Raw genomic sequence first — 144179 nt, 5'->3', positions numbered from 1 at the left:
ACAGGCAGCAGTAGGCCAGCAGCAATTTCAGCAAATTGCAAATCATTGTTGGCTGACTGCATCTGCAGGAGTATGCGTTCGACGAGACAAACCCAATGAATGTAGTTGGTCACGAAAGTTTGATCTTGAACAGAACTTACATCAATCAACATGTCTCAATCAAAATTGTACAGAAGTACAATGGGAGTCTGTATCTGAATTTAAAGGATGGCTAATTGGAGATGTTTGCCGGGCATACTGTGTGTACTGCAAATCAGATATGCTTGCAAAAATGTATGACATTTTCTACAGCAAAGCATATAAATAAATCAAAACCGTACAACCACGCAACGCAGTCTACATTACCACAGTTGGTTAAGAAAGTGGATGACTGCAAAAGTGCAGAAGCTATTGCGGAGCATTGTTCACTGCTAGCATGCGACCATTTAAGTATGGCTTGCAAAGCTGCCTTTTCAGATTCTGTGGCAGCAAACTTCCAAATGTACCGCACCAAGTGCACAGAAATGATTAGGGGAGTACTGGCTCCTTATTTTCTCAAAAGGGTAACATCAAATGTGGGGGATGAGAAGTTCAGTCTCCTTTTGGATGAGTCCACTGATATCAGTGTCTCAAAATACCTGGGTGTGGTGATTTGGTATTTCAGTGCTAAAAAAAGAACCGTTGTGTCCACATTGCTTGGGCTGGTTGAATTGGAGGGGGGCGATAGCAGATCAATTAGCAAAGGCAGTAGTTGAGTTTCTTGAGAAGTGTAACCTTAAAAAAGAGAATCTTCAGGGTATTGGCACTGATAATGCGTCCGTGATGACTGGGGTGCACAACGGGGTGCACAAGATTTTAAAGGAAGAATGTGCATTGCCCAATTTGGTACCCATCCGCTGTGTGTGCCATTCTTTACAATTGGCTGTCAGTGCAGCATCCAAAGAAACCATCCCTAGGAGTGTTGAGTACTTAATCAGGGAAACCTACAACTGGTTTTCGATTTCCCCAGAATGGGGAAACAATCGTACAAAGCAGTGTACGCCACCATTAATTGTGGCCAGAAACCCCTGCAGATCACCAAAGTGTGTGCCACATGTTGGCTATCGATTGAGCCTGCGGTAACTCGTATATTGAGCCAGTGGGAAGAACTGAAACTCCACTTTGAGCTGACCAATGCCAGTGAGCATTGCTACATGGCTGATGTGCTCCACGCCATGTACATGGACAAGACCAACTATGTCTACCTGACATTCTTGAAATCAATCCTGTCTGACGTACAAGTTGCAGTGAAGTCAGTTGAGGGAGAGCAAACAGATCCTTTCAAGCTTTTTGACAATCTGGTACACCTCTTAACATCAATTTGCAGCAGAGTAGTCAACCCTATGGCAATAATTGATGTCCTGAAGGATGCCATTAATGGACATCTCAGTCCATCACCATACCTTGGGTACCTTTTCGAGAGCCCGGTGTACCAACTCAGTCTTGCGCCAGAGAACGAAAAGGTCATTCGGAGACAGTGCATCAACTACATTGTTGCTTTAAGAAAGGAGCTGCAAGCAAGGCTCCCAAACAACCTAGACGCCTTGCGAAAACATGGCCTTGTTCAGTGTTAAGGAAACGCTAAAGCACAATAAAGGCACCACTGAAATTATTAAAGTAGCTGAGCTAATGGGGTACCATCCCCAAACAAATTATAAAATTGCTTCCCAATGGAGAAACATTCATCTGTTTAGGTGGGACTCAACTGAAAATACAGTCGAGTTTTGGAGTGAAGTGAATAACTACACGGACTCTTCCGGGTCAAATCCTTATGAAGAACTGTTAGGACTTCCGCCGAAGTTGGTGCCTCTACTTGTTCGGGCGGCGTTCGGCGGTTGACGTCACCAGCTTTCTAGCCTCCACCGATCTACATTTATTTTTCCATTTGTTTTGTCTGTATTGTACACACCTGGTTCCCATTACGTTTTAATTATTTCCCTATTTAATCCTCTGGAGCCATCATGGTTTTGTGCGTGTTTATTGTTGTCAGTTGTCTCGTTTATGTGATTCTGGATTTTCGTTCTCCTTGTTGGAAGATTATTTTTGAGTAAAGTTACTATTATTACTCATCTCTGTGTCCTACGCCTGACTCTGCCTTACCCACATCACCTAGACTCTGACAGAAACACGCACCACCTGTGGAGTCAGCAGGTGCACACAGCCCTGCTCTACCTATGGAGGAGCGCGTCCAGCAGCACGCGACTATGTTGCAAAGTCTCGGCACAGCCATGGAGAGAGGGGGTTTTCCAGCAACCCCATCATCATCACCACAGCTCCCACAACATCCCACACCGCTGTCCACCCCTCCTTCACCTGGATCCAGTGGGATTCGGCTCACGTTCCCGAGGGTATACGATGGAACGGGTGCCAGGGGTTCCTACTCCAGCTGGGGCTCTACCTGGCAACCGTTCACCCAGCTCCTTCGGGACGCGAGAGTGTAAACGCCCTCATCTCCTGTCTGACTGGTAGAGCACTCAAATGGGCCAACGCAGTCTGGGGAAGGGAAGGACCGACGTTGGACAATTATAAGGATTTTACCCACCGCTTCCGGGCGGTTTTCGATCATCCACCTGAAGGGAGAGCGGCGGGGGAACGCTTGTATCATCTCAGACAAGGGATGAGGAGCGCACAAGACTTCGCTCTGGACTTTTGAACTCTGGCCGCCAGCGCGGGATGAAATGAGCGGGCCCTGATTGACTACTACAGGTGTGGTCTACGCAAGGACGTTCGTATGGAGCTAGCCTGCAGAGACACCACCCTTACCTTTGACCAGCTGGTGGGCTTATCCATCAAGCTGGATAACCTGTTGGCCTCCCGTGGACGTCCAGGTCTGTCAGTTCCATTCCCCAGCACCTCAGATCCGACGCCGATGGAGCTAGGAGGTGCTGCTATGTGGGGGACCGGAGGGGGGGCCATTCCCTGCACCACCTGTGGCCGCAGAGGGCACACTGCTGGTCGGTGCTGGGGAGGTTCTTCAGGCAGTCGAGGCAGCAGGCAGGGCACTGGTGGATCATCCCAGGTGAGTAGGCACCCGACTCACCCAGAGCTTCCTGTTTCGCACCTGTGTGTATGTATAGAATTTCCTGAGTTTTCCCCGCATTCCCAGCATAAGGCGCTAGTAGATTCAGGTGCAGCTGGGAACTTTATTGATCGTTCATTTGCAATTAGATTAGGGATCCCTATTGTTCCTGTTGATGTGCCCTTCCCTGTACATGCCTTAGATAGTCGTCCTTTAGGGTCGGGACTGATCAGGAGGTCACAGCTCCACTATGTATGATAACGCAGGGGGACCTTAAGGAGAGAATTAGTCTCTTTCTGATCGATTCACCTGCGTTTCCTGTGGTGTTGGGGCGTCCCTGGTTGGCCGATCATGACCCCACTATTTCGTGGAAACGGGGCTCTCAAGGGATGGTCACGTCAGTGCTCAGGGAGGTGTGTAGTTGTTTCCATAGGTGCAACTACGGTGGAGAGTCCAAACCAGGTCTCCACCATGCACATCGCCCCTGAATATGCCGATTTGGCTCTCGCCTTCTGTAAAAAGAAGGCGACTCAAATACCACCCCATCGACGGGGGGATTGCGCGATAAATCTCATGGTAGACGCAGCACTTCCCAGGAGTCACGTGTATCCTTTGTCACAGGAGGAGACGGCGGCTATGGAAACATATGTCTCCGAATCTCTGGGACAGGGATACATTCGGCCTTCCACTTCACCTGCCTCCTCGAGTTTCTTTTTTGTGAAGAAGGCTGGAGGTTTACGCCCGTGTATTGACTATCGAGGTATAAATCAGATCACAGTGAAGTACAGTTACCCGCTGCTTCTCATAGACAGTGTGACAGTCATTGCACGGGGCGCGCTTCTTCACAAAATTGGATCTCAGAAGCGATTACAACCTGGTGCGTATCCGGGAGGGGGATGAGTGGAAGACGGCATTTAGTACCACCTCTGGGCACTATGAGTACCTTGTCATGCCGTACGGGTTGATGAATGCTCCATCAGTCTTTCAAACCTTTGTAGACAAGATTTTCAGGGACCTGCACGGGCAGGGTGTAGTGGTGTATATAGATGACATTCTAATATACTCCGCTACACGCGCCGAGCATGTGTCCCTGGTGCGCAAGGTGCTTGGTCGACTGTTGGAACATGACCTGTACGTCAAGGCTGAGAAATGTCTGTTCTTCCAACAGTCCGTCTCCTTCCTATGGTACCGCCTGTCCGCGACAGGGGTGGAGAAGGACCGCATTTCAGCCGTGCGTAATTGGCCGACTCCAACCACGGTAAAGGAGGTGCAGCGTTTTTTAGGGTTTGCCAACTACTACTGGAGTTTTATCTGGGGCTTTGGTCAGGTAGCGGCTCCCATTACCTCTTTGCTAAAGGGGGGACCGGTGCGACTGCAGTGGTCAGCTGGGACGGACAGGGCTTTTGGTCACCTGAAGGCTCTGTTTACCTCGGCTCCTGTGCTGGCTCATCCTAATCCCTCTTTGGCATTTATAGTGGAGGTGGATGCGTCCGAGGTTGGGATAGGAGCTATGCTGTCTCAGCGCTCGGATACGCCACCAAAGTTCCGCCCCTGTGCTTTTTTTCCCGAAGAAGCTCAGCCCGACGGAGCGAAACTATGATGTGGGTGATTGGGAGCTGTTGGCTGTTGTCAAGGCTCTGAAGGCGTGGAGGCATTGTTTTGAGGGGACTAAACACCCTTTCCTCATTTGGACTGACCACCGCAATCTTGAGTACATCCGGGCGGCGAGGAGACTGAACCCTCGTCAGGCAAGGTGGGCCATGTTTTTCACCCGTTTTGTTTTCACCCTTTCCTACAGACCAGGTTCCCAGAACGCTAAGGCAGACGCACTGGATGTATGACACAGAGGAGCGGTCCACGGATCCCACTCCCATATTTCCGGCTTCTTGCCTGGTGGCACCGGTGGTATGGGAGGTGGACGCGGACATCAAGCGGGCGTTACGTACAGAGCCCACTCCCAACCAGTGTCCAGTTGGGCGTCTATACGTTCCGTCTGATGTCCGCGATCGTTTGATCTGTTGGGCTCACACGTCACCCTCTGGTCATCCTGGCATTGGTTGGACAGTGCGCTGTCTTAGTGGGAAGTACTGGTGGCCCACTTTAGCTAAGGACGTGAGGGTTTATGTTTCCTCCTGCTCGGTGTGCACCCAGTGCAAGGCACCTAGACACCTGCCAAGAGGGAAATTACAACCCCTACCCGTTCCACAACAGCCGTGGTCACACCTATCGGTGGATTTCGTGACGGATCTTCCTCCGTCACAGGGAAACACCACGATCCTGGTTGTTGTGGATCGGTTTTCTAAGTCCTGCCGTCTCCTTCCTTTGCCCGGTCTCCCTACGGCTCTACAGACTGTGGAGGCCCTGCTCACCCACGTCTTCCGGCACTACGGGGTGCCTGAGGATCAAGTTTCTGATCGGGGTCCCCAGTTCACGTCTAGGGTCTGGAGGGCGTTTATGGAAGGCCTGGGGGTCTCGGTCTGCCTCACCTTAGGTTTTCACCCCGAGAGTAACGGGCAGGTGGAGAGAGTTAACCAGGATGTGGGTAGGTTTCTGCGGTCCTATTGCCAGGACCGGCCGGGGGAGTGGGCGGCTTTCATCCCCTGGGCAGAGATTGCCCAAAACTCCCTCCGCCACTCCTCCACTAACCTATCCTTTTCAATGTGTACTAGGTTATCAGCCGTTCCTGGCACCGTTCCATCAGAGCCAGATTGAAGCACTTGCGGTGGACAAATGGTTTCGGCGCTCGGAAGAAACATGGGACGCTGCCCATGTGCACCTGCAACGGGCCATCAGGCGGCAGAGGACGAGCGCCGACCGCCACCGCAGTGAGGTCCCGGTGTATGCACCGGGGGATCGGGTCTGGCTCTCGACCCGAAACCTACCCCTTCGCCTGCCTTGCCGGAAGCTAGGCCCGCGGTTTGTGGGGCCATTTAAAGTCCTGAAGAGACTGAACAAGGTCTGTTATAGGTTACAGCTCCCTCCTGATTACCGTATTAACCCCTCGTTCCATGTGTCTCTCCTCAGGCCGGTGGTGGCTGGTCCGCTCCAGCAGTCTGAGGTCCGTGAGGTTCCTCCACCCCCTCTGGACATCGAGGGGGCCCCGGCGTATACTTTGCGAGCCATTATGGACTCAAGGCGTCGGGCGAAGGGCCTTCAGTACCTCGTAGAGTGGGAGGGGTACGGTCCGGAGGAGAGATGCTGGGTGCCGGTGGAGGACATCCTGGACCCTTCCTTACTGCAGGAATTTCACCGTCTTCACCCGGATCGTCCTGCACCTCGTCCTCCGGGTCGTCCCCGAGGCCGGTGTCGGCGCGCGGCTCAAGGGGGGGGTACTGTCACGACTTCCGCCGAAGTTGGTGCCTCTCCTTGTCGACGTCACCGGCTTTCTAGCCTCCACCGATCTACATTTCTTTTTCCATTTGTTTTGTCTGTATTGTACACACCTGGTTCCCATTACGTTTGAATTATTTCCCTATTTAACCCTCTGGAGCCATCATGGTTTTGTGCCTGTTTATTGTTGTCAGTTGTCTCATTTATGTGATTCTGGATTTTTGTTCTCCTTGTTGGAAGATTATTTTTGAGTAAAGTTACTATTATTACTCATCTCTGTGTCCTGCGCCTGACTCCGCCTTACCCACATCACCTAGACTCTGATAAGAACTGTGCAAAGCTGCACTCGCTGCCCTCTCCTTGCCACACTGAAATGCAGAGGTTGAACAGCTGTTCAGCCAAATGAGTGTGGTCAAGTCAAAGTTAAGAAATAGAATGTCACTGCATGCTCTCAACTTCATACTCCTGGTGCGGTATGGACTGAAGCTGGCTGGTGATACCTGTTACCAGCATAAACTACCAAATGAAGTTCTGCAGCAGTTTGGCACCACAGCAGCATACAGCTTTAAGGCCACTCCATCCTCTTCTGCTGGTTCCAGCTCCGTGACAATGCAGTTGGACAGTGAAGATGAAGAGGATTTCCTTGCCAATCTATGATTCATCATATTTATAGTACGTATGCAAGGAGTGGACTTTCTGGAACTGGCGGAGACACACAGCTGATGGTGGTAGTGTGTACTGCAGTGTGAGCGAGAACAGTGGCAATATGTGGAGGAAACCATTGAGCAGCTAGCCAGCCAAGCAGCACAACAACCTGGAGAGAGTTGGAGAGCGATGCCTAGCGCACACATCATTATTTGAGTTAAGTTGCTTGTTCAATAAGATAGCATATATACCTTGTTATTAGCTTGTACCTATAATTGTTGATCAGTTAGGTAGCATGTTGACTAACTACCAATACACTGCTTAAAACTATAATTGTTCAGAATGTGTAGGTTTACTAGTTAAAAAGAAAATAAATAAAATGTAATTGCTCAATAATGTGTAATGTGTAATTGTTCAATAATTCAATGTGTTGTGTTTAAAAATAAAACATATCTGATCATATTTACATTTAAGTCATTTAGCAGACGCTCTTATCCAGAGCGACTTACAAATTGGTGCATTCACCTTATGATATCCAGTGGAACAACCACTTTACAATAGTGCATCTAAATCTTTTAAGGGGGGGGGGGGGGGGTAGAAGGATTACTTTATCCTATCCTAGGTATTCCTTAAAGAGGTTGGGTTTCAGGTGTCTCCGGAAGGTGGTGATTGACTCCGCTGACCTGGCGTCGTGAGGGAGTTTGTTCCACCATTGGGGTGCCAGAGCAGCGAACAGTTTTGACTGGGCTGAGCGGGAACTGTACTTCCTCAGAGGTAGGGAGGCGAGCAGGCCAGAGGTAGATGAACGCAGTGCCCTTGTTTGGGTGTAGGGCCTGATCAGAGCCTGAAGGTACGGAGGTGCCGTTCCCCTCACAGCTCCGTAGGCAAGCACCATGGTCTTGTAGCGGATGCGAGCTTCAACTGGAAGCCAGTGGAGAGAGCGGAGGAGCGGGGTGACGTGAGAGAACTTGGGAAGGTTGAACACCAGACGGGCTGCGGCGTTCTGGATGAGTTGTAGGGGTTTAATGGCACAGGCAGGGAGCCCAGCCAACAGCGAGTTGCAGTAATCCAGACGGGAGATGACAAGTGCCTGGATTAGGACCTGCGCCGCTTCCTGTGTGAGGCAGGGTCGTACTCTGCGAATGTTGTAGAGCATGAACCTACAGGAACGGGTCACCGCCTTGATGTTAGTTGAGAACGACAGGGTGTTGTCCAGGATCACGCCAAGGTTCTTAGCACTCTGGGAGGAGGACACAATGGAGTTGTCAACCGTGATGGCGAGATCATGGAACGGGCAGTCCTTCCCCGGGAGGAAGAGCAGCTCCGTCTTGCCGAGGTTCAGCTTGAGGTGGTGATCCGTCATCCACACTGATATGTCTGTCAGACATGCAGAGATGCGATTCGCCACCTGGTTATCAGAAGGGGGAAAGGAGAAGATTAATTGTGTGTCGTCTGCATAGCAATGATAGGAGAGACCATGTGAGGATATGACAGAGCCAAGTGACTTGGTGTATAGCGAGAATAGGAGAGGGCCTAGAACAGAGCCCTGGGGGACACCAGTGGTGAGAGCACGTGGTGCGGAGACAGATTCTCGCCACGCCACCTGGTAGGAGCGACCTGTCAGGTAGGACGCAATCCAAGCGTGGGCCGCGCCGGAGATGCCCAACTCGGAGAGGGTGGAGAGGAGGATCTGATGGTTCACAGTATCAAAGGCAGCCGATAGGTCTAGAAGGGTGAGAGCAGAGGAGAGAGAGTTAGCTTTAGCAGTGCGGAGCGCCTCCGTGACACAGAGAAGAGCAGTCTCAGTTGAATGACTAGTCTTGAAACCTGACTGATTTGGATCAAGAAGGTCATTCTGTCTGAGAGAGATAGCAGGAGAGCTGGCCAAGGACGGCACGTTCAAGAGTTTTGGAGAGAAAAGAAAGAAGGGATACTGGTCTGTAGTTGTTGACATCGGAGGGATCGAGTGTAGGTTTTTTCAGAAGGGGTGCAACTCTTGCTCTCTTGAAGACGGAAGGGACGTAGCCAGCGGTCAAGGATGAGTTGATGAGCGAGGTGAGGTAAGGGAGAAGGTCTCCGGAAATGGTCTGGAGAAGAGAGGAGGGGATAGGGTCAAGCGGGCAGGTTGTTGGGCGGCCGGCCGTCACAAGACGCGAGATTTCATCTGGAGAGAGAGGGGAGAAAGAGGTCAAAGCACAGGGTAGGGCAGTGTGAGCAGAACCAGCGGTGTCGTTTGACTTAGCAAACGAGGATCGGATGTCGTCGACCTTCTTTTCAAAATGGTTGACGAAGTCATCCGCAGAGAGGGAGGAGGGGGGGGAGGGGGAGGAGGATTCAGGAGGGAGGAGAAGGTGGCAAAGAGCTTCCTAGGGTTAGAGGCAGATGCTTGGAATTTAGAGTGGTAGAAAGTGGCTTTAGCAGCAGAGACAGAAGAGGAAAATGTAGAGAGGAGGGAGTGAAAGGATGCCAGGTCCGCAGGGAGGCGAGTTTTCCTCCATTTCCGCTCGGCTGCCCGGAGCCCTGTTCTGTGAGCTCGCAATGAGCCGTCGAGCCACGGAGCAGGAGGGGAGGACCGAGCCGGCCTGGAGGATAGGGGACATAAAGAGTCAAAGGATGCAGAAAGGGAGGAGAGGAGGGTTGAGGAGGCAGAATCAGGAGATAGGTTGGAGAAGGTTTGAGCAGAGGGAAGAGATGATAGGATGGAAGAGGAGAGAGTAGCGGGGGAGAGAGAGCGAAGGTTGGGACGGCGCGATACCATCCGAGTAGGGGCAGAGTGGGAAGTGTTGGATGAGAGCGAGAGGGAAAAGGATACAAGGTAGTGGTCGGAGACTTGGAGGGGAGTTGCAATGAGATTAGTGGAAGAACAGCATCTAGTAAAGATGAGGTCAAGCGTATTGCCTGCCTTGTGAGTAGGGGGGGAAGGTGAGAGGGTGAGGTCAAAAGAGGAGAGGAGTGGAAAGAAGGAGGCAGAGAGGAATGAGTCAAAGGTAGACGTGGGGAGGTTAAAGTCACCCAGAACTGTGAGAGGTGAGCCATCCTCAGGAAAGGAACTTATCAAGGCGTCAAGCTCATTGATGAACTCTCGGAGGGAACCTGGAGGGCGATAGGAGGGCGACAATATAAAATGTGTTGTGTTTATATTACTTTTGCAATTAAAAATATGTGCTAATAAACAAACAAATCTAAACGAACAAATGTCAAATCATATTTTTTGTCGAGATGGCCAGTCAATTTGAGTAATTTTATTTTATTTATTTATTCATTTTTTTTGCTGCTAGGAATATATTTTTTATTTTTTTATTAACAACAAATCAATACAGGAAGTACATGTGGGAACACAAGTATATATGAATAACTTACACTGGACAATTGGGCTAGGGGGTACAATATTACATTACACAAGGACCTTAAGGGACATACATACACTTATAATTCTGACAGCTTTTCTAACAGCTTTTTTGTAGAGTATTTAATTGTCTTAAAATATAGTTCAATTTATTTTTGTAAGGTAAGAACATTTTGTTTGTAAATGTACATTTGTGAATATGAAATTTGGCCAAAAGAATAATGAAATTAATTACATAAAAATGTTTCAGCTTATTTCTATCGTAGGTCAAGAATCCAAGCAGTACATCTCTCCACAATAGCGTAAGATCTTCATAAATGTGTACAATTATAAATCTACTGATGTCTTGCCAGTTTTCTTACATGAATACAATGCCAAAAAAGATGCAACACTGTTTCTGGGTGGTCATTACAAAAGAGTTGATGTTTTCCTTAAACTTCTTCATATAGTGGTTGGCAGGATAATATTTATGAATAATTTTAAAGGAAACTTCCTTAATTTTGTTAACAAGTAGGTATGTGTGTGGCAACATCCAAATTTTTTCCTAACAGATATTATCAATAAATTCATTCCAATAAGGCATGACATAAGGTATATAGATACAACATCCTGCTGAAACAAGGTTCGTATCGCTCTGTTGTTGAATGGCACAAAAGAGAAACAAATCTTTCCTACTGATGAGTCAACAGGGTCAATGGAAGGTAGGCTCTGAGGGTCATGTCTTGACACGTTCCTGAATAATAAAGCAACACCTGATGGAATGGCATCTAAAACAATTGCAAAATCTTTAGCTGTTACAGGGACCTTGTAAAGTGATAAGAATTCCTTATAACTGAGTAAAAGACCCTCTGCATTTACCAGTTGGCTCACCAATAGGATATTATTTCGTAACCAAAATTCTAAAAACAAAGAAGTATTTTTATACAATATATCCCGATTAGTCAATTTGAGTAACGTTATTGCGTATTCTATGTAATGACGCAGTTTTACGTTATTACGTAATGACGTCACCACGCAATGACATCACAACGTAATTTAGCAACAAATCGGCCTGCCTTTAGCAACTTCCCCTGAAAATGTGTTGGCAACACTGGACGTGCCCTTGCCGCAAAGCAAAACGTGTTGACGACGTAAAAGAAAATGCAACATGGCGACCTCCGTAATGGCAGGGGGTGGTAATACGAATAATATTTTACTTAAAATGCCACCCCATCAGGGATGCCAACATAGCAATTTTTCAGACTACCCTGGCAACTTTTTTTTCAAACAGCACCTAGCAAAACATTTTGCTACTTTTAAACATTTATTTGGAACTTTTAGCAACTTTTGAAAAGTGACTCAAAAGTTAAAATGCACGCATTTTCCCTCTAGATGACACAAAAATGATTTTCTCTGTCACACACTCAGTCACAACACACGTGCCTGGCTGCAAAAGTGCATTGTGAGTGACGTCAGCAGCAGGCGCTCAGCTCGTGCACAGGCAGCAGTAGGCCAGCAGCAATTTCAGCAAATTGCAAATCATTGTTCGCTGACTGCAGCAGCAGTAGCACAGGTTCGACGAGCCAAACCCAATAAATATAGTTGGTCACGAATGTTTGATCTTGAACAGAACTTACAACATCAATCAACATGTCTCAATCAAAATTGTACAGCCAGAAGTATAGAAAAGAGTGGGAGTCTGTACCTGAACAAATGTCAAATCAGATTTTTTGCCGAGATGGCCAGTCAATTTGAGTAACGTTATTGTGTATTCTACGTAATGATGCCGTTTTACGTTATTATGCAATGACATCACAATGTCATTTAGCAACTTTTAGCAACAAATCAACCTGCCTCTAGCAACTTACCCTGAAAATTAGCTGGCAACACTGCACCCCATACAGAACCAATCAGTCGATATAATCGAGAACTATAGTATCATCATAAATCACCCGATGTGAATCAGACAGAGGGGTGCCAGGTTCAAAACAACGTTTCATATGGTCATTTCCGAGTAGGCAAAATGTATCAACCACAGCTTTTATTACACCCCGTATAAGTTTATTGTACTGTAACTAAAACTAGAATAACGTTTTATGTCGTCGTCAAATGTACGTAATCTGATATTTTTTTTAACTGATTTACAAAGCTAATGTAACGGATTTTTTTTTTTAAAGAAAGTGTTTTTACCTTGGGATAGCCCGCTAATATGTACTAGGGGAGAATTTTTTTTGAGTGCAATTTGATCTGAATTTATAGTCGTTTTCATTAATACACTTTCTGATGTGGATTTAAACTCCTAGCCAATGCTTACACCGTTCATATAATTTTAAATACATGACAGGGTGTGTGCAAGTGCACACTTCTGAAAAGGGGTGGAGAATTAGGATGTTGCCTACAGTGCATTCGGAAAGTATTCAGAACCCTTGAGTTTTTCCACATTTTGTTACGTTACAGTCTTATTCTAAAATTGATTAAGTTGATTACACACAATACCCCATAATTACAAAGCAAAAACAGATTTTTATACATTTTTGTAAATGAAAAAAATAATAATCACATTTACATAAGTATTCAGACCCTTTACTCAGTACTTTGTTGAAGCACCTTTTGCAGTGATTACAGCCTCGAGTCTTCTTGGGTATGACGCTACAAGCTTGGTACACCTGTATTTAGGGAGTTTCTCCCATTATTCTCTGCAGATCCTCTCAAGCTCTCAAGTCAGGTTGGATGGAGAGCTTCACTGCACAGATCTCTCTAGAGATGTTTCAGGTCTTTCCAGAGATGTTCGATCGGGTTCAAGTCCGGCTCTGGCTGTGCCACTCAAGGACAGAGACTTGTCCCAAAGCCACTCCTGCATTGTTTTGGCTGTGTGCTTAGGGTTGTTGTGCTGTTGGAAGGTGAACCTTCACCCCAGTCTGAGGTCCTGAGCACTCTGGAGCAGGTTTAAATCAAGGATCTCTCTGTACTTTGCTCCATTCATCTTTCCCTCGATTCTGACTAGTCTCCCAGTCCCTGGCACTGAAAAACATCCCCACAGTGTGATGCCGCCACCACCATGTTTCACCGTAGGGATGGTGCCAGGTTTCCTCCAGACGTGACGCTTGGCATTCAGGCCAAAGAGTTCAATGTTGGTTTCATCAGACCAGAGAATCTTGTTTCTCATGGTCTGAGAGTCCTTTAGGTGCCTTTTGGCAAACTCCAAGCTGGCTGTCATGTGCCTTTTACCGAGGAGTTGCTTCCGTCTGGCCAGCTCTAGGAAGAGTCTTGTTGGTTACAAACTTCTGCTATTTAAGAATAATGAAGGCCACTGTGTTCTTGGGGACCTTCAATACTGCAGAGTTTTTTTGGTATCCTTCCCCAGATCTGTGCCTCAACACAATCCTGTCTCGGAGCTCTACGGACAATTCCTTCGACCTCATGGCTTGGTTTTTGCTCTGACAATGCACTGTCAACTGTGTGCCTTTTCAAGTCATGTCCAATCAATTAAATGTACCACATGTGGACTCCAATCAAGTTGTAGAAACATCTCAAGGATGATCAATGATAACAACACCCACCCGTAGCACGCGCTCCAGCAGGTATATCTCACTGGTCATCCCCAAAGCCAACACCTCTTTGGCCACCTTTCCTTCCAGTTCTCTGCTGTCAAAGACTGGAACGAATTGCAAAAATCACTTAAGTTGGGGACTTATATCTCCCTCACTAACTTTAAGCGTCAGCTGTCAGAGCAGCTTACCGATCGCTGCAGCTGTACACAGCCCATCTGTAAATAACCCATCCAACCAACTACCTACCTCATCCCCATATTTGTTTTTGTTTTTCTGCTCTTTTGCACACCAGTATTTCTTCTTGCACATCTTCATCTGCACATCTATCACTCCAGTATTAATTTGCTAAATTGTAATTACTTCGCTAGTATGGCCTATTTATTGCCTTACCTCCTCACTCCATTTGCACACACTGTATATAGACTCTTTTTCTATTGTGTTATTGACTGTACGTTTGTTTATTCCATGTGTAACTCTGTGTTGTTTGTTTCGCACTGCTTTGTTTTATCTTGGCCAGGTCGCAGTTGTAAATGAGAACTTGTTCTCAACTGGCCTACCTGTTAAATAAAGGTGAAATAAAAAAAGAACAAAATGGAAACAGGATGCACCTGAGCTCAATTTCGAATCTCATAGCAAGGGGTCTGAATACTTAAGTAAATCATTTATTTGTTTATTTTTATTTCTTTATTACGAAAAAACTTTTTTTGCCTTGTCATTATAGGGTGTTGTGTGTAGATTGACGAGGGAAAAAAATAATTTAATCCATTATAGGATAAGGCTTTAACGTAACAAAATGTGGAAAAATCAGAGGTCTGAATACTTTCCGAATGCACGGTATGTTCCTCAGCATGAAGGTGCTCTTGATCACTCGCTTTAAGAAATTATATGACTGGTATAAGTTTTATGGTGGAAAATCCCCCTATCCTTTGTTTACGCCAATCAAATGAGATGACAATTGGGATGAAAGGAACAGATAGACAAAGTCATGACCTAATGTGGCTTATGTAGATAGATTAGGCCAGTGGTTCCCAACCAGGAACCAATATCCAAAGTGAGTACTTATATAAAATTTGTCTTTCTGATAATATGCCTACATTTAAAATGCATGAGACCGTTCTTTCTGGGCATTATTGGCAGAGCAAGATGTGATCGGTGCTATAATGACCCAAAAAGTTGATTACCACTAGACTAGGAAAGTATTAGATATTACATCATAACAATTCCAACAATAATCATCCATTAGCCAATATTCCCAATATATTCCTGTCTCATGCTTGTTGAAGCCCAAATATGTTTCATCACCTGTCTCTGGAGCCATTTCAGACTACTTATGGCCATGCAAATCACAACTTCCTACCCATAACCGTCTTTACATTCCCTATAAGCAAATAATTGAGTGTAAGCAAAGTAACTAATAGTCATGAATTATGATAGATAATTATGTGTCCTATGTACCAGTTGTCATTGTTTTTCTTTACAGATGCCTGACTAGAGGCGCGATAGCGCCTACACCCCTGCCATCGACTTGGGTTGGTGAGAAAGTTAATCTGTTCAGTTCTTGTCAACTTAATTTAACCAGGATAGTCCACTCAGTAACAATTGTCACTACTCTCTAGTAAGTACTGGGAGAACAGACGCTTCCCTCTGTAGCAGAAGTTGTGCCCAGCTGCAGTGATGCACCTCCTCCACATCCACCAGCATAAATAAAGGAAGGTGGCATATGTTGAGGCCTGGAAGGTGTTGAGGGAGCTACTTCACATGCCTGCAGTGGAACTGGAATGTCTTCCACCCAACACGATCTGCAGTATGTGTGGAGTTTTGGAGGCTGATCTATGGTGCTGTGGGTATTGTGGCTCAGATAAGTATTTCTGTGCCACCTGTGCTGTGAGAAAACACAGCACTCCCAACATTCTCCACCAGTTGGATTTATGGAAGGTAATCTATTTTAAGTTATGTCAACAAACCTATCAACTTCTGGCTTCCCAGTCCAAAATGTTGATCATGTATAGGGCTGTGGGGTCACAAAATTGTCAGCCGGTGATTGTCAATCAAATAACTGTCGGTCTCACGGTAATTGACCGTTAATTAACAAACACATTAACATCTTCTGGCTTCCACACAAGCCACTGATGCTGACCTTTGGAACATCTACATTTAAAAAAGTAATAAATCCATGTAATATATAGCCTACACCATCACAATAAATCCATAATGTATTTATGACAAATCTAAAAAAGCATATTAAGAAAATGTAGCCTATTTCAGAAGAACAGAATAGCATACTGTTGAGTTCTTAGGTTGCGCGTGACAATGTTGCGTTAGGAGGTAGGTGAAGGAGTCAGGCGCAGGAGAGCAGAGATGTCTGAGATGCGTACTTTTAATAGGCAAGTCCACCAAATACTGGTATGGCACAATCCAAAAGTCAAACACCATCGACAACAGAGACACCCATTACTCACGCAAGGAAGAACAAACAAAGCTCCTAAATAACACACTCTATTAAAATGCGTGAAAAAAAATAAAAATAGGCACAACCTCACCGCGATACATCACAAAATAAAACAATCCCAAGCAGGCAACAGGGTAAATATATACGCACAGAAATTAAGGCAAATGAAACCAGGTGTGAAAGAACCAAAGACAAAACAAACAGAAAAGGAAAAAAGGATCGGTGATGGCTAGTAGGCCGGCTACGCCGACCGCCGAGCGCCGCCCGAACAGGGAGAGGAACTACCTTCGGTAGAAGTCGTGACATTGTGTCCTGATCTGGCTATGCCAAATGGCTGTGGGCTACACTAGCTAATTTAGCAGACAAGATTCGTTTCGAAATCCAGGACATTATTTTATAGTATTGTAATGACCTGACTAGATCATAAAGGAACAATTGTCCAGACAGAGGAATGAGTTTACGAATTGACGGTTTATTAAACCAACTTTACACAGGCTACTGTTTGGCCGTAAACCACGCCAAATAAGTGAAAGATAACCACAAGCCAATCGTGACCTTCTCTTGTGAAGACCAGACTTAAGAGAGAGAACAAAGGCTAAACCTGGTCTTAACTTCCAATGCTCCATCCCCCTGCCCAACCCCCCTCCACGCCACTCCGCCAACCGCCAGGATGCCCGGCATCAGAACATTCCAGGCATTCCCGTGATTGGCAGATAGCAGGTTGATTGGCATGTCGGACCCCGCGAACACTGGGTACTGGTAAGTACAACACAACCACCTACTAGCCTAACACATAACACACAGCTGTCTGTGCGGGTCGCTACAGTATGAAGAATACAAATTAACAAAGCTGAATAAAATAGAAAATATATTTTCTCCAAATGATTTGAGGGCTGCACATGCAGCTATTCTGTGTTAAGTGGTTAACAAAAAAATAAGTATTCCTGTATGCTTTTTTGTTTGTTATTAATATAACTTTAGTTCTACAAACGTTGGGATATATGTTTTGATTTTTAATACATTGTAAGGCTGAATGATGCGACTCTAATGATGATTTGAAAAAAGTTGCATGAAAGGTATGAGCTCTGCTTTGGATTTTGCGCAGGCTGTACACGCTACATCAGTCACTTATTCACAATTTGACAATCACTTAATAATGCCTAGAATTTCAAGGCGGCATCCCCTTTGTGTGGCCGTAATGCACCCGCTGTGTATATTGGAAGAACTGTCCACATTTACTTTTCGTCAGCGGACAAGATGAGTAGGCCTATCGAACAGCAAAAGCACTAGTTTATGTCAATCTACTATCCCCAAGGTACAAAAGTCGACCTATTCTATTCTGTGCGAGAAATAAATATTCCAAACATTGTCTGGGACAGTTGTGGGATGCGATAGATCGCAAATTAATACAACCACTTGTTTACACATATGAATATTACACCACTAGCATAGAAAAAACTGTTTTACGCAATGTGGCTGACGCAACAGATCAGAACGTTTAGCTTAAAATGTTGATAAACTATTAGGCTATTTCTTTCCATTATAAGCGCAGCAATGCGCATACGGCAGTAGGCTATAAGCGCGAATGTTCCATTAGCAGGAAAACACCATTCTAAAGTGACCACAAATGCGATTATGCATGCATTGCTTTTATTATAAAGGTGCATTTCTATGCTGAAAATTACCTTCCCCAAATTTGAAACCGACACGCTTCGAACACACGGACTGCGTTTGCATCACTGCTGCATAACATTTTGCGCAGCTAGGCAACTACTGATGCAGGTACCTTTTGCAGATGGTCGCATGCGGTTGGACACATGGAGGAGAGAGTCATTTTCGCAGTATCCTCAAAGCTGTGTCTTTTTGACACAACTGCTGACAGCTACAGGGACATAAACACAAAAAATGCTGCTTGGAGACAAGTGTCCACGATAGTAGGATTGCCAGGTCAGTTTAGTAGTGAGCTTGTGCTAGATGTAGCTAGTTAACGTTAGCTATCTAGCTAACCTAGCAAATGAGGTGTGTGTGTGAAAGAAATAGTCAAATAAATTATGCTAGTTACTACCCCTAATAACTTTACCAAATAATCATGTTTGAAAGAGTGTGAGTGTATGCTAGATAAATAGTAATAGAAATGGTAGATACTACTGTACCCCTGATAATTTGGTCAGATAACCGTGTGTGTGTCTATGTGTACAGTAGGTGACATGTCCATGATAGCTATCTAATAACTATAGTTATGCTAGGTAATGGTTTGGCGTATCATGTTCATGTCTATGTAGATGAAGACTGTAGGAGGAAGTGGAGAGGACTCAGGGACAGGTATCAGAGAGAGAGAAGGGCAGAGAAAGAGAAGAAGAGGTCTGGGTCAGCAGCTTCAGGCCAGCAGCCTTGGCGCTTCTGCCACATTCTTTCTTTTCTGGATCCATTTATTGTGCCTAGGGCAACGAGTGGCAATTTTACAGCCAGACCCTCTACTACGTCATCCACAAGTGTTGTCGCCACCAGTGCATAAAGACCCTCAACGTCACCTACAAGTGCAGCGAGACCCTCTACAACGTCTACATCATCCACGAGTATGACCACCACCGTTGCAGCCATGGAAGATGATGAAATGGAGGAAGCACCTCTGGATCTAGGACCACCTGAGATTATTATGAACCTCACGGAAGTGACCTCGTTGAACAGGATGTGGCCGTGGAGAGAAACAGGGAGAGAAACGAAGAGGAACAACGTCACACCAGGCGTCATCGGAGGTACCAGCCCCCAGATCCACTCAACTCATTTCAGCAGAGGCTCCTCCAAGCCATCGAGAGGATTGCAGCCCAACCTGCTGCTCACAGGAAGGAGGATGAAGAGACCCTCTTTGCCATGAGCCTGGTGCCAACACTGAAGAGGCTGCCTCAGCAAAGAAAAGCAGCAGTCAAGGTTAAAATGTATCAGCTGCTTTTCGAAGCCGAGTTCAATGGTACGTTTTTTCTCTCCACATCACAGGTAGTGTCATAAGTGTGCGACAGTGAAGTAAAGTAGGTCATTTTTTACAGTATAGTCATGTAGGTTAATTTGTATTTCAGATCAAAGTATTAATAGGAGGCAAATGTATAGCTGTTGTTTCTGGGTTAGATAATATCTTAAAACAACAGTTTGCTGTCTAAATATGTGCCTGTCACATTCATCTTTTGATCTGAAATACAAATTCCATGAGTAAACAGCAAGTATTACCAACTTTACCACACTGTTCCTATATTTATGCCACTAACTACACTATACAAGCAGTATTTAGTAAACATAAATCTCACCTTTTATGGTGTCATATTATGTTAAGCTTGTATGTGTTGTTTTTCTCTTCCCTTTCAGAAATGGAGTCAATTTAGCCGACCAGCTCACAGGAAGGACAGGAAGAGGACAGGAAGGACAGGAAGGACAGGAAGAGGAGAGGAAGGACAGGAAGGACAGGAAGAGGACAGGAAGGACAGGAAGAGGAGAGAAGTTGTCTGTTTGTTGTTTTGACCTCCCTCATTGTACCTTTCTTTTCACACACGTCAGTTCCGTTTAAATTCAGGCAATTCATAAAGTCATTTGTTTATAAAGTCTTAGGATAGCATTCATTATTAGTGTTACATAGATTTCTGAATTGACAGAATTGAAACTCATACGGAGTTTTCACAGATGCTCTTGGTCTCTTACGAGACTAAAGGTGAATATATTTCTTTCATTTAAAACCACTTGAAAACCAGGGTGTTGAAACTGTTTGTGAAGTTATGTTCCATCGACTGGTCCATGACGTCCAGGGGCCATTTGTTTGTTTAGCTGTGTTATGGCTACACATTCTTTTCTTTTTTTCAGAGACAGAGACACACACACACACCTCTCCTCCACTCCTCTCTGTACCTCAGATCTCCAGTGCCCTGCCCTCTCTCTCTTTATGGCCATGTCTGAAGTTCCCCTACTACGTCTAGGCTTTATGAGTTGTCCCTGTATCGGTCTGCAGTTGTGCCAAAAATACATGCTCTTGTTGTTCTCTTACAGATTACAGGCTACACATTCATTTTATTTATTTTTTACACGCACATACACACCTCTTTCAATAGTTCAATTTTTTTTTACATTTTTACAACACACATACCTGTCATGTTCTTTCCTGTACTTGAATACTTATTAAATTATGTTTTCATAGTCAGTTGTTTCAGTTGTTTATTAATATCTCATTTAGACTTAATCTGCTTATTTCTTGATGAAAGTAAAAACACATTATTTTCCTAATTTGTTTTTTTCCCACCTGTATTTTGTTAAGCCAGTGAACATGGTGGTAAACTGTACTATTTGTATGGACCCTAGGTTACCCTTTCCCTTTGTTATCATACTAACTGTATGTCGTATAACCTTAATTAGTGCTCCTGCTCACCTGATGTACCATGCCAGGTGTGTATAATACTGACGTTAATGAGAGAGGGAAGGGGTTTTAAGGTGTGGTCTTTACTCCCAAATTTCACTTAAATATAACTTCCAAATGAAGAGAGACAATGATACATAAAGTAATCTGGGGGAAAAATGCAACTTTATGGACAACGGTGGATGGTTCTTAAAATAACCTTTGTGTTAGGGGGCTCTTAAAAGAGCAGTTTCACTCCACGGCATACTGCCATGGGACTTCACCTGCTGGCGATGAGAAGTAGGTGGTTAGCTTCTCCCTCACCTGGAGTACCTGTCTGGGGGCGTTGTTGGCACCTGCCCTGGTGACATCAGGTAGGTGACCATTTGGCTTGCCCATCTCCATCCGGAGCGGCTCCTGGAATGACCTCCGCAGGTAGTTATAGAGAACACATGTGGCCTTCACGCAGGCATCGACATTTGAGGGGCTGAGACCAAGCACTCTCCAATACATTCTCCACCGGGCTGCCAGAATCCCAAAGGCGCATTCAACAACTAACCTTGCCCTGGACAATCGTTTGTTAAAGATCCTTACAGGCTTTGGCAATGGCAGCTGGCGTCCAGCGTAGGGCCTCATGAGGTTGGGTCTTAAAAGGGAAGGCCTCGTCGCCGACAAAGATGTGGGGAACAGGTCCCAGGTCTTCAGCTCCAGGGAGTGATGCAGGTAGTGGAATCTCCAGGGTGCCATCCTGAAGTGCCTGGCCGAAGGCAGAGTCCCGGAGGGTCCCGCCATCACTTCCCTTGCTGTAAGCACCAACATCGACAACATGGAAACAGTAGATGTACTCTTGGCTGTAGTAGATGCCAACTGAATATGTACCCTTGTAGTTGTAGAATTGCGAACCTGAGCACGGTGGAGCCTGGATTACTACATGTTTCCCGTCAATGGAGCCAAGACAGTTGGGGAAATTCCCCCTCTCCAGGAACTCGGCAGCGATGGCCCTCCAGGCTTCCTCCTTGGGGACAGGCATGTATTCACCAACCAGACAGTCCCAAATGGCTTGTGCCACAGAGAGGACAATGCCTGCCACCGTGGACCGTCCAACTCGGAAGCTGAATCCAATGGTCCTGTAGGATTCCCCTGTCGCCAAGAATCTAAAATATAATTCAAAATAATTATCAATATTGCGTGTAAATTGAATTCCACCCACATATTATATCTACCTCATTACAGTTTATTATGCTCTACTAATTATATTGTAATACTCATCAACCATCATTAACAATGCCTTGAAACACTACAATTCAGTCTATGACTATATCAATAAACTGTAGCCCAGGCCAACTCTACTCTTAGAAAGAATGGTACTATCTACTTAAAAGGGTTCTCCGGCTGTCCCCATAGGAGATCCCTTTTTGGTTCCAGGTAGTACCCCTTTTGGTTCCATGTAGAACCCTATTGGGTTCCATGTATAACATTTTCCCCAAAGGGTTATACCTGGAACCAAAAAAGGTTATCCTATGGGGAAAGCAGAAGGACACTTTTGTAACCTTTTTCTCTAAGAGTGTATGTGAGTCCAATAAGAATGTGATGAATGGCTGTAACTGTGTTGAACAACAATGGGTCCTGGAGAAGACTAGCCTACCTTCATCAGGGCAGAAGGCACCTCAACATTCTTTTCATTTGGTAACATTGCATAATTAAAAAAGGATTATAAACCAACTTTGGGAAAAGTTATAGTCCAAATGAACATTCTGTAAAAGTACATCTGATATCAAATAGGGACTATTAACTAGAGAGCCCTTTAGCTAGCTAGGTTGCACATAAAAATAATGTATCAATCAATTATGGTATCAAAGGCTTTAAAAATGTACTCGAATGTAGCTTACCGGAGACAAATCGCCAGGCGTTCAACTGGGCTGATGGACTCCCGGTAGTTGGTATCCATCCGGGCGATCCTGGCTCCAACCATCTGGAGCAGATGATCGAACTGGCTACGGTCCAGACGAAAGTAACTTCGGAATTCCTCTCCAAACATTCGAAGCTCTTGAATGAGACGGTGGAACTTCTCTGCCTGCTTTCGGGACTTGAACCATCTCTGGAACCACACAGACCTGCTCTTTCAGCGGGGCTGGTCCCGGCCCAACAGCGCGATCAAGACCACCTTCCTCAAAGTTGGTGTAACGGCAGTCCTCCTCCTCTTCAACCGAAGAGGAGGAGTAGTGATTGAACCAAGGCGCAGCTTTGTGAAATGACATGATTTAATAAAGACACGACGAAACAACTAAGACAGAAAACGAACTAGACTTGAATTAACTAACAAAATAACAAAACGAATGTGTAGACAAACCTAGACATACGAACTTACAATAAAACACGAAGAACGCACGAACAGGGAAAAATAGACTACACAAAAATGACGATGTACAAACATACCGAACAGTCCCGTATGGTGCGACAAACACTGACACAGGAGACAACCACCCACAACGAACACTGTGAAACAACCTACCTAAATATGACTCTCAATTAGAGGAACGCCAAACACCTGCCTCTAATTAAGAGCCATACCAGGCAACCCTTAAACCAACATAGAAACAGAAAACATAGAATGCCCACCCAAACTCACGTCCTGACCAACTAACACATACAACAAACTAACAGAAATAGGTCAGGAACGTGACATAACCCCCCCCTTAAGGTGCGAACTCCGGGCGCACCAGCACAAAGTCTAGGGGAGGGTCTGGGTGGGCATCTGACCACGGTGGTGGCTCAGGCTCAGGGCGAGGTCCCCACCCCACCATAGTCAATCCCAGCTTACATCTCCCCCTACAAATGACCACCCTCATATTACACCCACTTAATCTTTTGGGTAACATCGAGACAAGGGGCAGCACCGGGATAGAGGGATAGCTCAGGACAGAGGGATAGCTCAGGACATAGGGATAGCTCAGGATAGAGAGGTAGCTCAGGATAGAGAGGTAGCTCAGGATAGAGAGGTAGCTCAGGATAGAGGGGCAACTCCGGACTGAAAGGCAGCTCCGGACAGAGAGACAGCTCTGGACTGAGGGGCAGTTCTGGACAAATAGCCGCTCTGGGCTGAGGGACAGCTCATGACTGGCTGACGGCTCTGGACGCTCATGGCTGGCTGACGGCTCTGGACGCTCATGGCTGGCTGACGGCTCTGGACGCTCATGGCTGGCTGACGGCTCTGGACGCTCATGGCTGGCTGACGGCTCTGGACGCTCATGGCTGGCTGACGGCTCTGGACGCTCATGGCTCACTGACGGCTCTGGACGCTCATGGCTCACTGACGGCTCTGGCAGATCCTGTCTGGTTGGCGGCTCTGGCAGATCCTGTCTGGTTGGCGGCTCTGGCAGATCCTGTCTGGTTGGCGGCCCTGGCAGATCCTGTCTGGTTGGCGGCTCTGGCAGATCCTGTCTGGTTGGCGGCTCTGGCAGATCCTGACTGACGAATGGCTCTAGCGGCTCCTGACTGACTAACGGCTCTGACGGCTCGGGACAGACGGGCGGCTCTAATGGCTCGGGACAGACGGATGGCTCAGACGGCGCTGGGGAGACGGATGGCTCAGATGGCGCTGGGGAGACGGATGGCTCAGATGGCGCTGAGGAGACGGATGGCTCAGATGGCGCTGCGGAGACGGATGGCTCAGATGGCGCTGCGGAGACGGATGGCTCAGACTGATCCTGTCTGGCGGAAGGCTCTGTAGGCTCATGGCAGACGGGCAGTTCATGCGGCGCTTGGCAGACGGACAGTTCAGGCGCCGTTGGGCAGACGGCAGACTCTGGCCGGCTGAGACGCACTGTAGACCTGGTGCGTGGTGCCGGAACTGGAGGCACCGGACTGGAGACACGCACTTCAAGCCTAGTGCGGGGAGCAGGGACAGGGCACACTGGACTCTCAAAACGTACTATTTGCCTGGTGCGTGGTACCGGCACTGGTGGCACCGGGCTGAGGGCACGCACATCAGGACGAGTACGGGGAGAAGGAACAGTGTGTACAGGGCTCTGGAGACGCACAGGTGGCTTAGTGCGTGGTGCCGGAACTGGAGGCACTGGGCTGGAGACACGCACCATAGGGAGAGTGCGTGGAGGAGGAACAGGGCTCTGGAGACGCACTGGAAGCCTGGTGCGTAGTGTAGGCACTGGTGGTACTGGGCTGGGGCGGGGAGGTAGCGCCGGAAATACCGGACCGTGCAAGCGTACTGGCTCCCTTGAGCATTGAGCCTGCCCAACCTTACCTGGTTGAATGCTCCCCGTCGCCCGACCAGTGCGGGGAGGTGGAATAACCCGCACCGGGCTATGTAGGTGAACCGGGGACACCATGCGTAAGGCTGGTGCCATGTAAGCCGGCCCAAAGAGACGTACTGGTGGCCAAATATGTAGAGCCGGCTTCATGACATCCGGCTCAACGCTCAATCTAGCCCTACCAGTGCGGGGAGGTGGAATAACCCGCACTGGGCTATGCACACGTACAGGAGACACCGTGCGCTCTACTGCGTAACACGGTGTCTGCCCGTACTCCCGCTCTCCACGGTTAGCCTGAGAAGTGGGCGCAGGTCTCCTACCTGCCCTTGGCCCACTACCTCTTAGCCCCCCCCCAATAAATTTTTGGGTAGTACTCACGGGCTTTTCGGGCTTCCGTGCTAGACGCGTCCCCTCATAACGCCGGTTCCCTTCTCCGGTTGCCTCTGCTCTCCTCAGTGCCTCCAGCTGTTCCCATGGGAGGCGATCCCTTCCAGCCAGGATCTCCTCCCATGTGTAGCAACCTTTACCGTCCAAAACATCCTCCCATGTCCATTCCTCCTTCTTGCGCTGTCCGTTCCTCCCGTTACACCGCTGCTTGGTTCTGGTTATTTGGTGGGTGGTTCTGTAACGGCAGTCCTCCTCCTCTTCAACCGAAGAGGAGGAGTAGTGATTGAACCAAGGCGCAGCTTTGTGAAATGACATGATTTAATAAAGACACGACGAAACAACTAAGACAGAAAACGAACTAGACTTGAATTAACTAACAAAATAACAAAACGAATGTGTAGACAAACCTAGACATACGAACTTACAATAAAACACGAAGAACACACGAACAGGGAAAAATAGACTACACAAAAATGATGATGTACAAACATACCGAACAGTCCCGTATGGTGCGACAAACACTGACACAGGAGACAACCACCCACAACGAACACTGTGAAACAACCTACCTAAATATGACTCTCAATTAGAGGAACGCCAAACACCTGCCTCTAATTAAGAGCCATACCAGGCAACCCTTAAACCAACATAGAAACAGAAAACATAGAATGCCCACCCAAACTCACGTCCTGACCAACTAACACATACAACAAACTAACAGAAATAGGTCAGGAACGTGACAGTTGGTCCCATTGTTGAAAGAGCCTACGCTGCTATCTTGACTATTTATTATTGCATTTCGCTCCAAAACTGCATTTGAGGGAAATTATATTGTAGCGACCCGCACAGACAGCTGTGTGTTATGTGTTAGGCTAGGAGGTGGTTGTGTTGTACTTACCAGTACCCAGTGTTCGCGGGGTCCGACATGCCAATCAACCTGCTATCTGCCAATCACGGGAATGCCTGGAATGTTCTGATGCCGGGCATCCTGGCGGTTGGCGGAGTGGCGTGGAGGGGGGTTGGGCAGGGGGATGGAGCATTGGAAGTTAAGACCAGGTTTAGCCTTTGTTCTCTCTTATGTCTGGCCTTCACAAGAGAAGGTCACGGTTGGCTTGTGGTTATCTTTCATTTATTTGGTGTGGGTTACGGCCAAACAGTAGCCTGTGTAAAGTTGGGTTAATAAACCGTCAATTCGTAAACTCATTCCTCTGTCTGGACAATTGTTCCTTTATGATCTAGTCAGGTCATTACAATATTATAGGCTCTCACAATTCATTTGTGGATGTCATCGAATAAATAATATACTTGGCAAATAAATGAATAAAAAATGTAAAGAAATTCTCCAGTCAAACTCTTTTTATTATGTAATCCCACATTTTTTTTACTGGATATGTGTGCAACAAAAATTAAACATTCACATTTTGCTACTTTCAGTCAAGTAAATCTACGCATACAATTTGATGCATACTGTCACGACTTCAACCGAGGCAGGCTCTCCTTCCCGTTCGGGTGGCGCTCGGCGGTCGTCGTCACCGGCCTACTAGCTGCTACTGACTCTTTTTCCTCCCCCTCCTTATGTGTTTATGGTTATCACCTGGTTTGAGGGAATTGGCAATTAGGGGTGGCTTTATTAGTCAGCCAGCCTGTCTGCTTCTTTGTGCGGGATTGTTCGTCTGTTTCTTGGGATTTCGGGAGTGGTTCGTGTGTGTGTACTGGTTTTGTCTTCATGTTTGAAGACAGGTGTTTATTTGACACCCAGTAGTCCGGTTTGGACATTGTTTGTGTACGAGTTGGGAAATTAAACTCAACCTATTGAAGCTCTGCTGTTCCTGCGTCTGATTCCACAAACACCCCGACACCTAGAGCGTTACAGAATCCCGCACCTCATGGAGTCAGCAGGAGCAGCAGCTAACCCTCTCCCATCGATGGAGGAACGGGTTCTCCACCACACCACCGTCCTCCATCGGATCGGATCCGCCATGGATCAAATGATGGAGAGAATGGAGCGATGGGAGAGGAGTGGGCTCCTCTCTCCACCTTCGGCTCCCCCTCCCCAGGATTCTCCATCCCCCGGCTCCAGCGCGCTCCGTCTTACGCTCCCGAGGGATTATGATGGAACAGCGGCAGGTTGTCAGGGGTTTTTACTCCAACTGGAGCTATACCTGGCCACTGTTCGCCCCACTCCCTCGGGAGCGGAGAGGGTGAGTGTCCTCGTCTCCTGCCTAACGGGTCGTGCTCTGGAGTGGGCCAACGCAGTCTGGAATGGCCCGGACTCCGTGAAGGAGCACTACCCGGAGTTTACCCGTCGTTTTCGTGCCGTATTCGACCACCCCACAGACGGCCGAGCGGCGGGTGAGAGACTATTTCATCTAAGGCAGGAGAGGAGGAGCGCACAGGATTTCGCGCTGGAGTTCCGGACCTTGGCCGCGGGATCAGGGTGGAACGACAGGGCCCTTATTGACCACTACCGGTGTAGTCTCCGGGAGGACGTCCGTAGGGAGCTAGCGTGTCGGGACATCGCTCTGTCGTTGGATGAGCTCATCGACATGTCCATCCGACTGGACAATCTGCTGGCTGCCCGCGGGCGTTCGGAGAGGGTCCTGTGCGTTCCACCACCCAGCGCCCCGGCTCCCATCCCGATGGAGTTGGGAGGAGCCGCGCCTAGGGGTATCGGAGGACGAGGCCTCCCCTGCACCAACTGTGGTCGGAGAGGACACACGGCCGATCGGTGCTGGGGGGGTCTGTCTGGGAGTCGAGATGTCAGGCGGGACGCTTCTCGATCACCCCAGGTGAGTCAGCACCAAACTCACTCAGAACCTCCTGTCGGTCACATGTTTGTCTCAATTTTTTTCCTTGCTTTTTTCCCCTCTTCTCAGCATAGGGCACTAGTCGATTCAGGTGCAGCTGGGAACTTTATGGATCGCGGACTCGCCCGAGAGTTGGGCGTTCCGCTTGTGCCGATAGATTCTCCCTTTCCCGTGCACTCCCTAGATAGCCGGCCATTAGGGTCAGGGGTGGTCAGGGAGGCCACAGTTCCCCTGGACATGGTGACGCAGGGGAATCATAGGGAACGTATCAGTCTATACATTATCGATTCGCCTGCGTTTCCAGTGGTGCTGGGTATTCCCTGGCTGGCCCGGCACAATCCCAATATTTCGTGGAGACAGGGGGTTCTCCAGGGGTGGTCAGAGGAGTGTTCTGGAAGGTGTCTGGGAGTTTCCATTGGTGCCACGTCGGTGGAGAGTCCAGACCAGGGTTCCACGGTGCGCATTCCCCCCGAGTATGCCGATTTGGCAATCGCTTTCTGTAAAAAGAAAGCGACGAAATTACCACCACATCGAACGGGTAGGGATTGTGCGATAGATCTCCAGGTTAACGCTGCGCTTCCTAAGAGTCACGTGTACCCTTTGTCCCAAGAGGAGACGTTGGCTATGGAGACATATGTCACGGAATCTCTGGGACAGGGGTACATTCGGCCCTCCATCTCACCCGTCTCCTCGAGTTTCTTTTTTGTGAAGAAAAAGGAGGGAGGTTTGCGTCCGTGTATTGATTATAGAGGACTAAATGCCATCACGGTGGGGTTTAGTTACCCACTACCTCTCATCGCTTCGGCGGTGGAATCATTTCACGGAGCGCAGTTCTTTACAAAACTGGACCTCAGGAGCGCGTACAGCCTGGTGCGGATTCGGGAGGGAGACGAGTGGAAAACCGCATTTAGTACCACATCGGGCCACTATGAGTACTGCGTCATGCCGTATGGGTTAAAGAATGCTCCAGCCGTGTTCCAATCCTTTGTAGACGACATTCTCAGGGACCTGCACGGGCAGGGGGTAGTTGTGTATATCGATGACATTCTGATCTACTCAACTACTCACGCCGCGCATGTATCTCTAGTGCGCAAAGTGCTTGGCAGACTGCTGGAGCATGACTTATACGTCAAGGCTGAGAAGTGTGTGTTTTCCAAACAAGCCGTCTCCTTCCTGGGTTATCGCATTTCCACCTCGGGGGTGGTGGTGGAGAGTGACCGCATAAAGGCCGTGCGTAATTGGCCGACTCCGACCACGGTAAAAGAGGTGCAGCGGTTCTTGGGTTTTGCCAACTACTACCGGAGATTTATCCGGGGTTTTGGCCAGGTAGCGGCTCCCATTACCTCACTGCTGAGGGGGGGTCCGGTGAGGTTGCGGTGGTCAGCGCCGGCGGACGGAGCTTTCAACAGGTTGAAGGTTCTGTTCACGGAGGCTCCCGTGTTGGCGCATCCGGATCCCTCTGTAGCATTCATAGTGGAGGTGGACGCTTCCGAGGCTGGGGTGGGTGCCGTGCTATCACAGCGCTCGGGTGCGCCACCAAAACTCCGCCCCTGCGCTTTCTTCTCTAGTAAGCTCAGTGCAGCGGAGCGTAACTATGATGTGGGGGATCGGGAGTTGTTAGCGGTGGTCAGGGCTCTGAAGGTGTGGAGACACTGGCTTGAGGGGGCTAAGCACCCTTTTCTCATCTGGACCGACCACCAGAATCTGGAGTATATTCGGGCAGCTAGGAGACTGAACCCACGTCAGGCAAGGTGGGCCATGTTTTTCACCCGGTTTAGGTACACGTTGTCCTATAGACCCGGTTCAAAAAACGTAAAGGCAGACGCACTGTCCCGTCTTTACGACACGGAGGAGAGGACCACTGAACCCACTCCCATCATCCCCGCCTCGAGGCTGATCGCGCCAGTGGTATGGGAGGTGGACTCGGACATCGAGCGGGCGCTACGGGCGGAACCCGCGCCTCCTCAGTGTCCGGCGGGCCGTAAGTACGTACCGATTGGTGTTCGGGACCGCCTTATTCGGTGGGCTCATGTCCTACCCTCCTCGGGTCACCCTGGGGTGACAAGGACAGTGGGGAGCCTTCGGGGGAGGTATTGGTGGCCTACCTTAGCTCGAGACGTTAGGGTTTATGTCTCCTCCTGTTCGGTATGCGCTCAGAGTAAGGCTCCTAGGCACCTTCCTCGAGGGAAGTTGCAACCCCTCCCCGTTCCACAACGGCCATGGTCTCATCTGTCTGTAGACTTCCTGACCGATCTGCCTCCCTCTCAGGGAAACACTACGGTTCTGGTAATTGTGGATCGGTTTTCTAAGTCCTGCCGTCTCCTCCCGTTGCCCGGTATCCCTACTGCCCTACAGACTGCGGAGGCCTTATTCACTCACGTCTTCCGGCACTACGGGGTGCCGGAGGATATTGTTTCTGATCGGGGCCCCCAGTTCACGTCCCGAGTGTGGAGGGCGTTCATGGAGCGTCTGGGGGTCACGGTCAGCCTTACTTCCGGGTATCACCCCGAGAGTAATGGGCAGGTGGAGAGAGTGAACCAGGAGGTGGGTAGGTTTCTGCGGTCGTATTGTCAGGACCGGCCAGGGGAGTGGGCGAGATACATTCCCTGGGCTGAGATGGCCCAGAACTCACTACGCCACTCCTCTACTAATGTGTCCCCCTTTCAGTGTGTGTTGGGGTACCAGCCGGTCCTGGCACCATGGCATCCGAGCCAGACCGAGGCTCCTGCGGTGGAGGAGTGGGTACAGCGCTCCAAGGAGACCTGGAGGGCCGTCCGGGAGTCCCTTCAACAAGCTACTGGAAGGCAGAAGAGGAGCGCTGACCGCCACCGCAGTGAGGCCCCCGTGTTTGTACCGGGGGAAAGGGTCTGGCTCTCGACCCGAAACCTACCCCTCCGCTTGCCCTGCCGGAAGCTGAGGCCGCAGTGTGTAGGGCCATTCAAAGTCCTGAGGAGAATAAACGAGGTGTGTTATCGATTAAAACTCCCTTCCTATTATCGTATTAACCCCTCGTTTCATGTGTCTCTCCTCAGGCCGGTGGTAGCTGGTCCCCTGCAGGACGGTGAGGTACCGGAGGTCCCTCCTCCCCCTCTGGACATCGAGGGGTCCCCGGCGTACACGATACGGGCCATTCTGGACTCGAGACGCCGGGCGAGGGGCCTACAGTACCTCGTGGACTGGGAGGGGTACGGTCCGGAGGAGAGGTGCTGGGTACCGGTGGAGGACATGTTGGATCCATCTATGGTAAAGGATTTCCATCGCCTCCATCCGGAGCGCCCTGCGCCTCGTCCTCCGGGTCGACCTCGAGGCCGGTGTCGGCGCGCTGCGGGAGCCGCGCGTCAGAGGGGGGGTACTGTCACGACTTCAACCGAGGCAGGCTCTCCTTCCCGTTCGGGTGGCGCTCGGCGGTCGTCGTCACCGGCCTACTAGCTGCTACTGACTCTTTTTCCTCCCCCTCCTTATGTGTTTATGGTTATCACCTGGTTTGAGGGAATTGGCAATTAGGGGTGGCTTTATTAGTCAGCCAGCCTGTCTGCTTCTTTGTGCGGGATTGTTCGTCTGTTTCTTGGGATTTCGGGAGTGGTTCGTGTGTGTGTACTGGTTTTGTCTTCATGTTTGAAGACAGGTGTTTATTTGACACCCAGTAGTCCGGTTTGGACATTGTTTGTGTACGAGTTGGGAAATTAAACTCAACCTATTGAAGCTCTGCTGTTCCTGCGTCTGATTCCACAAACACCCCGACACCTAGAGCGTTACACATACGTTCGATAAATTGAATGTATGCACCACACAGAACGTACTGCAACTGCCTCTGCAACGCAATGCTGTAAGGCAAACGCAGCGTTCCATTGGAAATGAATCTACTTCTGGTGTATCGAAACGCAATAAAACAGTTGGTGTGTTCGAAGCGTTAGGCTCTACACCTGTTGTAAACCAGATTAATTAGCTTAATTTTAAGAAGTTATTTGGTCACTTTAGTTGTGATACAAACCTTATCAAAACATATAGGCCTATGGATTATAGGCTACATGAGGTGATTTGAAAACGTATTTTTAAAAAAAAGCCATTGTTTCTTATGGTGGTCCTCATTCACAAGTGATAATATATAATTCACAAGTTATTGGCTAATCAGACTATTCTTGATTTCATTTTGGCTTTACATATACTAAATAATATATGTGTGAAATTCGTTTTGATTTAAAATGAACCATTATCATGCACCTGTCTCAAAACGGGCAGGGGAAAAAATACGTAATCTCTGCACTTAAATAGCGAATGGAGGATGCTTTTTCTGTGGTTCATGTTCATGCCAGTGTAACGGATGTGAAATGGCTAGCTAGTTAGCGGGTACGCGCTACTAGCGTTTCAATCAGTTACGTCACTTGCTCTGAAACCTAGAAGTAGTGTTGCACCTTGCTCTGCAAGGGCCGCGGCTTTTGTGGAGCGATGGGTAACGACGCTTCGTGGGTGACTGTTGTTAATGTGTGCAGAGGGTCCCTGGTTCGCGCCCGTGTCGGGGCGAGGGGACGGTTGAAAGTTATACTGTTACACCAGCCAGGTAGGCTATACTCCTGTTGTAAATTCAAGCAATGCGCTTAATATTTGCTTAATATTAGGAAGGTTGAGAAAAAAATATAGTACAGTACAAATAGTTTCTAAAAAAGTTACAGTTCCCTGCAGCGGTAAGGTAAATGTGACAAAATCTGTCGTGGCAAGCACCGAGTTGATTTCAGATTTTCTTACAACTTGTGTAATGAAATATTCCCCTGATTGTGTAGTTTCTAATCTTTAGCTACTTTAGTCTGTTCTACAACAGCTTTGTGCCTGTCTGTGTCTTAGTCAGGACAGTTCATCCCATGTGTCCCGGTGGGTCTATGATGGAAGTGGAGGAGACAAGATGGCCATGACTGTCACTGCCAGTACAACCGTCTTCTGAATGTTGTTGATATTAGAGGTAGGCCTTATATCAAAATTGGAAACTAAGACATCTGGCTTCTTTACTGTCTAGCAAACTGTATCAGAGCATAAAGTGTAGCAGAACAATACTCAGATATGGTTCTCCCAAGCCATAAGACTGTTGATGAAAACTGGACTGACTCTTTGCTGCTATGGCACCTACTGTACTGTACTTAATATACTGTAGTCATCTACTTATTTCATTGTATTGTGCACACTACGCTGTATTCCTGCTCAAATGACAACTTTGATTTAGATTTCATTTGATCTAGTTTGCCATAACCCTGTTCACTCTTTTGTTATTGTAAGAATATTCAAAGATAAATACACAACACATAGGTCAAGAGGGAATTAATTATCAATAGAAATAGTTGTTTTTCTGTAATGGGGAACTGAAGATTAATGGGTCAGGGACACGGGAGGAAATTCAGTCCAGGACTCATAGCTATATGTGGCAAGTTCTCATTGATCCAAATTGTCTATACATTGAGCCTGAAATTAAATGGGATACTTGTTATTTGGCACAATTTTACTGCAAGGAATTCTAATTGATCAACCACAGGCTAGGGTTGGATCTTTGTTCGGGGGAGAAAACTATGAGGACAGGGAAGAATGACCATCTACTTCCCAGCATAACAATTATGATTTATTCTTTATTTATTTCTTTATTTTTATTTCACCTTTATTTAACCAGGTAGGCCAGTTGAGAACAAGTTCTCATTTATATCTGCGACCTGGCCAAGATAAAGCAAAGCAGTGCGACAAAAACTACAACACAGAGTTACACATGGGATAAACAAATGTACAGTCAATAACACAATATAAAAATCTGTATACAGTGTGTGCAAATGAAGTAAGGAGGTAAGGCAATAAATAGGCCAATAGTGGTGAAGTAATTACAATTTAGCAATTTACACTGGAGTGATATACTGTATGTGCAGATGAGGATGTGCAAGTAGAAATACTGGTGTGCAAAAGAGCAGAAAAACAAATATGGGGATGAGGTAGGTAGTTGGTTGGATGGGTTATTTACAGATGGGCTGTGTACACCTGCAGCGATCGGTAAGCTGCTCTGACAGCTGACGCTTAAAGTTAGTGAGGGAAATATAAGTCCCCAACTTAAGTGATATTTGCAATTCGTCCCAGTCTTTGGCAGCAGAGAACTAGAAGGAAAGGTGGCCAAAGAGGTGTTGGCTTTGGGGATGACCAGTGAGATATACCTGCTGGAGCGCGTGCTACGGGTGGGTGTTGTTATCATTGATCATCCTTGAGATGTTTCTACAACTTGATTGGAGTCCACATGTGGTACATTTAATTGATTGGACATGATTTGAAAAGGCACACAGTTGACAGTGCATTGTCAGAGCAAAAACCAAGCCATGAGGTCGAAGGAATTGTCCGTAGAGCTCCGAGACAGGATTGTGTTGAGGCACAGATCTGGGGAAGGATACCAAAAAAACTCTGCAGTATTGAAGGTCCCCAAGAACACAGTGGCCTTCATTATTCTTAAATAGCAGAAGTTTGTAACCAACAAGACTCTTCCTAGAGCTGGCCAGACGGAAGCCACTCCTCGGTAAAAGGCACATGACAGCCAGCTTGGAGTTTGCCAAAAGGCACCTAAAGGACTCTCAGACCATGAGAAACAAGATTCTCTGGTCTGATGAAACCAACATTGAACTCTTTGGCCTGAATGCCAAGCGTCACGTCTGGAGGAAACCTGGCACCATCCCTACGGTGAAACATGGTGGTGGCAGCATCATACTGTGGGGATGTTTTTCAGTGCCAGGGACTGGGAGACTAGTCAGGATCGCGGGAAAGATGGGCATTGCTATGGTGACCAGTGAACTGAGATAAGGCAGAGCTTTACCTAGCAAAGACTTGTAGATGACCTGGAGCCAGTGGGTTTGGCGACGAATATGTAGCGAGGACCAGCCAACGAGAGCATACAGGTTGAAGTGGTGGGTAATATATGGGGCTTTGGTGAAAAAAACGGATGGTACTGTGATAGACTGCATCCCATTTGCTGACCGGAGTGTTGGAGGATATTTTGTAAATGACATCGCCGAATTCAAGGATTGGTAGAATAGTCAGTTTTACGAGGGTATGTTTGGCAGCATGAGTGAAGGATGTTTTGTTGCGAAATAGGAAGCCGATTCTAGATTTAATTTTGGATTGGAGATGCTTAATGTGAGTCTGGAAGGAGAGTTTACAGTCTAGCCAGACACCTAGGTATTTGTAGTTGTCCACATATTCTAAGTCAGAACCGTCCAGAGTAGTGATGCTGGTCGGGCAGGCTGTTACGGGTAGCGATTAGTTGAAGAGCATGCATTTAGTTTTACTAGCATTTAAGAGCAGTTGGAGGCCACGGAAGGAGTGTTGTATGGCGTTGAAGCTCGTTTGGAGGTTTGTTAACACAGTGTCCAAAGAAGGGCCATAAATATATTTAATGATGTTACGTTCCCAAGTTTCTGTGTTGTTTTGGGTTTGTATGTGTGTATTTCAGGAAATGGCTTCCTGGATTCCAAGCAGCTGATTGGTCGGTCCCATCGATGATTGGAGCTCTGAACCATCCCTCTCGTCAGGGGAAAACAGCTGTTTTCAATTACCAACTCCTTCTCCATTTGGATAAAAGCCAGTGTTCCTTTGTCAGGAGAAGAGAGAGCTTCTTTGATGTCCTGTTTTGGTTTTTGCCTAGTAACAGTTTTATTGAAAGTATTTTGTTGCTGCTATTTCTGAGGTATGTGTATGCCTAAAGGACTGTGTTTTCGATTATTGAAATTGTTCACTTTGTTAGTAATTATTCTGTTTTTGTTCACAGGGGGGGAAGGTACTTTGGGAGTGCTTAGACAAGAGGCCTGCGGGCGTACATAACCTGTAGTATTTACTGTCTATGCACACTATGTAAGACCTGGGTGGCCCACACCCTGTATTTTGGTTAGCGCGCCAGGAGGTGCTAAAAGGTTAGGTAAGTAGTGGGTAGGCAGGTAAGGTTGGAGAGGGGGCTCTTTAACTTGAACTTTCTTTGCTTTGGTTCCGTCCAGCCCCTTTTCCCCACATCACAGTGTTAAGGAAATAAATTCCCTGTAAACGGTAATATTCTCTGCCTCTGGCATCCTTACCCGCACCTACAATCTGTAACGTTCGTCAGATTCCTCCTCCTCGGATGAGGAGGAGCATGGATCGGACCAACACGCAGCGAGGTATGCAGACATAAAGAATTTAATTTAACAAGACGAACACTGACACGAAATACACTTGAAATGAATACAAAACAACAAAACGACGTAGACAGACCTGAACTTGAGAACTTACATAGACACGAAGAACGCACGAACAGGAAAGACTAGCCAAACAAACAAAACAGTCCCGTGTGGTAGACACAGACACAGGAACAATCACCCACAAACAAACAGTGAGAACAGCCTACCTTAATATGGTTCTCAATCAGAGGAAACGTCAAACACCTGCCTCTAATTGAGAACCATATCAGGCAACACATTTAACCCAACATAGAAACACATAACATAGAATGCCCACCCCAACTCACGCCCTGACCAACTAAACACATACAAAAACAACAGAAAACAGGTCAGGAACGTGACAGAACCCCCCCCTCAAGGTGCGAACTCCGGGCGCACCCCTAAAACTCAAGGGGAGGGTCTGGGTGGGCATCTGTCCGCGGTGGCGGCTCTGGCGCAGGACGAGGACACCACTCCACCATTGTCTTTGTCCCCCTCCTTCGCGTCCCTTGAGTGGCGACCCTCGCCCCCGACCCTGGTCCAGGAACCTTCACCAAGGCCCCTCCTAAATAGAGGAGACAACTCAGGACAGAGAGGTAGCTCAGCACAGAGAGGTAGCCCAGGACAGAGAGGTAGCTCAGGACAGAGGGGTAGCTCAGGACAGAGGGGCAACTCCGGACTGAAGGGCAGCTCCGGACAGAGAGGCAGCTCTGGACTGAATGGTTGCTTCGGACTAGATGCAGCTCCGGACTATATGGCAGCTCATGACTGGAGGGCAGCTCATGACTGGAGGGCAGCTCATGACTGGAGGGCAGCTCATGACTGGAGGGCAGCTCCTGACTGGCTGGCGGCTCTGGCAGCTCCTGACTGGCTGGCGGCTCTGGCGGCTCCTGACTGGCTGGCGGCTCTGGCGGCTCCTGACTGGCTGGCGGCTCTGGCGGCTCCTGACTGGCTGGCGGCTCTGGCGGCTCCTGACTGGCTGGCGGCTCTGGCGGCTCCTGACTGGCTGGCGGCTCCTGACTGGCTGGCGGCTCTGGCGGCTCCTGACTGGCTGGCGGCTCTGGCGACTCCTGACTGGCTGGCGGCTCTGGCAGCTCCTGACTGACGAACGGCTCTGGCGGCTCCTGACTGACGAACGGCTCTGACGGCTCGGGACAGACGGGCGGCTCTAATGGCTCGGGACAGACGGATGGCTCAGATGGCGCTGGGCAGACGGATGGCTCAGATGGCGCTGGGCAGACGGATGGCTCAGATGGCGCTGGGCAGACGGATGGCTCAGATGGCGCTGGGCAGACGGATGGCTCAGATGGCGCTGGACAGACGGATGGGTCAGATGGCGCTGGACAGACGGATGGCTCAGATGGCGCTGGACAGACGGATGGCTCAGACGGCGCTGGGCAGGCAGGCAGCTCAGACGGCGCTGGGCAGACGAGCAGTGCAGGCGGCGTTGAGCAGACGAGCAGTGCAGGCGGCGTTGGACAGACGAGCAGTGCAGGCGGCGTTGGGCAGACGGCCGACTCTGACCTGCTGAGGCGCACAGTAGGCCTGGTGCGTGGTGCCGGAACTGGTGGTACCGGACTGGAGACATGCACCTCAAGGCTAGTGCGGGGAGCAGGAACAGGGCACACTGGTTTCTCAAAGCGCACTATAGGCCTGGTGCGTGGTGCCGGAACTGGTGGTACCGGACTGAGGGCACGCACCTCAGGGCGAGTGCGGGGAGAAGGAACAGTGCGTACAGGGCTCTGGAGACGCACAGGAGGCTTGGTGCGTGGTGCCGGAACTGGTGGTACTGGGCTGGAGACACGCACCATAGGGAGAGTGTGTGGAGGAGGAACAGGGCTCTGGAGACGTACTGGAGGTCTTGAGAGCAGGGCTGGCACCATCCGCCCTGGCTGGATCTTCACCCTAGCCCGGCAGATGTGGGGAGCTGAGATGTTGCGCACCGGGCTAAGCACACGCACCGGGGACACCGTGCGCTCCACCGCATAACACGGTGCCTGCCCGGGACGACGCCCTCTCTCTCCACTGGAAGCATGGCTGGGAGAGCTGTAGCAGCGAGCTGGCAGAGGACGTGCAGGGCTAGGAAGGCGCACAGGAGGCCTGGTGCATGAGGCTGGCACAGTCTTAACCAGACGGCTAGCACGCACCTCATGACGAGTATGGAGAGCTGTTCCCGGTGACATCAACTCCCCGACACGTTCAGTCGGGCGGATGTCGTGCCTCATGCACCAAACCAGCACCTCTCTCATAACTCTCTCCTCCAATTTCCCCATTAACTCCTTCACTGTCTCTGCGTCGCTCACCTCCAATTCCGCCCTGACCGGCTCCTTACGGTAAGCAAGGGGAGTTGGCTCAAGTCTACTACTTGACCCAGCTACACTCCCTTTTAGCCCCCCCCAAGAAATTTTTGGGTGAGCCTCTCGGGCTTCCAGCCGCTCTGCCTTGCTAGCGCCTCATAATGCCGCCTCTCCGCTTTCGCTGCCTCCAGCTCCGCTTTGGGGCGGCGACACTCCTCTGGCTCTGCCCAGGGTCCTTCTCCGTCTAGGATTTCCTCCCATGTCCATTCCTCCTTGTACCGCTGCTGCTGTCGCTGCTGCCCGTTACCCCGCTGCTTGATCCTTTGTTGGTGGGTGATTCTGTAACGTTCGTCAGATTCCTCCTCCTCGGATGAGGAGGAGCATGGATCGGACCAACACGCAGCGAGGTATGCAGACATAAAGAATTTAATTTAACAAGACGAACACTGACACGAAATACACTTGAAATGAATACAAAACAACAAAACGACGTAGACAGACCTGAACTTGAGAACTTACATAGACACGAAGAACGCACGAACAGGAAAGACTAGCCAAACGAACGAACAAACGAAACAGTCCCGTGTGGTAGACACAGACACAGGAACAATCACCTACAAACAAACAGTGGGAACAGCCTACCTTAATATGGTTCTCAATCAGAGGAAACGGTCAAACACCTGCCTCTAATTGAGAACCATATCAGGCAACACATTTAACCCAACATAGAAACACATAACATAGAATGCCCACCCCAACTCACGCCCTGACCAACTAAACACATACAAAAACAACAGAAAACAGGTCAGGAACGTGACACAATCACATACCTCTTTCACTCCACGGGGAGTTGAGTGTAGCAGGGTGTTGCGTTCCCCCCTCCAAGAGGCGTACGTAACAAATGAATAAATATAGTTTCTCCTTCTGATTTGCTTTGGGGTCTGTTATTGAAGAATAACATCAACTGCTAACATTATGATGAAAATATGGAGTCATTTTGAAAGTTCATAAGACATGCATCGGATGTGATGTTTAGCAATGCAATCTAAGAAATTGAATGTCCTCATTTCAGGAAGAGCTCATGATGTCTGGGTGCAGTTTTGCAGTTTTGCAGCTGTGAGCTGGAACCTGTCACCCTGGTCTGCCGCAAACAGTAGTTTCAGTGGACATCCTGCGCCAGTTTGCAGCCCTGCAGCTGGAGTGTGGTGTGTCTTTGAGAGTGATTACCTTGGCTTTCCATAAATCCAATACATGCTGGAAGTTATTGTATTTTAAGTTGGAAATCAAACCATACATGCAAGTGTTTTTTACTATGCGGAGTAGTTAATCTCCACAGTTGAGCTCTCCCGGAAGCTCACAAATGAGTCATCCCTAATAATTTTGTAGAATTAATTTGCCTCATTGTTTTAGAAAAAAGGTCATCAAATTATTGCAGCTGATGCACTATTTGGGCTCCCCATGAAAATATTGTCTGCTACCGGAATTGACTGCTTTGTAGGAGGAGCATCAGACATTTTGAAGAAGGGGCTGTGTCTCTCAATCGGTTAGTTTCACTAGCCCTCTTCTGTGTGACTTGTGTGACACGTTTTTTCACTCATGCTTATTCACTTTATTTTACAGGGGTACCCAGAATTTCAAGCCGGGGATGCACTGCGATCCAAAACCCAGAAACTGGATATAACTGGTGTGTTTTGGATGGCGTGCAGGCACGTGCATCCACTGAAGTTCCTGAACCTGAGGAGAGAAGTATGTGGATGGATGCTTCAGATGTGTAGCTGATTTATAGCTGATGTATTTGAGTTATATATGACATTGTCTACAATGACTGATGTTGAACTGACTTTTCCGACTTGCAAATGCTGTTGTTCCTGCTGGGGGGCCTGCGAGGAATGTAGGGACTGAACATCACATTTCTTCACTATGACATTGCTTGCTAGCTGAAGCCTCATTTACAGGTTAAATTGCTAGGTCAATCTATGTTAGCTATAATAATACATTAGATAATGTATTGAAATTTTAACCACCACAATGTAAGTTTCATGAATTGCTTGATACGGTTTTATGAATAGCTTGAATCGGATTCCGCCATACCTGCTTTGTAATCATGAGTAATGTTTTACACAAATTCTAAAAAGAACTGCTACACTAAATTATTTTCACATTTAGATAAACAGTCCCGATCTGAAGGTTGGACACCACATTTGCAGTCCAGGACTTTCATGCCATGCTCATAATGCTGACTTATTTATCATTTATTCTGTTAAACACCACTTTAGTTGCAGAAAGTTACGCTAAGTGTTAAGAAACAGCTAGTTGTAATTTGTCCTAGTCCCTTAATTAATCATCACCCATTGTAATGCTCATTGGTTTCTGATTGTACATTAAGTTTCAGGTCACTGATGGTACCAAGTATTTGACTGGTAGTGGGCTTACTAACGGATAACAGATGGAGCGGTTGTGGTCCAACCTTAGAACATTTGGGAAGAGCACAAAAGAGATACCATCTCATCGTATTGATGCCCTCACCGATGCCTTCTAAAATGCTGCCAGGGTCAGAGAGAAACAAGATATAAACGTTAACAGGAAATCAGTTAGGTATTGAGATGACACAGGATTGTGTTAATATCATTTTGCAAAAATAAACGCGGATGTATTTTAAACAATCTGTTCAACTTCATGTGTTATAGCACTGGCAATACAACTCTGTCAGCAGAAGGCCATGAAGGAGAAAACCAAGGAGAAGTTGGTGTGGCTAGACAGCATTCCAGGTTAGATTCCATGTGTTTTGCGCATAATTTGTTTATATGTAAGGATCCTTTTCTGCCCATTCGGTCAGATGAATTGGAAGCATGGCTTCAGTAGCTGGAGGCAAGGCTTTCTTCTACAGAGCTCCTCTTTATGAAATGGTTTGCCAATGTGATAGAATCAGACTGTCTCAACCTTCAAGTATAGACTGAAGACTTCAATCTTCTGTCAGTCCTATGATTGAGTCTGGCCCATGGGTGAAAGGAAAGGTACTAGCCCCCACAACGTCCTTTGCTGGTACAAGCCCACCCTACATCAGTTATAGGTGCTGTGAGGTTAAGAATTGTCTCCTGTCCTTCCAAACCTAAGTCCGTCACATTAACGATTACCTTTCAGCCATTCAAATCATCTACCTTCTCGGTGCCATTCTTGTATCTTTAACACTGGTACTCATCAGAAGTTAAAGTGAACCGAGGTGGGTTGGCCGAGTACTTCAATCTGGCCATCCCAATCCCTGTACAGTTATTTGCTTTCCTAGGGAATTGTTTAATGTTTACCTTAAATCCTACATCTTGATCTTCTTTGACTCCTTATTTTGTTAGTCACTCATCAGTGAATTATATAGTTTATCTTTTACTTCTTATTAATGACAATGGCGTCATATAATTAGTACCGACAGGTGGTGGATTTGGATGTATCAGAAAGGTTTCAAAGACTAGGATGCAGCTCAGAGCCCCCACTCTTCCCAAAAACAGCCAACCCTCTCCTGCCCTTAGTCGGTCTGCTAGGTACCACCCCATACTCACACTTCTAGGAGCACACACAGTGATGAACGGTCGGGATAGGAAATCTTCGTTTAAGGAGGTAACCCCCGGACCCTGTTGGTTCTCGGTTCTTCTCCAAACTATGTGTGATCAGCAGTGCTTATATGGGTACATACCTTCTTGCAGTGGGTAATGTGGACCCAAGTGACTCTCTCAGCTATTCTAATGGCAAAGGCGGTGGTTTAACAGAATCTGGTATGGGCCTTCCCAACGGGGCTGCTTCCCGTCTATTCTCCTCAGGGACTGGATCCACCCCCAGTCTCCTGGTTGGATTGAGTGAATCACCTTCTGTCATTCACCCATTGAACACAATCTTGGACATACGGGTTTGGTTACCAGAAAGTCTTCTCATGGGTTCTGCTAGTATATCTTCAACTTCTATGTCTACATGTTCTGGTCCCTAACTCTGGCATTTTATTTGTTCTACCTGATTAGCTAAAATGTCATCCATTATTTAAAGACATATATCCTAGTAAACCAACTCTAGGGATAATATCTTGACCTAATATTTTAGCTTATTTATAAAAAATAAAATAGGCCACTAGGCCCTCATCCCTCCGGTTGATACCTGGCTCCGCCCATGTATCAATCTTGCTGCATCTAAACAATGACTTAGGTAAAATAGAGAGGTTCCCTTTGCCAAATTCCTTTTTTGTCAACAGCCCCCATCTTAACCCATCTAGTAACTTCCTTAACTGGGGCTCGAAGCTGACTCCCTCAGTAATTCTGTGTCTATACTAACTTCCTCCTTCAAGTGAGAATCTGTGTGTGGCTTTCCGCCAGCCCTTTTTGCTTCCTCTTCTGCCTTTCTGTTCCCAATGCTGACGTAGTCAGTGCCTTTCGTATGTGCTTCGCATTTACAAATCGCTACCTTCTCTGGTAATAAGACTGCTTCTAGCAAATTCAAAATTAGCTGCGCATGTGTAATGGGTTTACCTGCCGTAGTGATCATACCCCTGTTTCTCCACTGAGCTGCAAATATATGGACGGTGTTAAAAGCATAAGCACTATCAGTATGTATCGTAATGCATTTACCTTCCCCAATTCCCAAGCCCTGGTAAGGGCAACAATTTCAGCTTGTTGAGCAGAGTAATTTTTTGGTAATGCTCCAGCTTCCAACACCTCAGTAAGAGTCACTATTGCATAACCAGTGGCATTTGAGCCATCTGGGTTCTTTCTAGAAGACCCATCAACAAACATAGTAATTTCAGCATCTGGCAAAGGCAAATCAGTTAGATCTGGTCTGGGGAGAACTAATTTCTCCGTCTCTGCTACATAGTCATAAACTGATTCTCCGCCTCCCTTGTCCATATAATTTTGTCTTTTGCTGCCATAGTCCTACCATAGATCAAATCACTAAGTATCCCTGCAAAGTGTGGGACCCATGCCCTACAATAGTTTATCATTCCCAGAAAACTCAATGATTCTGGATCACCACAGATGCCATATATCCCTGTCAACTTTCTACTTATTTAAATAAAAATCTAATAATTAAATAAAGCCAAAACGAATGCTAAACATAGCATATGTTTTCTGTACTAATGAAATCTCTCCTTCGGGAGTCCACTGTATTTTATCTAACAATAACATGGACTAATCTTAAATCAGTCTCATCAATAATTTGATATATGTTGCATTATCTAAACAATGACTTAGGTAATATTAGTAAATTATCCTTATGTCTGACCTTATCATGTAGGAGCACCCCTTTCATTCTCCTCTTCTCCCTGGGGCGTTCGTTCATGTCTATCCTGTATCAATTCTCTGTCAAGTGCCTTGTCTACTTTAAGAGTTATCTGTGCTGCTTTGTATGGTCTTAGATATACAGTGTGGCAAAAAAGTATTTAGTCAGCCACCAATTGTGCAAGTTCTCCCACTTAAAAAGATGAGAGGCCTGTAATTTTCATCATAGGTACACTTCAACTATGACAGACAAAATGAGAAAAAGAAATCCAGAAAATCACATTGTAGGATTTTTAATGAATTTATTTGCAAATTATGGTGGAAAATAAGTATTTGGTCAATAACAAAAGTTTTTCAATACTTTGTTATATACCCTTTGTTGGCAATGACAGAGGTCAAACGTTTTCTGTAAGTCTTCACAAGGTTTTCACACACTGTTGCTGGTATTTTGGCCCATTCCTCCATGCAGATCACCTCTAGAGCAGTGATGTTTTGGGGCTGTTGCTGGGCAACACGGACTTTCAACTCCCTCCAAAGATTTTCTATGGGGTGGAGATCTGGAGACTGGCTAGGCCACTCCAGGACCTTGAAATGCTTCTTACAAAGCCACTCCTTCGTTGCCCGGGCGGTGTGTTTGGGATCATTGTCATGCTGAAAGACCCAGCCACGTTTCATCTTCAATGCCCTTGCTGATGGAAGGAGGTTTTCACTCAAAATCTCACGATACATGGCCCCATTCATTCTTTCCTTTACACGGATCAGTCGTCCTGGTCCCTTTGCAGAAAAACAGCCCCAAAGCATGATGTTTCCACCCCCATGCTTCACAGTAGGTATGGTGTTCTTTGGATGCAACTCAGCATTCTTTGTCCTCCAAACACGACGAGTTGAGTTTTTACCAAAAAGTTATATTTTGGTTTCATATGACATTCTCCCAATCTTCTTCTGGATCATCCAAATGCTCTCTAGCAAACTTCAGACGGGCCTGGACATGTACTGGCTTAAGAGAGGCCTGTAATTGGCCTGGACATGTACTGATTCAGAATACTGTGATAGTGGTAGTGGTGTCGTCACTTCCTCTTGAATTTGCAGACGTGTTGCTGTGCGTTTTGTTGCTGTGCGTTTTGTTGCCAACCTTACTTTACTAGCTGACAACTTTACGTTTGTTTTTTTTTCTTTTTAATTACCGTTTATATTTTTAGTTTTTCCATCACAACTTTTTTCCCTCATTCAACTTTTTCACTCCGGACGCTTTATCTGGACATGGTTCGTCAGCACTTTCAACAGCCGAAGCTAAGTAGTAACATTAACATGATGTCTTCTAATTGCAGTCGCTGTACTCATAATATACAGGAGAACGATCGCCTTATGGCGAGGATAGCTGTGCTGCAAGCCCAGCTTCAGATGCAATCGTTAGGCAAGGGTAATTTCAGTGTAGGAAAGGATGAAACAGCGTCTGTGCCACCAGTAAGTACAGATAGTAACGTTAGTATAAATCCCCCCGCACAGTCCCCGCAGCCGGACAACTTTCTCATGGCTTCTGGAGGGAAATGCTGTAGGAATGCTTAACTGGTGTCGCTCATTCAGCCGACAGAAACTTTCAACCGGTTTTCCCCATTAAGTAGCGAGTCGGAGTCTAAAGCCGAGTCTTCTCTTGTCTCTACTCCTCCCGTTACGGGGTCTGAGACGCCGAAGGCTCCCACCATTAGCTCTGACAAATTGAAAACCCTAGTCATTGGCGACTCCATTACCCGCAGTATTAGACTTAAAACGAATCACCCAGCGATCATACACTGTTTACCAGGGGGCAGGGCTACCGACGTTAAGGCTAATCTGAAGATGGTGCTGGCTAAAGCTAAAACTGGCGAGTGTAGAGAGTATAGAGATATTGTTATCCACGTCGGCACCAACGATGTTAGGATGAAACAGTCAGAGGTCACCAAGCGCAACATAGCTTCAGTGTGTAAATCAGCTAGAAAGATGTGTCGGCATCGAGTAATTGTCTCTGGCCCCCTCCCAGTTAGGGGGAGTGACGAGCTCTACAGCAGAGTCTCACAACTCAATCGCTGGTTGAAAACTGTTTTCTGCCCCTCCCAAAAGATAGAATTTGTAGATAATTGGCCCTCTTTCTGGGACTCACCCACAAACAGGACCAAGCCTGACCTGCTGAGGAGTGACGGACTCCATCCTAGCTGGAGGGGTGCTCTCATCTTATCTACCAACATAGACAGGGCTCTAACTCCTCTAGCTCAACAATGAAATAGGGTGCAGGCCAGGCAGCAGGCTGTTAGCCAACCTGCCAGCTTAGTGGAGTCTGCCACTAGCATAGTCAGTGTAGTCAGCTCAGCCATCCCCATTGAGACTGTGTCTGTGCCTCGACCTAGGTTGGGCAAAACTAAACATGGCGGTGTTTGCCTTAACAATCTCATTAGGATAAAGACCTCCTCCATTCCTGCCATTATTGAAAGAGATCGTGATACCTCACATCTCAAAATAGGGTTACTTAATGTTAGATCCCTCACTTCAAAGGCAGTTATAGTCAATGAACTAATCACTGATCATAATCTTGATGTGATTGGCCTGACTGAAACATGGCTTAAGCCTGATGAATTTACTGTGTTAAATGAGGCCTCTCCTCCTGGTTACACTAGTGACCATATCCCCCGTGCATCCCGCAAAGGCGGAGGTGTTGCTAACATTTACGATAGCAAATTTCAATTTCCCCCCCAAAAAATGCAGTTTTCGTCTTTTGAGCTTCTAGTCATGAAATCTATGCAGCCTACTCAATCACTTTTTATAGCTACTGCTTACAGGCCTCCTGGGCCATATACAGCGTTCCTCTCTGAGTTCCCTGAATTCCTATCGGACCTTGTAGTCATAGCAGATCATATTCTAATTTTTGGTGATTTTAATATTCATATGGAGAAGTCCACAGATCCACTCCAAAAGGCTTTCGGAGCCATCATCGACTCAGTGGGTTTTGTCCAACATGTCTCTGGACCTACTCACTGCCACAGTCATACTCTGGACCTAGTTTTGTCCCATGGAATAAATGTTGTAGATCTTAATGTTTTTCCTCATAATCCTGGACTATCGGACCACCATTTTATTACGTTTGCAATCGCAACAAATAATCTGCTCAGACCCCAACCAAGGAGCATCAAAAGTCGTGCTATAAATTCTCAGACAACACAAAAATTCCTTGATGCCCTTCCAGACTCCTTCTGCCTACCCAAGGACGTCAGAGGACAAAAATCAGTTAACCACCTAACTGAGGAACTCAATTTAACCTTGCGCAATACCCTAGATGCAGTTGCACCCCTAAAAACGAAAAACATTTGTCATAAGAAACTAGCTCCCTGGTATACAGAAAATACCCGAGCTCTGAAGCAAGCTTCCAGAAAATTGGAACGGAAATGGCGCCACACCAAACTGGAAGTCTTCCGACTAGCTTGGAAAGACAGTACCGTGCAGTATCGAAGAGCCCTCACTGCTGCTCGATCGTCCTACTTTTCCAACTTAATTGAGGAAAATAAGAACAATCCCCCCCAAAAATTTGATACTGTTGCAAAGCTAACTAAAAAGCAACATTCCCCAAGAGAGGATGGCTTTCACTTCAGCAGTAATAAATTCATGAACTTCTTTGAGGAAAAGATCATGATCATTAGAAAGCAAATTACAGACTCCTCTTTAAATCTGCGTATTCCTCCAGGGCTTAGCTGTCCTGGATCTGCACAGCTCTGCCAGGGCCTGGGATCGGGAGAGACACTTAAGTGTTTTAGTACTATATCTCTTGACACAATGATGAAAATAATCATGGCCTCTAAACCTTCAAGCTGCTTACTGGATCCTATTCCAACTAAACTACTGAAAGAGCTGCTTCATGTGCTTGGCCCTCCTATGTTGAACATAATAAACGGCTCTCTATCCACCGGATGTGTACCAAACTCACTAAAAGTGGCAGTAATAAAGCCTCTCTTGAAAAAGCCAAACCTTGACCCGGAAAATATAAAAAACTATCGGCCTATATCGAATCTTCCATTCCTCTCAAAAATGTTAGAAAAAGCTGTTGCGCAGCAACTCACTGCCTTCCTGAAGACAAACAATGTATACGAAATGCTTCAGTCTGGTTTTAGACCCCATCATAGCACTGAGACTGCACTTGTGAAGGTGGTAAATTACCTTTTAATGGCGTCAGACCGAGGCTCTGCATCTGTCCTCGTGCTACTAGACCCAAATTGATCACCACATTCTTTTGGAGAGACTGGAAACCCAAATTGGTCTACACGGACAAGTTCTGGCCTGGTTTAGATCTTATCTGTCGGAAAGATATCAGTTTGTCTCTGTGAATGGTTTGTCCTCTGACAAATCAACTGTACATTTCGGTGTTCCTCAAGGTTCCGTTTTAGGACCACTATTGTTTTCACTATATATTTTACCTCTTGGGGATGTTATTCGAAAACATAATGTTAACTTTCACTGCTATGCGGATGACACACAGCTGTACATTTCAATGAAACATGGTGAAGCCCCAAAATTGCCCTCGCTAGAAGCCTGTGTTTCAGACATAAGGAAGTGGATGGCTGAAAACTTTCTACTTTTAAGCTCGGACAAAACAGAGATGCTTGTTCTAGGTCCCAAGAAACAAAGAGATCTTCTGTTAAATCTGACAATTAATCTTGATGGTTGTAAAGTCGTCTCAAATAAAACTGTGAAGGACCTCGGCGTTACTCTTGACCCTGATCTCTCTTTTGAGGAACATATCAAGACTGTTTCAAGGACAGCTTTTTTCCATCTACGTAACATTGCAAAAATCAGAAATTTTCTGTCCAAAAATGATGCAGAAAAATTAATCCATGCATTTGTTACTTCTAGGTTAGACTACTGCAATGCTCTACTTTCCGGCTACCCGGATAAAGCACTAAATAAACTTCAGTTAGTGCTAAATACGGCTGCTAGAATCCTGACTAGAACCAAGAAATTTGATCATATTACTCCAGTGCTAGCTTCCCTACACTGGCTTCCTGTTAAGGCAAGGGCTGATTTCAAGGTTTTACTGTTAACCTATAAAGCGTTACATGGGCTTGCTCCTACCTATCTTTCCGAGTTGGTCCTGCCGTACATACCTACACGTACGCTACGGTCACAAGACGCAGGCCTCCTAATTGTCCCTAGAATTTCTAAGCAAACAGCTGGAGGCAGGGCTTTCTCCTATAGATCTCCATTTTTATGGAACGGTCTGCCTACCCATGTGAGAGACGCAGACTCTGTCTCAACCTTTAAGTCTTTACTGAAGACTTATCTCTTCAGTAGGTCATATGATTGAGTGTAGTCTGGGCTAGGAGTGTGAAGGTGAACGGAAAGGCTCTGGAGCAACGAACCGCCCTTGCTGTCTCTGCCTGGCCGGTTCCCCTCTCTCCACTGGGATTCTCTGCCTCTAACCCTATTACAGGGGCTGAGTCACTGGCTTACTGGTGCTCTTTCATGCCGTCCCTAGGAGGGGTGCGTCACTTGAGTGGGTTGAGTTACTGACGTGATCTTCCTGTCTGGGTTGGCGCCCCCCCTTGGTTTGTGCTGTGGTGGAGATCTTTGTGGGCTATACTCGGCCTTGTCTCAGGATTGTAAGTTGGTGGTTGAAGATATCCCTCTAGTGGTGCGGGGGCTGTGCTTTGGCAAAGTGGGTGGGGTTATATCCTTCCTGTTTGGCCCTGTCTGGGGGTATCATCGGATGGGGCCACAGTGTCTCCTGACCCCTCCTGTCTCAGCCTCCAGTATTTATGCTGCAGTAGTTTATGTGTCGGGGGGCTAGGGTCAGTTGGTTATATCTGGAGTACTTCTCCTGTCTTATCCAGTGTCCTGTGTGAATTTAAGTATGCTCTCTCTAATTCTCTCCTTCTCTCTTTCTTTCTCTCTCTCGGAGAACCTGAGCCCTAGGACCATACGTCAGGACTACCGGGCATGATGACTCCTTGCTGTCCCCAGTCCACCTGGCCTTGCTGCTGTTCCAGTTTCAACTGTTCTGCCTGCGGTTATGGAACCCCTACCTGTCCCAGACCTGCTGCTTTCAACTCTTAATGATCGGCTATGAAAAGCCAACTGACATTTATTCCTGATTATTATTTGACCATGCTTGTCATTTAAGAACATTTTGAAAATCTTGGCTCTCTCTAATTCTCTCGTTCTCTCTTTCTTTCTCTCTCTCGGAGGACCTGAGCCCTAGGACCATACGTCAGGACTACCGGGCATGATGACTCCTTGCTGTCCCCAGTCCACCTGGCCTTGCTGCTATTCCAGTTTCAACTGTTCTGCCTGCGGTTATGGAACCCCTACCTGTCCCAGACCTGCTGTTTTCAACTCTTAATGATCGGCTATGAAAAGCCAACTGACATTTATTCCTGATTATTATTTGACCATGCTTGTCACTTATGAACATTTTGAACATCTTGGCCATGTTCTGTTATAATCTCCACCCGGCACAGCCAGAAGAGGACTGGCCACCCCTCATAGCCTGGTTCCTCTCTAGGTTTCTTCCTAGGTTTTGGCCTTTCTAGGGAGTTTTTCCTAGCCACCGTGCTTCTACACCTGCATTGCTTGCTGTTTGGGGTTTTAGGCTGGGTTTCTGTACAGCACCTCGAGATATTAGCTGATGTACGAAGGGCTATATAAAATAAACTTGATTTGATTTAAGCAGGGGGACACGTCTGGCACTGCAGGATTTGAGTCCCTGGCAGCGTAGTGTGTTACTGATGGTAGGCTTTGTTACTTTGGTCCCAGCTCTCTGCAGGTCATTCACTAGGTCCCCCCGTGTGGTTCTGGGATTTTTGCTCACCGTTCTTGTGATCATTTTGACCCCACGGGGTGAGATCTTGCGTGAAGCCCCAGATCGAAGGAGATTATCAGTGGTCTTGTATGTCTTCCATTTCCTAATAATTGCTCCCACAGTTGATTTCTCCAAACCAAGCTGCTTACCTATTGCAGATTCAGTCTTCCCAGCCTGGTGCAGGTCTACAATTTTGTTTCTGGTGTCCTTTGACAGCTCTTTGGTCTTGGCCATAGTGGAGTTTGGAGTGTGACTGTTTGAGGTTGTGGACAGGTGTCTTTTATACTGATAACAAGTTCAAACAGGTGCCATTAATACAGGTAACGAGTGGAGGACAGAGGAGCCTCTTAAAGAAGAAGTTACAGGTCTGTGAGAGCCAGAAATCTTGCTTGTTTGTAGGTGACCAAATACCTATTTTCCACCATAATTTGCAAATAAATTCATTAAAAATCCTACAATGTGATTTTCTGGATTTTTTTTCTCATTTTGTCTGTCATAGTTGAAGTGTACCTATGATGAAATTTACAGGCCTCTCTCATCTTTTTAAGTGGGAGAACTTGCACAATTGGTGGCTGACTAAATACTTTTTTGCCCCACTGTATATGTGCTTGTCTATGTAAACGGTAACCTTTCTCTCCTATCTTATTTCACAGGCACTGGTCAATGCTACTATTTCGACCTGCTGTGTCAAATAATTTCTGGGCAATGTTTCCGTGTTTAACACCTTAGTTCCTGAAACCAACTAAGTTTTCATTCCCCCTTTTGTCTCCCCTCAGTAACCGTGACCCAGTCTGTGTCACTCCTATCTTGCTGATTTCCTGGCCCCCCTTCCCCACCTTCTCCTCTCTGCTCCCAAACCTTCAAGGTCTCAGCAGTGCGGTGAGGGCTCCTCCGTCTGCCCTTTTTCCTGTCTGTCGCACTTTCTCATAACAGTGTCAATTATATGGGTTGTTGCCAAATCTTGACTAAGTGTCTTACTGTCTGAACTCATAGATTTGGAAAATTACCTGTATGGTGGCCATCTCAAGTAATTACATAGGTTGATTAAGGTTATCTTTGTGTTCTCAATATTTCGGAATCACCACAGATGTCATAGAACTATAAACTCATTCATAATTATCAATTACTCAATTTACCTTAAAATCAGTATCCCAAATGACCTCTAATTCATTATCCAAATGGCCCTCCCATGAGGCTGATCAGACCACAAGGGAAAGCCATGATAGAGGTCAAGAGTCATACCACCCTTTTACAGTCGTTTTCCATACTATATTAGACAAATTGAAGAAAAACCATCAAACAATGTCTTACATGTTGTATCCCAGGTTCCCAGTACATTCCCTTATCAAAAGAATTCACGTGTTTAATTAAAACTCAGAAAATAAAACTTCTCATATTCCACATGTGTGTACCCCTTTTAGATATCATGTCTCTAGGAAAATGGAAATCTCCTCAAACCCAAAGGCTAAAAACAAACATATCCAGGCCTTTGCAATTTTGGTAGAAACATGCCTCTGTCTACTCGCTCCCTTCAAGATAACAGCCCCGGAAAACATTTCCAAAGAAAAACAATGAAGCATTCCTTTTCCCAGAAAAACTACTTTGTCAGACTACCCGGACTCAGAAATCCAACCGTTGACTACAACAAAACCTAATAATCATTCCATTGTACTCCTTCCAATCATTAGTTTTAAATTTCCTCAATGGTCATATGTGAAACCCATTCAGTCCGTTTGCAGACAGTCTCCCAAAATTCTTAATAGGAATATCCTGCCATTAGATACCCACAACTGTGATTAACGTGCACTGTCCCTTTAAAATTAACTAACCTGCAATCCCCTTTACCGACCGGACATGGTTCCACGTAATGGAAACAGATTATAATGTTTAGAATACGTTAACTTCAAATTCACTGGTGTTACCTAAACAATCAAACCAAAAATCAATAACCAGAAACTATCACAAAAATTGTACGATTCAACTATTCAGACCTAAATCGCTTACAGCCAAATATAACCCAGCGCGCACAACCAACCAGTGATGCCCACCTAGCAATTTTGTTGCTAGATTTAGCATCTTTTCAGACTATCCTGACAAATTCAGCTACTTAAAAAAAAAAAATGTATTTGGAACTTTTAGCAACTTTTGAAAAGTGACTCAAAGCTATAATGCACGCATTTTTCCCTCTGAATGACACAAACAATTTTCTCAGTCACAACATCATTGCCTGGCTTCAAAAGTGCATTGTGAGTGACATCAGCAGCAGGCTCTCAGCCCGTGCCCAGGCAGCAGCAATTTCAGCGAATTGCTAATTATTGTTGGCTGACTGCAACAGCAGTAGTACGGGTTCGACAAGCCAAACCCAAGGAATATCGTTGGTCACGAATGTTTGATCTTGAACAGAACTTACAACATCAATCAACATCTCTCAATCAAAATTGTACTGCCAGACCAACTCTCCTATTCCTGCCCCCTGGCTAAAACATACCCCCTACTCAAACCGAGCTCCGCTTTAAGTCTATCGCAAGAGCAAAATCCAACTTTCTCCACTCAAATGTAAAAGTACCATGTACTTTGCTAAATTTATGACGTATGTCAGTCAATCCATAAGAATAAAAACATTCTGACGGGCACAACTTTATCGTATCTCTCCGTTATTATTCAGAATTCATCAGGTTTAGGTAACTGTCTTTTCTATGATTCAGTAATTTAAATACGACTCCAGTCTCAGTACATTATTCCATCAGATCATTTAGGCAACATAACGTATTACATCGAAATCGCCTCGCTATTATTTTGAATGACTTAGTCTTTAAATTTAACATAAACAAGATATTAAAACATTCAGTTTATATCTTAAACAAACACTAACAACCGTATCTTTCCGGGCAAAACCTATAAATAGTTGAATTATAATCATAATGAATTTTAGTCCATCGGTGCGTAGGCTGGGATATGAACCCGTTACTTCCCCTTCTGTTTAAAATCTTTCCTGCTCTTTCCCCAAGAGCAGCGATTAAATATTCGACTCCTGTCTGTCCGCTCTCTCTCGGTCTACAGCCCACTGTAAAACTACCGCTGTCCCCTGTCCTGGGGTCCCGTCTCCTTTTACAGCCGCCCAATCCTTTCCTACTACCTGTCTGACCTTCTTCTCTCATCCCCATATCTCTTATGTATCTACTTTTGTGATCTATGTGTGTGCTTTTTTACCGTTATCCAATTGCTATAGTTTTGTCCTGCACAATCTATGTGTGTGTTTCTTTATGCTCACAATCTATGTGTATGTATTTCTATGATCTAGTCTTACACTCAATGTGTATGTGCTAACCTGCGTGTTTCTTCTTTCTGGAAACTTTATCTATAGAGGTGCATTTATTGGACATTAAATCTTACCCGTACAACTATAAGCTATTTCCCAGGGGTCGTAAAGTCCCAGTTAACAACCTATTTTCTGTTGTGTCAAAGGACTTTTAAAGTTAATATCTCGTATCTTACTCCACTATATTAGGCTTCCCTGCAATTTCTAGAATCTATTTCAGTATTGGTTTTTGAATTGGTTGGGTTATCCTGTTCACATAGAATTACCGTCTATTTCACAAAGGCAAAACCCAGTTTATATCCTCGCTGTATATCAACCAGTTTTCATGAGGACTTTATTTAGGTATGTCTTTTGAATTTGATCTATGGCTAATACTACATGTTAATTAACCATTTAAGTTATCCTATTCGTACAAAAATCCCTGTCCTATCTCGCAACACCTATTTAAATCCGGCTTTAACAAACCTTGCAGGCCGTCACAAAGGTGGCCAGATCTATTAAGAGAGTTTTATTTCATGGTAGTGCACATGTACCTCAGGTCATTGCGGACCTGCACAATTAGTTAACTATTGACGTACACAAAGTGTCGCTTGGTGATATCTTAAATCATTCCCCCAAATTTGTGAATAAAGATTACTGACCTTGTCTTGAAGACTGGGAAAAGCAATGTAGGTTGAATCTCGTCACCACCTCTGTCGTGTACCAGTTCACCACTGGCCTGAAATAAACCCTCAAGAGGTCAGGTCTTTGTCTTATGGATCCTGGATCCGCCCGTGCATGGTTTTCAGCAGTTCCTTGGAACGACAGAGGCAGGTATTGAGATCCGGCTTCGAAGGACCAATTGTCACGAGAATTATGTTCTCAGTGTTCATAAACCCAATTGTATCAATTACTCAGCCTGAAACCCAGTATTTGTAAGAAACTGGTTGGAATGATTCAGACGGAGGCCGTTACAATAGTCAGATAATTTATTTACGAGAGCGCGCTGCCTATCATTTCCTGTACATTGGTCTATATACCTCACATTTCATCATAAATGTCCCTCTCAGATACAATGGCAACATAGTTCACAAGTCTTCTCCTACTCACACGTTGTCTGCCACCTGTTAAACAATCTACTACAAGCCCAAGGTCTCTCCCCTCCCTGGGTGGGGAGACTTCCATCCCTGTTATCAGTTTCACAGTGGTCACAAGTTGCCTGCCACAGTTCCTTGCCTACTAACAGTCCCTCTTTCTTATGGACAAACATTCTTCATCAGACAGGATATTCTGTTAGTTATAATTCTACGTTAAATGTATACATCATTTAGTCATTATTCATAAAATTCCCATAACAAAAATACATTTGATTTGATGATGAAATCCTTACTGTGGTTCCACTGACAATTTGATGTTTAAGTCAAATTCCTAACATTGTCTATAAAATATTTTTCTCTCGCTTGTGAGTAGGGGTGTTTTGGTGACAGCGGCGGACTTGAAGGCTGTCAAATTCCATGTGACCATTTAGTCACGGTAATTATGCTTTTCCTAGTACTGATGGTCGTTAGTAGCCTACCAAACTTGCTAACTGCCTGGTACTCAGCACTCTATTGTCCCTCTAATCACTCTGACATCAATGCAAATGTAGTAAAAAATCTAATCAAACACTAAATGAGAGCCCATGAGCTCATGTTGTGCAACATTTCTATGGGCTATGCATTTGCGCAAGAAAACAGAATGATGGCCTCTAATAAAAAGAGGGCCCATCAGCTTCAATAGGCTAGACCTACTATATTTATTTCTCAACTAATATTAAGCACATTACTCATCTTTACAACAGGAGTATAGCCTACCTGGCTGGCATGAAAATGAACCACAGGAGAAGTGTCCTCTTTGTTATTTAAGTGTGGAGATGACATGTCTTTTTTCCCCTTGTCCCTGTTTCGCGACAGTTGCATGATAACGGTCCCTTCTAAATCAAAACGAGACAAGATTAAATCAAGAATAGTGTGATGGGTGACAATATTAGCCTATCACTTGTGAAATATATATTATCTCTTGTGACTGATGCCCAGCGTAAGTCAAGAAACAATGCCTTTTTTGCAACCTTTTTCAAATCATAGTTTAACTCCATGTAGCCTAGCCTATATGTTTTGATAAGGCCAAATAACTTCTTAAAATGAAGCAAATTAATCCGCTTTACAACGGGTGTAGAGCCTAAATGGCATACATACGCAGCGCGTAGGTTCAGTTTGGGAAGATAATTTTCAGCATAGAAATGCACCTTTATAATAACGTTCTCATCTTTTGCGTCAGGCTCATTACTTAAAGTTTTTGGGATGCTAGGGGTTTTATTAATTTGGAATCTATCTCATCCCAAGCAAGCCAAGTGATGCTGCATAACATGTGCCTCAGGGCAGCGGAGGAGCGGCACCTTATAGAGGCAGACCTACACAATGGCCTTTTTTATTGCCAGAGAGAGCTGATGCTTTTTTGAGAAGGCCCTTGTTTCTCTTGGGCAGTGTGAGGCTGAGCCAACACACTTTCACCTGGTTGCCATTAGGAATATCTTCCATTAGGAATACCCCCCCCCCCACACACACAATTGTCTCAAGGCTTAAAAATACTCCTATTAACCTGTCTCCTCCCCTTCATCTACACTGATTGAAGAGGATTTAACAAGTGACATCAATAAGGGATGATAGCTTTCACCTGGATTTACCTGGTCAGTCTATATCATGGAAAGATCAGGTGTTCTTACTGTTTTGTATACTCAGTATCTACAGTACCAGTCAAGTTTGGATATACCTACTCATTCAAGAGTTTCTTTTTTTAAACTATTTTCTACATTGTAGAATAATAGTGACGACATCAAAACTATGAAATAACACATATGGAATCATGTAGTAACCAAAAAAGTGTTAAACAAATCAAAACATATTTGAGATTCTTCAAAGTAGCCAGCCTTTGCCTTGACAGCTTGGCACACTTTTGGCATTCTCTCAACCAGCTTCATGAGGTAATCACCTGGAATGCATTTCAGTTAACAGCTGTGCCTTGTTAAAAGTTCATTTGTGGAATTCCGTTCCTTAATGTGTTTGAGTCAATCAGTTGTGTTGTGACAAGGTAGGGGTGGTATACAGAAGATAGCCCTATTTGGTAAAATACCAAGTACATATTATGGCAAGAACAGCTCAAATAAGCAAAGAGAAATGACAATCCATCATTACTTTAAGACATGAAGGTCAGTCAATGAGGTTAATGTCAAGAACGTTGAACGTTTCTTCAAGTGCAGTCGCAAAAACCATCAAGCGCTATGATGAAACTGGCTTTCATGAGGACTGCCACAGGAAAGGAAGACCCAGAGTTACTTCTGCTGCAGTGGATAAGTTCATGAGAGTTAAATGCACCTCAGATTGCAACCCAAATAAATGCTTCACAGACACATCTCAACATCAACTGTTCAGAGGAGACTGCGTGAATCAGGCCTTCATGGTCGAATTGCTGCAAAGAAACCACTACTAAAGGACACCAATAAGAGACTTTCTTGGGCCAAGAAACATGAGCAATGGACATTAGACCACTGGAAATCTGTCCTTTGGTCTGATGAGTCTTTGTGAGACGTGGAGTAGGTGAACGGATGATCTCTGCATGTGTGGTTCCCACCGTGAAGCATGGAGGAGATGTGATGGTGTGGGAGTGCTTTGCTGGTGACACTGTCAGTGATTTATTTAAAATTCAAGACAGACTTAACCAGCATGGCTACCACAGCATTCTGCTGCAATATGCCATCCCACCTGGTTTGCACTTAGTCCCACTATCATTCGTTTTTTAACAAGACAATGACCCAACACACCTCCAGGCTGTGTAAGGGCTATTCGACCATGAAGTCCTGCATCAGATGACCTGGCCGCCACAATCACCCGACCTCAACCCATTTGCGACGCTTTGGGATGAGTTGGACTGCAGAGTGAAAGAAAAGCAGCCAAAAAGTGCTCAGCATGTGGGAACTCCTTCAAGACTGTTGGAAAAGCATTCCAGGTGATGCTGGTTGAGAATGCCAAGGGTGTGCAAAGCTGTCATCAAGGCAAAGGGTGACTGCTTTGAAGAATATAAAATCTATTTTGATTTGTTTTAACACTTTTTTGGTTACTACTTGATTCCATATGTGTTATTAGTTTTACGTCTTCACTAGAAAATAGTAAAAATAAAGGAAAAACCCTTGAATGAGTAGGTGTGTCAACGTTTGACTTGTACTGTATATAAAACACAGTAAATCAAATTATTGACTGCACTGCCCCTTTAACTTGTCTGTCACCAGGCAAGCCAAAACTCCACCGATGCAAAACCTGCCGGTTGTATTTTTAACCAGCAACTATCAGGAAATAACGCGTCACACTTTTACAGTGTTAGTTTCATCAGCTGTTGTGATATGATACAAAACACGGGAAACAGAATTTTGACTGCACTGGGCCTTGAATATTACTTTCTTGTGGATATTTTGGCTCAAATTCCCAATGGCATAAGGTCCAACCCCCTGCAGAAAATGCCAGTAAATTCAAATGGAATTTTATTGAAGGTTTGTGACACATGAGATGTTTTCGGTGATGGGTTTTTACGCAAAGATGTTGTCTAAGTGTGATAGCGTCATCGTATACACGGCTATGGCCTTCCCTGCTGACCTTCTCTGACCAGCCTACTTGTAGGTTGTTCTTTAATTATGCTCTTTTGTTAAAATATATCATTGGTTGACTTTTGAATTCCTCCAACAGATCAGAGGAATGACCATTGACGAGGCCATTGCACAGCTTAAGTTCAACGACAAAAAGGGGACAATGAGAGGTGTGTTTTAACACCTCTAATTTATCCTTGTACAACTGTCTACAGCATGCTTTAAATCAAATTTGATCACATTTTATTTGTCACATGCGCCGAATACAACCTTACTGTGAAATGCTTACTTAGCCATTAACCAATAATACTTTAAGAAGTTTTAAGAAAATAAGTGTTTAGTAAAAAATTGAAAATAAAAGTAACATAATTAAACAGCAGCGGTAAAATAACAATAGCGAGGCTATATACAGGGGATACCGGTACAGAGTCAATGTGTGGAGCACTGGTTAGTGGAGGTAATATGTACATGTAGGTAGAGTTAAAGTGACTATGCATAGATAATAAAGAGTAGCAGCAGTGTAAAAGAGGGGTCTGGGTAGCCCTTTGATTAGCTATTCAGCAGTCTTATGGCTTGGGGGTCGAAGCTGTTAAGAAGCACTTTGGACCTAGACTTGGTGCTATGGTAGTAGAGAGAACAGTCCATGACTAGGGTGGCTGGAGTCTTTGACAATTTTTAGGGCCTTCTGACACCGCCTGGTATAGGTCCTGGATGAGGGAAGCTTGGCCCCAGTGATGTACTGGGCCGTACACACTACCCTCTGTAGTGCCTTGCGGTCAGAGGCCGAGCAGTTGCCATACCAGGCAGTGATGCAACCAGTCAGGATGCTCTCGATGGTGCAGTTGTAGAACCTTTTGAGGATCTGAGGACCCATGCCAAATCAATTCAGTCTCCTGAGGGGGAATAGGCTTTGTCGTGCTCTCTTCACGACTGTCTTGGTGTGTTTGGACCATGATAGTTTGTTGGTCATGTGGACACCAATGAACTTAGTTTCCTATTTTTGCAAAACAATACACACTTTTCTTTAGGCTTGTGATATGCTAATGTACTGTAGTTCTATAGTTATACTGACAACATCCACTGGTATGACTTAGTCAGTGTTTGAGCACTGTCTTCCTTTCATGTGATACATTTTTTTTATTTTTTTATCTTGCAGGCCCAGGAGATGGCAGTCCATAATCAAAGTGGAATACAAGTCCAATTTATATGTTGGTAAGTGTCAACTGTTCATCTTCTTGAAATCTTACACATACACAACCTCTTGTTAGAATCATCTCTAAAAGTATGACAAATTGCCCACGTGTGCCCTAAATAGCATGATTGAATTTCTAATGTAAATTGTTTTAGCAGAAGGTATGGAAAAAGTGATGGTGATGATCATCAAAGGGTGTATCGTGCATTTTAATCACATCCTGACGGTTTAAAATTTAAGTCAATGGAAATGTCTTGATAAATCCCAACAGGGATATAATTTTAGATACCTGAAAAATGCTTTTCTTCACTTCAATGGCTGAGTATGATTTATGCAATTGTAATGCAGAAGTTATTATAGATAAACAAATGGAAACTGAAATCTCTTTATTCTGATGTTTGACATTTAAATGCAATTTCCGGAATGAAATTCCACTCACTCACTTATCCCTTTCTCCCTCTCTTCAGTGGAATCATTCTCCAAAAAGGGGAAGTACCTGAAACGTATCCGTTTCCATGGCAGAGGAATGTTTGCGATCATGGATAAGGTTTACTATCACTACTTTGTCAAGCTGGTGGAAGGGCTCCCAGCTAAGGTGGAACAGAAGACAAGCTGTTCCAGTCGCACCATTATCCACGCACTATAGGGCAACTAATAAACTCTGTTTGTGATTTGATATTTGTTGTAAATAAATCATGTATTATATTTGCTGGATTGTTTTTATGATTCTGGCTGTTCTCATTTAGGATTGATTATGCTGGAAAATCATCCATATATTGAGACAGGTATGTTTTGTGTTGCAAGATTTCTTTTGATTACATCCAGCAGTTGTGGAGTAAAAAAAAAAGTTGTGTTACATACACCAGATAGGTGCACTGAAATGTATTGTTTTACAGGGTCAGCTATAGTAGTAAGGTGCCCCAGGAGCAAATTAGGGATAAAGCGCTTTGCTCAAGGACACATCACCAGATTTCAACCAGTAATTTAACTCCATTTTGCAGTAGCTTGGAGGTAATTGAACTAAATTCAAATCTTGGTAGAGTTTTCAGTAGTTCATTACTTTGTTGTATGTAGTGGTGTAGCTAGCTACTGGAACTACACACATTTTTTGGGGGGCAAAAATAAAATTGCATATGGGTGAAGTAGGCAATCATTTCCTTTTGGGCATCAGACCTGCCTAATTTTTAATAGTCATTCTGTTAACTCTGAATTCAGATGTTATCTGTTGAGATTTATAGTCAATGACATTTCATATTTGAATATGATAATTTATCAATAAGTAGTTTGGATGTAGTAAACTACTTTTTCAAAGTAACAGTACTTCAGTTAAGTAAACAATATTTTTCTTAGGGGTAGGTTTCATGTAGCTTAAAGTAACTGTCCAGTGAAATTCTCACCTTTTTAAAAGTTCATATTCTCTTAACTCATATGCAGATAATGTTTTTCACTTGTCTTATACTTGTATTTGTGGCCAAACCATAAATTAGGGAAAAACACTTAAACCCCCACCTCAAACTTTTATCTCAGACTTTTAAAAAGTATTGCTATTTGTTTCAGAGCTGGTCATGGGTGCACCTCAGCAACGCTCAAGGTCCTAAACGATATAACCGCCATCGATAAGAGACATTACTGTGCAGCTGTATTCATCGACCTGGCCAAGGCTTTCGACTCTGTCAATCACCACATTCTTATTGGCAGACTCAACAGCCTTGGTTTCTCAAATGATTGCCTCGCCTGGTTCACCAACTACTTCTCTGATAGAGTTTGTGTGTGTCAAATCGGAGGGCCTGTTTTCCGGACCTCTGGCAGTCTCTATGGGGGTGCCACAGGGTTCAATTCCCGGGCCGACTCTCTTCTCTGTATACATCAATGATGTCGCTCTTGCTGCTAGTGATTCTCAGATCCACCTCTACGCAGACGACACCATTCTGTATACTTCTGGCCCTTTAGACACAGTGTTAACAACCCTCCAGACAAGCTTCAATGCCATACAACTCTCCTTCCGTGGCCTCCAACTGCTCTTAAATGCAAGTAAAACTAAGTGCATGCTCTTCAACCGATCACTGCCTGCACCTGCCCGCCCGTCCAGCATCACTACTCTGGACGGTTCTGACTTAGAATATGTGGACAACTACAAATACCTAGGTGTCTGGCTAGACTGTAAACTCTCCTTCCAGACTCACATTAAGCATCTCCAATCCAAAATGAAATCTAGAATCGGATTCCTATTTCGCAACAAAGCATCCTTCACTCATGCAGCCAAACATACCCTCGTAAAACTGACCATCCTACCGATCCTCGACTTTGGCGATGTCATCTATAAAATAGCCTCAAACACTCTACTCAACAAATTGGATACAGTTTATCACAGTGCCATCCGTTTTGTCACCAACGCCCCATATACTACCCACCACTGCAACCTGTACGCTTTCGTTGGCTGGCCATCGCTTCCTACTCGTCGCCAAACCCACTGGCTCCAGGTCATCTACAAGTCTCTGCTAGGTAAAGCTCCGCCTTATCTCAGCTCACTGGTCACCATAGCAGCACCCACCCGTAGCACGCGCTCCAGCAGGTATATCTCACTGGTCACCCCCAAAGCCAATTCCTCCTTTGGCCGCCTCTCCTTCCAGTTCTCTGCTGCCAATGACTGGAACGAACTGCAAAAATCTCTGAAGCTGGAGACTCTTACCTCCCTCACTAGCTTTAAGCACCAGCTGTCAGAGCAGCTCACAGATCACTGCATTCCAGTGTTTAATTGCTATACTGTAATTACTTCGCCACCATGGCCTATTTATTGCCTTACCTCTCTTATCCTACCTCATTTGCACATGCTGTATATAGATTTTTCTACTGTATTTTTGATTGTATGTTTGTTTATTCCATGTGTAACTCTGTGTTGGTGTATGTGTCGAACTGCTTTGCTTTATCTTGACCAGGTCGCAGTTGCAAAGGTGTTATGGGATTTTTATGAATAATGACTAAATGTGGATACATTTAACTAGAAATATAACTAACAGAATTATATCCTGTCTGATGAAGAATGTTTGTCCATAAGAAAGAGGGACTGTTAGTAGGCAAGGAACTGTGGCAGACAACTTGTGACCACTGTGAAACTGATAACAGAGAAGGAAGTCTCCCCACCTAGGGAGGGGAGAAACCTTGGGCTTGTAGTAGATTGTATAACAGGTGGCAGGCAATGTATGAGAAGGACTTGTGAACTATATTGTCATTGTATTAGAGGAGGAGGGACATTTATGATGAAATGAGAGGTATATAAACCAATGTACATGTAATGATTGGGAGAGCGCTCTCGTAAATTAATTTGCTGACTATTGTGGCTGGGCCTCCGTCTGATTCATTTCAACCAGTTTCTTACAAATTCTGGGTTTCAGGCTGAGTAATTAATTCAATTGGGTATTATGAACAACTGAGAACAAAATTCTCGTAACAAAAGGAGAACTTGTTCTCAACTAGCCTACCTGGTTAAATAAAGGTGAAATTAAAAATAAAATTTCCCACTTAGACATCTCATCATTGTGTCTGTGAGAGCATGGACAGTGCCATTGAGGCCATTTTCATTTTAAAGTAGTCAATTTTATTCTACTACAGCTTCTACCCCCAAGCCATAAGACTCCTGAACAGCTATTCAAACGGCTACCGAGACCCCTCTTTTACACTGCTGCTACTCTCTGTTTATAATAAATGCACAATACATTTAACTTTAAGGGCACAAGATGAGATCCAGATGCAGACACGGGAGGCAGATGGTTTGAGTCTTTGATATTTATTAATCAATCCAAAAGGGGTAGGCAAGAGAATGGTCGTGGACAGGCAAAAGGTCAAAACCAGTTTAGAGTCCAGGAGGTACAGAGTGGCAGGCAGGCTCGAGGTCAGGGCAGGCAGAATGGTCAGGCAGGCGGGTACAGAGTCCAGAAAACAGGCAAGGGTCCAAACGGGAGGACTAGCAAAAAGAGAATAGAAGCAGGAGTACGGAAAAACACGCTGGTTGACTTGAAAGACACAAGACGAACTGGCACAGAGACAGGAAACACAGGGATAAATACACCAGGGAAAATAAGCGAGACAGTTACTTTAACTTCTTCCAGTGTGATGTAATTGGTTCAATTTTGCTTTTTGGCCATCAAGGAAAATGCTATGTCTGGCGCAAACCCAACACCTCTCATCACCCGAGAACACCATCCCCACAATGGTGGTGGCAGCATCGTTCTGTGGGGATGTTTTTCGTCAGCAGTGACTGGGAAACAGGTCAGAATTGAAGGAATGATGGATGGAGCTAAATACAGGGACATTCTAGAGGGAAACCTGTTTCAGTCTTCCAGAGATTTGAGACTGGGAAGGAGGTTCACCTTCCAGCAGGACAATGACTCTAAGCATACTGCTAAAGCAACACTCAAGTAGTTTAAGGGGAAACATTTACATCTTGGAATGGCCGAGTCAAAGCCCAGACCTCAATCCAAATGAGAATCTGTGGTATGACTTAAAGATCGCTCTACACCAGTGGAACCCATCCAACTTGAAGGAGCTGGAACAGTTTTGCCTTGAAGAATGGGCAAAAATCCCAGTGGCTAGATGTGCCAAGCTTATAGAGACAGACCCCAAGATACTTACAGCTGTAATTGCTGCAGAAGGTGGCTCTACAAAGTATTGACTTGGGGGGGGGGGGTGAATAACTATGCACACTCAAATTTTCTGTTTTTTTGTCTTTATTTATGATTGTTTCACAATAAAAAATGTATGCATCTTCACAGTGGTAGGCATGTTGTGTAAATCAAATGATACAAACCCCCCAATCTATTTTAATTCCAGGTTGTAAGGCAACAAAATAGGAAAAAAAGGGGGATGAATACTTTCATAAACCACTGTATCAGCAACCATCACACTTGTGTTCCAATGGCACGTTGTGTTAGCTAATCCAAGTTTATAATTTCAAAAGGCTAATTGATCATTAGAAAACCCTTTTGCAATTATGTTAGCACAGCTGAAAACTGTTTTTCTGATTAAAGAAGCAATAAAACTGGCCTTTAGACTAGTTGAGTATCTGGCGCATCAGCATTTGTGGGTTCGATTACAGGCTCAAAATGGCAAGAAACACAGAACTTTTTTCTGAAACTCGTCAGTCTATTCTTGTTCTGAGAAATGATGGCTATTCCATGCGAGAAATTGCCAAGAAACTGAAGATCTCGTACAACGCAGTGAACTACTCCAGTCACAGAACAGAGCAAACTGGCTCTAACCAGATTAGAAAGAAGAGTGTGTGTTTTTCTTTCAAAAACAAGGACATTCCTAAGTGACCCCAAACTTTTGAATGGTAGTGTATATCTACATATATAAACTCAGCAAAAAAATAAACATCCTCACTGTCAACGGAGTTTATTTTCAGCAAACTTATTTGTATGAAAATAACAAGATTCAACAACTGAGACAAACTGAACAAGTTCCACAGACATGTGACTCACAGAAATGGAATAATTTGTCCCTGAACAAAGGGGGGGTCAAAATCAAAAGTAACAGTGAGTATCTGGTGTGACCACCAGCTGCATTAAGTACTGCAGTGCATTTCCTCCTCATGGACTGCACCAGATTTGCAGTTCTTGCTGTGAGATGTTACCCCACTCTTCCACCAAGGCACCTGCAAGTTCCTGGACATTTCTGGGGGGGAATTGTCGACCTCCACAAGTCTGGTTCATCATTGGGAGCAGTTTCCAAACGCCTGAAGGTACCACGTTCATCTGTACAAACAATAGTACGCAAGTATAAACACCATGGGACCACGCAGCAGTCATACCACTCAGGAAGGAGACGCGTTCTGTCTCCTAGAGATGAATGTACTTTGGTGCGAAAAGTGCAAATCAATCCCAGAACAACAGCAAAGTGAAGATGCTGGAGGAAACAGGTACAAAAGTATCTATATCCACAGTAAAACGAGTCCTATATCGACATAACCTGAAAGGCCGCTCAGCAAGGAAGAAGCTACTGCTCGAAAACCGCCATAAAAAAGCCAGACTACGGTTTGCAACTGCACATGGGGACAAAGATCATACTTTTTGGAGAAATGTGGTCTGATGAAACAAAAATAGAACTGTTTGGCCATAATGACCATCGTTATGTTTGGAGGGAAAAGGGGGAAGCTTGCAAACTGAAAAACACCATCCCAACCATGAAGCACGGGGGTGGCAGCATCATGTTGTGGGGGTGCTTTCTGCAGGAGGGACTGGTGCACTTCACAAAATAGATGGCATCATGAGCCAGGAAGATTATGGGGATATATTGAAGCAACATCTCAAGACATCAGTCAGAAAAAAGCTTGGTCGCAAATGGGTCTTCCAAATGAACAATGACCCCAAGCATACTTCCAAAGTTGTGGCAAAATGGCTTAAGGACAACAAAGTCAAGGTATTGGAGTAGCCATCACAAAGCCCTGACCTCAATCCTATAGAAAATTTGTGGGCAGAACTGAAAAATGTGTGAGAGCAAGGAGGCCTACAAACCTGACTCACTTACACCATCTCTGTCTGGAGGAATTGGCCAAAATTCACCCAACTTATTGTGGGAAGCTTGTGGAAGGCTACCCGAAACGTTTGACCCAAGGTAAACAATTTAAAGGCAATACTACCAAATACTAATTGAGTGTTTGTAAACTTCTGACCCACTGAGAATGTGATGAAAGAAATAAAAGCTGAAATAAATCATTCTCTCTACTATTATTCTGACATTTCACATTCTTAAAATAAAGTGGTGATCCTAACTAACCTCAGACAGGGAATTTTTACTTGGATTAAATGTCAGGAATTGTGAAAAACTGAGTTTAAATGTATTTGGCTGAGGTGTATGTAAACTTCCGACTTCAACTGTATGTGTGTATGTTATTTTATACTAATACAATTGCTCAGAGAAAGATATTTTGTTTAACCAGTAATATATTTTTTCTAAAAAAGATAGTGGTCAACATTATTGCCACCCCTGATTTAAATACCTTATAATACCTCACCTTGCGATTATAACGACACTCAGTCTTTTTCTAAAACGTTTTACGAGATTGGAAAACACATTCGGAGGGATACCAACAGCTGTTAGACCATTCCTCCATACAGAATCTTTCCAGATCCTTGATATCCTTCGTCTGCACTTATGGACTGGCCATTTAAATTCAAACCACAGGTTTTCAATGGGGTTCATGGCCATTGCAAAATGTTGATTTTGTGGTAAATTAACAATTTCTTTGGGATTATTGTCTTGACAACCAAGTTTTTGACTAAAATGTCCTGGTACTGGGTAAAGTTGATGATGCCTTTGAATAGAGCTCTACTTTCATGTCATCCATGTCATCCAACAAGTCTAAAAGCTTGGAGTTTGCTAAGTAGCATTGGCACTTAGAATGGAACCGGTGGTATGGTCAGGTGACATGGAAATGTAGCTCTTTGGCCATGCACACCAGTGGTGGATTTGACGTCGAAATAAGGATGCATAAACAGAAAATAACCCCATACCTACAGTCAAATATGAAGGTGAATCTTTGATGTTATGGAGCTATTTTACTTCCACTGGACCCAACTGTATATCTTTTTGTATTAAATGAAGTGCATTAATAAGGTAGACAGGTGAGTTGGTGCTGCATTGCCATTATTTTTTACAAATTGTCAGAGACCAAACTATTCTATTCTTTTACAATCTAGCAACTGTAATGCAAGCTCAAAACTCCATTTAACTTTCATCATTCATACAGGTAGCCTAGTGGGTAGAGTGGGGTGACAGGTAGGCTAGTGGTTAGAGCATTGGGCCAGTAACTGAAAGGTTGCTAGATCAAATCCCTGCGCTGACAAGGTAAAAATCTGCTGTTCTGTCCCTGAACAAGGCAGTTAACCCACTGTTCCTAGGCTGTCATTGTAAATAAAACTTTGTTCTTAACTGACTTGTCTAATAAAATACATTTTAAAAAGCATTTTTTTCTGGGAGAGGGTAAACTTTGCTTATTTATCATAATGAGAAAATAGACAGCACTACGACATTGCATCACTATGTTTTGACCTGTGCAAAGCACTGCTGAATTCCCTCAACCACAGCATCAACACGAAAACCTTGTCAGAAGGCACATCACCACGGCTGAATAGACATTTTAGTTTGCCTACAACAACTCTGCGAATCCAACATCCAAATACCCTTCAAGTCGGGGTTCCCCTGATGGTTTCTGGTTTTGGATGACAACAGTAACCAAGCCATCTCCCCATGTGTAATCCTGTAACACCAGCTCCCATTTCTATGCTCCATTTACTTCTAGATCTGTGACTGTTATGAGTGTGGACAGGGCTGTCCTTTGGGCCTGACTGCATTTACAAAACGGTGCAACTTGACAATGCTTTAAAAAGCAGCAGTAAAGAAGAAGCAGTCTAGCATTGGCATGATGTTTTCTCCAGGGGAGCACTGTGCTGTATCTTGATCTGCATCCAAAGGAATACTTTTTTTTCTCTTTCTGTTTCCCAATACCATGCATTCACCTTTACATTTTGACTTTTTCAACCCATCATCACCACTCTCCATCATTCTGTGACAAAATTGGTTACAGTTCCCGTGTATATTATCAGTTTTATATTAAGGTTTCCCCATCTTGTAAAGGTCACAGGTTGGGGAGCAGTCTGGGAGGAGGAAAGGCTTGGAACTGGGTCACTGCTGTTCCTAATTGCCCTATTTCCCCACTTCTTATGTTACAGATCTGGCCAGCCTGTCTGTTCTGTCTGTCACTTCATCCTGCCAAAGCCCATGTCAGCTCCGAATGGCTTTGAGTGTATTTAAAAATAAAATGCCATCTCCTGGCCCCAATTTCAGCAGACAAGTGCCCTCAATTTCAGGTTAGAGCCCATGACTATCCCATCGTTTCCCAGAGCACAGAACTCATCAGAGCCAGCAAAAGCATAGCAGCTGTTCTTTCTTTTAATGTTTATTTTTTCTCCCCAATCACACCTTAGTAGAGCACAGCACAATCACAGACATGCATACACCAGAGGTTTTTATGTACCGGTATGCAGTATAACAAATGCTGCCATTATTGACACATTTGCAGAAAGTGATTATTTACTTTCTCCGCCCAAATATGGTGACTCCCAGCATCTCAGTTGTTGCATAAGAAGGATTTTTATCCCCCAATTGTCTGGAGACAAGCTGGCTAGTGTAATGCCTCACCCAATTAGCTGATATTGTACAGATGATTGCCTCCAATCAGCGACACGGAAATATACAATTGCTGTGAAAAATGTTACCCAAAGCTTTTGCAGCTGTCAAGAAAGACCAATAACCCTGAAGGGTTGTGTTAAGGAAACCATATTGTCTATCAGCTCTGAACAAGTAAAGAGGATGTTAGATGAATTCTCGCTGTGAAATGAAAACACTGATTCATCACTAGACGAGCATAGCAATTAGACAATGATCTGAGTGAGCTGATTGAGGTAGAATGATACTATAACATCAGCAATGTGTCATTCCTTACATTGGAATGTATGGCAGCAACATTGTCACATGAACAAGGCAGGTCTGAGTGTGCATCAGCCACATGCCATGAGTTTGGTTTCAGGTTTTAAACAGCATACTGATTAACCAGTGTTAATCAGTGTGTTTTGCTACATGATGGGGTTGTGAAATGATTCACATTCATTTTGATCTACATGTGAAGGAACTTGATGAATAAGACATTAGATTGCTCGGCCAACTTCCTGTTCAGAAATAAGTATTCACCTCTGATGTGACTGGGTATGGTCTCTCCTGTGCTTGTTACTATGAGGTCCCAGGATAGATCCAATGATAAAAGATTAAAGACATTCAATAATGCAACATTTCAACCATATGCTCCATAGCCAATGAGTCAACTAGATGTGTGATTTGCCAAGAGAGATGGTTGTGAAAGACATAAAATGTCTTGATTTGAGAAAGCCCTCTATTGTTCATCATGTGAAGCCGTGCATTGAGAAAAGGTCATGTATAGATTTCTTCTCACTCCTTGGGTGAAGTATTCTCTCTAGATAGAATGTTATTTTCTTGCAGTGGGTTTGTGTTACTGTTAATATGATAGTAGTAGTGGTTTAGGTTGGAATATAGGTTGGAATATTTTGTGCAGCCACAAAATTATGTTAGCTCCTAAATGAAATCCATTGCAGACACCAGCGGCAGCTCACACGGCCATGCAGCCTGCACAGGATGTTTTGCCCTTGAGACAAAGCAACAACAGAATCAGACACAAACACGTTCATTGCATCCTGGACTTGAGCTAGTCTGAAGGCTTCAATAAAACAATATTCACATCTGTCGCTGAATATACTTGCTTACAGAGCGTCCTCATCACGTTGGCAATTTCCTGGGTGGGGTCTGGCTTTTTTACCTGCTGAATCATGAATGCATCCTTAAAATAGGTATTTTGTTGTTTCCATCATGAATGCGTCTTTGTAATAGATAATCACTGCAGGATCAGCAAGGAGGACATTTGGGGCATTAGTTCTGTTCCTAGAATAAGTTTAGAAGTTTAGTATAGAAGATCTTTGTAAATGCCAGCCTAGTTTATAGTTATAGATTTGCATTAACATACTTATTTTTGCAGTAAGGTTTCAGTGGTTTTATAATATAATAGGAGGCTTTCTGCAACACAATGGATTCATGCTGTGATAATCATAATGAAGGAAGCCAGTTTGCCTAATAGTCACTGCTTGTCTCTAGGTGTCACTGTTGTGTTGCTCCTAAATACACTTAACACCAAATTATGCAAAGACCCAACAGCACCAGAAAAATTTGTTGGAATATGTTTCTCTTGATTGAATGGAGCACATGCCCACAATTTATATTCCGGGCAGATAAAATCCAATATCATGTTTAAATTGAGCAGCTATTGAGAGGCACAAATCCAATCCTATTGTTATGCATGTTACAATTTCAATATTTAAATTGGTTACACGCGACCTTATCATCTTAGAATGAACGGGATTGCTGAATAATGTAATGACAAAATTTGTTTAATACTGTGTCATCCTATCATTGCTATAGTTACTAGTATTACAAAGGTAATTGATAAACAGTATGCTGCTATGCAGTTGTGGGGATGGCACCGTATGGGTAGAGAGGGGACATATTCAAAATAGACTTTCCTTACCATCTTCCACCTCAACCATACAGTTTACATTAATTATAGTTATGCTATACAGCTCCACGGTTTATTGGTCTGTCCGGTCTACCTATGACCGCGGGTCCCGACTTAAAACATATTTATATATATTTTTGGGGAACTCAGTCAGGCTTTCAACTTTCTGCTGTTGAGAGTTGTAATAGTAGAATGCACAAGGTGCAATTTCTAAATTTAGTAGTGCAAGGGCAGTTTTCCTCTAGTTATCACATTCACTGACAGACTTTAGAGAGCTATTTATAACCTGACAAAAATGTCCAGTTGATCAACTAGTCCATGTTAGCTAGGTAAATTAGGCTAACCAGCTATCTAAATATTGTAGTTATCATGGCCGGATTACGTGACCAGGGACCTCGACACCAATTGATTTTTTTGAGTCACTAAGGTATCATATGAACACACATAAGACATGCCAAAATGTGCAGAATTACAGGAAATTAGCTTTAAAGCTGAAAGTGGAGGTTTGCTACTACCCCGAGTTGCAGATAAATAAAAACATCTATCTGGAGCTTTGCCACCTAGGAAATTTGTGTCACTGGACCTTCTCAAATAGTATTTCAGTAGCCCTGCCCTATGAGATGAATCAGTGCCAGAGTCAGAGCACCTCCTAGTGTACAGTACTTACTACCTGCTGTGGGGAAAGTCACCTAATACATGTCTCTATAGGGATCCGGGGCATTCTGTCCATAAAACGAGCCATAAACACATATACAATCAGGGCTCTCCATGCGACAGGTCACAGCCAGCCTCCCACCTTACCTACCCTATACCATACCTTCATGCCTGAAGTCTTTCAAACTGTAAACTTTAACTCTGTATCCAGCAACAACAAAAAATTTATTAACAAAGAACTGTGTAACTCTATCCATTTTTATTAACAAAGAACATTGCACCTCTTTCCAGATAATGAAATATTGATTTGGAAATGTATTGTAAGCCTGTGAAAGCTTTTAAAGTGCTTTGTGCTTTTGCTCGGAGCCAACGTCATCTATTATTTTTCAGTGGTGTACGTTCTAAAACTAGAAATTGATAATGTCCCCCTGGCACAAATTCTTTTTGATTTATTGTTTGAATGATTAGTGTCATCACTTCGTTTAAGGGGAACACAGCATCTCAATTTCCCGGAAATGTTCATAAAAAAAGTATCTGAGTGCCAGTCAAGATTTTTAAATGGAAATGGAAGTGGGACATCAGGCACCCAGGGATGTTCAAATATGAATGTCATCTGTGGTTCTATGCCAATAACCAAAATAATTTGGATTTACATGTATCCAAAATCTTTTGAACCATTGAAGTCCCTTTGAAATATACAGATTTGGGTCAAACCAGTCAGGCACAAATGGGAAATTCCATTTTATAGAGAGTAACTTTACTTGATTGCAGTCAGAGGTAAACATACTAACATTATGAGATCACATACCCTATATATCCCCACTGTCCACATGCCCATACAGTGTGTGTAAGAGAGGATTGTAAACTCAGCAAAAAAAGAAACGTCCTCTCACTGTCAACTGCGTTTATTTTCAGCAAACTTAACATGTGTAAATATTTGTATGAACATAAGATTCAACAACTAAGACAAACTGAACAAGTTCCACAGACATGTGACTAACAGAAATGGAATAATGTGTCCCTGAACAAAGGGGGGGGGGGTCAAAATCAAAAGTAACAGTCAGTATCTGGTGTGGCCACCAGCTGCATTAAGTACTGCAGTGCATCTCCTCCTCGTGGACTGCACCAGATTTGCCAGTTCTTGCTGTGAGATGTTACCCCACTCTTCCACCAAGGCACCTGCAAGTTCCCGGACATTTCTGGGGGAATGGCCCTAGCCCTCACCCTCCGATCCAACAGGTCCCAGACGTGCTCAGTGGGATTGAGATCCGGGCTCTTCGCTGGCCATGGCAGAACACTGACATTCCTGTCTTGCAGGAAATCACGCACAGAACGGCAGTATGGCTGGTGGCATTGTCATGCTGGAGGGTCATGTCAGGTTGAGCCTGCAGGAAGGGTACCACATGAGGGAGGAGGATGTCTTCCCTGTAACGCACAGCGTTGAGATTGCCTGCAATGACAACAAGCTCAGTCCGATGATGCTGTGACACACTGCCCCAGACCATGACGGACCCTCCACCTCCAAATCGCTACAGAGTACAGGCCTCTGTGTAACGCTCGTTTCTTCGACAATAAACGCGGATCCGACCATCACCCCTGGTGAGACAAAACCGCGACTCGTCAGTGAAGAGCACTTCTTACCAGTCCTGTCTGGTCCAGTGACGGTGGGTTTGTGGCCATAGGCGAAGTTGTTGCTGGTGATGTCTGGTGAGGACTTGCCTTACAACAGGCCTACAATCCCTCAGTCCAGCCTCTCTCAGCCTATTGCGGACAGTCTGAGCACTGATGGCGGGATTGTGCGTTCCTGGTGTAATTTGGGCAGTTGTTGTTGCCATCCTGTACCTGTCCCGCAGGTGTGATGTTCGAATGTATCGATCCTGTGCAGGTGTTGTTACAAGTGGTCTGCCACTGCGAGGACGATCAGCTGTCCATCCTGTCTCCCTGGAGCGCTGTCTTAGGCGTCTCACAGTACGGACATTGCAATTTATTGCCCTGGCCACATCTGCAGTCCTCATGCCTCCTTGCAGCATGCCTAAGGCATGTTCACCCAGATGAGCAGGGACTCTGGGCATCTTTCTTTTGGTGTTTTTCAGAGTCAGTAGAAAGGCCTCTTTAGTGTCCTAAGTTTTCATAACTGTGACCTTAATTTCCTACCGTCTGTAAGCTGTTAGTGTCTTAATGACCGTTCCACAGGTGCATGTTCGTTAATTGTTTATGGTTCATTGAACACACATGGGATACAGTGTTTAAACCCTTTACAATGAAGATCTGTGAAGTTATTTGGATTTTTATGAATTATTTTTGAAAGACAGGGTCCTGAAAAAGGGACGTTTCTTTTTTTGCTGAGTTTATCTAAGAGAGGAGCTGTGACTCTGCCATGCTGTAATGCTCTGCTCCGCTGTGGCGCTGCATTCCCACTAGTAATTAACTTCTCTCTGTCTCTGACCCTTCTTTAGGTTCCAGCAAATTAAAGTCAGGGCTGCCTGTCACTCTCCCAAAACAAATGCCCAACCCAGGCCACAGTTCATCAGGCTCCTAAATGATGAAACAACCCAGCCACTGTGCCTGCACTAATCTCTGCTCTAATTCAATGATAACTATCAACTGTTTAAGCACACCACCATGCTCCAGATTGTTTGTGAATAATTAGTCAGACCCTTTTGCTTGATTCATTTTATTGGCACATTATTCACTGTCCTCTGACGATAGCTTGGCACTGCAGGTGTGTGGTTTCATTCATTTGAATCTTGATTGATTTGGAAATGTTGCACAAGTTTGGTTGAGGGGTTGGTTTGTTGCGCATCTTGGTATGTTTTCTTACTTAAGAAGATAAATTAAGCTCCTTTTTTTGCAGATTGTGGTGCAGATTCCACGTGGTATCAGACATCGAGAACACAGGCTGCTAATGGTGTTGTGGTGGTGGTTTTTGTTGTTGGACCTGACCAAGGTTAACTGGAGAGCGGGCTCTGGCTTGAAATAGAGTCAACTTTACAATCATTCTTTTCAATTGCATTGAACCTTAGTGAAAACAGTGAACACTTACTATGACAAGAGTTGTGACATGATCGGGACCTGTGTAATGGAAAATGTAAGATAAACCCTCAATCTGGCAGGTTCTCCCCTTCCTCTGAAGATTAAACTGGATTGTTACAATTATGGCTAGAAAGAGACCATTTCTTGCCCCAAAGAAAGCATGCTTGGCCATTGTGTAGTCACAAAACACACATGTGCATTAAACATAGTATACCCTCTATAAAGCGTGTTATTTGTCGTGCCACACCAATTTGCTTAAATTGGACTCCAATGGTCATGAGATTTCAGTCTAATTACTTGCATTATATGGCTCTGGAGAGTGTGTGATTCAGAAGCAATGGTTGGGCCATGCAGCTAAGGTGCTGAGGTTTGACTAGGAGGGGAGAGGAGCCGTGTTGCAGGGCCCATGAGGATCATTAATGGTTCTGATTACTGAACCCAAGGTTGGAAAAATCCACAAGGTGATATATATTTTTCTGACACACTCTGCCCAGTGATCATCACCAAAGACATACGGCATAAATAGAGCAGTAAAACACATAGCTTTGCAAACTGGTTTTGCACTGCAAGGTAGAGGGGTCATAAAGGTTTATATTAGATTACGATGGTGTTTCACATTATCGATACTGGATTTACATTCACAGGCTTACATGTTATTCTCTGTGCAAGAATATAGTTAAACAAACCAACTCTCTCTCTCCCTCTTTGTGTGCCTGTCGTACACAATATTCTGACAAACAGTGAACTATGAAACTATGGTCTTACATCTGAATCTGTATGAACTCATGTCCTCTCCAATATGTCTCACAATCATCACATCCTACATCTGCCTTGTAATAACTCTTTGTCAGCAAAGTCCAGTATCTCAGTGGATTGATGGAATCCTATCCTCAGTCTTGATTGGATGGCTGTTGATTGATCAGTGACAAAGCAGACTACAGTGGTATTATATCCAGGTGAGTAATGGCAAGGTAAGGAAAGCCACATCTCAACCCTCTTCATCATGTAATGTGGCCCATGTCTAGGAATGTGGAGCCTCTCTTAGCCTGGCTGTGATAATGAATCTGTGGCCCTCAGCACTTGACCCAGGCTGTATGTGCTAATGGTAATTTGTCTACCCAGGCCTTGACTGTCAACCAGGTCCCTGGGCAAGAAAACCTCCCTGGTCTTTGTGGTTGAATCTGTGTTTCAAATTCACTGCTCGACTGAGGGACTTTACAGCTAATTGTATGTGTGGGGTACAGAGATGAGGTAGTCATTCAAAAATCATGTTAAACACTATTATTGCACACAGACACAGAGTCCATGCAACTTATTATGTGACTTGTTGCAGATATGCCTTCTGGAATATGTGTACTTTCATGTGCCTTAATTACAACATTTTATGTGGTCTGTAAATACGAATTAAATTGTTAAATTACAAGCCTAGTCGGTTTAGCAACGGAAATAGACAGGAACCTTCCCACTAGCCATGTCACGGCTGTTGAAGGAAGAGGACCAAGGTGCAGCGTGGTAAGCGTACATATTCCTTTATTATTGGAAATGCCGACAAAAAAACAATAAACACTACAAAACAAACCGTGAAGCTAAAGGCTATGTGCCATAAACAAAGTCAACTTCCCACAAAGACAGGTGGGAAAAAGGGCTACCTAAGTATGGTTCTCAATCAGAGACAACGATAGACAGCTGTCCCTGATTGAGAACCCAACCCGGCCAAAACATAGAAATACAAATAATAGAACATTGAATACCCACCCCAACTCACACCCTGACCAAACCAAAATAGAAACATAAAAAAGGATCTCTAAGGTCAGGGCGTGACAGTACCAGTCCCAAAGGTGTGGACTCCGGCCGCAAAACCTGAACCTATAGGGGAGGGTCTGGGTGGGCATCTATCCGCGGTGGCGGCTCAGATGCGGGACGGGATGCGGGACGCAGACCCCGCTCCACCACCCGCTCCACCACCCGCTCCACCACCCCACTTTGGTGGCACCTCTGGTGCGGGTACCCTCGTCGCCGACCCGGACTGGGCACCCTCGTCGCGGGCCCCGGACTGGCCACCCTCGTCGCGAGCCCCGGACTGGCGACCCTCGCTGGGGGCTCCGGACTGGCGACACTCGCTGGGGGCTCCGGACTTGCGACCCTCGCTGGGGGCTCCTAACTGGAGACCGTCGCTGGGGGCTTCGGACTGGAAACCGTCGCTGGGGGCTCCGGACTGGAGACCGTCGCTGGAGGCTCCGGACTGGAGAACGTCGCGGGAGGCTCCGGACTGGAGAACGTCGCTGGAGGCTCCGGACTGGAGAACATCGCTGGAGGCTCCGGACAGGGGACCGTCGCTGGAGGCTTCGTGCCATGACTCCTCACTGGAGGCTTCGTGCCATGGATCATCACTGGAGGCTTCTTGCCATGGATCATCAATGGAGGCTTCGTGCCATGGATCATCACTGGAGGCTTCTTGCCATGGATCATTACTGGAGGCTTCTTGCCATGGATCATCACTGGAGGCTTCTTGCCATGGATCATCACTGGAGGCTTCGTGCCATGGATCATCACTGGAGGCTTCGTGCAATGGATCATCACTGGAGGCTTCTTGCCATGGATCATCACTGGAGGCTTCTTGCCATGGATCATCACTGGAGGCTTTGTGCCATGGATCATCACTGGAGGCTTTGTGCCATGGATCATCACTGGAGGCTTCTTGCCATGGATCATCACTGGAGGCTTCTTGCCATGGATCATCACTGGAGGCTTTGTGCCATGGATCATCACTGGAGGCTTTGTGCCATGGATCATCACTGGAGGCTTCGTGCCATGGATCATCACTGGAGGCTTCTTGCCATGGATCATCACTGGAGGCTTCTTGCCATGGATCATCACTGGAGGCTTCTTGCCATGGATCATCACTGGAGGCTTTGTGCCATGGATCATCACTGGAGGCTTCGTGCCATGGATCATCACTGGAGGCTTCTTGCCATGGATCATCACTGGAGGCTTCTTGCCATGGATCATCACTGGAGGCTTCTTGCCATGGATCATCACTGGAGGCTTCGTGCCATGGATCATCACTGGAGGCTTCTTGCCATGGATCATCACTGGAGTGAGGAGACGTATGGGCAGTCTGTAACGTGGAGCTGCCACAGGGCTCACCAGGCTGGGGAGACACACAGGAGGATTAGTTCTGGGCGCAGGCACAGGACTCACCAGGCTGGAGAGACATACAGGAGGCCCTGTCCTTGGCAGAGGCACCGGATACACTGGGCCGTGGAGGCACACTGGAGGTCTCGAGCTTGGAGCCTGCACAACCCGTCCTGGCTGGGTGGTTATCTTCACCCTGCAAATGTGGGGCGCTGGCACAGGACGCACTGGGCTGTGCAGACGTACCGGAGACACAGTGCGCAGAGCCGGCACAGGATATACTGGGCCGAGGAGGCGCACTGGAGGTCTGGAGAGCAGGGCTGGCACAACCCGTCCTGGCTGGATGCTCACCCTAGCCCGGCAGATGCGGGGAGCTGGAATGTAGCGCACCGGGCTAAGAACGCGCACTGGAGACACCGTGCGCTCCACCGCATAACACGGTGCCTGACCAGTACTACGCTTGCCACGGTAAACACGGGGAGTTGGCTCAGCTCTCCAACCTGACTCAGCCAAACTCCCCGTGTGCCCCCTCCCACATTTTGGGAGGGGGGCTGCCTCTCGGGCTTCCTTGCCAGCCGTGTTCCCTCGTAAAGCTGCCGCTCTGCTTTCGCTGCCTCCAGTTCCTCCCGTGGATGGCGATACTCCCCAGCCTGCCTCCAGGGTCCCTTACCGTCCAGGATTTCCTCCCAAGTCCATGAATCCTGAACACGCTGCTCCTCCTTAGCACGCTCCTTGGTCCGTTGGTGGTGGGAAGTTCTGTCACGGCTGTTGAAGGAAGAGGACCAAGGTGCAGCGTGGTAAACGTACATATTCCTTTATTATTGGAAATGCCGACAAAAAAACAATAAACACTACAAAACAAACCGTGAAGCTAAAGGCTATGTGCCATAAACAAAGTCAACTTCCCACAAAGACAGGTGGGAAAAAGGGATACCTAAGTATGGTTCTCAATCAGAGACATCGATAGACAGCTGTCCCTGATTGAGAACCCTATCCGGCCAAAACATAGAAATACAAATAATAGAACATTGAATACCCACCCCAACTCACACCCTGACCAAACCAAAATAGAGACATAAAAAAGGATCTCTAAGGTCAGGGCGTGACAAGCCATGATTGGCTTAGATAATGGATGGGCTGGACATGCCGAGAGATGAGTTCGGATTGGTCTGCCATGTAGCACGCTTCTGTCTATAACAAAGTGCTGCTCAGTATGTATAGGTAATCCTTTCTAACACAGCTTTTTTGAAAGACATCATGAATAACTGCAACGTGTTGCTCTCCACTTTCTGGAGGACGGAGTTTTGAAATCAGTGGAAGCAGAGTATGATAGCTAAAGAGGTGAAGAAGATTCTGGCGTTTGATTGCAAATATGTGGAGGGAGTTGAAAAGAGAACATACAGAAGGCTGTTGTAAGACCTTTAAACAGGTCAACATTCACAAGGCCGCAGGGCTAGATGGATTACCAGGATGTGTACTCCGAGCATGCACTGACCAACTGGCATGTGTCATCACTGACATTTTCAACCTCTCCCTGTCTGAGTCTGTAATACCAACATGTTTCCAGCAGACCACCATAGTCCCTGTGCCCAAGAACAGTAAGGTAACCTGCCTAAATGACTACCGACCTGTAGCACTTATGTCTGTAGCCATGAAGTGCTTTGAAAGGCTGGTCATGGCTCACATCAACGCCATTATCCCAGAAACCCTAGACCCACTCCAATTTGAATACCGTCCTAACAGATCCACAGATGATGCAATCTCAATTGCACTCCACACTGCCATTTCCCACCTGGACAAAAGGAACACCTATGTGAGAATGCTATTCATTGACTACAGCTCAGCGTTCAACACCATAGTGCCCTCAAAGTTCATCACTAAGCTAAGGACCCTGGGACAAAACCCCTCCCTCTGCAACTGGATCCTGGACTTCCTAACGGGCCACCCCCAGGAGGTAAGGTTAGGTAACAACACATCTGCCACGCTGATCATCAACACGGGGGCCCCTCAGGGGTGCGTGCTCATTCCCGTCCTGTACTCCCTGTTCACTCATGACTGCACGGCCAGGCTCGACTCCAACACCATCATTCAGTTTGCCGATGACACAACAGTGGTAGGCCTGATCACGACAATGATGAGACAGCCTATAAGGAGGAGGTCAGAGATCAAATTATCTAAGTTAAGACGTTGTCAGCTGTATGATTTGGTCATTATTTGAACTGGCTAGCTAGCTAACTTAACATTAGCTAGCTAACAAGCTAGAAACGAACCAAAACATTGTTTAGAAATGTGCTTTTAGTTGCCTGGTTTGCTAGATTGACACTAAATGTATTTTTAAATGGATGGATTTATTGGTGTACTCCAGGTGTACTCCAATACTCCAGTTATGCTATTTTGGACCACCAAGCTGCTGATGTCATGCATGTGACTCCTTAAAGAGATGGGTGGGGCAAAGGCTTAAGAGGGTGTGAACGATGCTGAATGGCTATAGACTAAGAAGAGCTCTCCAATACGTGTTACAAAACATTAAAAGGGCAGTTTTCTCAAAAGTCGGGTCACAATTTTATCAACTTTCAAAGCAGAATGACTTTCCCATTGTTCGTCAACTGTAGTGTATGACATACAATTTTCGAGCTCTGAGTCTGTACTTTTATCCAATGTAAAAAACACAATTTCAAATTTTGCTACATAAGACCGAATCGAGACGGTCGATCACAAATGTGGAAAAAGTTAAGGAGTGTGACTACTTTCTGAAGACACTGTACATTACTAATTCTACTCAACTAACTTGATCTTCATCTCTATTTTGTCATAACGCCAGAATGAGGTCTTTCAATGTTGCCCAATCCTTGACCCTGTGTGGTTATGTTGTTGTTATCCTAGCTTGCTATTACCAGTATATATTCACATAGCCTATGACTGTGGAAACAAACATATTTACATGTGTAACAGTATAACTTTAGTCCGTCCCCTCGCCTCGACCCAGGGACCCTCTGCACACATCAACAACTGACACGCACGAAGCATCGTTACCCATCGCTCCACAAAATCCGCGGCCCTTGCAGAGCAAGGGGAACCACTACTTCAAGTCTCAGAGCAAGTGACGTCACCGACAGAAACGCTGCTAGCGCGCACCACCGCTACCTAGCTAGCCATTTCACATCGGTTACATTCACCCCCCTTTCGACCTCCTCCTTTTCCGGAGCAACCAGTGATCCGGGTCAACAGCATCAACGTAACAGTATAACTTTATGGCCGTCCCCTCGCCTCGGGCGCGAACCAGGGACCCTCTGCACACATCAACAACGGTCGCCCAAGAAGCATTGTTACCCATCGCTCCACAAAGGCCGCGGCTTTTGCAGAGCAAGGGGAACCACTACTTCAAGTCTCAGAGCAAGTGACGTCACCGACAGAAACCGCTGCTAGCGCGCACCACCGCTACCTAGCTAGCCATTTCACATCGGTTATACATGGTTATATAACTTTTTAAGAGCTGTTACCCCTGAGACAAGTGGTGTGTGTAAGTGGTGTTAATGTTTAGTATGTTTACTTTCTTCATGGGTCAGTATGTGCTTTTTACTCAATAAATGTAGACTCCAGACTTTGTTCAATACAGCCACAGTGACTTGACGTTTAATTACAGTGGCATGTTCAATAGTCCCCCAGTGACCTTTCTGAATGCCACCTACACTATATACTCAGCTTTGGAGAATTGGAGATACTGTAGATCAGTTGCATAGAATGTATTTACATGTTTTATGCTCTGTACTTGTCAGTGTTCCAAACGGAACATTATTTGTCTTTTTACCTAAACATGCAAACACTATCAGATATAATTCATAGCAAGCAGTGCACTGGAATGACATTCAGATGAACTGAAATGACATTCACTCTCATGGGATGGTATGCCAAAAATAACTAACTGAAAGTCACACCTCCAATAAGCCACAGATATGACTGTATTGAGGCATATGTCACTGTGCTTCTATGACTATATGCACCATGCCACTGCCTACTTCATTTGTCCATTTAGCAAACAATACAGTTCATAATCCAGTGCCTTTATCGCCGTCAACACACCTATATTTGAGCTTTAATTAGCTTAAGAAATGAAAGAGTTTCTCCCAGCCTGACTGCAAAATGTGTAGAATAGCATGAGATTAGCTATAAAATTGCAAATTTTTTCTCTTTGCTCCATGGAAAAATATGCAGGAAGTTAGCTGTTTTCACACATTTTTTGTTTTTTTTATGTCATTTTTTTGGGCCCGCACAAAATTCTGCTGGCTCACCCACCAACACATTTCTGGCTTCACTACTGCTGTAGATGAGAATGCTTCATTTTGGTTTGTAAGCAGCACCCACCGACTGTTATTAAATCAGGTTTCACAGGCCACTTGGTAGGTCACTCGTTGTATGTTACAAAGCAAAGGATATCAGAACAAAAACGGATGTGCATTGATTTCTGGAGGTTTTGTCTGCTGGCATTACAGGCAGTCTAAACAGCGTTGGCACTTCTAGTCATCCTGTGGTGGTTGAAGCCCCACTCGAAGGCCCACAGGACAAGAGGCTGTCACAAGCGGTTTAAGCTGCTGTGCAAAACAGGCTCAGCTTTAATCTGCTTTAATGTACTCTCATGTGCTTGTGGTGACTCCAAGATGCAGACAAGCCAATCATCCGAAATCTCTATCAAACACATTGTGTTGTTCCTTGGTTTTCTCTCTGGCTCTCCTTAGGCTATGTAGGCCAATGAGTCGATCACTGAGTCACTGTAGATTAATAGCAGGACGCTGACTTTGGATTTAATGTGAGTTGAAGTCTATGAGTTGATCATTTCAGGGCAGTTCGTTTTGTCACAAGGATATCCTTATCATCATCCTCCTTGCTAGATGTAATTGCATTGATTGATGCACAAGATCTGTTAGCTAGCAATCCAAACTCTGTAGCCATACTGCTATATCCCCCTTTTGTACCTTTAGCAAGGCTAGAATACATCAGCATTACAGAAATTAGCCTATTATAAATATCTCTAAGGAGGGCTACATTAAATACTAGGCCTGTTTTGAAAACCTATTGCCATGGCTGTCAGAGACAATTCTTATGTTAATGCTTCTAAATCTGATCGTTATGACTCTCGAAATCTTTAAATTGGTCTGACTTCACTTTAGACAGCCACTCAAAAGCCTTTTGGAGGCCTATTTGCACAATAGCGTCCGAAGGATTCCAGGCACGTTGGAGTTAGCTGGGAGTGATAAAGTACGGCAAGGTGAATCGACTGAATTACAATACATTCCACAGAGTACATAAAGTTTTCTTGTTCACTCATGGATTTCACCGTTGTGTCGAAATTCAACTCTCATTCCACTGAACTGCCGAAGAAAGCATCTCTATTTAAATCCAAATCAACAAACAAAGAAGTTACATTGTTTTCTCGTCTCTTCATGTCTATGGTTGATTTCTTAAGCGTTTTAGCGACGTCGAGCATTTCTGCCTGTGGAATTTCATAGAAAAGCTATTTCACTTTGCATTCCTCCGACTCAAGGTTACGGTTCTATTTAAGGCCTGTTTTTCCATAAATCAGGGGATAATGTAATTGGCTGAGATCGTGGCATGGAGACTATTAATTCGCCTGGCTCCTCCAGAGGCACTTAAAGTGGCATTACTAACACTCCAAATGTATTATCTCAATCAGTTGACTTGCTGGAGCTCACTGAAAGGGGATAAATAACACAACGGAAGGAGGCGAGAGAGAGAGCCACTCACATTCCACTGAGGCCCTCTCTCTCCCTCCATTGCAGCTGCGTTAAAATGAGATGAATGCCTTTATCTTGCCTACAAGTACCATAAAGTATTCGGCTCTCAGAGAGCCCTCTGAACATAAACTGTGGTAATGTACATGTGAACTCGGCAACCAAATCACTGCTCTCCGGGTGCCATTATTCACCTCAGCGTTGCTGGAACACAAGCCCACAGTGTAGAGGGGCTATTTCTCACCACCATCATAATGTTCGGATATAATCTCAACTCTGGAGCATGTTAAATTATGGCATCCCGATCCTAGCCTGCTTTTCTTCCCCACCTTCCATGCTTCTCTCTGGGGAAATAGAGCTGAAATAGGCAAAAGTCATGGTTAGAGGGAACACTTCCATCATAGTCAGACAGTTTTAATGCAAAGTCTGATGAACCTTCTTGGGGCGCTGGACACTTCCCCTTCATTATCATTCATCCATCACTAATATAATAATAACAATATAAGCCATTTAGCAGATGCTTTTATCCAAAGCGACTTACAGTCATGTGTGCATACTTTTTAAGGGTAGGTAGCTCAACTACCAACCAAGCCACCCATCAACAAAAAATACAAATACGTTCTTCTCTGTAAGTATTTGGTGGTAAATATCTGGAGTATCATTATAATTCTGGCTAATACATATTCTGTCTACAAACTCTTTGCATTTTAACTTCTTGGTCTCAGTGATTGAGTAGTAGAGATTTGGAAGGCTTGCTGTGTTAGAGGTAAAGATGCCACTCAATCACAGTGTTTTAACTTAACAAATTGTGGTGTACATTCATCAGTATTAGCCAACTGCCAGACAGTACACACACATTTAATCATCAGTGTTAAATGTAGTTAAACGCTGTAGGAAATGGTTTGAGAAACGGTCTATAGTTCATTCTCTCAAACACAACATGGCTATGTCTCTCCATTTAGATTAAGCAATTTAACTGATTGCAATTACACACTGTCAAGGGCTTTGATATAATTTTGATTGAATAACCATTTTAATTCAATATCCACTTACAATTTTTTCTCTCCACTTTATACTGTATGGTAGAAGTCAGTTGCAATTTTTGTTACCCAACACTTTCTTCTCTTGCCTCTGCAGCATCACTTCTACCTCATAGCAAAACAACAGTATAAATATGTACCGGTACTATAACAGAAAGGCTTTTCTCTTTGGTTTAGCGGTAGCCAATCGTAACAAAACATGACATGAATCTTGTTACCGCGAGGGGTAGGAAAAGCTTCAGGATACAATTAAAAAAGACACATTGTGGCCTGTTTAATCTGCTGGTTTATCCTCCAAGTTCTCAGGTTAGTGACCTATGTCCACAGGCACAGTTACTAGAGAGGAGAAACATTGTGTTAATATTTGATACAGCACAAAAGCCTACACAATACTAATTATGTTTTAAAAATGTTCCAAAATGAGTAAAATTATGTTTTTTGTTTAATCCTGCAGTATGAGTTCAATCTGAAGTCATCTGTCTTACAACCATGTCCCTGTGCTTATGAACATTGCATTTCTGTTCAGTGATACCATAACTGTCCTTAGGCTTGAGAACTCATTGACTTAGAGTATGTACAGTGAGTCTTTTAGCAATCGAGATCATCTCCATACTGACATTTGTGACAGAGAGCCTCGGCTCTCCTTCCACAAGCGAGGAATGGGAATTTGTCATTCCAAGTGGATATCATGAGAAAATCAATGAATCGTTGCTGGAGGGGTTGATTGAGGTTGTATAATTACTCTGTGTTTTTGGAAGGGAGAGGGATCTGTGAACTTTGAGAATTGCTTTGGGACCTTCCTGCATCCTCTCAACATATCCATTTACAGTCAAGGCAAATGTCTTATTGCTGCAGGCAAAGTCCACCTGAGCAAGGTGCAACAGCTTCTCCTAGCAAGAATGAACATGACACCTGAAAGAAAACCTAGTCCCTTAGAGACAAAGTATTTTTTTCCTGCAATAAACAAGGATTATAAAGTTAATTCGAATGTACTTATTCCTTATCTCCATTTTTCTCTCTCTCTGTAACCCTGCATTGCAGATATTCATTTGTTGATATTCATCTCTGTAATGGCCAACTGTATTCTTGTCATATTCCTGAGCCATGTCTCACTTGGTGGAGGCCGCAGCTGGCTGAACCGTATTGATGGGCAACAGGGTCTCAGGCAGGAGGGGGCAGACGTCTTGTTCTCTGAGCGTGATACATCCTTTCGCTTTGAATAATGAAGTCGGGGAGGTGGACAGCAGTCACCCTTTGTTATTCCAGAGTAAATGTGTCTCTCGCAGCGAGTCCCTGTGATGGCTCACACAAGACAGATGTCATGGTGCTGGTGGCATGGTTAGAGAGAGCTAGCTAGAGTGCCTGAAGAATGACTTGGATATATTCATTAAAAAGCTGTCATCAAAGAATGGCTGGTATGTATTAATGTAGACCTCTCATCTATTTCTTACAAGAAAGACTTAGAATAGCACAATAAATGACATAGGGTTATTATTTTTGTCACACTTCAAAGTGTTTCTTTTACAGACCAGGGCCAAGTGGAAACTATCAGATTCTACATTTTCAATGCTGCAGGAAAAGTTGTTGGAATCATGGCCTTTAATGGAGGGAAATTGTGATGTAGAACAGTGTTATTTGTGTATTTGTAGTAAGGCACTACTGACATCAGAAACTGTTTTGATTTACTGTGAGGGTTATCATAATGTTGCCTGTAGGAATCCCTGTTATGACTAACATCTTCTAGTAAATATTCATTTCATTGGCTCCCCTTTCAGCCAATTGTCACCTCCTCAACGTCACATGGATCCATGGTAACGTTCTAATCCAGGTGAGGTGACATTACCATGTCTACACTACCCTGACATTACCATTACATGAGATTACATTACCCTGTCCTAATATGGCTGCCTGTCATGCCCTGACCATAGAGAGCCTTTTAATTCTCTATTTTGGTTAGGTCGGCGTGTGACTAGGGTGGGTAATCTGGGTTGTTTTATTTCTATGTTGGCCTGGTATGGTTCCCAATCAGAGGCAGCTGTTTATCGTTGTCTGATTGGGGATCATATTTAGGCAGCCATTTTCCGACTGTTTTTTTGTGGGATCTTGTTTTGAGTTAGTGCATGTGGCACCTCTGATGTCAAGGTTCGTTGTTTGTTTCTTTTTGTTTGGAAGTTTCGCGTAAATAAATATGTGGAACTTTAATCACGCTGCGCCTTGGTCCGTCTCTCCACACAACCGTGACACTGCCTCTCTTCCAACCCACTAACCATTCTTTCTGTTCACTGTGAAGGTAGCCATAAATGATATTTCCTGCCAGGGGTTTGACCTCCGCACACCTGTGTGTGAATACACTGTTCCCGCAGCTGGACAATTTTCTCATGGCTCCTGGAAAGAAATGCTTTCAGCATGCTCAACCAGTGTTGCTCATTCAGCTGATAGAAACTTTAAACCGGTTTTCCCCACTAAACAATGAGTCGGAGTCAGAGCCCGAGCCTTCTCAGGTCTCTCTTCCACCTGTTACGGGATCTAAGCCGCCAAAGCCTCCCACCATTAGCTCTGGCAAATTGAAAACCCTAGTCCTTGGCAACTCCCTTAACCACAATGTTACACTTAAAAAGAATCATGCATTGTTTACAAGGGGGCAGGGCTACCGACGTAAAGGCTAATACTGAAGATGGTGCTGGCTGAGGCTAAAATTGGCGAGTGTAGATGGTATAGGGATATTTTATCCATGCCGGCTCCAACGATGTTAGGTTGAGGTCACGAAGCGCAACATAACGTCAGCGTATAATTTAGCTTGAAAGACGTGTTGGCATCACGTAATTGTCTCTGGCCCCCTCCCAGTTAGGGGGAGTGATGAGCTCTATAGGATCTGGATCTAGTTTTGTCCTGTGGAATAAATATTGTGGATCTAAATGTTTTTCCTCAGAACCCTGAACTATTTGACCACCATCTCATTAAATTTGCAATCGCAAAACAAATAATCTGTTCAGACCCCAACCAAGTATTATCAAAAGCTGCGCTATAAATTCTCGGACAACCCAAAGATTCCTACCTGCTCTTTCAGACTCCTTCCACCTACCCAAGGATGTTGGAGTACAAAATCTGTTAACTTCTTGTCAATATGGGGGCGCTGTTTTCACTTTGTAAAAATTCGTTCCCAAATTAAACTGCCTCATACTCAATTCTTGCTCGTACAATATGCATATTATTATTACTATTGGATAGAAAACACTCTCTAGTTTCTAAAACCGTTTGAATTATATCTGTGAGTAAAACAGAACTCAAGTTGGAGCAAACTTCCTGTCAGGAAGTGAGAAATCTGAAATCGGGCACTCTGTTCTAGGGTCAGTTTATTAATTTGCATGTATTCTATTGGTCGACATGCACTGCATACGCCTTCCCCTAGATGTCAGCAAGCAGTGAGAATTGGAATGGAGTTGCTAGGCAGATCTGAGGCCATATAAGGGCTCTTGGAACCGGGGGTGCACTCTTTTCAATGTTCGCCATGACGCGAGACAGACCTCAGGATGGCATTCTGGAAAGCTCTCGTTATAGGCCTTAGATATATCCGGCTCTGATTTTATTCGATATAGGTGTTAAAAACATCATAATGTAGTTATTTTAAACCGAGTTATATCAGTTTATATCAGTATATTGCGATTTTCGGAATTTTCTTAGTGCTGCGTTATAGTGAGTTGGACACGTCTTCGCCACATGGCTAATGTTTACTGCTAATTCCAAAGTTGAAGGCGACAATCTACAACCGAGCAACGATTCTTCTGGACAAAGGACAACTTGCCCAAGATTCTTATGGAAGCTCATCAAAAAGTAAGAACTATTTATGATGTTAATTCGTTGTTCTGTTGAAAAATGTAAAACTACTATTCCGCCATTAATTTCGGTGCGGTCTCGCTTTAACGCACGCTGTATGTCGTAGTAACGTTAATTTTAAAAATCTAACACAGCGGTTGCATTAAGAACTAATGTATCTTTCATTTGCTGTCCAACCTGTATTTTTTAGTCAAGTTAATGATTAGTTATTGATTAGATTAGGTGCCTCTCCCAAGATTTCTCCCGACATTTTCTTTGCAGCTTGGCTACTATTCTCATTGTATAACCACGATTTGTGCCGCTAAATATGCACATTTTCGAACAAACAATATATGTATTGTGTAATATGATGTTATAGGACTGTCATCTGATGAAGTTTTGAGAAGGTTAGTGAAAAATGTAATATCTTTTGCTGGTTTATTCGCTATCGCTAACGTGCATGAATCAATGCTGCTGTGTGGTTGGCTATTGTAGTAAGCTAATATAATGCTAAATTGTGTTTTCGCTGTAAAACACTTAAAGAATCTGAAATATTGGCTGGATTCACAAGATCTTTGTCTTTCATTTGCTGTACGCTGTGTATTTTTCATAAATGTTTTATGATGAGTATTTAGGTAATTCACGTTGGTCTCTGTAGTTATTCTAGTTGCTTTGGTGAGAGTTGTGATGGTGGCTGCAATGTAAAACTATGATTTATACCTGAAATATGCACATTTTTCTAACAAAACATATGCTATACAATAAATATGTTATCAGACTGTCATCTGATGAAGTTGTTTCTTGGTTAGTGACTATTTATATCTTTATTTGGTCGAATTTGTGATAGCTACCTATGCAGGAAAAAAATGGTGGAAAAAAAAGTTGTGTCTTTTCCTATGGTGGTTAGATAATAGAAATACATATTGTGTCTTCCCTGTAAAACATTTTAAAAATCAGAAATGATGGCTGGATTCACAAGATGTGTATCTTTCATTTGGTGTCTTGGACTTGTGATTTCATGAACATTTTATTATATGATATCCCTGTGGCTTTAGGCTAGGCTATGCTAGTCAGCTTTTTTGATGGGGGGGATCCCGGATCCGGGTTTGTGACTCGTTAGTTAACCACCAAACCGAGGATCTAAATTTAACCCTGCATAATACTCAAGATGCAGTTGCACCTCTAAAAACAAAAAATATTTGTCACAAGAAATTAGCTCCCTGGTATACAGAAAATACTAGAGCCCTGAAGCAAGCTTCTACAAAATTGGAAGGGAAATGGCGCTCCACCAAACTGGAAGTCTTCCGACTAGCTTGGAAAGACCGTACCATGCAATATTGAGCACTCACTGCTGCTCGATCAGCCTATTTTTCCAACTTAATAATGAATTAAAACAATCCAAAATATTTGTTTTATACTGTCGCAAAGCTAACTAAAAAGCAACATTCCTCAAGAGTGGATGGCCTTCACTTCAGCAGTGATGAATTCATTAGCTTATTCAAAGAAAAGTAAATTGCGGACTCCTCTTTGAATCTGTGTAATTCTCCCCAAACTCAGTTGCCCTGAGTCTGCACAGAACTGTAGACTCAGTGGATCAAGGGAGACATTCATTTTATTTTCTATCTGTCGACACATTTACAAAAATAATAATGGCATCTAAACCTTCCAGCTGACTACTGGACCCTATTCCAAAGAAACTACTGAAAGAGCTACTTCCTGTGCTTGGCCCTCCTAAGGTGCCTTGCAAAAGTATTCATCCCCCTTGGCGTTTTTCCTATTTTGTTGCATTACAACCTGCAATTTAAATTGATTTTTATTTGGATTTCATGTAATGGATATTCACTTCACCAAGTTGGACTATTTTGTGTAAGGGAAAAAATACCTTGTTAAATGTATTTATTTTTTAAATAAAAAAAAAACGGAAAAGTGGTGTGTGCATATGTATTCACCCCCTTTGCTATGAAGCCCCTAAATAAGATCTGGTGCAACCAATTACCTTCAGAAGTCTGCAACACCACTAAGCAAGGGGCACCACTAAGCAAGCGGCACCATGAAGACCAAGGAGCTCTCCAAACAGGTCAGGGACCAAATTGTGGAGAAGTACAGATCAGGGTTGGGTTATAAAAAAAATCTGAAACTTTGAACATCCCACGGAGCACCATTAAATCCATTATTAAAAAATGAAAAGAATATGGCACCACAACAAACCTTCCAAGAGAGGGCCGCCCACCAAAATTCACGGACCAGGCAAGGAGAGCATTAATCAGAGAGGCAACAAAGTGACCAAAGATAACCATGAAGGAGCTGCAAAGCTCCACAGCGGAGATTGTAGTAACTGTCCATAGGACCACTTTAAGCCGTACACTCCACAGAACTGGGCTTTACGGAAGAGTGGCCAGAAAAAAGCCATTGCTTAAAGAAAAAAATAAGCAAACACATTTGGCGTTCGCCAAAAGGCATGTGGGAGACTCACCAAACATATGGAAGAAGGTACTCTGGTCAGATGAGACTAAAATTGAGATTTTTGGCCATCAAGGAAAACGCTATGTCTGACGTAAACCCAACACCTCTCATCACCCCGAGGACAACATGTTTTTCATCGGCAGGGACTGGGAAACTGGTCAGAATTGAAGGAATGATGACAATTCCAGGTTGTAAGGCAACAAAATAGGAAAAATGCCACGGGTAGAAAGTTGGTGATCTGTTGATATCCCTCTAGTGGCGTGGGGGTGTTCTTTGGCAGTGGGAGGGGTTATATCCTGCCTAGTTGGCCCTATCCGGGGGTCTTGTTGGACAGGGCCACAGTGTCCCCCGACTCCCCCTGTCTCAGCCTCCAGTATCTATGCGGCAATAGGGGGTGTGCCGGGGGGCTAGGGTCAGTACGTCTTATATGGTGAAATTCTCCTGCCTTATCTGGTGTCCTGTGTGAATTTAAGTATGCCCCCCCCCCCACCCACCCACCGCACCTGCTGTCTCGACCTTTGAATGCTCGGCTATGAAAAGCCAACTGACATTTACTCCTGAGGTGCTGACCTGTTGTATCTCTATAACCACTGTGATTATTATTTGACCCTGCTGGTCATCTATGAACATTTGAACATCTTGAAGAACGATCTGGCCTAAATGGACTGGCCATCCCTCAGAGCCTGGTTCCTTTCTATGTTTCTTCCTAGGTTCCTGCCTTTCTGGAGAGTTTTTCCAAGCCACCGCGCTTCTACATCTGCTTTGATTGCTGTTTGGGGTTTTAGGCTGGGTTTCTGTATAAGCACATTTTATTTGATTTAAATGCTCATTTAATCACAGCCTAACAGCGTCCATACAGCCGTCTCTTAGAAAGATAAATAGAGAAACAGCTGATGACAACCTTTGACTTTGAGAGTGGAGGGACATAAATCCTAACAGGTTGTTTTTCCTCACTCGGAGGAGTCGGCTACCGATAAGTGCATTATGTGAGGGGTGCCGAGCAGTCAGGACTGGGCTGACATATTGACCGTAACCAGATGTTGAAGTGTCCTTGGTTTTAACTTGCCACCTCGTCTGCCTTAAGGATCAATCAGTTCCTTGTGAGTTATCTAGACATAGAATGCGAGGCTGTAAATTAACCTGACCAGGGTATTAACTTGGATTGATTCATTTGTTTTGAAATTGGTTGTCACAGTGCTCATAACTGAACATGTATGAACAACATGGCTGATCACTAAGGAAATGGGCACACAATTCTCACTTCATAGCACCATTCAGATTATAGGCAACCCTTGTGACAACCAGCCCCTGTCTCCTCTACATGTTCAGGTTGAATAGTTGGTTTTGGGGAAAAAGGCTTTGTTTGCTCTGTGGTAATTGATGCTTCACTTTATTTTAGCTAAAATATTGTGGTTGAGATGAAATTTTGATAAGCGTTGTGTTGCATAACTTCTAAATTAAAAACATTTAGGGATCAAGTTAATCAGATCTCAACACACTAAATAAAGATGTTAGGGCCATACTTGCAATCATAAGTAACCATTTAGTTAGATGAGTTCTCCAGCTCAAAATGGGAATCAGCCATTTAAAATAGTTGATTTTCTTGCATGCGACAGAACACTAAGTTGTAGCTTGTCGCATCCGATAACATGGCACACGTTAGCCCTATGCTAACTTCAACAGGTGGCACTGATTTATATCCTGGCATAACTGCATCAGCCAATTAAAATAGTAGTTGGACTTGTTCCATCACTTGTTCATCGATGGAAGCGTCCTTAACATACCTAATCTAACAGCACGCTCTGATCATCAAAGCAACTATCATGTGTATTTGACTGACTGGTGCCTGGTCCACGTAATTGTCGCAGATTGTGGCAAACATTCGAATCTCACAAGAGTTCCACCCCCCTCTTTGAAATGTGATTTACATGTACTGTGTTAATCTGTTCAAAAGCGACGCCTACAGCCAACAGCATGAAAATGAAGATTTAATTAATTTAATAAGTAGGTACAACACCTCTTTCTTCAGCCTTGCACACAAACAAACTGCCATTGCCTAATAATCATACGCTACAGTGCATTCGGAAAGTGTTCAGACCATGGGGGTGCTGTTTGCACTTTGTAAAAATTTCGTTCCCAAATTAAACTGCCTCGTACTCAATTCTTGCTCGTACAATATGCATATTATTATTACTATTGGATAGAAAACACTCTCTAGTTTCTAAAACCGTTTGAATTATATCTGTGAGTAAAACAGAACTCGAGTTGGAGCAATCTTCCTGTCAGCAAGTGGGAAATCTGAAATCAGCCAGGCTGTTCTGAGGTCAGTTTATTAATTTGCATGTCTTCTATTGGTTGAGATGCACTGCATACGCCTTCCCCTGGATGTCAGCAAATAGTGAGAATTGGAATGGAGTTGCTAGGCAGATCTGAGGCCATATAAATGGACTGGGAACGTGGGGTCCACTCTTTCCTTCATTCGCCATGACGCAAGACAGACCTCAGGATGGCGTTCTAGAAAGCTCCCGTTATAGCCCTTAGATATATCCGGCTCTGATTTTATTCGATATAGGTGTTAAAGACATCAATCAAGCCAAGTTTATTTTATATAGCCCTTCGTACATCAGCTAATATCTCGAAGTGCTGTACAGAAACCCAGCCTAAAACCCCAAACAGCAAGCATTGCAGGTGTAGAAGCACGGTGGCTAGGAAAAACTCCCTAGAAAGACCAAAACCTAGGAAGAAACCTAGAGAGGAACCAGGCTATGAGGGGTGGCCAGTCCTCTTCTGGCTGTGCCGGGTGGAGATTATAACAGAACATGGCCAAGATGTTCAAAATGTTCATAAATGACAAGCATGGTCAAATAATAATCAGGAATAAATGTCAGTTGGCTTTTAATAGCCGATCATTAAGAGTTGAAAACAGCAGGTCTGGGACAGGTAGGGGTTCCATAACTGCAGGCAGAACAGTTGAAACTGGAACAGCAGCAAGGCCAGGTGGACTGGGGACAGCAAGGAGTCATCATGCCCAGTAGTCCTGACGTATGGTCCTAGGGCTCAGGTCCTCCGAGAGAGAGAAAGAAAGAGAGAACGAGAGAATTAGAGAGAGCATACTTAAATTCACACAGGACACTGGATAAGACAGGAGAAGTACTCCAGATATAACCAACTGGCCCTAGCCCCCCGACACATAAACTACTGCAGCATAAATACTGGAGGCTGAGACAGGAGGGGTCAGGAGACACTGTGGCCCCATCCGATGATACCCCCGGACAGGGCCAAACAGGAAGGATATAACCCCACCCACTTTGCCAAAGCACAGCCCCCGCACCACTAGAGGGATATCTTCAGCCACCAACTTACAATCCTGAGACAAGGCCGAGTATAGCCCACAAAGATCTCCACCACAGCACAAACCAAGGGGGGGCGCCAACCCAGACAGGAAGATCACGTCAGTAACTCAACCCACTCAAGTGACGCACCCCTCCTAGGGACGGCATGAAAGAGCACCAGTAAGCCAGTGACTCAGCCCCTGTAATAGGGTTAGAGGTAGAGAATCCCAGTGGAGGGGAACCGGCCAGGCAGAGACAGCAAGGGCGGTTCGTTGCTCCAGAGCCTTTCCGTTCACCTTCACACTCCTGGGCCAGACTACACTCAATCATATGACCTACTGAAGAGATAAGTCTTCAGTAAAGACTTAAAGGTTGAGACCGAGTCTGCGTCTCTCACATGGGTAGGCAGACCATTCCATAAAAATTGAGATCTATAGGAGAAAGCCCTGCCTCCAGCTGTTTGCTTAGAAATTCTAGGGACAATTAGGAGGCCTGCGTCTTGTGACCATAGCGTACGTGTAGGTATGTACGGCAGGACCAACTCGGAAAGATAGGTAGGAGCAAGCCCATGTAACGCTTTATAGGTTAGCAGTAAAACCTTGAAATCAGCCCTTGCCTTAACGGGAAGCCAGTGTAGGGAAGCTAGCACTGGAGTAATATGATCAAATTTCTTGGTTCTAGTCAGGATTCTAGCAGCCGTATTTAGCACTAACTGAAGTTTATTTAGTGCTTTATCCGGGTAGCCGGAAAGTAGAGCATTGCAGTAGTCTAACCTAGAAGTAACAAATGCATGGATTAATTTTTCTGCATCATTTTTGGACAGAAAATGTCTGATCTTTGCAATGTTACGTAGATGGAAAAAAGCTGTCCTTGAAACAGTCTTGATATGTTCCTCAAAAGAGAGATCAGGGTCAAGAGTAACGCCGAGGTCCTTCACAGTTTTATTTGAGACGACTTTACAACCATCAGATTTAACAGAAGATCTCTTTGTTTCTTGGGACCTAGAACAAGCATCTCTGTTTTGTCCGAGTTTAAAAGTAGAAAGTTTTCAGCCATCCACTTCCTTATGTCTGAAACACAGGCTTCTAGCGAGGGCAATTTTGGGGCTTCACCATGTTTCATTGAAATGTACAGCTGTGTGTCATCCGCATAGCAGTGAAAGTTAACATTATGTTTTCGAATAACATCCCCAAGAGGTAAAATATATAGTGAAAACAATAGTGGTCCTAAAACGGAACCTTGAGGAACACCGAAATGTACAGTTGATTTGTCAGAGGACAAACCATTCACAGAGACAAACTGATATCTTTCCGACAGATAAGATCTAAACCAGGCCAGAACTTGTCCGTGTAGACCAATTTGGGTTTCCAGTCTCTCCAAAAGAATGTGGTGATCGATGGTGTCAAAGGCAGCACTAAGGTCTAGTAGCACGAGGACAGATGCAGAGCCTCGGTCTGACGCCATTAAAAGGTCATTTACCACCTTCACAAGTGCAGTCTCAGTGCTATGATGGAGTCTAAAACCAGACTGAAGCATTTCGTATACATTGGTTGTCTTCAGGAAGGCAGTGAGTTGCTGCGCAACAGCTTTTTCTAACATTTTTGAGAGGAATGGAAGATTCGATATAGGCCGATAGTTTTTTTATATTTTCCGGGTCAAGGTTTAGCTTTTTCAAGAGAGGCTTTATTACTGCCACTTTTAGTGAGTTTGGTACACATCCGGTGGATAGAGAGCCGTTTATTATGTTCAACATAGGAGGGCCAAGCACAGGAAGCAGCTCTTTCAGTAGTGTAGTAGGAATAGGATCCAGTATGCAGCTTGAAGGTTTAGAGGCCATGATTATTTTCATCATTGTGTCAAGAGATATAGTACTAAAACACTTAAGTGTCTCTCCCGATCCCAGGCCCTGGCAGAGCTGTGCAGATCCAATTTGCTTTCTAATGATCATGATCTTTTCCTCAAAGAAGTTCATGAATTTATTACTGCTGAAGTGAAAGCCATCCTCTCTTGGGGAATGCTTGGGGAAAGAAATTTTGGATTGTTCTTATTTTCCTCAATTAAGTTGGAAAAGTAGGATGATCGAGCAGCAGTGAGGGCTCTTCGATACTGCACGGTACTGTCTTTCCAAGCTAGTCGGAAGACTTCCAGTTTGGTGTGGCGCCATTTCCGTTCCAATTTTCTGGAAGCTTGCTTCAGAGCTCGGGTATTTTCTGTATACCAGGGAGCTAGTTTCTTATGACAAATGTTTTTCGTTTTTAGGGGTGCAACTGCATCTAGGGTATTGCGCAAGGTTAAATTGAGTTCCTCAGTTAGGTGGTTAACTGATTTTTGTCCTCTGACGTCCTTGGGTAGGCAGAAGGAGTCTGGAAGGGCATCAAGGAATTTTTGTGTTGTCTGAGAATTTATAGCACGACTTTTGATGCTCCTTGGTGTTGTAGTAAGCTAATATAATGCTATATTGTGTTTTCGCTGTAAAACACTTAAAAAATCTGAAATATTGGCTGGATTCACAAGATCTTTGTCTTTCATTTGCTGTACGCTGTGTATTTTTCATAAATGTTTTATGATGAGTATTTAGGTAATTCACGTTGGTCTCTGTAGTTATTCTAGTTGCTTTGGTGAGAGTTGTGATGGTGGCTGCAATGTAAAACTATGATTTATACCTGAAATATGCACATTTTTCTAACAAAACATATGCTATACAATAAATATGTTATCAGACTGTCATCTGATGAAGTTGTTTCTTGGTTAGTGACTATTTATATCTTTATTTGGTCGAAATTGTGATAGCTACCTATGCAGGAAAAAAATGGTGGAAAAAAAAAGTTTTGACTTTTGCTATCGTGGTTAGCTAATAGATTTACATATTGTGTCTTCCCTGTAAAACATTTTAAAAATCAGAAATGATGGCTGGATTCACAAGATGTGTATCTTTCATCTGGTGTCTTGGACTTGTGATTTAATGATATTTAGATAGTATTTACTTGTGACGCTATGCTAGGCTATGCTAGTCAGCTTTTTTACTGATGGGGGTGCTCCCGGATCCGGGATTGTGATGAAGTAGAAGTTAAATCGTTTTTTTCCCCTTCATCAATCTACACACAATATCCTGTAATGACAAAGCAAAAACTGGTTTATAGAAACTTTTGCTAATTTATAAACCCCCCCCTGAAATATCACATTTAAATAAGTATTCAGACCTTTCACTCAGTACTTTGTTGAAGCACCTTTGGCAGCAATTACAGCCTCGAGTCTTCTAGGATATGACGCTACAAGCTTGGTACACCTGTGCTTGATGAGTTTCTCCCATTCTTCTCTGCAAATCCTCTCAAGCTCTGTCAGGTTTGATGGGGAGCGTCGCTGCACAGCTATTTTCAGGTCTCTCCAGAGATGTTAGATCAGGTTGAACTCCGGGCTCTGGCTGGGCCACTCAAGGACATTCAGAGACTTGTCCTGAAGCCACTCCTGTCTTGGCTGTGTGCTTAGGGCCATTATCCTGTTGAACGGTGAACCTTCGCCCCAGTATGAGGTCATGAGCACTCTGGAGCAGGTTTTCATCAAGTATCACTCTGTACTTTGCTATGTTCATCTTTCCCTCAATCCTGACTAGTCTCCCAGTCCCTGCCTCTGAAAACGATCCCCACAGCATGATGCTGACACCACCATGCTTCACCGTAGCGATTGTGCCAGGTTTCCTCTAGACGTGACGCGTTCAATCATGGTTTCATCAGACCAGAGAATCTTGTTTCTCATGGTCTGAGAGTCCTTTAGGTGCATTTTGGCAAACTCCAAGCGGGCTGTCATGTGCCTTTTACTGAGGAGTGGCTTCCGTCTGGCCACTCTACCATAAAAGCCTGATTGGTGGAGCGCTGCAGAGATGGTTGTCCTTCTGGAAGGTTCTCCCATCTCCACAGAGGAACTATGGAGCTCTGTCAGAGTGATCATTGGGTCAGAGTGAGAGTGATCACCTCCCTGTCAGAGTGATCACCTCCCTGACCATGGCCCTTCTCCCCCGATTGCTCAGGTTGGCCGGGCAGCCAGCTCTAGGAAGAGTCTTGGTGGTTACAAACTTCTTCCATTTAAGAATGATGGAGCCCACTGTGTTCTTGGGGACCTTCAATGCTGCACACGTGTTTTGGTACCCACCCCTAGATTTGTGACTCAACACAATCCTTTCTCGGAGCTCTATGTACAATTCCTTTGACCTCATGGCTTGGTTTTTGTCCAATCAATTGAATGTACCACAGGTGGACTCCAATCAAGTTGTAGAAACATCTCAAGGATGATCAATGGAAACAGGATGCACCTGAGCTCAATTTCCATTCTCATAGCAAAGGGTCTGAATACTGTAAATAAGGTATCGGTTTTTTGCAAAAAATTCTTAAAACCTGTCTGAGTTTTTGCACAACCAAAGAATTTGTGCAAAAACTGTCAGAAACCATCTCAAGGAAGCTCATCTTCATGCTCGTCGTCCTCACCAGGGTTTTGACTTGACTGCAGTTCGGCGTCGTAACCAACTTTAGTGGGCAAATGCTCACCTTCGATGGCCACTGGCATGCTGGAGAAGTGTGCTCTTCACGGACTAATCTGGGTTTCAACTGTACCTGGCAGATGGCAGACAACCTGTATGGCATCGTGTGTGCAAGCGGTTTGCTGTTGTCAACGTTGTGAGCAGAGTGCCCCATGGTGTCAGTGGGGTTATGGTATGGGCAATTGCGTTTTATCGATGACAATTAGAATGCACATAGATACCTTGACTAGATCCTGAGGTCCATTGTCGTGCCATTCATTCGCTACCATCACCTCATGTTTCAGCATGATAATGCAGGGTCCCATGTTGCAAGGATCAGTGGCACGGTGGTCTAAGACACTGCATGAGGCATCACTGCAGTACCTGGTTCAAATCCAGGCTGCATCACATCTGGCTGTGATTGGGAGTCCCATAGGGCGGCACACAATTGGCCCAGCGTCGTCCGGGTTTGGCCGGGGTAGGCCGTCATTGTAAATAAGAATGTGTTCTTAACTGACTTGCCTAGTTAAGTAAAGGTTAAATAAAAAATAAAATCAGTAATTCCTGGTTCTTCCATGGCCTGCATACTCACCAGACATGTCACCCATTGGGCCTGTTTGGATTGCTCTGGGTTGACGTGTACGACAGCGTGTTCCAGTTTCTGCCAATATCCAACTTTTCACAGCTATTGAAGAGGAGTGGGACAACATTCCACAGGCCGCAATCAATAGCCTGATCAACTCTATGTGAAGGAGATGTGTCACGCTGCATGAGGCAACATCACACCTGTGTCTACATCACATCTGTTCCGGTAACGTCCATCTCTCTCATGGTATTAACACAGAAGAGATGGACTGTTGCGGCTTTGTACTTGATGTAGTTAAGGTAGTCAAGCGCAGGACAGCAGAGATGTCAAATTAGCGTCTTTAATAGACAAGTCCAAAAATGGGTCAGGTACAATACCAATAAACGCCCAAGACATAGGAACACACAGTCACTCACGGAAGGAGAAAAACAACGCTCCTTACTTATCCTACAACACTGTACACAAGTGAATAAACTGAGGAAAACATCAACGAGCAACATGAAAATAATCCCGCACAAACCTTAGTGGGAAACAGGGGTAAATATACACACAGAAATAAAGCAAATGAAAACCAGGTGTGAATGAACCATAGACAAAACAAATGGAAAAAGAAAAATGGATCGGTGATGGCTAGTAGGCCGGCGACGCCGACCGCCGAGCACCGCCCGAACAAGGAGAGGAACTACCTTCGGTGGAAGTCGTGACATGGACGTTCTGCTACTTCACTTCTACTACTTGCAAGCTTCATTCTTTGTGCTTTAATTTCGAGATTTGCTACACATAATTATGTGTATGTCTCTGTCCAGTTTTGAAGAGAGTGTGTAAACTGGTGAGACATACGAGAACATTTATATCCCTTCAATGTGATTGTATTCAAACAAGCACACCAAAGACAACAGCTGGAGGGAGATGTCACGGATATCACGAAATTTGAACACCCATGCTGATATCAATGAAACATGGAGAAAGATTTGGGACCTGTTTGTTCGCAATCTGAAAGGGGTGAGAGAGACGAGGAGTCGGGCAGCTGCTGTCGATTGTCCGACAACTGAATTGGCTTCTCGTTCACATGGACTTCGTCAGACAGACACCAATAATATAACCAGATACGGTATACACTTTTGACATGCAGCCGAGTCCTTTTGTACATTGTGCATGTTTGTAACCATATGTTTACAGACCTAGTTAGAACGTGAGATTTGCTCTTGTCTGGATGGGAGACATTTTGAGTGGGAAATATTCCGCGACTGTGTTATCATACTCGTTAGCAGGGCTAGTTTAAACATCTGAAAACAGACGCTGTGGTGTGTGTGTGTGCTAATTAGATCGAGATGTTTATGAAATCAGTGCTTTTGAGTAAGCACTTTAACTCAAAGGAGCCCATGGAGATATTTTAATATTGCTTGCAATGTATTCTAATGTATTCCCCATCTGCTTGTAGGTGTTACAGGGGATGGTGTTCTGAACAGCCCAGACACAGAGCTGAGCCCTGAGGGCCCATCTACAGGTGATTCATTGCACCTTTGTTCATCTCTCTCCCCGGTTTGGTTCATCACCTCCCCGGCCCCTCTCACCAACACCCAACCCACCATCCAGGCGCAACCTTTGGACACAAACATTATGCGTTCTGATCAATGTCTCCCATTTGTCAGGGAAATGACAATGTACAGTACTTTCACAGGACCATCGATCAGTGCACTGTCTGCTCTCGAATGAGACAGAGCACAGTCTCACCCCAAAAACGGGTGTTTTTAAAATATTTATTATTTCCTAATTCACATTTCACTGGTGTTTACTTTGTGTTTTTTCTCTTATTTACCCGTTCATCACACTTTTCACCTGTGTATTACGTTCCTAAATAAATATCTAAAAAGGTCTGCAAATGCATTTGTGGTTATTTATACTTGTGGCAAAGGTGAATGTCTTGAGGGTCCAGCTTCATTGTCTACAGCTAGACAGTCATTCTCTCAGAAGCACACTACATGACCAAAGGTATGTGGACACCTGTTCGTCGAACATCTCATTCCAAAATCATGGGCATTAATATGGAGTTGGTCCCCCTTTTCTGCTACTGTATAACAGCCTACACTCTTCGGGGAAGGCTTTCCACTAGATGTTGGAACATTGCTGCGGGGACTTGCTTCCATTCAGCCACAAGAGCATTAGTAAGGCATGGGGGCATTGTCATGCTGAAACAGGAAAGGGCCTTCCCCAAACTGTTGCCACAAAGTTGGAAGCCCAGAATCGTCTAGAATGTCATTGTATGCTGTAGCGTTAAGATTTCCCTTCACTGGAACTAAGGGGCCTAGCCTAAAACCATGAAAAACAGCCCCAGACCATTATTCCTCCTCCACCAAACTTTACAGTTGGCACTATGCATTCAGGCAGGTAGTGTTCTCCAGGCATCCGCCAAACCCAGATTCATCCGTTGGACTGCCAGATGGTGAAACGGGATTCATCACTCCAGAAAACGCTTTTCCACTGCTCCAGAGTCCAATGGCGGCGAGCTTTATACCACTCCAGCCAATGCTTGGCATTGCGCGTGGTGATCTTGTGTGCGGCTGCTTGGCCATGGAAACCCATTGCATGAAGCTCCCGATGAACAGTTATTGTGCTGACCTTGCTTCCAGATGCATGTTGAAAGTCACTGAGCTCTTCAGTAAGGTCATTCTACTGCCAGTGTTTGTTTATGGAGATTGCATGGCTGTGTGCTCCATTCTATAACACCTGTCAGCAACGGGTGTGGCTAAAATAGCCAAATCTATTAATTTGAAGGGGTGTCCATATACTTTGTATATATAGTGTACCATAGCAGAAAAGTCCCCATTGAAAGGCCACTACACATAACATAAAGTTATTTAAATGTCTTGAGGTCCAACCTCCAAAAAATATGATAAACTAAAACAACAAGGATGAAGTGGCTACCATTATGGTAGTCTTTATTGTGATTTGTAAAGTGTGAATAAGAAAAACAGCAAAAACAAGTGTTTATCTCACAACAACAATCTTAAACAGTCATCAGCCAAAGGAAGAGTACATCATTTATGTGTGCACATTTCCAAACCACATTTGAGCATTTACTGTAGGGTGCCACGCGTGATAGTAGGATCCTGGAAAGTCACTTGGTTAGCTGGTGTGAGGAAGTAGTCCTTGAGGTTGTTGCTCACGTCTATAGCATCTTTGGTTGCTTTGTATGCTTACATGTTTCTTGGGTCTGGGAAGCTGGTGTCTCATGCACCGCCTGTCTCCACCTTTCTGGATGCAGGTCCCCAGTGAGTGTGGAGTGGTCAACAAACGTGGGGTGGATGTACTGTGTTGATGACTGTGTTGTCAATGTCTGTAGTACAAAGTTAATTGTGGAGGGCCACGCAGGCCTTCACAATGGTCTGATCTTCATCTAAGTCACAACAATAGACAAACACAGTGTGCTTAAAGTAATAACACACAAATTATTGTATTTTTCTTGTCTATATTGAATATATAATTTAAACATTCACAGTGGAAAAAGTATGTGAACCCCTAGGCTAATGACTTCTCCAAAAGCTAATTGGAGTTAGGAGTTAGCTAACCTGGAGTCCAAACAATGAGACGAGATTAGAGACATTGGTTAGAGCTGCCCTGCTCTATAAAAATACTCACAAAATTTGAGTTTGCTATCACAAGAAGCATTGCCTGATGTGAACCATGCCTCGAACAAAAGAGATCTCAGAAGATTAAGAATTGTTCACTTGCATAAAGCTGGAATGGGTTACAAAGTATCTCTAAAAGCCTTGATGTTTGTCAGTACACGGTAAGACAAGTTGTCTAAAAATTGAGAAAGTTCAGCACTGTTGCTACTCTCCCTAGGAGTGGCCGTCCTGCAAAGACGACTGCAAGCGCACAGCGCAGAATGCTCAATGAGGTTAAGAAGATTCATAGAGTGTAATCAAAAGACTTACCGAAATCTCTGGAACATGCTAACATCTCTATTGACGAGTCTTCGATACGTAAAACACTGAACAAGAATGGTGTTCATGGGAGGACACCCCGGAAGAAGCCACTGCTGTCCAAAAAACCCATTGCTGCACGTCTGAAGTTCGCAAAATATGTTCCACAGCTCTACTGGCAAGATATTCTGTGGACAGATGAAACTAAAGTTGAGTTGTTTGGAAGGAACACAGAGAAAAAAAGGCACAGCACACCAACATACCAAACCTCATCCCAATTGTAAAGTATAGTGGAGGGAGCGTCATGGTTTGGGGCTGCTTTGCTGCCTCAGGGCCTGGACAGCTTGCTATCATCAGCAGAAAAATGAATTCCCAAGTTTATCAAGACATTTTGCAGGAGAATGTAAGGCTATCTGTCCGTCAATTGAAGCTCAACAGAAGTTGGGGGGGTGCAACAGGACACCGACCCGAAACACAGAAGTAAATCAACAGCACAATGGCTTTAACTGAAGAAAATTTGCCTTCTGGAGTGGCTCAGTCAGAGTCCTGACCTCAACCCGATTGAGATGCTGTGGCATGACCTCAAGTGAGCGGTTCACACCAGACATCCTAAGAATATTGCTAAACTGAAACAGTTTCCTTACCGTTGTGCAGGTCTCATTCGCAACTACAGAAAACGTTTGTTTGAGGTTATTGCTGTCAAAGGAGTATCAACCAGTTATTAAATCCAAGGGCTCACATACTTTTCCAACCCTGTACTGTGAATGTTTACATGGTGTGTTCAATAAAGACATGAAAACGTATAATTGTTTGTGTGTTATTAGTTTAAGCAGACTGTGTTTGTCTATTATTGTGACTTAGATGAAGATACGATCGAAATGTATGACTATTTTATGCAGAAATCCAGGTAATTCTAAAGGACTCATATACTTTTTCTTGCCACTGTATAGTACATGTATTTAGCGTATCTTACTTGGATATGGTCGCATCAGGTTTACAATCAGAGGGAATGCTTCGTCTCCCACGAAGACATATGATCTTAGTGTTTGAGTCCCCCGGCAAGCACTAGAGCCTTGGTAGCGCCAACTGGCCTGCAAGGAGTTGGGAGCCGAACTTTCTCCCAACTATGCCCCCACGTTGATCATGGTGAAGCCCATTTTGCCACAGAGGGATAAGCAACAAAATCCTCCTTCAGGACAGGCCAGAGAGCTTGGCACACTTCTGAGGCAATGGCACAAACTGTTGAGATTCCTCAGCGATACTTCGCTGTGTGCTGCCACACGCCAAACACCGAAGGGTCACAAACAGTTTACCTTCAACAATTACAGGCAAGCTGTGAGTTCTCTCGTGCGAGATGTGATGTGCAAGCCGCTGAAGCAAGTCGTTAAATTTAGCAATGGACATCCGAAAGTTTTGAAATGTCTTTTCTCGTCTATGCTTCTCATAGGTTGGAAAAGAGATGCGTATTCTCCATCATCCCCTCTTGTAGTGTTCAGTGGATAAACCTGCCATTTTCTCTGTTTTTTTCTTCCCTTCCTGAGTAGTAAGAGCAGTTCAAGCTCTTGCTGTTCAATCTCTATCAATTTCAAGTCAAAGAGAGACATGTTTGCTTCTGTGGCAAAAACAGAAGCGTTGTAAAGAATAGAACACCAGACTAGCCTGACATGTAGCTAGCCAGCTAGTATTTGAAAACACGCATATATCACTGTGTGTGTGTGTGTGTGTGTGTGTGTGTGTGTGTGTGTGTGTGTGCGTGTTCATACAATTGTGACTGACTGACTGTACATGAGTGTCATTGGATGGGGCTATAGTGTTGTACAACATTTGGGACAGGTGCCTATAATTGGCCTGTGAACGCGGGCCGCAGCTGGGAGAGAAAGGGCTAATGAAGAGAGTGGACAGGGAGGAGGACGGGTTCAAGATCACCTCGCTGAAGATGGAGTGACAGAGGGCTGGCGATGACAGGGATTCGAGATGCGATGACAGGGATTCAGGATGATTAATTTGAGTGGCAGGCCAAGTGCTGGAGAGAGGGGCAGGACTGTCAGAGGAGGTTATGACACAGTTAGTTTTTCTTTCAACAAGAATTTCTTCTTCTGAGTACACTGAGTAGTAGCGGCATAGTACCGTCACCCATAGACAGATATTGCTTATGTAAACATCACTCGAATGGCAATGCTGTTACTAGACTGAATGCATCAGTTTACAATCTTATTGACTGCCTTGGTGAAACATAGAGAAGATGAAGACAGTTTAAACACATTCAAAAGAATGGATGCCCTTATTTATCTTATTTGTTGGCGTATCAGTCTTTTGGAACATTGTTATTTTCCCCCCTTCCACTGTCCTGACTTACTTTGAGAGTATATGTTTAACATGACTTGCATAACATAAAATCACTGTGCTATGCTGTAACTTGTTGGAAAGCCCAACAGATATTGGTATCTCCCAGCATGCCTTGCCCAGGCCCAGTTTGTGTGGGTGTGTGTATGTTGTTAAAGTGTGTTGAAAGACAAAGAGAATTTGCTTTGACTGGTGCCTGGGCTTTCATCTCTGAGATGTTTCTGCTTGATCCAGTCAAGAGGTGCGCCATGCATTTCAGATGCATTAATGCAAGATACCACTACACTTCAAGAGCAGAGGAGGGAGATCAATGCAACACTATTCATCATGACAATGGTGCCTGCATTTATGTTCAAGTTTTAAACAGCCCCTCCACATGAGGTGAGCCATGTTGGGATGTGACGTGTTGGGATGTGTTGGGTTGCATACCTAGAAAGTCTGAGATGGCAGAAAGTGTGATAATTAATAATTTCACCTTATTTTAGCGCAGAATATCTGGAACAGTTTGTGGGGCACAGACACTGCAAAACACAGGCCAGGAATACTGATGTCTTATATGGCACTTTTTCAATTGCCTTGCTACCCAAACTCTTTGCTCCGGCCAAACGCTACACCACGCCCACTGATGTTAGTTTCTTCTCCGCAATGAGTCTGGATCTTAGTACCTCCCCGACAATTTCTAGAATACAAACACATTCTAACCGTTCTGATTGGTCCCAGATGGGTTGGGCCAGAGCCAGAACACACGTGGGAAAAGCAGCATTTTGAAAGTGCGTCATTGCCTTTGATACTCTGATTGGTTAGAAATGATCTCTGATGACTTTGTTTTGTACACCAACCCTCATTTTGACATCACCACAACCGACTTCAATGATGGCAATCTCAGACTGAAGTATGTAGCGAACATTCAGTTTGAGTCGTCATGCAACTTTTTCAGTGGGCATGTTCAGCAAAAACAAGTAAAGAAGGATTAACTTTTCATTTGACCCATCACAGTCTGGTAGCCATGGGGAAGGTTACCTACTAGCTTTATGGGTGCACATACTGGCATTATTGACATTTAATGATATTAATACGTGATGACACGTTACTGTAACATTACATTCATTAACATATATTATCATGTAAGTATGTTACCCCTCTTCTCAAAATGAACAATCATCACTATTTGTTTATGTAAGGACCTCATCAATAGGTACAATTTCCTATAAATAATTTGGCAGCATCTTTACTGACAGTCACGCAAACAGTGTACTGCAAACTGTATGTATGATTTAGACCGTGATGGATTCCGCTTTAAATGACGTTCAGCGGTCCCACTTTAAATGACGTGCAGCTTAAAGGCTTCATAAAGCCTTCATCAACACTATATAAATGTGTCACAAATCATCTATAACCATATGTCATGCTTTATAAAGGGTTCTTAAATGTGGTATAACTGTGTAACCACCAATGGCAAATATGACATAAACCTGTGTTTTATAAAGGGTAGCATAAGCACCGCTTAATGAAGGCTTTATAAATCATATTCAATTAAGGCTTTACAAAGCATTTATAACCCTGTCATGCATCTTGGTAGAGCATTGCAACGGCAGGATATTGGGTTCAATTCCTGGGATCACCCATGCTTAAAAATGTATTCACGCATGACTATAAGTCGATTTGGATAAAAGCTTCTTCTAAATTGTATATATTATATTGTATTTCCCTAAAACATTTCTAGGATGGCCCAACCTCTTTCCCTCTTGGGTGCATAGTCAATATTGGACCTGACCTTAACTTCCCCCAAAATGCTGTGCTGCAGGATTACACTCTAAAGTGCAGTCTTTGCACAGCAAAGAATTCTATTTGTTTTTGCCTACTTCAGTTTTTTCCCCCAAAATGTAATTGTCCCCATAATGACAAAGCAAAAACAAGTTTGTAGACATTTTTGCAAATGTAGAAATACCAAAAAACGGAAATATCATAAGTATACAGACCCTTTACTCAGTACTTTCTTGAAGTACCGTTGGCAGCGATTACAGCTTCGAGTCTTCTTGGGAATGACGCTACAAGCTTAGCACACCTTTATTTGGGGAGTTTCTCCCATTCTTCTCTGCAGATCCTCTCACGCTCTGTCAGGTTTGATGGGGAGCGTCGCTACACAGCTATTTTCAGGTCCCTCCAGAGATGTTCGATTGGGTTCAAGTTTGGGCTATGGCTGGGCCACTCAAGGACATTCAGACTTGTCCTGAAGCCACTCCTGCATTATATTGGCTGTGTGCTTAGGGTCGTTGTCCTGTTGGGAGGTGAATCTTCGCTCTAGTCTGAGGTCCTGAGCGCTCTGGAGGAGGTTTTCATCAAGGATCTCTGTACTTTGCTCCTTTAATCGTTCCCTCGATCCTGACTTGTCTCACACTTTGTGTTTACATCATTAAGCCTTTATGTATGTGTTATGATTGACAAAAGGTGTCTGACTTTATAGTAAGTACAGTGTCAAATGATACAAGGCATTTATGTATGTGTTATAAATGACCAAAGAGGTCTGACTTTAAATTAAGTACAGCCTCTTGCGATATAGAGTCTTTATGGATGTGTTATGAATGACCGAACGTGTCTCACTTCAAACTAAGTAGTACAGGACACTACGTAAAGTGTCAATAAATAGGTTATTAATGTTCTTCTGATTTATGACGGTTCTCTCATGAGCCACAGGTTACTCTAGGGTGTGAGAGGTATTTAAATGTGTTGTTGGACCTGCAAAACTTGCGTTTGTGTGAGTGTGTCAGAAGCAAGATGATTTGGAGTAGTCCAACCTGAGACTACTGCACCAGGTATTCATCTTGTATTCCAGGGCTTGATTACAACCTGTTACAATGGTGCCAATATTTTGTGGCTGGTCTTTCAGCAGGGGAGTGGGTGAATGTGTCAAAGACCTGACTGGGTCCAGCACAGCGCGGTATAGCTCGTTTGTGTACTGAGGAACGTGTAACTTGGTTCCAGAAGAAAGACACTTTCAATGTCTTTAGGTTGGGGGTTTTCATCAAGTGAAGTGTTTCTTGGTGTAACATCGTTTATTGCACACACAGCACATATCAGCCTGGGATATTTTAGTATTTATTAGGGATCCACATTAGCTGCTATCTTGCAGCAGCTGCTTTTCCTGGGGTCCAAACACATTAAGGCACTTAAAACAAAAGTTAAAACAATACATCATAGAACATTATTACACCACTACATATCTACAATACAAAATGTATAATACCACCATACAACAATATTATGATGTGTGCATGTGCTAGCGTGTGTTTGGGTATGCGTGTGCCTGTACTTGTGTCTCTTCACAGTATCAATCTTTCAAAGTTGCCCTTAGTGGGAGTGACCATAGAATTCTATAGGAGTGACCTTACTGAGTACAATATTTGTCATCATCACTACTTAACACAGACAAAAAGTAATAATTATGACTAAACCCTGCCCATTTTGACAATTTATCTCCTTAAAATCTGATTTTAAACCTAACCCTAACTAATGAAGGCCAAGTTTGATGCGTTGGTCCACCAGACCTCCCTCGCACATGACATCACTTTAGAGCGTATGCCGTCCTTCAGCACAACATGTCACCCTTCATAAAGCATGTTTATATCATATTCGAAAGTGTCACATTTTACATTGGTGATTGTCACACAGTCATGCTTAATTTATGAACCATTTATAATGCATGACATACTGGTATGGATGCTTGTAACACATTTACTGTATGTAGTGCTTATGAAGGCATTATTAACTTCTTATGGCTGAAGGGGCAGTATTGAGTAGCTTGGATGAAAGGTGCCCATATCAAACGGCCTGCTCCTCAGTCATAGTTGCTAATATTTGCATATTATTATTAGTATTGGATAGAAAACACTCTAAAGTTTCTAAAACTGTTTGAATTATGTCTGTGAGATTAACAGAACTCATATTGGCAGGCAAAATCCTGAGTTGAAATCAAAACAGGAAGTCAGAAATCTGAGCTTGTATGTATTCACCAGAGTCCCCAATGAAATCCCCTTGAGATATGAATGGTTGTGCACTGCCTAGGGGTTCCACTAGATAGTCAACCATCAATAGAAATTATAATGAGACTTCTATGGTGTTGTGGGAGTGAATGATAGCAGAATCAGTCAGGTGTCCATCAAGCAGCCATTTTCTGATCATGCTTATTCCTCATGGTAGTCACTTGCGTTCCATTGCTCACGAAGACAAGAAAGAATACTCCGGTTGGAACTTTATTGAAGCTATATGTTAAAAACATCCTAATGATTGATTCTGTACTTAGTTTGAAATGTTTCTTCGACCGGTAATATCACATTTTGAAGTTTTTGTCCGATATAACGCTGACCAGAATTAGCGTTTTGATATGTATACCAGACGCGCTAACAAAAGAAGGTATTTGGACATAAATAGCAGATTTTTTCGAACAAAACAAACATTTATTGTGGACCTGGGATTCCTGGTGTGCTTTCTGATGTAGATCATCAAATGTAAGGGAATATTCATCATGTACTTTCTTGTTTATGTTGACGCCATCTTTGCGGCTGTGGTGTTTTACTTTTGAGCGCCGTCTCAGATTATAGCGTGGGTTTCTTTTTCCGTAAAGTTTTTTTGAAATCTGACACAGCGGTTGCATTAAGGAGAGGTATATCTATAATTCCATGTGTATAACTTGTATTATCATCTATATTTATGATGAGTATTTCTGTTGAAACGATGTGGCTATGCAAAGTCACTTTGTTTTTGCAACTAGTGAATCTAACGCCTCAATGTAAACTCAGATTTTTTTATATAAATATGAATTTAATCAAACAAAACATGCATGTATTGTGTAACATGAAGTCCTATGAGAGTGTCATCTGATGAAAATAATCGAAGGTTAGTGATTAATTTTATCTCTATTCTGGTTTTTGTGAATCTATCTTTAGCTGGAAAAAATGGCTGTGATTATTGTGGTTTTGTGGTGACCTAACATAATCGTTTGTAGTGCTTTCGCTGAAATCGGACACTTTGGTGGGATTAACAACAAGATTACCTTTAAAATGATATAAGACGCATGAATGTCTGAGGAATTTTAATTATGAGATTTCTGTTTTTTGAATTTGGCGCCCTGCACTTCAACTGGCTGTTGTCATATCGATCCCGTTAACGGGACTGCAGCCATATTAAGCCTTTAGGAAGCCTTTATAAACTGAACGGGTCAGGGATTCATGATTTATTGATGTGAACTATGCACAATGATTCCATGTTCTCTTATCGTAAAGGATTTTGTAATAGTAAAATTGGTATGTAAAAAATAAACAGAAAATAGAGGTGGGCCTTCTTTAACACTAGAACCACTAAAGCAGTCATTTTGTCTGCTCGTGAATTTCAAAAATGTATCACTCTGCCATTTTCTAATTCATGCCCACCTCTGTCCTCCACTTTTCCTAAATAAGTCTACATAACACACTGCCGTTTTTAGAATTGTAATATAACAGACAGAACTAGAGTTATAACCAGTTTTAGGGCATGTCATGTTTTGAATGGTTTTCCCCGTTGCCCCTCCTGGTGGTGGCATGTCCTCCCGACAGACAGTTAAATGAGCCGTGCCCAGTTGATAATCAACCCGATAATTGCCTCGAAACTGAACCTAAACTTTACGGAAACTAATTTCACCTATACAACAACAGATTAAATTAATTAATGTAAGTATGATGGGGGAAAACGGGGGAGAATGAGTTGATGAGCGAGGGGAAGTGAACGATGCAATGATTATGTAATCACCAATTGTGAATGAAGAACAGGACGGGGCATTCTATTGTATTGGTATATTCTAATTATTATCTCAAAATGGTATGTACCCTATATCAGTCCACCAAATCCAAGCAGTTTTATCAGTCTACTCTGGCATACTTGGAGTACACAGTGAGAGCGTGCATAATTACAATGGCAAGAAGACCAAGACGAATGGATACACATACTGCGTTAGGGCTGCTACAAGATCTGAATGAAAACGACTCAGATGGTGGGGGAAAAATGTATCATGACATCTCTGATTATTTTGCTGATTCTGAGTGTGAACCTACACCTCTGAGGACTAAGCTCAAAAAAGCCAGAACGATGCGCTCTGAGCAGGTGCCCATGCCACCACCAAATGAAACATAAGACAGAAGAGAGGAAGGGACAGCACCCATTTGGAGACAACCTGCTGGCTACTCGCGGACGTTCAGATCGGGGTCTGGTGGTTCCATCCTCCCGCACTCCCTCTCCGATACCCATGGAGTTGGGAGGGGAGGTGCGCAGGGAGACCGGAGGGGGTTCACGCTCGTGTACCATCTGTGGCCGCAGAGGTCACACTGCCGATCGATGCCGGGTTGGTTCCTCTGGGAAGCGAGGCAGCAGGCAGGGCGCTCTGGCGTCACCCCAGGTGAGCCGGCACCACGCACACCCAGAGTCCTCTGTTGTTCATATGTTTGTGTCTGTCACGTTCCCTGAGTTTTCCCCGCATTCCCAGCATAAGGCGCTCGTCGATTCAGACGCGGCTGGGAATTTTATTGATAGAGCTTTAGTCTATAGTTTAGGGATCCCCATCGTTCCCGTGGATGTGCCCTTCCCCGTTCACGCTTTAGATAGTCGACCATTAGGGTCAGGGTTGATTAGGGAGGTCACCGCGCCTTTGGGCATGGTGACGCAGGGGCGTCATACGGAGAGAATTAGTCTCTTCCTCATTGACTCTCCTGCGTTTCCCGTGGTGCTGGGCCTACCCTGGTTAGCTTGTCATAACCCCACTGTTTCTTGGCCACAGAGGGCTCTCACGGGGTGGTCGCGAGAGTGCTCAGGTAGGTGTTTAGGGGTTTCCGTTGGTACTACAACAGTGGAGAGTCCAGACCAGGTCTCCACCGTGCGCATCCCCCCTGAATATGCCAATTTGGCTCTCGCCTTCTCCAAAAAGAAGGCAACTCAATTACCACCTCATCGACGGGGCGATAGACCTCCTGGTAGATGCTGCACTTCCCAGGAGTCACATGTATCCCCTCTCACAGGCGGAGACGGAGGCTATGGAAACATATGTCTCCGAATCCCTGCATCAGGGGTACATTCGGTCCTCCACTTCACCCGCCTCCTCGAGTTTCTTTTTTGTGAAGAAGAAGGAGGGGGGATTTGCCCGTGTATTGACTATCGGGGTCTAAATCAGACCCGCTACCCCTCATAGCCACAGCGATAGCGTCAATGCACGGGGCGCGCTTCTTCACCAAACTAGATCTCAGGAGCTCACGAGCGCTTACAGGAGCGCTTACAATCTGGTGCGTATCCCAGAGCTTTCAGTACCACCTCTGGGCACTATGAGTACCTCGTCATGCCTTTGCAGACGAGATTTTCAGGGACCTGCACGGGCAGGGTGTAGTGGTGTATATTGATAACATTTTGATATACTCCGCTACACGCACTGAGCATGTGTCCCTGGTGCGCAGAGTGCTTGGTCGCCTGTTGGAGCATGACCTGTACGTCAAGGCTGACAAATGCCTGTTCTTCCAACAGTCCGTCTCCTTCCTAGGGTATCGCATTTCCACTTCAGGGGTGGAGATGGAGAGTGACCGCATGTCAGCCATGCGTAATTGGCCGACTCCCACCAAGGTAAAGGAGGTGCAGCGGTCCTTAGGGTTTGCCAACTACTACCGGAGGTTTATCCAGGGTTTTGGTCAGGTGGCGGCTCCCATTACCTCACTGCTGAAGGGGGGCCCGGTGCGCTTGCAGTGGTCAGCTGAAGCGGACAGGGCTTTTAGTCACCTGAGGGCTCTGTTTACCTCGGCTCCCGTGTTGGTCCATCCGGATCCCTCTTTGGCGTTCATAGTGGAGGTGGACGCGTACGAGGTTGGGATAGGAGCGGTGCTCTCTCAGCCCTCGGGTACGCCACCAAAGCTCCGCCCCTGAGCCTTTTTCTCGAAGAAGCTCAGCACGGCGGAGCGAAACTATGATGTGGGGGACCGGGAGCTGTTGTCAAGGCCTTGAAGGCGTGGAGACATTGGCTTGAGGGGGCTAAACACCCTTTTCTCATCTGGGCTGACCACCGCAATCTGGAGTACATCCAGGTGGCGAGGAGACTGAACCCTCGCCAGGCAAGGTGGGCCATGTTTTTCACTTCACCGCTGGACGCGGACATTGAGCAGGCGTTGCGTACAGAGCCCGCTCCCCTTCAGTGTCCGACTGGGCGTCTGTACATTCCGTCTGCTGTCCGCGACGGGCTAATCTATTGGGCCCATACGTCACCCTCCTCTGGTCATCCTGGTATCGGTCGGACGGTGCGCTGTCTTAGTGGGAAGTACTGGTGGCCCACTTTAGCTAAGGACGTGAGGGTTTATGTTACCTCCTGCTCGGTGTGCGCCCAGTGCAAGGCTCCTAGACACCTGCGCAGAGGTAAGTTACAACCCTTACCCGTTCCACAACGGCCATGGTCGCACCTGTTGGTGGATTTCCTGACTGATCTTCCTCCTTCACAGGGTAACACTACGACCCTGGTCGTTGTGGATCGTTTTTCTAAGTCCTGTCGTCTCCTCCCTTTGCCTGGTCTCCCTACGGCCCTACAGACTGCGGAGGCTCTATTTACACACATCTTCTGGCACTACGGGGTGCCTGAGGATATAGTATCTGATCGGGGTCCCCAGTTCACGTCGAGGGTCTGGAGGGCTTTCATGGAACGTCTGGGGGTCTCGGTCAGCCTTACCTCAGGTTTTCACCCCGAGAGTAATGGGCAGGTGGAGAGAGTTAACCAGGATGTGGGTAGGTTTCTGAGGTCTTATTGCCAGGACCGGCCGGGGGAGGGGCAGCGTTCGTGCCCTGGGCAGAGATGGCCCAGAACTCGCTCCGCCACTCCTCCACTAATCTTTCTCCCTTCCAGTGTGTTTTGGGGTATCAGCCGGTTCTGGCTCCTTGGCATCAGAGTCAGACCGAGGCTCCTGCGGTGGACGACTGGTTCCGGCAGAGGAAACATGGGACGCCGCCCATGTCTCTCTTCAGCGCGCCGTACTGCGCCAGAAAGTTTGCGCAGACCGTCACCGCAGTGAGGCCCCGGTGTTCGCACCGGTCTGGCTCTCGATCCGAAACCTGCCCCTCCGCCTGCCCTGCCGGAAGTTGGGTCCACGGTTTGTGGGGCCATTTAAAGTCCTGAGGAGAGTGAACGAGGTATGTTACAGGTTACAGCTTCCCCCCGATTACCGCATTAAACCCTCGTTCGATGTGTCTCTCCTCAAGCCGGTGGTGACTGGCACCCTCCAGGAGTCTGAGGTGCGGGAGGTTCCTCCGCCCCCTCTGGACATCGAGGGTGCCCCGGCGTACTTCGTTCGTTCCATACTGGATTCGAGACGTCGGGCGAGGGGCCTTCAGTACCTCGTGGACTGGGAGGGGTATGGTCCGGAGGAGAGATGCTGGGTTCCGGTGGAGGACGTGTTGGATCCTTCTATGCTGCGAGATTTCCACCGTCTCCATCCGGATCGCCCTGCGCCTCGCCCTCCGGGTCGTCCCCGAGGTCGGTGCCGATGCGCAGCTGGAGCCGCGCGTCAGGGGGGGGTACTGTCACGACTTCCGCCCAAGTCGGTCCCTCTCCTTGTTCGGGCGGTGTCGGCGGTTGACGTCACCGACCTTCTAGCCATCACTGATCCATTTTTCATTTTCCATTGGTTTTGTCTCGTCTTCCTTCACACCTGGTTCCAATACCATCAATTACATGTTGTGTATGTAACCCTCTGTTTCCCCTCATGTCCTTGTCGGAGATTGTTTTGTTGTAGGTTATGTGCAAGTCATATGTCGGTGTGCTACGGGTTTTGTACCCACTTATATTATTTTTTGTATATTTTGGTTTTGGAGTTTTATGAGCACTTATTAAACGACTCCGTTTATACCAAGATCGTTTTCCTTCGCCTGACTTCCCTGCCACCGACACGCACCCATTACACTAGTGTTAAAATAAACTTCCTTTGGATTAATTTTTTGACTATCTGTTTTTTCCATGTATGAATCTACTATTCAATGTGTTTCTATGGGCTAATAGCAGTAAGACCAAATTAAATGTTTAATCAAATCATTTTTGGTATATATTTTTTGATACTTAAACTTCTTATGACTGCAATCCCGGTAACGGGATCGATATGACAACAGCCAGTGAAAGTGCAGGGCTCCAAATTAAAAAAAACAGAAATCTCATAATTAAAATTCCTCAGACATACATGTGTCATATACCATTTTAAAGGTAATCTTGTTGTTAATCCCACCAAAGTGTCCGATTTCAAATATGCTTTTCAGCAAAAGCACTACAAACGATTATGTTAGGTCACACAAAACCACAATAAGCACAGCCATTTTTCCAGCGAAAGATAGCAGTCACAAAAAGCAGAAATATAGCTAAAATGAATTACTAACCTTTGATGATCTTCATCAGATGACACTCATAGGACTTCATGTTACACAATACATGCATGTTTTGTTTGATAAAGTTCATATTTATATAAAAAACATCTGAGTTTACATTGGCGCGTTACATTCAGTTGCAAAAACATCCAGTGATAGTGCATAGCCACATCGTTTCAACAGAAATACTCATCATAAATGTAGATGATAATACAAGTTATACACATGGAATTATAGATATACCTCTCCTTAATGCAACCGCTGTGTCAGATTTCAAAAACTTTACGGAAAAAGCAAACCAGGCAATAATCTGAGACGGAGCTCAGAACAAGAGTCAAATTAGCCGTCCTGTTGAAGTCAACAGAAACCAGAAAGTACATGATAAATATTCCCTTACCTTTGATGATCTTCATCACAATGCACTCCCAGGAATCCCAGGTCCACAATAAATGCTTGATTTGTTCGATAATGTCCGTTATTTATGTCCAATTAGCTACTTTGGTTAGCGCGTTTGGTAAACAATTCCAAAGTCACAAAGCACGTTCACTATAACGTGACGAAATGTCCAAAAGTTCCGTAACAGTCAGTAGAAACATTTCAAACGATGTATTGAATCAATCTTTAGAATGTTGTTAACATACATCTTGAATAACGTTCCAACCGGAGAATTACATTGACTTCAGTTGAGCGATGGAACGGAGCTGCCTCTCACGTGAACGTGCGTGGTCACCTCATGGCAGTGGTTACTCATTCCTGTCTCCTTCGGCCCCCCTTCACAGTAGAGTCATCAGACAAAGTTCTCATTGACTGTTGACATCTAGTGGAAGCCGTAGGAAGTGAAAACTCATCCATATCTCCCTGTAATTTCAATGGGAGCTTGGTTGAAAATCTACCAGCCTCAGAGAAAATCCAAACAGGAAGTGGAACTTCTCAGGTTTTTGCCTGCCATATGAGTTCTGTTATACTCACAGACATAATTCAAACAGTTTTAGAAACTTCAGAGTGTTTTCTATCCAATACTAATAATAATATGCATATATTAGCAACTATGACTGAGGAGCAGGCCGTTTACTCTGGGCACCTCGGTGCACCTTTCATCCAAGCTACTCAATACTGCCCCTGCAGCCATAAGAAGTTAAAGGGGTCCTAAAATTCAAAATCAAACAGCTAAATGATCCTTGGTATGACCATCATAAAACAATTCCAAAAGCCCCCCCCCACCGGCTTAGACTAGGCATATATCAGTGACCACCTCTTCCAGGACAATAGGAGACACCATATTGCACTCTATACTCAGCCAGGGTGCGGAGGAATTATGTCTAAACCAATTTAGGATGGGACGAAATGCTAGTGCCTGGAAATACAATTTAAAGTTTGGCTGCGGATAGTCTTCCGACATCTTTCCCTCTTTGCAAGTTTGTTAATTTTATCCAGGATCTGTCACATGTGCTCCCTCTCCGGCCTCTAGGTCACCAGCCTGCTCGTTGTGGCGCACACCTGTCACCATCATTACGCGCACCATCAGACTCACCTGGACTCCATCACTTCCCTGATTACCTTCCCTATGTATGTCACTCCCTTTGGTTCCTTCCCCAGGCGTTGTTGTCTGTGTTTCTTGTTTTGTATTTAGTTGCGTTTATTTATTAAAACATTCACTGCCTGAACTTGCTTCCTGACTCTCAGCACACCACATTACAGGATAATTTACCTTGTCATCTAAATTTTGAAACCGACAATGGATTTTATGCCAATAGTCAGAAGTGGGAGACAAGGGAAGCAATTAACTACAGACATTCCGCGTGGCAATACAGTATGTTCATTTTAACAATAGGTATTTGGCCGGTTAAAGCAACTGGGATATTAGTCAATTTACTGAGGTTGGATTGCATTGATTTGAGCATTCTGTTAAAGTTTTTGGCAATGGTTTCATCTAAGGAAGGAAATATACCAATTACTAAGTATTTAAAATGGGAAACGATTGAGATTCCATAAATACAGATGGGAGTCCTCCATCGGGGTCTTGAGAGACAGTAGGGCAGATTTGGTAAAAATTATTTTATAACTTGAGATGGAGCTGAATTTGTCTATGATCTTCAAAGTGTTTGGGAGCAATTGAGATACATTGTCGAGATAAAGTAAGGTGTATAATGAGATGATGTGATCCATAGAAATTAGAGATATTGGTGAAATGTATTTTGATTGTCAAATTGCCTAGACCAGGGTCTCCATAGACAATAAAAACAGCAGACGTGAGATTGGATCGCCTTGCCTGCTACATGTACTTCTAGTTATTCTGAACAGAACAGAGCATGTATTCCCTCTTACTACTATGACTGAGGGATTGGCATATACAGTTGAAGGCCGGAGGTTTACATACACTTAGATTGGACTCATTAAAACTGGTTTTTCAACCATTCCACAAATTTCTTGTTAACAAACTATTGTTGTGGCAAGTCGGTTAGGACATCTACTTTGTGTATGACACAGATAATCTTTCCAACAATTGTTTACAGACAGATTATTTCACTGTATCACAATTCCAGTGGGTCATAAGTTTACATACACTAAGTTGACTGTGCCTTTAAACAGATTGGAAAATTCCTGAAAATTAAATGACATCATTTGAGTCAATTGGAGGTGTACCTGTGGATGTATTTCAAGGCCTACCTTCAAACTCCGTGCCTCTTTGCTTGACATCATGGGAAAATCTAAAGAAATCAGCCAAGTCCTCAGAAAAAAATGGTAGACCTCCACAAGTCTGGTTCATCCTTGGGAGCAATTTCCAAACGCCTGAAGGTACCACGTTCATCTGTACAAACAATAGTACGCAAGTATAAACACCATGGGACCACGCAGCCATCATACCGCTCAGGAAGGAGACGTGTTCTGTCTCCTAGTCATCAACGTACTTCGGTGCGAAAAGTGCAAATCAATCCCAGAACAACAGCAAAGGACCTTGTGAAGTTGCTGGAGGAAACAGGTAAGAAAGTATCTATATCCACAGTAAAACAAGTCCTATATCGACATAACCTGAAAGGCTGCTCAGCAAGAAAGAAGCTACTGCTCCAAAATCGCCATAAAAAAAGCCAGACTACGGTTTGCAACTGCACATGGGGACAAAGATCATGCTTTTTGGAGAAATGTCCTCTGGTCTGATGAAACAAAAATGTAACTGTTTGGCCATAATGACCATCGTTATGTTTGGAGGAAAAAGGGGGATGCTTGCAAGCCGAAGAACACCATCCCAACCGTGAAGAACGGGGGTGGCAGCATCATGTTGTGTGGGTGCTTTGCTGCAGGAGGGACTGGTGCACTTCACAAAATAGATGGCATCATGAGGCAGGAAAGTTATGTAGATATATTGAAGCAACATCTCAAGACATCAGTCAGGAAGTTAAAGTTTGGTCGCAAATGGGTCTTCCAAATGGACAATGACCCCAAGCATACTTCCAAAGTTGTGGCAAAATGTCTTAAGGACAACAAAGTCAAGGTATTGGAGGGTCATCACAAAGCCTTGACCTCAATCCCATAGAAAATTTGTGGGCAGAACTGAAAAAGCGTGTGCGAGCAAGGAGGCTTACAAACCTGATTCAGTTACACCAGCTCTGTCAGGAGGAATGGGCCAGAATTCACCCAACTTATTGTGGGAAGCTTGTGGAAGGCTACCCGAAACGTTTAACCCAATTTAAACAATTTAAAGGCAATGCTACCAAATACTAATTGAGCGTATGTAATCTTCTGACCCACTGGGAATGTGATGAAAGAAATAAAAGCTGAAATAAATCACTCTCTCTACTATTATTCTGACATTTTCCATTCTTAAAATAAAGTGGTGATCCTAACTGACCTAAGACAGGGATTGTTTGCTAGGATTAAATGTCAGGAACTGTGAAAAACTGAGTTTAAATGTATTTGGCTAAGGTGTATGTAAACTTCTGACTTCAACTGTAGTACTATTAATCAAATTAATGAAATTGGAGCCAAGTCCCATATGTTCCAAATCCAACCAATGATATGACCATTCTAGTCTATCAAAAGTGTTTTCTGCGTCAAGAGATAAAACTGCCCAAGGAGCTTTGGTTTCTGATGAAGCATGTAACATACATCATACAGTATACAGTATATATCAAAGTATGTGGACAACCCCTCAAATGAGTGGATCCAGCTATTTCAGCCACACCCATTGCTGACAGGTGTATACAATCAAGCACACAGCCATGCATTCTCCATATACAAACATTGGCAGTAGAATGGCCTTACTGAAGAGCTCAGTGACTTTCAAAGTGGCACCGTCATAGGATGCCACCTTTCCAACAAGTCAGTTTGTAAAATGTCTGCCCTTATAGGGCTGCCCCAGTCAACTGTAAGTGCTGTTATTGTGAAGAGGAAACGTCTAGGAGCAACAATGGCTCAGCCACGAAGTAATAGGCCACACACGTTCACAGAACAGGACCGCTGAAGCGCGTAGCCTCGGTTGCAACAGTCACTCCCGAGTTCCAAACTGCCTCTGGAAGCTTCATGAAATGGGTTTCCATGGCCGAGCATCTGCACACAAGCCTAAGATCACCATGCACAATGCCAAGCGCCGGCTGGATTGGTGTAAAGCTCGCCACCATTGGACTCTGGAGCAGTGGAAAACGCAGTCGCTGGAGTGATGAATCACGCTGCATCATCTGGCAGTCCGACGGACAAATCTGTGTTTGGCGGATGCCAGGAGAACACTACCTGCCTTAATGCATAGTGCCAACTGTAAAGTTTGGTGGAGGAGGAATAATGGTCTGGGTGGTTTTTCATGGTTCGGGCTAGGCCCCTTAGTTCCAGGGAAAATAAATATTAACGCTACAGCCTAGACAATTCTATGCCTCCAACTTTTTGGCAACAGTTTGGGGAAGGCCCTTTCCTGTTTCAGCATGACAATGCCCCCATGCACAAAGCGAGGTCCATACAGAAATGGTTTGTCGAGATCGGTGTGGAATAACTTGACTGGCCTGCACAGAGCCCTGACCTCAACCCCATCGAACACCTTTGGGATGAATTTGAATGCCGACTGCGAGCTAGGCCTAATCGCCCAACTTCAGTGCCCGACCTCACTAATGCTCTTGTGGCTGAATGGAAGAAAGTCCCCGCAGCAATGTTCCAACATTTGGTTGAAAGCCTTCCCAGAAGAGTGGAGGCTGTTATAGCAGTAAAGGGTGACCAACTTAAATAATCAACCATAATAATGCCCATGATTTTGGAATTAAATGTTCGATGAGCAGGTGTCCACATACTTTTGGTCATGTAGTGTATGCAGTGACGATTTTAGTATGCAAATCTTGGTGGGGTAAATTGATGCATGCCAGCAAAGCCACTACACTACACAACACTAAACAATACATTAATTGCCCTTTAATGGTGACAAACGGTGCCCACAAACTGTTAGGGCCTACATAAAGCTGTCCCAACAGCAGAGCATTCTTTTTAGCACCATGAAGTGAATCCTTACCACCGCTAAACCTGGCTACCAGCGGAGCCTTGTCTGGCAGCGAAACAGTTAATTCAGCCTCATTTACTGCCTTTTTTAAAAACATAGCTGATATTGCTGACTTGCTTAAACAAATGTGGTTTCTACTGACAATTGTGATGTACAAACTATGGCATAAGGGAACGATGAGCGGATAAGAGGCAATCCGTAATTTCGATTAAGAAATTAATGAGCGAGCTAAGACATGTATTAATGCCAAAATAACATGCAATACAGGCAACAACAAAAAATATACACTGCTCAAAAAAATAAAGGGAACACTAAAATAACACATTCTAGATCTGAATGAATGAAATATTCTTATTAAATACTTTTTTCTTTACATAGTTGAATGTGCTGACAACAAAATCACACACAAATTATCAATGGAAATCAAATTTATCAACCCATGGAGGTCTGGATTTGGAGTCGCACTCAAAATTAAAGTGGAAAACCACACTACAGGCTGATCCAACTTTGATGTAATGTTCTTAAAACAAGTCAAAATGAGGCTCAGTGGTGTGTGTGGCCTCCACGTGCCTGTATGACCTCCCTACAACGCCTGGGCATGCTCCTGATGAGGTGGCGGATGGTCTCCTGAGGGATCTCCTCCCAGACCTGGACTAAAGCATCCGCCAACTCCTGGACAGTCTGTGGTGCAACGTGGCGTTGGTGGATGGAGCGAGACATGATGTCCCAGATGTGCTCAATTGGATTCAGGTCTGGGGAACGGGCGGGCCAGTCCATAGCATCAATGCCTTCCTCTTGCAGGTACTGCTGACACACTCCAGCCACATGAGGTCTAGCATTGTCTTGCATTAGGAGGAACCCAGGGCCAACCGCACCAGCATATGGTCTCACAAGGGGTCTGAGGATCTCATCTCGGTACCTAATGGCAGTCAGGCTACCTCTGGCGAGCACATGAAGGGCTGTGCGGCCCCCCAAAGAAATGCCACCCCACACCATGACTGACCCACCGCCAAACCGGTCATGCTGGAGGATGTTGCAGGCAGCAGAACGTTCTCCACGGTGTCTCCAGACTCTGTCACGTCTGTCACATGTGCTCAGTGTGAACCTGCTTTCATCTGTGAAGAGCACAGGGAATTTGCCAATCTTGGTGTTCTCTGGCAAACGCCAAACGTCCTGCACGGTGTTGGGCTGTAAGCACAACCCCCACCTGTGGACGTCGGGCCCTCATACCACCCTCATGGAGTCTGTTTCTGACCGTTTGAGAAGACACATGCACATTTGTGGCCTGCTGGAGGTAATTTTGCAGGGCTCTGGCAGTGCTCCTCCTTGCACAAAGGCGGAGGTAGCGGTCCTGCTGCTGGGTTGTTGCCCTCCTACGGCCTCCTTCACGTCTCCTGATGTACTGGCCTGTCTCCTGGTAGCGCCTCCATGCTCTGGACACTACGCTTACAGACATAGCAAACCTTCTTGCCACAGCTCGCATTGATGTGCCATCCTGGATGAGCTGCACTACCTGAGCCACTTGTGTGGGTTGTAGACTCCGTCTCATGCTACCACTAGAGTGAAAGCACCGCCAGCATTCAAAAGTGACCAAAACATCAGCCAGGAAGCATAGGAACTGAGAAGTGGTCTGTGGTCACCACCTGCAGAACCACTCCTTTATTGGGGGTGTCTTGCTAATTGCCTATAATTTCCACCTGTTGTCTATTCCATTTGCACAACAGCATGTGAAATTTATTGTCAATCAGTGTTGCTTCCTAAGTGGACAGTTTGATTTCACAGAAGTGTGTTTGACTTGGAGTTACATTGTGTTGTTTAAGTGTTCCCTTTATTTTTGTATATATATTTTTTAGCTAAACAGGTGGGACTCAAAACAGGTGAGGCTTTGAAAATGGATTAATATCTGTATTTACCAAATATGGGGGGCTATAGTGAGAACAATGTGTGGAGGCCTTACCTCTATTCTTATAAAGTGAAATTAGTTCTGTAGTTACATCCCTTCCAAATGTGAACGGCAGCATCACACCCTGATCTGTTTCACCTGTCTTTGTGCTTGTCTCCACCCCCTCCAGGTGTCGCCCATCTTCCCCTGTGAATTTATACCTGTTCTCTGTTTGTCTGTTGCCAGTTTGTTTTGTTTGTGAAACCTACCAGCGTTTGTTCGCCTGATCCTGCCTGTTTTTTGCTCCTGTGTTCTAGTCCTTCCCAGTTTTGACTGTTCTGCCTGCCCTGAGCCTGCCTGCCATTTTTTACCTTACCCCACCTTACTGGACTGCCTGCTGTTCTGGACCCTTTACACCTGCTCTGGATTATTGACCCCTGCCTGCCTTAGACCTGTTTGACTGCCCATTTTAGAATTAAACTTTTGTTTCTTTGACACTGTCTGCATCTGGGTCATACCTGGGGTGGCAGGTAGCCTAGTGGTTAGTTTTGGGCCATGTAACCAAAAGGTTGCTAGATTGAATCCCCGAGCTGACAAGGTAAACATCTGTCGTTCTGCCCCTGAACAAGGCAGTTAACCCACTGTTCCTAGGCTGTCATTGTAAATAAGAATTTGTTCTTAACTGACTTGCCTAGTTAAATAAAGGTAAAAAAACAAACAATGATAGGCAGTGTTAATCATTTCAAGTAACAATGGTCCTAATTGGTTCAACCAGGTGATTCACCTTTATTCATGTTATCCAATGCCCTTTAGAGTTCATGGATATACATTTGGGCTCCCAGCAAGCTGGCTTCCTCAGTTGATAGAGGAGTTCTTATCTTTTAAAAAGGAATCAATCTGGCTTGGTGTGGATTTACAATCAGAGCTGTACAATTCTTTATAGAAACATGAGACTCTTTTGTTGATTCATTTGGGTTCTTATAGTAATTCACATGATTCAGATTCAATAGTTGCAATATCTGCTAATTGGCTCAAGGAACATATATTATTTTACAAATTTCTTCTGTTTTATATTTAGGTTTAAGCACTTCTGACACAATATTTTGATTTTAGTCAGATATGACTGCACTGCGCAGCAGAGCATGAGCAAATGAGATTCAGGAACTATCCCTGTTTGGAGAGATGTGTTTAAAATTGTAAGCATTGGTACAGTAGACCTATTACTGGGAGGATTTTCTTTGACCAGCTTTGTGGGTATAGGGTAACGTTGGCAGGTGGTAGGCTTGGAGCGCATAATAAATTCAACCGTGCCATCATAAATCAGGGGTGAAACGATCCAGAATAGCTGTGGTCTCCTCATAATCCTGTAGGGTCTGTGGCATATCAGATGGTTTAGTTGAGATTCTTTGCTCTAATTGTAGTAATTTAATTTTTTTTTTTTTACAGCTGCGGCTACAAAAATGCTCAGGTCTTCTCTTGAGATTAAAGTCAACCTTTTACTGCAAGATATGAATTGCCACAATGATGTTTGTTCTTCAAACTATGTATTTTAAATAGCCCACTGCTCACATTATCTTGAAAAATAAATGAAAGGTGGCTGCTATATGAAACATGTGAAAGAAAATAAATGAATCTGTCAGAAAACAATAAGGCTAAGTGTATTGTGATGGAAAATGTTACGTAAGGAGACATCCTTAAATGTTAATCTTATCTTTTATGTCATAAATAGTCCTTGGTTCCTACATGTGCTTGGTAAAGGTATGAGGTGGGTGACATGACCCCCCTCCTTAGGACCATCTGGCAGAATGCCCAGAATATGTTCTATAAATTAAGATAGGAGATGGTGCCAGACACATACAGGAACCAACCCTATGTAAATTGTCTGTGTAAGCAGTGGTTGCTCGACTAAAAGTGTTGCGATTATGCTGCAGGATTTACAGTGGAGGTCATTTGTGGTTTAGTACGGTACCCTGCGTCACTACTTCATTGCTCCAGACCAGCGCAAAGGGGAGGTAGAGCACTAATTATGCTTTTGGGTCCCAAGGTGCTACTGTGTCTCTAACTGACAATGAATGGCCGATATAAACCAAATAGAAACTGATAATTATGCACGACTTCAGTATTACTTACTCAAACTGTTACTCTAAGAGAAAATTAAACTACAATTAGGGTGTGGAAATGTTAGGACTATTTTGCTCTTACTGTAGCCTACTCCCTACCGGTCATGTTGTAAAGCGTCTAAGTGGCGCAGCATTCTAAAATAACATTGCAGTGCAAACTGTGTTGCTTCAGATGCTGATTCAATACCTGTGCTGGCCTTGACTGGGAGACCTATGAGATGTCTGTAGGCTTTTGGTTTCTCTCCCTCTAAAAACAGGGGGAAAAAATCATTCTAAAAAACAAATTGGGTTTATTTACAAATTAGTAACAATTTCTCACCCCATGTTCAAGAATGGCATTTTTCTCGCACATTTTACGTTATTTGAAAAAACGAAATCATCTCCAAAATAGGCCAGGTTGTAAATCACAAACTCTAAAAGTAATTAGAATGGCAGATACAAATGACCTGTGACATTGTGGTTACAATAAAGAATGTAAACAAGATGTTGTGTTTTTATTTATAGGGTGCAGGCCAGGCAGCAGGCTGTTAGCCAGCCTGCCAGTTTAGTGGAGTCTGCCACTAACACAGTTAGTGTAGCCAGCTCAGCTATCCCCATTGAGACCGTGTCTGTGCCTCGATCTAGGTTGGGCAAAACGAAACAGGATGATGTTTGCCTTCACAATCTCACTGGAATAAAGACCTCCTCCATTAGTATCATTATTGAAAGATATTGTGATATGTCACATCTCAAAATGGGGCTACTTAATGTTAGATCCCTCACTTCAGTTATAGTCAATGAACTAATCACTGATCATAATCTTGATGTGCTTGGCCTGACTGAAACATGGCTTAAGCCTGATGAATTTACTGTGTTAAATGAGGCCTCACCTCCTGGTTACACTAGTGACCATAACCCCCACGCATCCCGCAAAGGCGGAGGTGTTGCTAACATTCATGATAGCAAATTTAAATGTAAAAAAAAAAAAAAGACTGCGTTTTCATCTTTTGAGCTTCTCGTCATAAAATCTATGCAGCCTACTCAATCACTTTTTATAGCTACTGTTTACAGGCCTCCTGGGCCATATACAGCTTTCCTCACTGAGTTCCCTGAATTCCTATCGGACCTTGTAGTCATGGTAGATAATTATCAAATTATTGGTGACTTTAGTATTCACATGGAAAAGTCCACAGCCCCACTCCAAAAGGCTTTTGGAGCAATCATCGATTCAGTGGGTTTTGTCCAACATGTCTCCGGACCTACTCTGGACCTAGTTTTGTCCCGTGGAATAAATGTTGTGGCTCTTAATGTTTTTCCTCATAATCCTGGACTATCGGACCACCATTTTATTACATTTGCAATCGCAACAAATAATCTGCTCAGACCCCAACCAAGGATCATCAAAAGCCGTGCTATAAATTCTAGGACAACCCAAAGATTCCTAGATGCCCTTCCAGACTCCATCCACCTACCCAAGGATCTCAGAGTACAAAAATCAGTTAATCAAAGATGACAAAAATATACATCCATTAACCACTGAACTGAGGAACTAAATTTAACCTTGCGTAATACCCTAGATGCAGTCGCACCCCTAAAAACATTTGTCATAAGAAACTAGCTCCCTGGTATACAGAAAATACCCGAGCTCTGAAGCAAGCTTCCAGAAAATTGGAACGGGAATGGCGCTACACCAAACTGGAAGTCTTCCGACTAGCTTGGAAAGACCGTACCGTGCAGTATCGAAGAACCCTCACTGCTGCTCGATCATCCTATTTTTCCAACTTAATTGAGGAAAATAAGAATAATCCAAAATTTATTTTTGATACTGTCGCAAACTTAACTAAAAAGCAGCATTCCCCAAGAGGATGGCTTTCACTTCAGCAGTGATAAATGAATGAACTTCTTTGATGAAAAGATCATGATCATTAGAAAGCAAATTACGGACTCCTCAAATCTGCGTTTTCCTCCAAAGCTCAGTTGTCCTGAGTCTGCACAAGACTGCCAGGACCTAGGTTCAAGGGAGACACTCAAGTTTTTTAATACTGTATCTCCTGACACATTGATGAAAATGATCATGGCCTCTAAACCTTCAAGCTGCATACCGGACCCTATTCCAACTAAACAACTGAAAGAGCTGCTTCCTGTGCTTGGCCCTCCAATGTTGAACATAATAAACGGCTCTTTATCCATTGGATGTGTACCGAACTCACTAAAAGTGACAGTAATAAAGAATCAACTGAAAAAGCCAAACCTTGACCCAGAAATATAAACTATTGGTTTATATCGAATCTCCCATTCCTCTTAAAAAAAATGAAAAAGCTGTTGCGCGGCAACTCACTGCCTTCCTGAAGACAAACAATGTATACGAAACGCTTCAGTCTGGTTTTAGACCCCATCATGGCACTGAGACTGCACTTGTGAAGGTGGTAAATTACCTTTTAATGGCGTCAGACCGAGGCTCTGCATCTGTCCTCGTGCTCCTAGACCTTCATGCTGCTTTTGATACCATCAATCACCACATACTTTTGGAGAGATTGGAAACCCAAATTGGTCTACACGGACAAGTTCTGGCCTGGTTTAGATCTTATATGTCGGAAAGATATCAGTTTGTCTCTGTAGATGGTTTGTCCTCTGACAAATAAACTATACATTTTAGTGTTCCTCAAGGCTCCGTTTTAGGACCACTATTGTTTTCACTATATATTTTACCTCTTGGTGATGTCATTCAAAAACATAATGTTAACTTTCACTGCTATGCGGACGACACACAGCTGTACATTTTGATGAAACGTGGTGAAGTCCCAAAATTGACCTCCCTGGAAGCCTGGGTTTCAGACATAAGGAAGTGGATGGTGGCAAATGTTCTACTTTTAAACTCGGCCAAAACAGAGATGCTAGTTCTAGGTCCCAAGAAACAAAGATCTTCTGTTGAATCTGACAATTAATCTTGATGGTTGTACAGTCGTCTCAAATAAAACTGAAGGACTTCGGCGTTACTCTGGACCCTGATCTCCCTTTTGACCAACATATCAAGACAGCTTTTTTTTCCATCCACGTAACATTGCAAAAATCTGAAACTTTGTCCAAAAATTATGCAGAAAAATCTATCCATGCTTTTGTCACTTCTAGGTTAGACTACTGCAATGCTCTACTTTCCGGCTACCTGGATAAAGCACTAAATAAACTTCAGTTAGTGCTAAACACGGCTGCTAGAATCTTGACTAGAACCCCAAAATTTGATCATATTACTCCAGTGCTAGCCTCTACACGGGCTTCCTGTTAAGGCAAGGGCTGATTTCAAGGTTTTACTGCCAACCTACAAAGCATCACATGGCCTTGCTCCTACCTATCTTTCCGATTTGGTCCTGCTGTACATAACTACATGTACACTAAGGTCACAAGACGCAGGCCTCCTTACTGTCCCTAGAATTTCTAAGCAAACAGCTGGAGGCAGGGCTTTCTCCGAAAGAGCTCCATTTTTATGGAATGGTCTGCCTATCCATGTGAGAGACACAGACTCGGTCTCGACCTTTCAGTCTTTATTGAAGACTCATCTCTTCAATAAAGACTACAATCCTATGATTGAATGTAGTCTGGCCCAGGAGTGTGAAGGTGAACGGAAAGGCACTGGAGCAACGAACTGCCCTTGCTGTCTCTGCCTGGCCGGTTCCCCTCTCTCCACTGTGATTCTCTGCCTCAAACCCTATTACAGGGGATGAGTCACTGGCTTACTGGTGCTCTTCCATCCATCCCTAGGAGGGGTGCATCACTTGAGTGGGTTGAGTCACTGATGTGATCTTCCTGTCCGGGTTGGCGCCCCCCCTTGGGTTCGTGCCGTGTGGGAGATCTTCGTGGGCTATACTCGGCCTTGTCTCAGGATAGTAAGTTGGTGGTTGAAGAAATCCCTCTAGTGGTGTGGGGGCTGAGCTTTGGCAAAGTGGATGGGGTTATATCCTGCCTGTTTGGCCCTGTCCAGGGGTATCGTCGGAAGGGGCTACAGTATCTCCCGACCCCTCCTGTCTCAGCCTCCAGTATTTATGCCGCAATAGTTTGTGTCGGGGGGCTAGTGTCAGTCTGTTATTTATGGAGTATTTAGCCTGTCTTATCCGGTGTCCTGTGTGAAATTAAGTATTCTCTCTCTAATTATCTTTTTTTCTCTCTCTCTGAGGACCTAGGACCATGCCTGAGGACTACCTGGCCTGATGACTCCTTGCTGTCCCCAGTCCAACTGGTCGTGCTGCTGCTCCAGTTTCAATTGTTCTGCCTGCGGCTATGGAACCCTGACCTGTTCACCAGACGTGCAATCTTGTCCCAGACCTGCTGTTTTCAACCCTCTAGAGACAGCAGGAGCGGTAGAGATACTCTAAATGATCGGCTATGAAAAGCCAACTGACATTTACTCCTGAGGTGCTGACCTGTTGCACCCTCGACAACCACTGTGATTATTTTTATTTGACACTGCTGGTCATCTATGAACATTTGAACATCTTGGCCATGTTCTGTTATCTCCACCCGGCACAGCCAGAAGAGGACTGGCCACCTCTCATAGCCTGGTTCCTCTCTAGGTTTCTTCCTAGGTTCCGGCCTTTCTAGGGAGTTTTTCCTGGCCACCGTGCTTCTACAATTGCATTGCTTGCTGTTTGGGGTTTTAGGGTGGGTTTCTGTACAGCACTTTGTGACATCAGCTGATGTAAGAAGGGCTTTATAAATACAGTTGATTGATTATTTACATTAGTGGAGGCATTTTGTACATCTTCATCAACATCTTTATGATTTTGTTAATAAAATGAGAAAAAAGGCATTCAAAATTAAAAACGATGTGGTCCCAGAAACATTTCTCTGACATATGCTGGAGCCTATCTCTTGATTTCTTCTTCAAAGAAATCTTGAGCCATGATACCTGAAAAAGGAGGCAACAGTGAATTATTGTGGAAACCCTATAGTAGTCTGTGAGCTGTAGGCTACAGTATCTTATATACCTTTTGCTTTGTAAATAGCCAAACCTAAAAAAAAATATATACAGTTGAAGTCAGAAGTTTACATACACTTAGGTTAGAGTCATTAAAACGTGTTTTTCAACCACTCCACAAATTTCTTGTTAACCAACTAAAGTTTTGGCAAGTCGGTTAGGACATCTACTTTGTGCATGACACAGATAATCTTTCCAACAATTGTTTACAGACAGATTATTTCACCTATAATTCACTGTATCACAATTCCAGTGGGTCAGAAGTTTACATACACTAAGTTGACTATGCCTTTAAACAGATTGAAAAATTCCAGAAAATTGTCATGCTTTAGAAGCTTCTGATAGGCTAATTGACATAATTTGAGTCAATTGGAGGCGTACCTGTGGATGTATTTCAAGGCCTACCTTCAAACTCAGTGCCTGCTGACTGCTTTGCTTGACATCATGGGAAAATCAAAAGAAATCAGCTAAGACCTCAGAAAAAAATTGTAGACCTCCACAAGTCTGGTTCATCCTTGGGAGCAATTTCCAAACGCCTGAATGTACCACGTTCATCTGTACAAACAATAGTATGCAAGTATAAACACCATGGGACCACGCAGCTGTCATACCGCTCAGGAAGGAGACGAGTTCTGTCTACTAGTGAGGAACGTACTTTGGTGCAAAAAGTGCAAATCAATCTCAGAACAACAGCAAAGGACCTTGAAGATGCTGGAGGAAATAGGTACAAAAGTACCTATATCCACAGTAAAATGTGTCCTATATCGACATAACCTGAAAGGCCGCTCAGCAAGGAAGAAGCCACTGCCCCAAAACCGCCATAAAAAAGCCAGACAACAGTTTGCAACTGCACATGGGAACTAAGATTGTACTTTTTGGAGAAATGTCCTCTGGTCTGATGAAACAAAAATAGAACTGTTTGGCCATAATGACCATCGTTATGTTTGGAGGAAAAAGGGGGAGGCTTGCAAGCTAAAGAACACCATTCCCAACCGTGAATCACGGGGGTGGCAGCATCATGTTGTGTGGGTGCTTTGCTGCAGGAGGGACTGGTGCACTTTACAAAATAGATGGCATCATGAGGATGGAAAATTATGTGGATATATTGAAGCAACATCTGAAGACATCAGTCCGGAAGTTAATGCTTGGTCGCAAATGGGTCTTCCAAATGGACAATGACCCCAAGCATACTTCCAAAGTTGTGGCAAAATCTAATATTATTCGAAGCCGTCTGACAGGGCCACCACAAACCGATGCTGGCACTCAATAAAATGCTCATCCAGAAGCGGCACTCCTAGTGGCCAGGGACTTTAATGCAGGCAAACTAATCTGTTTTACCTCATTTCTACCAGCATGTCACATGTGAAACCAGAGGGGAAAAAAACTCCAGACCACCTTTACTCCACACAGAGATGCATACAAAGCTCTTCCATTTGGCAAATCTGACCATAATTCTATTCTGATTCCTGCTTACAAGCAAAAACTAAAACAGGAAGTACCAGTGACTCGCTCAATACGGAAGTGGTCAGATGACGCAGATGCTACACTACAGGACTGTTTTGCTAGCAGACTGGAATATGTTCCGGGATTCATCCCATGGCATTGAGGAGTATACCACCTCCATCATCGGCTTCATCAATAAGTGCATCGAGGACGTCGTCTACACAGTGACCGTAAGTACATACCCCAACAAGAAGCCATGGATTACAGGCAACATCCGCATCAGGCTAAAGGCTAGAGCTGCCACTTTCAAGGAGCGGGACACCAATCCGGACACCTATAAGAAATCCCGCTATGCCCTCAGACGAACCATCAAACAGGCAAAGCGTCAATACAGGATTAAGATTAAATCCTACTACACCCTCTTTGACACTCGTTGGATGTGGCAGGGCTTGAAAACTATTACGGACTTCAAAGGGAAACCCAGCCGAGAGTTGCCCAGACCTATGGGAGCCTACCAGACAAGCTAAATGCCTTTTATGCTCGCTTCGAGGCAAGCAACAATGAAGCATGCATGAGAGCACCAGCTTCTCCGGATGACTGTGTGATAACGCTCTCGGTAGTCAATGTAAGCAAGACCTTTAAACAGGTCAACATTCACAAAGCCGCGGGGCCAGATGGATTACCAGGATTTGTACTCAAAGCATGTGCGGACCAACTGGCAAGTGTCTTCACTGACATTTTCATTCTCTCCCTGACCAAGTCTGTAATACCTACATGTTTCAAGCAGACCACCACAGTCCCTGTGCCCAAGGAAGCAAAGGTAACCTGCCTAAATGATTACCGCCCCGTAGCATAATTTGCATACCGCCCCAACAGATCCACAGATGACGCAATCTCAATCACACCCCACACTGCCCTTTCCCACCTGGACAAAAGGAAGACCTATGGGAGAATGCTGTTCATTGACTACAGCTCAGTGTTCAACACCATAGTGCCCACAAAGCTCATCACTAAGCTAAGGACCCTGAGACTAAACACCTCCCTCTGCAACTGGATCCTGGACTTCCTGACGTGCCGCCCCCAGGTGGTAAGGGTAGGCAACAACACGACTGCCACGCTGATCCTCAACACTGGGGCTCCTCAGGGGTGCATGCTTAGTCCCCTCCTGTACTCCCTGTTCACCCATGACTGCGTGGCCAAACACGACTCCAACACCATCATTACGGTTGCTGATGACACAACAGTGGTAGGCCTGATCACCGACAACGATGAGACAGCCTATAGGGAGGAGGTCAGAGATCTGGCAGTGTGGTGCCAGGACAACAACTTCTCCCTCAATGTGAGCAAGACAAAAGAGCTGATCTTGGACTACAGGAAAAGGCGGGCCGACAGGCCCCCATTAACATCGACGGGGCTGTAGTGGAGCGGGTTGAGAGTTTCAAGTTCCTTGGTGTCCACATCACCAACAAACTATCATGGTCCAAACACACCAAGACAGTAGTGAAGAGGGCAGTACAACACCTTTTCCTCCTCAGGCGACTAAACATGTTTGGAATGGGGCCACAGATCCTCAATGTTCTACAGCTGCACCATTGAGAGCATCCTGACCGGTTGCATCACCGCCTGGTATGGCATCTGACCGTAAGACGCTGTAGAGGGTAATATATACTAGGCCACTGGTCATCAACCGTTTCTGAGTCAAGATCACTTTCGCCGTCAAAAAGCAAACAGATCTACTGCTACTTTTTTTTTTTTTTTTTTTTTTTACATTAACCTCACACAAACAGTTTTGAAGTAATGAGGTTTGGGCAGTAGGCCTAATACTTTATCACAGCATATTGGCTATATGATTGGCCTGCCAATATAGTTAATCAGACCATATTATATTTCAAAACTCAATCTTTGATAACAAAATAGATCCAAAATAGATCTGTTCCTCGGGTGATGTGGAGGTTAACCCAGGCCCTGCGTGTCCCCAGGCGCTCTCATTTGTTGACTTCTGTAACCGTAAAAGCCTTGGTTTCATGTATGTTATCAGAAGCCTACTCCCGAAGTTTGTTTTACTCACTGCTTTAGCACACTCCGCCTACTCTGTGTTCTTTTTTGTGTGTTTTTTTTTTACAGATCAACTGCTGATCTTAAGTCCTATCAGAACCATATTCTGATGTACGCCAGCAAGCGTTTTTCCTTTTCACTACCAGTCTGAGGCCAGAACACTGCTGGCAACAGTAGATTACAACTTCCACAGGACAGACCAGCCAGGCAGAATGCAGATGGAACCAAGATGTAAGTCCCCACTCTATTTGAAGTAGATAGATTAGAGAAGGAAGTTTTGAACAACATAACCTTTTAAGTCTGCCTCACGCACCTGTTTGCACTCACACATTGGCCAAACACAGGGTCTTTCTAAATGAATATTGCCTGAATTGCTTACATCCTCTCTCCTTGCCTCCTTTATGAAAATGAGGGGGAGTGACCCTGACTTTCTACCATAGATTGAGAAGTAGGCAAGGATGTGGGATGCAAGAAAAATGTAGTCATTGAATATAAACAGCAACTTCTAAGTGTATTTGCAGTGTATTGTAAACCATCCAATCTTCTTTCTCTAAACCATTGAGGGAGGTGATGCACAACCATATTTGTTCTGTTTTGCTCAGATTGCAAGATCTTCAATCTTGCTAATTGCCCTTGAAATTACATATTTAAAATTTTATAACACAATGCATATTCTCAAATTATGTTGATTTAAAGCTATAGAAGACTGTTTAAAAAAAATGCAAAACCGGGGAGTGTCTACTCACTACAGACTAAGAAGACATGGATACATTCCGGACCTCCAATGCAAGATTTTGAGGAAGCGGTTGGAATCTGGTGGCAGGATGCCAAGGAGAAGAACCCAAAAGACCCTAGAAGACTTGGACTCCTACCCTCCCCTCTATTCCTCCACCAACAACTGAGAAAATTGCACAATCACAAGTGAGAAGAGGCCTAGGTATGTAAAAAACTGAAGGCAGGAATATCAGGTAGATAGATATATTGCATCAGCCCTCAGAGTGTGTTATAACAAAGCCTGTAGGAGATGATACCTACTGTATGCAGTCAATGAATAGATGTCTTTTTATAATTTCACGGTATCGGTACACTAAACCTCCACATTCCTTATTCCTTCCCTCCCCCTAGTATTGGATGAACCTCGAGACCATGCAGGAGCTCCAGAAACCTCCTCCAGCTCAGCAACCCTGTGAGAAACCAGGTAACAACCCACATAATGAACATACAAACTGTTTTAAACCAAGTACATTACAATAACAGAATTTGAAAGAATCAAGATTTCATTTAGTTTTTGCACGACAGAATTCTTTGTCCTTCATAGTATCAATTATATTTTTTCTGACTTATCTGTTGGAATACATCTCTAGATTAACAGTAGAGGCCCTGATGGACCAAGACCCCTGCTATTGGACCTCTCCAAAGACCCCTCTGAAGCCTCCACTATCAAGCAACTAGGAGACCACCCTGCCTGCCTGCCTCCCAGTCCCAACCCCAAAACTGATGCAGAACTTTCTGTACCAGGCAAGACACACAAACTGATGACAGGAACATACACATGGACAGTTTAAGCTTTATGGCTGGCGGCCATAGTGAAGGAATGGGATGAAATGAGCATTGATCTAATGCTGTGCAGAGGGCCTACAGTGCCAGACCATTTTCATAGGTTTCCTTTGCTCTGTAAACATGGCTTACTTTTGAGAGTACATTACTTCATAAAGGGCCCACCTTCATTACATGATCACCCCATTAAATTTGCCAAGCAGCTCCTCCTAAAAGGTTCTTCACAAAAAAACACTAGCAAACCAATCATTGGTTTAGAAGACAAAGTAAGAGTGAGAATGTGATTCTAGCCTATTGAAACACAGAGCAGACAATCCCCCTCCCCAAACCCCTTGCTGCACACCTGAACCTTATTTTGATTTAGTTTGTGGTCAGTGGTGTACATGTGAGGTCATTTGAATGGGGTGATCATGTGATGACAGTGGGCCTTTAAACAGTTAGTTCAGAATAAATCTATAGAGGTCTTTACACAGCTTGATCCAGTAATGTGTGAAATGTGGCAGCTGGCTTACACAGAGGTCTGGTCCCTGCCTGCAATAGTTCCTCTCTCTGTCTGTAGGCATCTCCCTGCAGTTGCCACAGGTGCACCAAGGTGGTGGCTCACCATTCTGCCGTCAGTAAATCTCTAGGACATCAAAAACCAACCCTGGCTCTCGATGAAACATCAGCCTCACCACCTCCCTGTTGTCTGCATCATCGAGCTCCTTGATGAGGAATTCCTGAATGAACAGATGCACACAGCCTATTATCAGTAAGGCAGAATGTGTTATTTCTCTCCACACCCAACTAAAGGTATTTGTCATATGGATGGTCAAGGTCTACAATTCATTCAAAGCCAAATCAAACACTACTTTCTATTGCAAATTGATGAAACTAGATCATGTTTCTATTGAATGTAGTATGTGTGGAGAAATACCAAAAACCAAAATGTATTCAGCCACCAATTATTCTGTTCAACTATTTTATAAAAAACGTTATTTTAGTTAAATATATAGGCATTTTCAACATAATACAAACCTGTGTGGCAGGTTTGTCCGTCCTATGCCCCTGGCTCTCCATCTAGCCCTGCCTCTTGCCCTGCTAGTCGGACTGCCATCATCAACATTGTCTAACGCAACCTGCGTATACAATGAATGACGTTAGCTAGATGTTAGATGTCCTACTATGTGAAATCATTTTTTACATACATTGGCTATTGCAAAACTATTTCACAAGGTTGAAACTATTTTAGCTAGCTGTAGCTGCAATTGTGTCAAATTAGCTTTGGTTTAGCAAAAGTTAGCAAGGCAACAAACAGAACACATCTCGGAAACTTGACAAATTGCACGTTTCCATATAGTATTACAATCAAATACTTTTTGGGCCGTAATAAAGCTGAATGAAATGTGATATTGATGCTATATAAATGTACAATTTCATTGTCCATGCATAAGTATGTAATCAGATTATATTCACGGCAAACAAAACTAGTAATTCACAATGCAACAGTATGCACTGTATACCCGGCAAGCACATTACAAGGGGCATTAATAAAAGCCGATATCTTTCTTTTTTACAACTCAATTAAACTAAACAAGAATGATGGCAGTGTGCATGATTAACATTTTAATCCCTACAATACTATAAAATGCTTTGTTAGACAGACAGCTAATTAAAATGACATGCAATGCCTCAGCTAGTGCTTGTTGATAATCCACCCCAATGAAATAGGTATTTAGTTAAATGTGCAATCTCTCTCTAATGCAGGGCTGGCCAATCCTCTTCCTGGAGAGCTACCGCACCTGATTCTAATAATTACCTGGTTTATAAACTGAATCAGGTTGGATTGAAAACCTACGGGAGGGTATCTCACCAGGAATAGGGTTGGAGAGCCTTGCGCTAATGCCTAAATCATTTTACTAAACTCTAATCCTGTTTTGTGAAGCACAATCTTCAAAACTGAACAAAGGTGTCAAGTAATATCATTGCAGCCAACTACAAGGTGTAATTTAAAGCTCTGTGCATTTCAGGGGTACTTAGTGCTTTTTCGTAAACATATGTTCTCATGTTTTTTAAATGCTGCCGTTATAGAAAGTGCTGCATGTATTTTTTGCCCCAGCATGTTTTACTACTAATTGTCTAATGCAATTACCCATGACTTACTTCACAAGAGCGTAATAATATTCTTTATTAATTGTTTTGCTTCCTCTGGAGGAATTAGCAGGGTAAGCTGTTCTATATAATTACCAGAGTCAAGGCAGAAAATAACTCAAATGTTAATGATACACTTTCAGGACCACTTATGAAGAGGTTAATGAATAATTACTAACTTTCGTCAAAAGAAAATGTAAATAAGTCCAGATCCCATTTTCAACCTGGATTTAGGGGTAGACTTAACATAGTAAACAAAAATCGGGAATACTAAAATAGTATGATATGTAATGTTTGGTATGGTATGTATTAATTCATAGATTTCCATCATCCATTTCGTATGATATGTTACGAATTGCAATTCATACAATATGTTACAAATTTGCAATATATATGATATGTAACAAATTCCAATTTGTTGTAGCTTACGTTGGCTAGATGGCTAATGCTAGATAGGTTGATAATGTTAGCTACGCTAGGGGTTAAGGTTGGGGTTAAGGTTAAAGAGTTAGGGGAAGGGTTAGGGGAAGGGTTAGCTTACATGTTAAGTAGTTGCAAAATAGCTAAAAAGTAGTAAATAGTTGCAAAGTTTGCTAAAATGCTAAAGCTGTCCGTGATGAGATTCAAACACGCAACCTTTGGGTTGCTAGACGTTATACGTTATACACTCAACCATCCACCCCAATCAACATGACGGTAACTCTGTATTATACTATAGTATAACTTATTGATTTTCAACGAAAGCCACGAAACTAGCGTATGAGTGAGTCACTCAGCTTTATGCTGACAAATATCACACTTGCCTCGAGTTATTCAACATTTCATAACAAACTGTTATTTTCAATAGAGCCTAAATAAAATAGCAAAATAGCATACTAAATAGGCCAAACCTAAACAAATAAATTAAATACATAAACTAGTACATTTAATAAATAAAACAAATAAATTAAATAGCTCAGCTCTTGAAAATATGGGCCAAGAACAGCACAAACCTTTTATCCCTCTATATCCACAATGTGCTTAAATGAGGACTATACAGACCATTTGCCTGTCGGGTTTTTCCTTCTTGTACTCTCTTTCATTCTGTTCCTTCTTTACATCAGCAAAGAAAGACACCATGTTTCAGAAACTCACTTTATAAGGCCTAGAGTATCACTCTTTTTCGATGCATCCTTCCTCTCCCACAACAAGTAGGCCTAGACTTTTTTACCCCGCGTCACGTGCATTGCGCAGTGTCTCATTCTCATATAGAAAATATGCCGTTTTATCATAAAATTACATTTTGACAAAAGGGGACTACCTGAAAATCATTTAAGATAATGACATGCAAATGTTAGAATTTTGCGTTTATGTTGTTAAGGAACTAAACTAAACATCAGAAACCGGTTGGTATTTCACATATTTTCACACAGATCCGAGGTAACTGACCCGGGATCTGAGGGTCAACAAAGAATTTCGGATCCGACCCGATCCCACCCAGACCCGTGAAAACCTGCTTTGGGAAGGCCTTCTAGACTTTCCCAAAGCAGGTGACAGCAAAGGAGCTTCTTACCTTCATCTACCAAAATGAGCTGAGTTGTACCCAAATATTTGGGTAGCTCTGAGTATAGCCTGTACTCTCCAAGTGACAGTGGCATTAGCAGAGCAGAGCTCCTCTTAGCTCAAACTGATAAAGACCTTCCTGGGTTCCTACATGGCACAAGAACGCCTGAGTGGAATGGCAATCACCAGCATCAACTATCTCAGAGATCTATGGACAGTTCCTTGGACTTAATGGTTTCTGCTCTGACATGCACTGTCAACTCTGGGACCTTATATAGACAGGTGTTTCTTTTTAAATCATGTCCAAACAATTTAATTGGCCACATCAACATTCTGGACCTAAGGAAGGCTTTTGATACTGTTAACCATGAGATTCTCATTTCAAAATTGTCCAAGTTCAACTTTTCCCCCGATGCCTTGAGATGGATGAAATCATACCTTGAAGGCCGAACTCAGTGTGTCAGAGTGAGCAATGAGCTGTCGCCCACTCTTAGCTATGATGTGGGCGTGCCCCAAGGGTCAATACTGGGGCCCCTCCTGTTCAGCCTGCACATTAATGATCTGCCTCTGTCTGTACTGGGTCTGAAGTACAAATGTATGCAGATGATACAGTGATATATGTGCATGCAAAGAGCAAACATCAAGCTGCACAAGAACTCACTACTGTTAAGGTCCAGGTTATAAAGTGGCTCAGTGACTCGTGTTTGCATCTCAATGTGAAAAAACTGTTTGCATGTTCTTCACAAAGAGGACAACACATGCTACTGAGCCAGATGTCTACGTGTCAGGGGAGAATCTCCAGGTGGTATCTGATTTTAAGTACCTAGGCATTATACTTGATTCCACCTCTCTTTTAAAAAGCATGTGAAGAAGGTAATTCAGATAACCAAATTCAACCTAATTTCCGATTTACACGAAATTGTTTGACTACAGAGGTAGCAAAACTGTACTTCAAATCTATGATACTCCCCCACTTAACATACTGCTTGACTAGTTGGGCCCAAGCTTGCTGTACAACATTAAAACCTATTCAGTCTGTCTACAAACAGGCTCTCAAAGTGCTTGATAGGAAGCCCAATAGCCATCATCACTGTTACATCCTCGGAAAATCTTGTGCAATACACCGACGCATGTCTTGTATTCAAGATCCTAAATGGCCTGGCTCCCCCTCCACTCAGTATTTTTGTTAAACAGAAAACCCAAACATATGCCAGCAGATCCACAAGGTCTGCCATGAGAGGTGACTGTATAGTTCCCTTAAGGAAAAGCACCATTAGTAAATCCGCTTTCTCTGTGAGAGCTTCCCATGTCTGGAATACACTGCCATCAGACACACAACTGCACCACATATCACACTTTCACAAAATGCATGAAGACATGGCTAAAGGTCAATCAGATTTGTGAACATAATCCCTAGCTGTGTATTGCCGCTTTCCATGTTGTCTGTAGCTTGTGAGGTGTGGAAACACTTTGTTGCTTTTGTTGCTTTTTGTTCTATGTTGCTCTGTCTGTATGCTACATCTTGCTTGTCCGATGTTGCTCTGTCTGTATGCTATGTCTTGCTTGTCCTATGTTGCTCTGCGTGTGCTCACTGCTCAATGATTGTTTATATTGTAATTGTTTTTAAAAACCTGCCCAGGGACTGCGGTTGAAAATTAGCCGGCTGGCTAAAACCGGCACTTTTACTGAAACGTTGATTAATGTGCACTGTCCCTGTAAAAATAAAATAAACTCAAAAACATTCTGTTTGATGACAAGGCCTATAAGCACATCTGCAATGAAGTGAAACATCTCAGTAAGCTTTTTGTCGCATATACTTTAAAAAAATAGTTTATTTTTATTTAGAGCTTGTAGAGACAAAACCAGGAGGAGGAAAATGGGCCAGCCAAGAAAATAAAATAACCTTCAAAGGAGAAAGGAGAGGTTCAGAAGAGAAAATCCTAATTTGGCAGGAAAAAGATGATTTGAGGTGACTATGGCAATTGATATCTGCACTGTTTGATTATTTATAACTTACTTACATGATTCTTACCTGAATACCTACAGTACCAGTCAAAAGTTTGGACACACCTACTCATTCAAGGGTTTCTCTTTATTTTTACTATGGTCTACATTGTAGAATAATAGCAATGATATCAAATCTATGAAATAACACATATGGAATTATGTAGTAACCCAAAAAATATAAAACAAATCATAATATATTTTAGATTCTTCAAAGTAGCCACTCTTTGCCTTGATGACAGCTTTGCATTCTCTCAACCAGCTTCAGGAGGAATGCTTTTACAACAGTCTTGAAGGAGTTCCCATATGTTAAGCACTTGTTGGCTGCTTTACCTTCACTCTGCGGTCCAATTCATCCCTATTGTGCAGGCCAGGTCATCTGATGCAGCACTCCATCACTCTCCTTCTTGGTCAAATAGCCTTTACACAGCCTGCAGGTGTGTTGGGTCATTGTCCTGTTGAAAAACAAATGATAGTCCCACTAAGTGCAAACCAGATGGTTTGGCGTATTGCTGCAGAATGCTGTGGTAGCCATGCTGGTTAAGTGTGCCTTGAATTCTAAATAAATCACAGAGTGTCACCAGCAAAGCACCCCCACACCATCACACCTCCTCCTCCACGCTTCATGGTGGGAACCACAAATGCGGAGATTATCCATTCACCTACTCTGCGTCTCACAAAGTCACGGCGGTTGGAACCAAAAGTCTAAAATTTGGACCAGTCTAATGTCCATTGCTCGTGTTTCTTGGCCCAAGTAAGTCTCTTCTTCTTATTGGTGTCTTTTAGTAGTCGTTTCTACGTAGATTATTTTAGCTGTTCTTGCCATAATATGGACCTGTATACCACGCCTACCTTGTCACAACACAACTGATTGGCTCAAACACATTAATTAAGAAGGAAAGAAATTCCACAAACTTCACTTAAAACAAAGCACACCTGTTAATTGAAATGCATTCCAGGTGACTACCTCAAAAAGCTGGTTGAGAGAATGCAGAGCGTGTGCAAAGCTGTCATCAAGGCAAAGGGTGGCTACTTTGAAGAATCTCAAATGTCAAATATATTTTGATTTGTTTAACACTTTTTTGTACCTTAATGTCTAATTCCATGCTGAAATTACTTTTTTACATTTGTATTTAACCTTTATTTTATCAGAGAGTCATACTGAGACCAAGGTCTCTTTTACAGATGAGCCCTGAATTATAGAAATGACAGAAAATACACACATCAAAATATAAATACAAAATGCAAGCAGAAAAAAAACATGGTAATAAACACATTCATCAGTAATAAGGTTCTCAATCAGCTTTCTGAATTGCCCAAGAGGCAATTCCAAAAATATCCGTAATGTTCGTAGAAACATGTCAAATGTTTTTTATAATCAATCCTCAGGTTGTTTTTAACAAACATAATCGATAATATTTCAACCGGACCGTAACCTATTCAATAAAAGAGAGAAAGAAAATGGAGAGCTACCCCTCTCGCGCGCAGGAACTAATCAAAGGACACCTGACTAGTTATGAAAAATCTCGCTCATTTTTCAAATTAAAACCTGAAACTATGTCTAAAGCCTGGTCACAGCCTGAGGAAGCCATTGGAAAAGGAATCTGGTTGATACCCCTTTAAATCGATGAAAGACGGGCCAGGAAACACAGATAAAAAATAAAAATAAATCACTTCCGGGTTAGATTTTCTCAGGTTTTCGCCTGCAGAATCAGTTTTGTTAAGTTAACTTTGTGTCACGAACGTCGTAATGAGCGGACCAAGGCGCAGCGTGATTGAAGTTCCACATTTTTATTTTGGTTAAACTTTAAACAAAAACAATAAACCAATAACGAACCTTGAAGAAGTGGTGCACAAACACAAAACAATATCCCACAAACACAGGTGGGAAAAATGGCTACTTAAATATGATCCCCAATTAGAGGCAACGATAACCAGCTGCCTCTAATTGGGAACCATACAAAACACCAACATAGAAAATTTAAACTAGAACACCCCCTAGTCACGCCCCCTGACCTACTACACCATAGAGAAACAAGGGCTCTCTATGGTCAGGGCGTGACACTTTGAATAAGACCGTAATTGAAACTGTACAGCCTACCTGTGCTGGAGGACATCAGCAAGATGATGCTGGCAGTGTTATCAAATAATTTGCACTGTTGTTGTTCTTTTCTTGTCACAATTTACCATAAGGTGAAAATAATTGCCAAACTAAATTTGTAACTAGTACTTAAGTAGTTTTCTGACCTGATTATATTTTACTCTTACTTTAGTAGTTTCTTGAGAGCTACTTTTACTGAAGTATATTACAATCTAAGTAACAGTAACTTCACTTAAGTACAGATTTTCAGTACTCTACCCACCTCTGATCACAAGGTTATAGGCCCCTTCCCCTCACTGAATCGCTGGATAGAACTTTGTCAAATTCAGCAAAAAAAATAAAAATATGTCACAGTCAACATACACAATTCGGGAAGCCCAATGTATATGGTGAGATACACCATATACATTTTATGGGCAAAATTTGGAACACGGGTTCACTATTTTACAATTTCTGAGATCTCTGCTAATTAAGCAGGAAACAGCAGTCCTGTGGGCTTACTGCGCATGCAACAACACACGCACGAGGGAACTCCTCAATCATAAACACAACACTGTCACCGACACAACACTGTAACCGGCAGGTATCAAAATACATCAGACTTTACCACATCACCCAACACAAAACGCCTTTTACTATAGGCCTATTGTCATAAGCCATTTCTCTTATTCAATGCCTTTCTCTGTAGCCAAACCGAGCGGAAAAACACAAGTCCTGTGCATGACACAACAACACACAACTTTAGCACTCAAGAAATGTATACTAAAGCAAACATTTCACCCACCTTTTAGATAAGAAAATATCTGCGTACCTTTCTGTCATGTCAACCATCCATCCAAATCAAAAAGTTCCATGCGTCCGCTAGGCTTTTGTCTTCATAAACTTTCACTCATGTAGCCTATTATGGGGTCACAAG

The sequence above is a fragment of the Salvelinus namaycush genome, chromosome 12, assembly GCF_016432855.1.
Source record: "Salvelinus namaycush isolate Seneca chromosome 12, SaNama_1.0, whole genome shotgun sequence".
Lineage (NCBI taxonomy): Eukaryota > Metazoa > Chordata > Actinopteri > Salmoniformes > Salmonidae > Salvelinus > Salvelinus namaycush.
Note: the sequence above shows the minus strand (reverse complement) of the source record.